The sequence below is a fragment of the Prosopis cineraria genome, unplaced genomic scaffold, assembly GCF_029017545.1.
Source record: "Prosopis cineraria cultivar Desert tree isolate PC_DT_omini unplaced genomic scaffold, ASM2901754v1 PC13, whole genome shotgun sequence".
Classification (NCBI taxonomy): domain Eukaryota; kingdom Viridiplantae; phylum Streptophyta; class Magnoliopsida; order Fabales; family Fabaceae; genus Prosopis; species Prosopis cineraria.
In genome coordinates this window covers 8151868-8259459 of record NW_026555344.1, presented here as the reverse complement: position 1 = coordinate 8259459, position 107592 = coordinate 8151868, and the positions used below count along the sequence as shown (strand labels likewise).

The following is a 107592-nucleotide window of genomic DNA, read 5'->3' as shown; positions in this document are numbered from 1 at the left end:
GTGAATTTTAAAAAAAAGTTATGAATATTTAAACAAAACTTGTGAATTATTTATTATTAATAAGGGCAATTTAATAATTTATATAAATTAATTGATGACAGAAAAATTCTTAGAGACTTCCAAAAACTTATGACATTTTGAGAGACTAACTTGTCATTTATATATTTTAGAGAGATTTTATTATCATTTTCCCTATTTAAAATTTAATTGAAATAAAATTTATTAAACTTGGACCGAAAACTGGATTAATTCTAATTTGGTAAGTGACTCTGTAATAAACAAATTTGGGTGTGATTTATAATGGATTTGAAATTTTGGTTAAATTTCGTATCTAAAAATATTCATTATAATAATAATTTCATAAATATATTTAGAAAAATTTATAGAACATAATGACACAATTACTTGAAAGACAGTGATGGATATAGAGAAGTATACACGGTAATATGGGGGAAAAATTGAAAATCACATAAGATATGGGGAGCTAAATATAGTTTTTTTTTTCTTCAGTCATTAGGATCATTTTGAATTTTTTTAAAAAATATATCTTAATACTTTTTAAGTATTGATGTGAATTATCATAATTGAGATATTCATCAAGTAAATGAACTTATATCACTCATTAAATATAAATCCCTCATTGAAAGGGGACAATTATAATTTTTGAGAAAAGAAAAGGTCATTACACTAATTTGTGGTTTGAAAATTAAGTTTACTCGGTTCAATTTTTTTAATTAAAAACTTAAAATTTATGGCATAAAATTAAGAGGCTACCAACCCCTTATTCCCTTATGGACCACATGTTTCAAATAAAAAAAATACAAAATTTTATTTTTCCTCGTTTGAATTGGAATATTCAATCTAGTAAAAAAAAAAATGGAACATTCAATGGTACTTTTCATCAAGTCCACATGTATGTATGTATGTATGTGTGTCATACCTATGGAACCTTGGTCGGATCAGATATCTGGCATAATCATCTCTTTTTTACCTCTTTATAAATCCATAACAATAATATATAATTTGAACGTATTTAATAATTAATTAAACATAAAGAGTAGCATTAAATGGTATTTTTACTAAAAACTTTTATCGATTATACTTATCTAAATTTATTTTAAAAAAAAAAAGAAAAAAGAAAGAACAGAGTGATTTGTGAAGACAATGGCTGAAATATCTGGACGTGGGAGAATTTCGGTGGCAATTAGAAGGTTTTTTTTTTTTTCGAATGGGCTGGAAATTGGAAAAAGTGATTGGTGTTCATATATAAGGTTCAAAACAACCAATTGGCGTTGATCCCAGTGAAAATGACTATAATTGTTTTAAGTATGAAATTTTAATTAAACTCGAATCTGATTTAGTCATATAGCCATATAAATAAAACAAGAAGATGGTGAAAAAAGTCAAGCACGCAGAATTGAACAGGACAATTGTAGAGTTCTTATTCGTCGCTTATGGTACTTGCCTTATAGCGCTTGAAAACGAGAGATCTTTGAAAATGAAATGTTGATGAAGCGGCTCATGCAAATGAAGTGGTAGCTACGTCGTTTCATTTCAATCCTCACAATCAACCCAAGATGAAGTCACTATTGATCTTTGATTTCAGAGATGAATGGAGTATATTTATCTTCGAAATTTTTAAATTTTATATTATTTTTATAATTTTGATATATTTTAAATCAAAGATAAAACATCATTCAAATCAACAATATTTTAAAACTTTATTCGAGCAAATTCAGAATTATTATTTTTAAATTAAAAGAAATAAATTGTACAAAATGATAAAAATTACAATATAGATTAGAGAATGTTGAACTCGAATAAAATTACTTTTAATAGAAAAATATTTATAAGCAATAAAAAAAAGTATCTGAACACCTAAAAGACTAAAAGAAAGCATGGGTAAGGGTTAATTTCAAAGTTAGGATTGATTAAAGAGTAGTTACAGTTGGCAACATAAATTAATCAAATTGAATTAACTAAAATTGACATGAGTAATTAGGGTTACTGTTACTTAAACAAGAAATTCTTATATAAATACGATACACCAAGTCATTTATAGATTATCTAATAAAATTATACCATTTCAACCAAATAAAATTCAATGTCATTATTTCCAATGATTTTGTTTTCTGGAATCAGGTGTCCTTAATTCTTGTTTTTCCCTTTTTGTAACCATCAATGACAAAATAAATTTATATTTATAATCATATAATGTGATTTGTTTTTATTGGATGCTTACCAATGACACGGTACACTAATTTTGTAAAAAAATTTTCATTTAAACAAGTAGTTAAAGGTTAGAACCTTAACTCATAAATGTAATAATTTAATTAAGAGATGCTTACTCTTTACCTTTAATGTGTCAACGGAGTTAACTTCTTGTACTCACCCCAAAAACAAAAAATTGAATTGAAATTTGATTGAATGAATTTTTTCTAAATTGTAAGGTTAAAGCAATGAGAATATATAAACATGTTAAAGAAAATTATATATAAATATTTTATATTTCATATATGTGGAAATTATGTCATTTGGTTATTGCTCCTAAAAGGACGAGATGCATGGCAGGTAAGATGGAGAAACGGGTCCCAAGTGGACCAAAGAATCGCTATTGATGGAGACTCCGTTGGAAAGGAAGAAATGAATGTGAGAGATCAATTTTCGTTGGAACTTGCATAGGCGGTCGCGGCTGGACCAGTTTTGCTTGAGAAGGACTTGCTGTTCTTTCTTGGGTCACAAATTGCAAACCAATTTTGCTTCCTATTGGAAATTTCTCTATTTTTTGAAGTCTATTCTAACTATGGAATACAGTTCAGGACCTTATTTATAGAGATTCCTCATAACCCTCACATTCCAAAATAATAGATCCGTTCATTCAAATAACAAATGTATGTTGACACAATTACTTGACATCAAATACTATGAAGTCATTTTTTACTCCCAAAAAAATATACTACGAAGTCATATTTAAACATTATCATATCCAATTAAAAGTAGCTAACATGATTTTACTATCCATAAAATTCTAACTCTCGATGTTGCTTGAGAAGAATCAAGAAAAATTGACTCCTTTCTATTCAACCCAACCAATGCCATTGTCAATATTATTATATATTGAATGACAGAATGCTAACATAAAATATTAAATTAGTCATATATCAACAAAAGATAGCATAACATTAATGTAGATATTTGAAATACAAGATATCTGAATACAAAACTTATGAGTCAGCTAGGCATGCTTAAATTCCCCCACTATCCTAATCCTATTTGTTGAAGCAAAAGTATGCATGTGTCAAAGTTCTCAATGTTCTATAGATTGTTCTTTATGAAGTCAAATAAGAAACATAATAACTCCTACAAAGCATATATGATTTCACTTAGCCCTCAAAAATTGCACTTTATAGTGAGTCTTCTTATAACATCATGTATCTCCTCCTTCTGTTCCTGTTAAGAAAACAGCTCAAGTTAAAACTAACTAAACATGAGAAACTAGGGCAACCAGTTTGTGAGCAATGCATGTTAGGCCCAGGGATCATCTCAGAAGGGGAGATAACACAGTTGGTCTGCCTAATGGTTCCAAGAAGAGACATATAAGTGAATATGACATCACATCTTAATCCAAAACCTTAAGGTATTAAGTTCATGAATCTTTTTCATTTATATACGTATTCTCCAATCCAACTACAATCAATGTGAGACTTTTTCCCCATACCCAGTCAAACCAACTCATTAACACTCGTGGGCTTCTAAGGCCTTTTCTACACCAATCTCTAATACCACTTGTTGGGCCCAAGGGGCATTTTGGAAGGGGGAAGAACACAGCCCAGCTGCCCAATGGTTCCAAAAAAACATATATAAGTGAAAATAACACCATATCTTAACCCAAAATCTTAAGGCCTTAAGTTTATAGGTTTTTCCCCTTATATATCTCTTGTCCAACCCAACTATAATTGATATGGGACTTTTTCTCCATACCAAGTCAAGCCAATTCACGCTTGACAACCCAACAATGCATTAGCATAAGATATATAGAGAGTTCTTGTGTAAGGTTTCACTATTAGATTCATCATATTAGAAAACACAACGTGCACATTTCTTGTGAGTTGACATAAGTTCATCCACATTTCAAGAACCATATCAATTTAAGTCGTGTCTAAAAGATAAGTGAGTGTTGAGGAAGCTCAATTACCTGATATAATGCATTCCACCATACATCTGACTTATGCTGTAGTTTACGCCAATCAAAAGCCATTTGGTATTCAATTGTATTGGGCTGTGCACAATGCGACGTTGATAGTGCATTTTTCTTTCAACAAGTGAAGAACAAATAATGTAAATCCCAGTTTCCAAAATCACAAGATAAAAGGAGTCAATCATGAGCTAAACCACCATACCATCTCCTCAGTTTGCTTATGAAGATCAAATCTGTCCATGACAAAATGGCCTGGGAAGTTAGTTTGTTCGCTATTTTCTCTTATCCTTCCTTTCATGGCACTGACAACCCTACATTTTCCAGCTACATGTTATGATTTCCACTTTTTTAGGTCACAGAGGAGAGTCAGGAGATTAAGAAACAGATTTGAGAGGAGCATGGAGCTGGGAAAGGGTCATAGTCAAGGACCATATCCTTAACATAAACTCTTAAGTGAGACCAATGCCATATAAGCTATCAATTTATTGGCATGTTAGATGCCACCTTAAGCTCTAAAGTCCCATATTAATTACTACCTAACTTCCATATATAAAACTGAACAAAATTATGTTAGTGAAATCACCTTCCATCTCCAAGAATTAGGCATCTCTTATTCAACTGAGATAAGGCAGATTCAGCAGCATCTTTTGTCTTGAAGACAACAAATGCTCTACCTATCAGCACAAATCAAGAATCAAATGAATGTGTCATGTAGTACCGAGAGAGAAAATGATCAACTTTTTGAAGGATAAAGAGAAGGGTGAATTACCATAATGTGGATTGAAAGTAGGGCTCCATTCTACCATCTTTGCCTCAACTATCTCATTGAGGGTATGCCAAATAAGATCCTGAAAATGAGAAAGCCAAACCCTCTCATATGATGGTACAGTACATGTCATGATTGTCTTAATAAGAGAAAGAAGAAACAAGATATTATTATGCTAGAAAGTAGAACAAAAGGAAAGACCAGTGGTAAATTAGGATCATACACAATACCTCAACTTCATTTGACGTGCAGGATGGATCCAGATTATTCAGTAAAATCAGGCAGCCCAACTCTTGACCTTTCCTTAGTCTTTCTTCCCAAGGCTAACAAAAAATCAGAAAGAAACATGTCTAATTATAAACTTTATGAAATATATTAAGCAGTTTATCTGATCAACAATCTCTTTTAACACAATACAATTGCAAGGAGAGATGAGAGTGAGAAATTATGTAAAGGAACCCGGATAAGCCAGCTCCAAGTTTGTCAAACTACTCAAAAAACATTAATAACAGTAAATACCTGCGATTATACAACGTAACATTTACCAATTGGCTTCAAAATAATCACACAAACTGGAACCTTTTCATTGAAAATGCATTTCCTTCAGCTAAAATAGGCTCAGTTCTTGGCAAAAAACTTTGTGATGATTTCTAGCAGAAGTGAACTTTTGGGGGGGGGGGGGGGACTAGCAGCAACATCTAGTAGACTAGAGCATCCACTATAAATAAGAGCTCACCGGTTGCTTAAACCATCTTCTTTTCTCCTGCAACCATGGACGAAAGGGGGTTAGAAGAGACACTAAAGTCATGTACAAAGTTACATGTATTTTTAGAGCTCGAAAATCATGTTTTTTACTAACGAGATTCTGAATCCTCTAGACAAGTTCATAAGTTGAACCATTAATATGAAGAGAGCAAGAAATATTTTCATGGGACATTTTAGCAGTGACAAACTAAGGAATTCTATATCTTTGTATTAAAATTGTGAGATTTTAAATTGGTTGAAGTGAATGAAAACATTCATTAGTCTTCTAAGTAAATATATTGCTATTTATATAAAATATCATCATAAATGAAACTACCCACTAACAACTACAATTAACAATGCTTAAATTTATGAGACCAGCCATCTAAAATAATTACATCTACTCAACAACCATATTTAATAACATCAATAATTATATTTAACACCCTAACTAAAACACAAGATAGGATAACGGAACCATCTTGAGTTTGTCCACCAATATACACAAGTCACCTATACTGTGTCATTTAGCAAACAGCCCAGCTAGTTGACAAGAAGATGGAGCTATCAAAGACAAAGACAAAGGAAGTACAAGTCAACAGAGAATACCATATTTGAAACATCCAGGTGATGACATTTCAGAATTGGTCTAACTCAGTCAAGAACTGGTTTAAATACAGATGGATTGGTTAAATAGGAAAGAAGAAGGCTGCTTTACAAAATGGACGTTAGGTAGCAAGCATTTCACAAAAGGCACAAGAGGACTTGGGCAACAACAAGAATAGAATTTTTAAGAAAAATAGTAGACATAAACTTGGAATAACTCTCAAAGGAATAAATCACCAAACAAAAGGACTTCAGCAAAGAGAACAAACACAAATTTTAAGAGAGATTGTCAAAGGAATGAATCACCAAATAGAAAGGGTTTAGGAAAGGGGAGCAAACACAAACTTAAAGACATTCCCATTGGAATGAATCACCAAACCAAAATAATGGAGTGATTCTTATTAAAAAAAAAATGTCACTTGACAGAAAACTCAGTGATTCTTAGAGAAATAAATCATTAGACGGAGAAGTCAGTAATTCTCAGAGGAATAAATCATTAAACAAAGTCATCAAAGTGATTCTTGAAAGAATGAATCACAAAATTGGAGTCAGAGTGATTTCTACATAAATAGAACAATAAGTAGAGAATAATAGGGAAATTTCAACAATAAGAGAGAAGGGAAGAGGGATAAATTGTAGCAAAACAGAAGGACAAAGCTCCACCACTAAATACTCTAACTCTGATGCCATGTGAAGTTTCAAAAGGCTTAAAGTGAATAAAAAAATTTCATTGCTCTTTTGAAATGGATGCATGGCTATTTATAGAGAATATCATCATAAATGAAGCTATCCGCCAATAACTACAATTAATGAGGCTTATATTTATGAGACCAAACATCTAAACTAATTACATCTACGTAATAATCATATTCATTAACATCATTAATTAAATTTAACAAAATCCCTGCATCCTTTTCTCTCTCTCTCTCTCTCTAACCAGTTTATTTTTTCCTTCTTTCAGATATTAGCTGAAGTAACTTCTGATAAAATAGTTCAAATAGGAGAACCAAAATGAATTTCTCAAGTCATACATTGCCTGGCCTCCCAATGACCTCCTCAAACTCTTGGCAATGTTTTACTACTTTGCCCAATCCAAGCTTAGATGCACCTTTACTTTGACTTTGCTCATGAAACACGTTTCTTCTCCCGTCAAAATCCTCTTTCACAGTAGATTCTTTACTTTGACTGCCAGACAGCTTATGTTCTATCACCTTCCTCTTTTTGTATGGAAAAGAATTTAATAGCTTGTTCTTTTTCACAATGTCAGGCCTCGCTTCTGCTTTATCATCACATTGGGGTCGAGGCATACAAGAAGGATCAGTCCTCTTCTTAACCAAAATTCCAGGCCTTGGTATCAGATTACTGATCTTTTGAACCTTCTTCCTGTTGAAGATTTCCTCCACTGCAGAGAAGTAACGCATTGAAATAAAGTCAGGAAATCTGGGAATGCTATTTTACAACAACTATAGACTTCTCTTTCGAAAACATTCCTGTAATTGCCACATATCATGGGTCAAGTATTTCCTATGCTTCGTTCACAGTTTAGTTCATGAAGATACCAGGCCAACCAGCAAATGATAACTGACCTTTGACTCCACCAATAAGATCTGCAAATTTATCCATTATTGAAAGGCAGCTAACATCAAAGCAATGCTTGAAAAAAAAGTCTGCCGTCTTTAGCTCTGCTTCTGATGGCTCAAGATTTCTTTTGTCCCTTGCAGTGCAAACAACATTGCATTTTCCAATTATATTTTCCTGAAAACAGAATTTATCTTTCAGGGTAGAGATAAAATCAACATATCTTTACCATACCAACAAACATGAAAATTTGAATCTTCCAATCATAAGCATTGAATTCAAACATTTACCTTGTATTAGTAAGTATGTGCATGGTTGATAAGAAAGGAAACAGTTAAAAGCAATAAATAAAAGCAAACGGCGTATAAGTATCTCCATATGCATATGCACCTAGTTTCATTTTTATGGGGGTTCAAAATTGAAGCCTCCTCTTGTAGTTTTAAAATAAAAAAGTAACACACTATGTCTGTAGTAATTCAAAAGATTCTGGATTAGCCCATGAAGCATCCTCCTATAAGGCCCAGGAATGTCAACTATTGAATAAATACATTATTACTTTGGCCAAAAAATAAATAAATAAATACATTGTTACTTACGTCACAGAGCATTTTTAGCAGCTTTTGTGTGTATGATGATTAGTATTATGATAGAACCAACTTTAATCCAGTAATGACTCAATACAAAAACAAGAAAAATTAAATGAGCAAACATATTCCAGCCATTCAGGGTCCTTGAACCAACAAATAATGACTATGCCTTCACTGAATTTTCCTTTCATCATCTCCAAATCTTTAATACTTGCAATAAACAACATTACACGGTATCAAAGTTAACAGTTTAGAAAAATAGTAAATAAATCAGCTTACCAGAAAATTGACATTTGAAACACCTTTTCCTTCACCACATGCTAAAAATAACTCTTTCCAATGGGGCTGGTAATTTCCCAAGTGTTTATGAATGTCAACAGGACGAAGAAACCAGACAACTTTTACCTTCTTTTCATGGGTTGGAGTCTCAAATATCCTCACAAGCTTACCAATAGATGTTTCAAGATCGCCTATTTGGTAAAAGTAGACACAATCATATAGAAAGAACTCCACGCCCTCATAAGTGAACGACTCATAGAACTGGACGTCTTTATTATTCTGACCAACTCCCCTCTTGTTGCCCCACTTAAAATTTGTCTTATCTTCAACTTTTGTCTCTGGTGGCTGTGACATTGCGCATAATCTACAAGTTGTCAATGCTCAAAACAAAAGGTTGAAACTAACCTAAGATAAATAAGTAAATTATACACTGCAAACTATAAAGCATAAAAACTAATGATCAATAGCCAAAACTGAATAAAGTATCTAGCATTGAAAAAAAAAATGACATTGAAAATCCATGAATTGGAAGATGCCTAAATTATTTAGTTAGCTTAACAAAGATCAGAAGTAAAGAGCTAAGAAATTGTTGCAGAAAATCATCTGAAGAGCACAATCTAAGAAGAAACTACTGCAATGGCAGTTGCAAAGAAAAAGTCCAATCGGAACCGCAGGAGAACTAACTAACGAAAGCTGTTTGAGACAACAAACTATAAAGCTGCAAGCTCCCTTGAGCAGGTTTTCAGGCTTTCAAGTAAAAACAAAAGTGAAATAAGTCTTCAAAGGAGAACAATCATAATACCACACAGCCTGGTTAAACCTGATTCTAAAATAATCGACTGCGGAAAATGGCCGTAGCAAAAGGAAGTACTTAAGCCTAAAGCAGAAAAGTCCTCCACTCCTCAAGCAAACACCATTAGCATCGCCAGTTTAAAAAAAAAAAAAATGAATCAATGGAAGGAATAGCAGGGTAGTATCTGCAGCATTCGCTATCGGCAGTTTTAGTAGCTTGAAAAAAACCAAGCGTACGTCAATATTTAGAATAAACAACACATGTAGATTGAAACAATCACACCAAACAAACACCTCAAGGAAAAAAGGAGACAAAACCAAAACCCAGATAATCGATTCCCAACGACGGGAAAAAGAAAAACTCGCAATCCGTATCCAGAAAAATTTCTAAAAAAAAAAAAATTGAAACAGAGCAATCATCAGTGAAACAAAGGCATCAAGACTTTAGAGAAATTCTGTAACGGTATCAACGCTTTCCTGCATGGAAGAAAACATAACTTGGGGGTTAAGCCAAAGAAATAGACAGACCATTTCACATTGATGCATCAGTATAAGCGTGTGAAAGTGACTGTTCAGTAGCTAGCGATGGAAGACAGAGATGTCACAAGAGTATTGGAAGAGGAGGGAGACGCTCAAACGTGTTTTCAAAATGGACAACAGGAACAAAACGCATGTTCTGAGAGAAAAGAGAAGACTCAGAAGAGGAATAGAAGGGGAAGAAGGAAGAAACACAGAAAATGAGGTTCGACTCCGAGGGCGCTGAGTAATCGAGACTTGAGAGTAAGTGGAGGAAGGCAGTGAGAAACTGGGAATTGAGAGGAAATAGGGGTCAAAGTGAGAATATTGCCGGAACTGGAAAGCAAGAATTTTTATTTTCACTTTTTTTGACAAATAGAAAGCATGAATTTCGATGTCGGTTTTAACAGTGACATGATATGATGTCCTTTGAGATTACAGGGAAGAGACAACTTCATGCTTACTGTGGTTTTTTGACCACTAATCAGAGGGGTGATTAAAATTAGTTATATATATATATATATATATATATATATATCCCATTATATTATAATTTCATAATGTATATTGACAAAAGTCAAGACATTTTCTCCAGTACTGTCTATACCTTGTATTTTCATACAAGATAAAATATGTAGAAACAATCCTTTTTAAATTATGAACATAATATAGAAGAAGCGGAGAGGATGAGATTATGGGAGTGTGAAGCTATGTTTTACGAATAGGGCTCATGCTAGAGTGCGCAGGGGTGTAAATGCGCGGCTTGCCCCAAAGGGCGCTAGTGTACGGACGTGACAGCGACATGTTCTTTGTGAATTCCGCCTCAAGGGTTTTTCTAGATAATTTTGAATAAAGACAAAAGATGGATATGACATAATTATTTATAAGTCCTAAAAAATTATAAAATTTTAATTTAATTTAAAAAAATAAAAGTAAAAATAATTTTAAATGTAAAAAAATTAAAGTAATATTTATTATATAAAATAATTAATTATTATTTTTTTAATTATTAATTTATCAATATCACTTATAAATTACATTTATTTATGAAGCAAACAATAATAATAATTATTAACTTAATAATTTTATTTATTAATTTATTAACATCAGTTGCAAATCATTGACTTTAATAATTCACAATTGATGTTAATAAATTACAAGACTTATCAATAATTTATAATTAATGTTAGTAAATTAACAATTTAATAACTTATGTTACTATTTATAATTGAACAATTAATATTAAATCTTATATAATTATTGACATGACAATTCATGCAATTTATATTTCATATTAGTAAATTAATAAATAAAGTTAAAAATTAATTAGTAATTTTACATAACAAGTTAAAGATGTTTTGATCTTTTTACATTAGAATTATTTTCATTTTTATCTCTCTTAACTATATTAAAATTTTAAAATTTTTTAAGACCCACTAGTAATTATTTCACTTGATTCTTATTTAAAATTCTTCCTAATAAAAATAATCCTTTCTTGTTTTTGGTGTGAAATCGGGAATAGGGAGGCTAGAGCCAAAAACCAAAATATATATATATATATATATATATATATATATACACAAAGCAGTGGGGGGAAGTTAATACTTAACCGATTCTCTTTATAATTATTTTATCAATCTCATCAATATCAATTAAAATAATAAAAAGAATAAAAATATGTAAAATTTTAAATATGTTTTTATATAACAAATCTAAAAAGTGATATTTTCTTTATTTAAAAATATAAGGTATATTTAACTAAATCTCACCCCTCAATAAAATAATTACCTACCATCAAACTAACTCTATCTTTTTATATTTACCTCTAACAAATACCTTACAATAAATATAAAATTATTTATCAATAGAGACACTTTAAAAAAAATGATTACACTTTAAAAGACTAAAAAAATACTTTATATTTTTTAATATTTAACTTTTTAAAAAATATTTTATATTTTTAAATGAATAAAATATCACATTACATTTTTTTTCCATAAAAAATAATTTTAAAAATATTTTTTAAATGCTACACATCTTGACTTATAAATTCAACCAAATAAATCTTATAAAATGTGCCATCAAAGCGCAGGAAGTAAATATGAGAGGGTAAAGGGAAACGTGTTTACTGTCTACTTTCACGAAATGGGTAATGAAGCAGCCTGAGAGGCGTGGAATCTCTGGTTAATGTTATTCAAATGCTAATGTACATTCAGTGTTCGATGCTACTTCTTTCTTCTTCTTCTTCTTCCTCTCTCTCTCTCTCTCTCTCTCTCTCTCTCTCTCTCTCTCTCTCTCTCTCTCTCTCTGATTTTTTTTTTTTGTCTTCTTCTTTCTCTACCTCTGAGGCGAACACTGTGATTGTGATGGTGGTCATCATAGCGTTGTGCATCTTCTCCGCCGTCGCGCAGTCCCGGCTTAGTCTCCCAAGGCAGCGGCGACTCCTTCACTGAAGACTTCTTCCACTGTGACTCCACCGGCGATCTCCGATGAGTGTAACCTCTCCTTCGCCTACACAGCATATTCTCCCTCTCCATCTCCGGCCGCCGGTACTCATACTTTGCCGAAAGTCCTCCCGTCACTTACCCAGATATTCTGCTTATAAAATATTTAGATTTAGATGAGTGAACAATTTTGCTATAATTCTAAGATGTTACTTTTTTTTTTTTAGAATTGTTGGAGTAAAAAACTTAGGCCCCAAAATAAAATTTTTATATTTATTATAAATTTGAAATTCTAGTATAATTTAATTAGTACATGTACTTAAAATTAAAAAATCAAATTGTCTTTTTTAAAAAAAATTAAAAAGATCTCTCCTCTCCTAAGCATTAGGGATGGGAATAGACTAAATTTCTATCAAGAGCTCACATTTTGACCTAATTCAAATCTAACCTAATTTATTTATTAAATAAACTTAAGCTAGATTTAATTTTTTTAATTAGGCATATTTAATTAAATAGGTCAGATTTATTTTTTCAAGGTTTAATTTACGAACTCAACAGGGCCTATTTATGTACATGCATACATATATTATGTAATATATCATACGCACATCAGTTTCATCATTTAATTTTTAATTAATATGTTTTTTTGTCCTTGATTATGTTTTCAATTAAATTGGACTCATATATTAATTTTAGTGTTATTACTTTTTTTTGGTATTCTATGTTATTACTTTATTATTGTATTGTATTATAATTGTTAAATCATTTTAATTATTATATATCATTATAATCGATGAATCAAGTTATATATTTATATTAATAATCTTAAAGTATATTTGAAACGTTTAAAACTAAAATATGAAATTAAGTAAACTTTTTAAATAAACTTTTAGGACAGGATAGGCCAAGCTTTATATAGACTTAGGCTTAAGCGAAGCCTTATGCAAGTTTCAAACCGAACTCATGCCTCTGACTTATCACATAAACTTAAACCTATTTGTTCAAAGTCTAGTTCGATCTAGCTTATTTTTACCCTTAACTTAGACATGAAGATGAGGGTAGTAAGGTTCACAAAATAAATTTCAAAAAATGGAAGCAATTTTATGGTCATTGTGATGAAATTAAATTTTTAACTTATTTTAGAATTGTAACTCTTACATACCAAACATGTTTAGATTAGGATTTCTTCTTTAATTTCATTTTCACCTTATAAATTCAATGATATCAAATATGGTCTTAGTGCAGTAAAGTCTACTCCTTCTAAACTCTCGAACTTTTCAAATGAATCTGATGGTGACATTATTGATCACTTCTTTCACAAAAACATATCATGTTGTATAGTTTAATCAATACTTTTATGATCGAATGTTGGATCAAAAAGGCTAGGAGTTAATGGTTTACATGGTTCAATTGGTTGGATCAACAATTAAACTGGTAACTTAATAATTAAATTAAAAAAATTATACATATATAATAATAATATATTAGGAAAACAATGAAATTGTTACGTAACTTAAAAAAAAAGAAATTTGGGCCACCCAATTTAACCCCTCCAATTCACAAGTTTTAAGTGGTTTGTTGTTCAATCGCATGTCAAGAGTGGTCCTATCCAATTCATTAACTAAAACAATTAGATAGTTCAAATTAAATTGTTAGAATGATCAACTAGTAGTCGAATCATTTGATACGGTCCAATTTAAAAATCATTGAATTTGATTTAATAAAATTTTATGTATCATAATTTTTAATGACTTTACTTTTGGAATAAGGTGCCTTTTAAATTTCTAGCATTTTCTTTCTCTATCATCTTTAGTGATAGACTATGGATGACATAATGCACTCAACAATTATACTCCCTCTGTATCTATATATAAGAGTTTTTTTTAAACATTTTTTATCTTTAAATATAAGATGTTATTGGCATATTTTTTTAATAAATTGATCATTATACCCTTATTAAATTGGAAAGAGAAAAAAATAATTACTCTCATTAATTTACTTTGAAAAAAGAAATTTATTTTTTATTTACAATAATTAGAGGCAAAATTGAAATATTATTGTACTTTCGATTTTGATTAGAGAACTAACTTTTATTGATTCATGTGATTCGGTTAAAAATATCTTATATATAAAGATAAAGAGAGTATTCAATTTTTAATAATTTATGTTAAAAAAAAATAATTTAAATTTAGTAGGCAAACCACCCCGATATCTCCAAATATTAATATATGTATACTAAATTATGGGATATATTTTTACAAGATATCTCCGAGTATTTTTTTTTATTTTTAGTAGTTGTATACTAAATATGATATCCATCAATTTAAGGGGAAAATTTGATCATCATTTAATTGAATATGTGATGTCACAGCAAGATAAAAGTAAATAAAAAAATCCACGACTTTGATTTTATGCGTTTTAGAAATGAAAATATGATGTGAGAATCATGTCTAAAGAACTTTTAAAAGAATCATTCATGGACACGAATTAATACATAATTGTTTGTTATTAAAATGATAATAGAAACTTATTTTTTTTTTTAAACGGTCACTTATTGTTAGTCTTTATTTACAAATAATAATTTTATTGGGAGGCCCATGAATGTTATTCTCCCAAATATAACTGACTATTATGATAATGCTAACCATGTATTTCTATTATCAATTTTAAGTGTCACTTCTTTAACCAAAATAAACAAGATAAAAAGAATGTGCCATTCAATTAGAAATAAGTTGAATGTTATAGTGTGAACAATTAATTATATTAATTTTTAGTGTTAATATATATATATATATATAATTATTTATATAATTTTTGTTCAATATATCAAATTTTATATTTTTACTACTTATCTATTAAATTTTATATTATTTAAGATATTTTTGAAAAAATGATAGGGAAAAATGTGAGGAAGGATGAAATGAGTATCGGTCCACGGCGACAGTTTGTAAGGAAGGAATGGATCCGAACTGGAAACAGTGAAAATAAGAGGAAGGGGAAAAAAGGGAGAATTTCAAATCAAGACCAAAAACATGACTTAATCAATAGTGTAGATCTCAAAAAATTTTGAAACTTCAAGTTAATTCAGGAGATAAAAGTAAAAATAATTTCAACTGTTGAAATATCAAAATACTCTTCACTTGTTATACAGAATTATTAGTTATTAATTTTTTTATTTCACTTGTTAATTTATTACTATAAGCTGCAAATTACATTTATTTGTCAAACAAGAAATAGCAAGAGTTGACATGTCAATAATTATATAAGACTTGATATTAATTATTCAATTATAACCAGCAACACCAGTTATTGAATTGTTAACTTTATTTGTTAATTTATAATGTTAGTAAATTAACAAGTAAAGTTAGTAAATTAATAATTAATTTATTTTTTGTGCATGTATAATTCATGTATGATTGGAGTGAATGTAGTTTTTCAATACAAATAGCATATCAATAGATCCAAAAGGCAAATAAGTGTTCTTGTTTGCTAAACAAGTTTGAAGCTTTTCTTTTTATATTGGCATACAACAAGTGTGAAGAAGTTTGATTTTACATCTCAGTATATAAATAAAATATAATTATGATTTATGAAGTGGTCAATCCTTTATTATAAGTCATAAAAAGCGCTAATGCTACTCATTTCCAAATTCATACAAATATAAGGGAGACATTTTGGTTATAAATCATAACTTGTATTCAAAAATTCATTCCCTTCAAACATTGTTACCATAAAATTCTAAGCAAGGAGGGAATAAGCAATACTACCTTCAACGGCGAAGCCACTTATATTTTAAGGGGGAAAATGCACCCCCTTAAGTTGAGTGAAATTTCTACTAAGTAAAGTTTTGGCACTATGTTCTACTAATTTAAAATTTTTGACCCCTTGAATGTGACGGAGATAAGTAGAATAAATAAAAATACATGGAATGATTCACCAAAAATAGGAAAGATTGAGAGTGTTGATTAGCTTGTTGTCATTTTTATAAAGGAAAAATCCATTAACAACCAACTCACCTTTTTAATTTATTATCACTCACACCATCCTATTTTATAAGACAGTTTTAAGATAATTTGGTGTTCCAAATATAAGACATCTTAAAAACAATAAAACTTTATTAACAATGGTTATTCTAATATTTCTTCTAATTATTTCACTCCTTCAATAAATTTTTTCCCCTCTCTTATTAATGAAAGATATTTTTGAGAGTTTATAGAAAAGTTAAGATTGTAAACTATACTTTTAAAATTATTTATTTCAAAATCACAATTATCATTTATGTAATTTTTAAAAAATATTAAAATTTTATTTTTACAGAAATATTTTTAAAATAAATTAAAGTTTTACCCTTGAGCTTATGTCTTGGCTCCGTGCACTCACTACCTTTAATAATTGCATCAATTTATATCCTTTTACACCTATTAAGTTTTGGGAATGTTATTAAATGATAAAGTATCTTATTTTTAATGTACGTGTTTGAGAGGGATGGAGTTAGAAGTTAAATTTTTTAAACAGTGTTAACAAGGTTAAGTTTTTTTTTTTTCTATGGAGAAAATACTACAAGTGACGTACTCCTTCTATCTCTGTATATAAGACGTCTTTTAGAATTTTTTTTATCCCTAAATATAAGATATTATTAGCATATTTTTTTAATAAATGAATCATTATACTCTTATTAAATTAAAAAGAAAAAAAGATAAATACTCTCATTAATTTACTTTAAATTAAGGCATTCATTTTTTATTTACAATAGATAGAGATAAAATTAAAGTGTTAATGCGCTTTTAAATAGATAACTAATTTTTATTAGTTTGTATGATTTAATTAAAAATATTTTATATATAAGGATGAATGGAGTATAAATATGACAAGGAGTAAATCCCTCCAAACTAACTTATAAAAATCAAGATAAATTTGTAAATTTGCCTGAGAATCCAATTACTTCCCATTTGTGTTCCCACAAATCTTGTCATTAAATATTATATATACTTTATATATGTATTTAATATTTTTTTACTTAGACTAAAATACAAAAAAAAATTTGAATTTGAGATAGTTGCATACGACCCTCTATTTTTAAAAGTTTAAAATTAGGGAAAATAGCACTAGAGGACCAATGATGGAAATTAATATCATTTAAGGACAATTTGACTAAAAATTATAATGTAACCTGTTAGTCCTTAACTGATATTAATTTGTTATGTCAAAGGATAAAATTACCCCCAAAGTTAAAAAAAAAAAAAAAGCTACCCCCCATTGTTGTTGGCTATCGAACCCCTGCGACATTTTATTTGAGGAATATTTGGTTTAGGTGGTTAAAGGAGGGTTTGATTCCATGACCCTTTAACCACCTAAAAAACTTGGTGGTCATTAGGCCCTTTAATTATATATGCAAAAAAAAATATAAGTAATAAACCAAAATTCTATCAACTTTCATGTTATAATATAATGATGTGTTATTAATTTATGAACTGCACTTATTATTTACTAATATTATTTATCAATCTCACATGGACAATTACAAATTAGGAGTTTTAAAATTTCATACATTTTACTTGTTAAGCATCTGAATGTATTGTTGTTAGTTACTAATAAGTTGTTGTTAAAACTCAAATAAATGCTTTTTAAAAAAGGACTAATACATACAATTAAGCATATCCCATCAGTTTTTCTTACTTATTAAAACCTAAATAGATTGTTATTAATTTTAAATAAATTATTATGAAAACCTAAATATATACTCATTGATAAAGGACTAACACTTATACAATTAAATTCATCTTATTCATTTCTCTAACTTGTTAAATCATGAACGGAATGTTGTTAATTTAGAATAATTTATTGTTAAAATCTGAATGAATACTTATTAATGAAAGATTAACAAATACAATTAAGCACATCTTATTTATTTTTCTAACTTATTAAAACTCAAATAGGTATTTGTTAATAAAATACTAACACATACAATTAAACCTATCTTATCTGTTTTTCTATCTTGTTAATGTTTAAATAGATTTTTGTGAATTTAAAGTAAGTTGTTGTTAAAATCTAAATGGACACTTGTTGAAGAAAAAACATATTGGATGGGCATAATTTGTACGTGTTAATCTTTTATTAACAAATATCCATTCGAATTTCAATAACAAGCTATTCTAAATTAGCATTAGTTCATTCAGGCTTTAATAAGTTAGCAAAATAGATATGATAGGCTTAATTATACGTGTTAGTCTATTATCATCAAACATTTATTTAGGTTACAAATTATTCTAAATTAATAGCAGTACGTTCAAACTTTAACAAGTTAAAAAATAGATAGGATGAGTATAATTATATGTGTTAGTTTTTTATTAACAAGTATCTATTTAAATTTTAATAACTTATTTTAAATTAATAGCAGTCCATTCGGGCTTTAACAAGTTAAAAAATGGATAAGATGTACTTAATTGTATATGTTAGTCTTTTATTAACAGTGTCTATTTAAGTTTTAACAACAAATTATTTTAAATTAATAACATTTTATTCGCACCTTAACAAGTAAGAAAAATGGATAAGATGAATATAATTATACGTGTTAGTTTTTCATTAATGAATATGAATTCAAGTTTTAATAATAAATTATTTTAAATTAATAACATTCCATTCGTGATTTAATAGTTAGAAAAATGAATAAGACGCGAGCTTAGTTGTACAAGTGTTAGTCCTTCATCGATAAGTATACATTTAGGTTTTAACAACAATTTATTTAAAATTAACAACAATCTATTTAAGTTTTAACAAGTAAGAAAAATTGATGAGATGAGTTTAATTGTATTAGTATATGTTAGTCTTTCTTCAATAAGTATTCGTTTGGATTTTGACAATAACCATTAGTGATCAACAACAATATATTTAAATATGAAATTTTAAAGCTCCTAATTTATAATTTTCATATCAAATTAACAAGTAATATTAGTAAAAATAACAAATGTAGTTCATGAATTAATAACACACCATTATGTTATAACATGAAAGTGAATATAAGATTGATTTACTATTTATATTTTTTTTATATATAATTAAAGGGTCTGATGGCTTAGTGGCCACTAAGTTTTTTAGGTGGCCAAGGGGTAATGGGATTAAACCCTCCTTTGACCACCCAAATCAAATATTTTTTTAAATAAAAATATCGTAGGTGCCTTATCGGTGACATGGGTTGGGCAATTTGGTCTCACAAATGTGGCTTTTTTTTTTTATTTTTTAGGGTAATTTGTTATTTTGATCTCACAAATTAATATCAATTAAGGACCAAAGAACTGGATTATAATTTTAAAATTAATTGATTCTTGACTAATATTAATTTGGTGTTGAGATCCTTAGCTGTTATTTTCCCTTAAACTTAACCCCCAACCTTCATTTTTGTTTTTTAAAACCCCTTATAATTAATTAACTCTGGAGTAAAATGCAGTGACCTTTATTTTATTTTGCTAAAATTAAAACAACGTCCACTTTATTTTTAAAATATCTGTAGTTTAATTATTAACACTATTAGGAATATTCTATTTAAGATTCTAAAATACTTAATTTTTTATTTATAATTATGTGAAAACTTTAAATTTTTTAATTTTCCCTTAAATCTAATTGCCTACTCTCTCTCCTAATTTTAAAAAATTTTAATAATTAAGTATATTGATATTTAAATAAATAACTTTAAAATTTTGTGCTAAAATTAATAAAATTTTAAAAAATAAATATAATTTCTAACTGATATTAAGAAATTTATAAATTTATTATATCAAATAATTATTTTATTTCTAGCCAAAAAAATCCTTATTCCATTAAGTTTTTTTAATTCTGTTTTTTATAAATATGGTTACAAAACAAAAAAAATTAAAAAGAAAAATATGGATTAATTTTTTTGGGTAATATAATTAATTTTTAGACAACATTTATATTTAAAGAGAGATACTTTAGTCCAACATATATAACTCAATAATCAATTAATGGTTAAATTAATGAAAATGAAAACTTTAAAATAGAGGATGTATTTGTGTTTGTAATAGGAGGTTCGTATAGGCTTTAAAATATATGGAAGGTATCTATAATTAATATAAAATGGAGAATAGGCTAGAATATTTGATCTTAACTTTGTTATATTATTAATGGAGGAAAATTACATATAGGTCTCATGTAGCAGATTTATTAACGAATAAGTCCTATAAAATTTAAAAATCACAACTAAGTCCCTTGGGATCTGAGTGTAATTTAAAATTAAAGTTAAAAGATAATAATGCCCCTATTAAATATATATACATTACATCAGTCAAATAATTTATAACTATTTTATTAATAATTTACAAGTATAACTTCAAATTTTTACAATTGTAACTTTATATATTTAATAATTAAATTGATTGATTTAACTATTGAATGTATGAAGTTATGATTGCAAAGATTTGAAGTTATAGCTATAAATTATTGATGAAATAGTTATAAGTAATTAATGTTGAATGTTGTTAGTAAGATAGATTGTTTAACAATTAGATATGGGAAATATCAGTTGTAAAAAATTAAAATTATAGATGCAAATTGATGATTAAATAGTTGTAAATTAATTATTTAATTAATATAATTTATGTTTAATAGGAATATTATTGATTTTGTAGTCTAATTTTAAATTACACTTAGGTCCCAAGTGACCTAACTATAATTTTCAAATTTTTTGAGACTTATTTGTGAATAAGTTTACTCCATGAGACTTATGCATAATTTTTTCTATTAATAGAGTTTGCGTCAAATATTAATTAATAATAACATGCGTAGAGCTTAGAAAAACAAAAATAAAGGTTATAAAGATGAATTTTAAACATATAAAGATAAAGGAAGTTATGTATAACTGCCTCAAAATTCAATGAGGTTTTATATATTTTAACTTATATATTATTATGTAACAAGTTCAACACTTGGTTTAATTAGTTGGATCATAAAAATTAAGACTTGTTAACTTTTTTAGTTCCATGTCCAATTCAATTTTTAAAATATTGTTGAGTTTATGATATGGCCCCATCAAGGGCAAGTTGGATGTTGCTAGGCCACAAGGCATAGTTTCTATTTTTCTTGCGTTATGGTATTACACTTATGATGTATTTGGTTACAGAGGAAGAGATGGATTTTGTTCCTCTTAGCATAATTGTTTGCTACTGATACATCTGCGTAGATGCTGATTGGCTTTAACTAACTATATGTTTACAACATTATATTCTTACCCATGCTATGTATATACTTTCTCCATTCGAGCTTATAAAACTTTTTTCTAGTAAAATTATATATAAATAAATAAAGTTTATATATATATTTTATAATCTTTTTTTCACATCACAAGTATAAATTTCTAAAAAAAAAATTATTTAATCTAACCTTATTTGTGAAATGCTATTAAATAGAAAGCAAAAATATAGTAAAGAAAGAAAGGTAATATTGGAACAAAATATAATTAATTAATGAAATATTATTTATGTTAAATTACATTATATTTTGGAACATTAAATTACCTTCAAAAGTGTCCTATAAACTGAAATATGAAGAATATATATTGATCAGTGTCTCAGAGATGAGTTCGACGCTTTTTAGTTTTGATGAGTTTCGTTCCCTTATATGAAACTAAAGCTTCAAAGTTCCTAATGATGCTTAAAAAATTGTGACATGTTGCTTCATGTTTTCGCGTTGTGAGTTACCAACACACGCTTTTGTAATGGATTTGGTTCATGGATAAATTAAACATCTTGTTTGAATTAACATTTGTATAATTACATTTGCATAAACTACAGTTTGCAAATTAAAGTTGCATTAAAAATTATTTATTGTAATGGGATTTATGTTTAGATATTCTTTTATAAAAAGTTAATTTGACAAATTAAAACTTATTTGAATGATAAAATTAAAATGCATGTTCTTATATATAATAACTAAAAAGAACATGGGTTGGTAAAAAAGAAAAAAGAAAAACTGAAAACACATGAGTTGTATGTTTCCCTCTCTCACACATATACATAAGTATGAAACTGAATAAATTTTAAAGAAAATATTAACATTATAATTACAATTATAAAAATAAACGAGTTAATGTATTAATGTAAAAAATATTTTTAAATACCAAAAAAATTAACTAGATCTATTTATAGAATAAATATATATTAAAAATGTTTTGACCAAAAAAATAAAAAATAATAAAGATGTTAAATTTATAAATAATAAAAATATCAAATTTCAAAAAGAAATGTGAAAGGATAAATAGGTTAGATTTCAACATAACTAATGTAAAAGCTTCAAAATCTAACTTTTGACACTACTATAATTGAGAAAGAAAAGCTCATGAGCTAATTACTCTTATCCATATATGTATGTATGTATGTATGTATTTTTATCAATAACTAGCTTTTAAGCCTACAAATAAGAATTTAAGCCAACTAAATGGAAGCCCAGAGCACAATATTTGATGCTGCATCATTAACATTAAATAATGCATTTTCTCAATTATACAATTATAACAATTGAACCAATAGGCTTAGCCAGAATAGACCAATCGTCGTGTCTTTAATTTCTTACTTCATGTAATTGGTTAATCAGCAGCTTCGGATCTCTTACGTGGAACGCTTGCATGTTAGTATCTTTGCTTTTGTATCGTTGATGAAAGAGGAATGATCATTAATTTGAGAACAAAAGAATGTTACTGCCTACTAAGAATGGATATATTAATGTTACTTCTGGTTATTGTGTAATTGAACTGATCATTAAGGTCAGTTCAATCAATTTTTGATTGATTTTTTTTTTCCCTGGTTTTATCATTTCATTGGATCAAAACCATAATGGGTTCTTGGTCTAATCCATCTAACTGACTGATCTAATCTAGTTCTCTTAGTACTGTTCAAATTATCCTGTATCAACATCATGCGTATATCTAATTCATTGCACATCGTGACAACAAGGTCAATGTTTATGCCAGTTAAGAGAATACACCACATTATCTTGGCCAATAGTAGACACTAATTGATAAAAACGTAAGACACACTTAAGGAAAAAAGTTATTACCTGTGTTGAGGGTATTCGGGGAAAAAAAAAAGATTGATTAACTTAGAAAGAGGTGATGTGAGAAAATAGAGATGAAATTAATAAAAATATCAAGAGATATTTTCTCAGGACAAATTTAAATGTTATAGACAAAAGTTTTTATTTCACTAAATAGAACCTACTGTATGAATTGAATGATGCTATTCTCTATCAAAAACATAAAACCTTCAGAAACTAAAGAATTCCAACAACTAATCAATTAATTAAGGCTATACGAAGGCAATCATATGCCCATCTTTGGCCCGGCCAATCATTCAGAGACAAATCTCCCCCGTACTTTCCACTTTCCTTATATTTATTCTTTTTTTTTGTAAAATATGATAAAATTAATTCTAGTCCTCATATTTTATGTGATTTGAAATTTTGTCCCACGTATAACACTTTGGATTTGTCCCTTCTTTTGATCTTCTTCTCCATTACTACAAAAAGTGTCCATCAATTCAGGTACAAAATGCATGTTTTTGTTTTTTTATTAGACCGCCCGATATCTCAGGATATGTTAGGTATATTGTCCACTCCAGACTAATCCGGACCTTATAAAAAGACCTTACATGATAGCAAGTTAGATGATCTTTTTAAAACCGTGTTAATTATTACATTTGTCATTTTTCAGAATTCGAACTTTCATCCTGAAGAATGTCGATAGTAGCTTTTGTCAATTTTGCCGATTACCCATTGATAAATGCATGTTATCAATACTTGCTGGACAATTACACTTATTTGTGGTTGCAATGACCTAGTTACGAGAATTGAGCTCTACGAATTGAGCTATGCTACCTAATAAGGTCTTTCTCGTTTGGACTTGGCCCTCAACTTGGGGCTACACTAGCGTAAACTATTGTTAAATGGAAGGATCTTATCAACATTCACAAATGATATATCATGGCATAGATCAAACTGTTAAATATAAAAAAAAAAATTTAGAGCTATCATATAGAATTGTCTCAGCAGTGTATGTTTATTTACATCAAAAGTTAGTCTAATTGGTAAAAAATTAATTCATAACTTATAAGGTTGTGAATTTAAATTCCATTGTCAACATGAATACCTTATTGGTAATTTGTAAAGATATTTGTAAGTACTTTTTGATCTTGAAAATATACTTGAGCTATAAGAGCTCTCAAAATTTAACTCACTTAAATTATTTTGTCAAAAAAATTATCAGGTTTTTTTGGAATTTCTAAAAAATAAAATAATTTCCTTTAATTTATTGTTATTTGCTAAGAATTTGGAATACATATAAATGTAAACATAAAGATCCAATTTTTAATTAAATAAAAATATAATAATCACTTCAAGAATAATAGCAATATATTTGAGAGATTGGAGCTTAAGTTTGTACAAAATTTTAAACTACTATTAGTTTAGATCAAATCCACGATTTGATATAGGGTCAAGTTTTTTTTTTCTTTTGGTACAAAAATTTTCAGCTTTTACAAAAGAAAAAATTAATGTTTTAATCTTTTAATTTTTAACTTATTTATAAGTCAGTCTCTCAATTATGACTTGTCGTGATTCAATCTCTCAACTTTTATTAGTTTTCTTTTTTCATATTAACTTATATTCCACATCAAAGAGCCATAAAGAGATATTTTAGAGCAATATATAAGGATTTATTTTATGCTTCTTATTTAAGAAGAATAATTTTTTAAAAAATTTGAAAAATAAGGATAAAGTTATAAATGAGTCAAAAGTTAATAGATTAAGTCACAACAAGTTATATTTAAGAGATTGAGTCATACTTAGTTATAGTTGAATGATTAAATTACAGATAAGTTAAAAGTTGAAGGATTAAAAAATTAATTTTTTCTTTACAAAATGTATAAGTTTAAGTTCCTAAAAAATGTCAAGCATGTTGATTTTTTTTTTTTGGGACAAGGCGAAGCTATTGGCTTCTTGAAGTAGCCAAGATTTTTTTGTTTTTGTTTTTTGTTTTTGAGTAACAACTAACCAAGATATTGATGAAGCTAATGATAGTTGCTTTTTGGAAAAGCAATGCGTACTTGACTTCTCAGGGTAAAGTGTTTTGGGTTCTTAAAGAAGTAAATGTTTCATTTAATTAGAAAAATATAACCAATAAGTTATATAATTAACAGGATACAAACAGTGTACATTTAATATCCATGACTTGTTCAATCATACACATATACTCTTTTCATCTCTATGTATAGGTTATTTTTTAAAAATTTATTTTATCTTTAAATATAAAGTGTATCATAATATTTTTAAGTAATTAGAGAATTTTGTCTCTGTTTTGAATAATGAAAAAGATATTAATTATGCATTTTATCCACCGTTATTATGATATTAATTGTGACATTATTAGAAGTAAAACTGAAAGATCATTGTGATTTTATGTGATTTCAACTAAATAATAATTTTTTATTAGTATGCAAGATTTGATTACAAATACTTTATACATAGGGATGAATAGAGTATATCATATCTAAAAATATTATAAAAAAAATAGGGTTTTGGCATCTAGGTTTGATTTACTCACTCTATTTTATAATATATGTCTTTTTAGGAAAATTTGTTTTGTTTCATTTTTACATTTTCTTTTAGAAGTTCAAAGCAGTGACCATCAACATTTTTTCATAATGTACCCTTGTTCACTCCAACAACTTCAAATAGCATTTAGTAAATAGAGAGAGCAATAATGTAGGTAGAAGTAGGTGAAAATGGCATTGACTACTCTTTATCTATTCATATACCATAATGGAAGACTATAGTTTCAAGGATATGTAAGATGGCATGTATTAGGCCTAAGCCAAATCCAAATCCATACTGGGGAAAAGCAATAACACTAGGAGAATTGAGCCCACATGGAAAGGCCCAAGTTTTGAGGTGAAGAATTGGGCCGTCAGCAATGAAGGAGGCCTTGTGTGCCACATTAGATGGCATAAAATTTTGATAAATAAGATGCGTAATCAAGTAAAATTAGAAGAGAGGGGAAGAAAGAAAAACGTGAGGGAGCTAGGGAAAGAAGATTGGCTCTACTAGGACATCAATATTTGGTGACTTTATTTGATTTAATGAAAGTTATATGAAGTTTGTGGAAGATGATCAGGGCTTTGAATTGTCCAACAATAGAAGTTAAAAGTTTAGGTAAGCTTGAGCTTTTAAGTACTTATATTAAGTTGAGAAATTGACATATAATAATTAATCTTATAGATTGTTATTGTTTAAGGGTGCTTTGAGCAATTTGAAGTTAGAGAAGGATAATAATTTCCATGAATAACCCTTTTAATGATGAAAGGGTCGAGATAATCAAATAATTTAACCTGTTCACTTGCTTACTTGTATGGTGTGTGAGCTTTTTAATGAAAAAAAACTGTTATTTTGGTGTATCATATATACATTTATATGTAAAATAAGTATGTTTTAGAAATTATGTGAAGTAAGAATTGAATTTCAATATGATTAACCACATATACATGGTTGTAAAGATGAGTTTAAAGATACTAATGTGATAAACTAGAATGTGCATGAGTATATTTAGCATGATCATGAGATGGTGGGAGTTCGCCTCAAAAGAGTATAATGATTGCATCCACATGGATATTATCAACATCTTGAGTGGCCTCAGTGTTTGGTTTAAGGTCAAGTATTCTTGAATTTCACATAGGAGTGGGTGTAAGTGTAGAGTACCTTAACCCCTTAGCCTTTAACATTATCTTGAATTAGGTATATAGGGCCAACGATATCTTAGAAATTCGAGAATGGGGAAAACAATGATCCAAGAGTGGTGAAAGCACCTTTAACCGATCTGCCTCCCATAATTGGTAAGCTTAACTAGTCTAGTCATATAGGCTTGATCCTATTGAAATGGTAGCCCATAAATTCTATCGGAGATAATGTGGAGGTTCGAATGAATTAAGGATCATGCATATTTATCATTTGTGAATATTAACATGTTAAATGTAATATGATTATATATTTGTGTTATTGCACTTTGCATGCTTATATATTATATGGTTTGTTGGTTGATAGCAATGATAAGAGTAAGGGAAAAGAACCAAGCAAAGAGAAGCTACACTACAACTTTTGTATAGCCTTGATATTTTGTGTAACATGTAAATAAATATATATACATACATATACAAATATATAATTTTATATGCATGTAGTTTTGGATGCACTTGCATGATGTTGTTTATGTGCTGTCTTTTGGTCTAGGATATGTATTTTGTGATGCATGAGAGATATGAGGCCAAAACACTAGTGCAAAAATGCATGTTAGATAGTATTTCACTTGATTATATTGTAAAGTGGCCATTTGGTACAATGTATAATGCTTAACACATTTTTCCCTATTTTAATTGAAATTAAGGTTTTGACTGGCCAAATCTTATTTGAAATGCATTATTTCTTCTATAATTGTTCAATCAAATGTTTGTAAGTTTAATGGACATGGTTCAAGTTCAATTGAGGCTAATAGAAAATGATTTGGTTTTAGGACACTTGGTTACACTTTACTTTTGAAAAAGTGATCATTTTGCTTCTGAGTGTTCAACTTTTAAATGAGATGTCATTTTGAAATAAAACCAGTGTTATTAGCTAAATAATTGAATAAGCTTCATATCGGCATATGAATAACTTGATTAGACGTCAAAAGGAGAAACACGCACTAAAAGTTCTCCTTGACATGCTATTATGAACTAGATGATGTGCTGCAGCACATGACACAATGTGGATAAGTGAATGACACTTTAGCTGCAACGCTTGGACTAGTTTAGGATGAAATGACCTTTTACCCTTTAGTTTTCATGAGATCTTTTCTTATGCATTGCCATGCTTCCCAAATGTTTTAAATATTGTTTTATATTTTTGTTTGAACTCAAACACTTTATAAAGCATTTTTGAAATAGGATCCCAATTTTAAGTGTTTTTATTTAGAAATGTTTAACCTTTTTTATCTTGGTAATTAAAAGAGGATAATTAAATCCTAATTACCATGATAATGTGATTAAATGTGAATTGTTTTAGCAATGTCAAGATGGACATTAAATTTTTTTAATAAATCCTAATTTAAATTGTTTTGGTAGTCAAATCCTAATTTAAATATTTTATAATTTTTTATTGTAGTAAATACAATATTACAAATCAAAGATAAATACATTCTTTTAACATGCACTTTGTAAAAAAAAAAATATTTTTTCAAAAAAATTATTATATAAAAATTTCAAGTCTATTGTTGTTAGACTTAGGGTAAACTTAAGTAGTCAAGTTTTACAAATTATAAATTTTTTAATATTAAATATGTACCATCTAAATCAAATTTAACCTGTTTAAATTGGTAACCAAGTAAATTTATTAAAAAATTTATACTTTTATTTTAATAAATAAAAAATATTAAATATTAAATATTAAAATTGGAATTTAGTGTCCCTCAGCAGAGGGACAGTGGAGGATTCCCTCAGCACAGGAATCAGACTCAAAATGATAGTGTTCTTTACAAACTTTAAAATGTATATAAAAAAACTTAAAATATATGGGCTTACTTAAAACTTGAGACACAATTTTATATATAAAAAACTGTTTTAAAAAAAAAAGAAAAGAAAAAGACCAACCAGACACGCACCTTAAAGGGCCCAACTAAAAGTGGACAGCGGACAGAGTTCGGGAGTCAATTCAACAACAAAACCATGGTAATGATAAATTTACAGGTACTTGTTCTCTTGCCACTAGCTTTTAGTGAGAAATGAAATTTACAGGTCCAAATGAACACAAACATTCTAAACTAAGAAGAATAAGCGGAAAAAGAGAATGAAGATACAGGAGACAGCTGTAAAACTAGAGCACCAAAAATAAGAAAAAAAGCCTCAAGAGTAGAGATGCCTTTGGTCTCATTCTCTTGATGAGATATTGCTTAAAATTAACCCAATATCAGCAAGGGAAAAAGAAACTGGAAAGGACATCAATGCCCCTACAATAGGTTACAATACTATGAACATATTCAGAGAGAGAGAGAGGACCTTAATGGCCTTGTAAGTCAGATACAGACAAGAGTCTAGTGATGAAGGGTGTTATGGCTGCAAGTAAAGCCTTTGGACACTCCTCGTGTGGTAGGTGGCCACATCCAGATATTGCAACTAGCCTCTGCACCATAATTTGTAAGAGAAGCGTGAGGAGAAAGTACAATTCGTGATGCAGAAAATTATGCAAAATATATGAAGAGAATCGCATTGGTAGGAAGCGTACAGAATTTACGAGTTTTGAAGCCATAGCTTGACAAGATTTGAGAGGGACAAGGGAATCCTCAGCACCCGCAATGACCAAAACAGGCATGTCTTCTACAGATTGAAGTAAAGAGTCTGCATTTTTGGTTGAAAGTATGGTTTCGGATGACAATTTTCCAATCTCATGAAGAGCTTCGTCCCATCCTTCTACACATAATGGAGCCTGAAAACATAAAAAGAACAGTTGAATGTAACAAGATCCGTCACTTTTTTTCACCTAAAATGTGATGATTGGGCATGACAAATCCAGCACCCAAAATGAAAGATGAGATAGATTTACAGATCAACACCGATGAGCATACTGAATAATGGTTTACCAAGATAAGCAAATAAACTAAAATAAAACCAAAGGGACTTCAGAACTTTTGATCACACACTCACGGAAACTGCACAAGGAAAAAAGGATATTTGTGAAGCAAGGTGCATGTTCACAGTCACACCATGTTAAACTCCCTAAAGCAAAGCAGACAAGAAATGAATGCCATCAAATGGCAAGTGAGCTTAAGAAGTATCAGTTTGTTCACTTGTTGGAGCACAATGATTTTTTCTGCAGAACAAAAATTTTTCTGCCAAGTTTATTCCATGTGCTCATTACCTTTGCTGCTTGAAACCCAGAACAAAACAGAACTCCCTATTTACCTCAACATGAATAGATTGAAGTACAGAAATACCTTATAGAGAGTCAAAACTTCTGATGTTAGCTTGGTAGCATCATACCAAGCACGTCTATTCACCACTTGAGTGATTTCTGTTCTTAGAAGAGGACGAACCAAGTGCTTCTTTCCAAGTGAGGTATGGAGAAGGATCCTTGCAAAGGAAGGAACCACTTCTCTTGATAAGCTAACGTTTAGCAAAACAACCCCTTTAATGGTAACCTGAACGATATATCGAACAGATTTCAAGACTTCGCCCAATCTGAATAATAATCATTAACCAGAAAACCCGCAAACTCATAAAATTACATGTCCAATAGCAAGTGATGTTTTAATGCATACACAAATAATATACCATGCTACCTAACCATTAAGTACTCATTCTTCGTGGCATAATTTGTAATCAACATAGAAGGCATCTACATATATTTCTGCTAATCCAAATGCTACCTGAGCAGTATCATTTTTTTGTTTTTGGGGGTACAAGCTACCTGAGCAGTTTGCTAAAGGGAAACCAACCAAGTTTGCCTGATATTTTGAAGTCCGGTTGAGAACCAAAAGCCCAGATATACTAGTAAAATACAAACCATAAAACAGACTCAAGCCCATCCCTCGTGAATCCCTCTATTTTTCACTGATCGTGGCTTTTTCAATTATTTTAGACATAGCAGTATAGCACGTTAATTGACATGACAGTCCATGACCGGTCCATATAGTATAAAACTGAGGGAACAATAAGGAAGTGAGGGGCAGAGGGGACAAGGTTTACCCCAGGAAAGTGACAGGAAAGGCAAACGAAAGTGGCCCCAACTGAAAGCAACGAACTCTGAGAGAGAGTGGGTGGATGCTGGCGGGTTGGTTTTTACAGCGCAAGCACCGCGAAGAAGATAATTGGTGCCCTTAGCAGTGGCAGTGCATACATGGTATGCTAGTATTTTGGGTTCGGGGTAGGAGAGCTCCTGGCCGGGGTTTTGCTTTGCTTTGGGTCTGGTTTGCCGCTGTAACAGAAAGAAGGTTGGGTATATTCCTTGTTTTACTCTTCCCGTTTCATTGGAGGAGTCGCAACTTTCTTTTGGGATTAAAATATATATTGAGGTTCCAACAAAAACCGGGAAAGTTCAAAAATCAAATAAAATATCGACGAACATTTTACACTGTACAAGTAATTAGACGACTTTTCATCTAAATAAAATCTGGTTGCACAATGAGGCTAGCGAATTCATCAAGCTATCTATCATAGTCCTGGACTGCATATATAGCACAAAAAGCTAAGAAGAACCACATACGTTGGAGGAACTCATCGCTGACTGAACTTTTTGAGCAGCCTTCAGAGCAAGCAGCCCTCCATCATCGTGACCGATAAGCACTACTGAAGAAAAGCCAATCTCAGAACAGAGAGAGATAAGCAAGTCAACCTGGAAAAACATAAATCAAAAGGACGAAAAAAAATTCAGATAAAACTTACTTCGAAAGAAACTTTAAGTAAAAATAACCATACAAAACGGACTGATTGAGTATACAGAGGAAAAGAAAGAGAACCATCCTATGTTTTCTGCAACCTTTGACACCTAAATCACATGATTTCCTTTCTTACTCATCCCAAAAAGCCACTCTTAAGAACTAGGAAAAGAAATACGCAATAAATAAGGTCCAGGTATCAGAAGCCAAAAGGAGTGCTTCCCTTCAAAAAGGAAGCAGCATTCTCATCATACTCAATGACTGGAATCTCTGCTTAGCCTATGTCTTGCAATAAAATGAATACTAATCATAAGAAGTAATCACCTGACTTTCAAGCTTATAAGGATTAGGCAAATTTTTTTCCTCCCATTCTAACTGACGCAGCCTTGAAGTTAGCCCCCAACCAGGCCTGTCAAATGCAGCAACTGAGCATTTACATTGCCGAGCCAGAGAACCCATCACATGCCTCCAAGAGAAGACTCCCCCACCAAAACCATGCACCAAGACAATACCAAATTGGCCATTAGGCCCAATGCCGTCCTGATTTTGCTCCAAAGACATAGAATCCAATTTACTTGTCTCATCATCTTCATGAATCCCATCAAGACAAAAAGAATGGATATCTTCGGAAGGAACACAAGAATTCATAGGAGCATCCAAAAGAGGAGCATGTAGAGATGAGCCATGGAATTGAATGCTATAGCTCCTGTGGAGTAGTCTCTGCAATTTCGGAGACATACTTAGCAAATGCCTATTCAAGTTTTCTAAATCCCCAGACATTGATGAAGAGCTGCAACTAGAATTTGGTTCAACGAAGGATGCCGAGGACAAGGAATGTGGGGGAGAACTGGGAAAGCTTAGCTTGTAATGGAGAGTTAGCCCTTGGCATGTAATGAATAAGCTGTTCGAATCTGCAAGTAGACTGACTGGCAGTTCTTCGGCGTGAGCTGTCACATATGGTCTCCTCCTCGTCTCACTGTCACTTTTTGGCGTTCTTCCCCCAGAAGGAGTGGGAGAACGCGGGACCTTTTGATAGGTAGAAAAAACATGTTTGCATGAAAGGACCTACATAAATATAATGGACATAAATGAATTAGTTTTTGGCAAATCTCAGGAAATTTCTTTTACCGGCTACATACTATTAGAATCACTAAATTCTAAAGAACCCAAACTACAAAGAATCGATATACTAAGCACAAACAAGAGAAGAGAACTCACAGCTTCATGGTCAACTCGGTGAAGAAGGAGCTTTCTCCGAGCCCTGCATCTGGTTCTATAAGCAACCACAGTATGGCCAAGGGCCAACACGACTGACGATAGAAATAAGACTGGCATTCCCCATGACTTCTTCAAGTGGAGCCTCTGTTTGGAGCTGGGTGATGAAGTTTCCTCTTCAATTTGAGAATTTACAGTGAAAACACAGACTTTGACTGATAGAAGAACAACAGAGAGTAACGAACACAGAGTCACAGTTCCAAGGTATGGACCATGTGATAGAGCAGGGCCTTCACAAATGGTATAGACACCTGTGATGATTAAAGAATGATAAGCCGAATATGAGAAATGCACAAATCAACAAGAGGTGTGGATCCATCAGCACGTACAATTTCGAAGCTACGAAATAAGAAGTGAGAAAAGCAGCTTTCCTTCCCAAAGGTAGTAGAAAAATTTAAACCAACGAAGTGAAAGAAGATGCCGACCATTGAATAATCTCAGGAATTACTATACCCCTCATATCTTCCACCACATTGTGAATTAAAAAGAAATAAAGGATACAAAACGAGCCTCTCTGTAACTTCTGATCAACCGTAATTGTCTGATTTAATACTGAGGAGCTGAATATAAGTTTAATGATTGAGACTAGATAAGCTACATAAGATTAAGCTCTGATTTCATATCAAAAGACGTATGGTAACTCTTTATAGCGTTTTTTTTTTCATATGACGAAGAGCACACCATAAATGATTTCAGAGACTAATGTGGTAGCAAAAATTTTCTTATCAGAAAACCAATTAAGCAATATTCACTCCACCGCTTCACAAATGAAAAGAAAATCGATTCGTTTAATAAAATAGGATAATTTCACTGCGTGATTTCTTCAAGCACGCCAGAAAAAGAAAAATCATCATGCAGGTGAGAAGTGAACAAAAAACTCAGAGGAGATTGGAAGAGAATCGTACAGAGAATGATGAGGGATCTTACGACCGAAACGAGAGGAATATCTATCAAGGAGCTCTTGAAAGCGTATCGATGCCAATGCTCTTTGAAACCGCGGCAGCTGACACACGTAAAATTAGAGAGCAAGACACTGGGCACTAACACATCGACTACTGCCACGAGCACCGGCAACGACGTCACAAGCAACGACACCAGCATTGCCACCATGAAGAAAACCGTCCGAAAGAACCTGCGAGTCTTGTCGAAGCATTGTCCTCCTTTTGCCATGATCAACAAAACCAAACCGAATACGATCCGGCCACCCCCCAGCCCAATACCGTCCGCAACACGCACCCGAACGACGAGTGCTTATGCAATACAGGATAGTTCATACAACACCATCCTGTCCGTGACCAACCATAAATCTAGCATACAACAACACTACGTCCTCCGGTGGCGGCTCATCGGCCATTTTCCGGTGACGGTGGAGAAGAAGAATTGAAAGTCGAATGGTGGCGGAGTGATTGCTGAGGAGAGAAGACAAAGGACAATGCAGATGAGGAGGGAGAGCTAGGGTTACAGTGATAATGGTGAGAATGGAAAACCAAGAGAGAGTCTTGAAGGATCGAAGCTCGTGTGAATTGCCAGCCTCGTTCTCGCATTCTCCTCCGTCTTCTCCTCTCGCGTAGGTTACTGGTATTTATATTTCGTATTCTTGTTGGGGGTACATTATTATTAAGATGATAATAATAATATTAACATCACGCTTGGGTGGCATCGAGAGAGAAAATCCAATGAATAAAATAGAATTATGAAGGGAGCTGTCAGCTGATAGGCCATTCTTGTGGATTGACGAATTCAGCCTTACCAATGGCGCTATCTCATTTCGAGATTCCTTCCACCGATTTGTCCCCATCATCATTTTAAAAGCCAAAACTAGAGCAAACCCAAAAGCCTTGATTCTCTTATTTTGGTTAGTTTTTTAATCCTGGTTGCTGTTTACAATTTATCTGGTTCAGAATCAGGTTTTAAAGTTTTGCCAATATTTTTTAAATTTAAGTCTTTTATTAGGGAAGAAAATATGAACCAAGGACTACTTGTAATATATTTATATCATTTAATGACTAATAAATTTTAAAATTTCACTACAATCTCATAATTCTTGATTGATATTAATTTTTTAAGTAAAATAATCAAATTGTACCTAATATATAAAATAATAATAAAAATGATTCCCATTGTTGCCGTAGCTACAAGCCATTGGAGATTGGTGAGTTCATCGATGGCTTGTCATCGGAGCTGGTGACACTTTTATTTTTTAATTGGCAAAGATGGCCAGAACTATAACAATGTGTTGTTAATTCTAAAAGCTTGATGGCCAAGCCCAATTAATATTATGTAGCAAAAAAATGTAGTAATCAAGTTTTTAAATCATTTTTATATCATAATATAATGGTGTGTTGTTAATTTTAAAATTACACTTATTATTTTACCAATGTTATATGTTAATCTGACATGGCCAATTGCAAATTGAAAGTTTTAAAACTTCATAATTTTTACTTCTTAAAGTTTAAAAGTATTAGTTTTAATCACGAAATAATTATTGTCAAAACACGAATGAATGTTTATTGATAAATAACTAACATTTGTATAATTAAGCTCATTCTATAAACTTTTTGTTAAAACCTAAATGAACTAATGAAGTTGCTGTTAGCAATGAAAGAGCCTTACTGATGAGTTGTTAATGGAAGAGCCTTACCCATGAATTATTGATGAATGACTGACACTTGTATGATTAACAGATAGGATAGGGTTGGCTTAATTGTACGAATATTAGCTATTCATTAACAAGCATTCATTCAGGCTTTTAACAATAACTCATTTGAAATGAACAATTTATTTGGGTTTTAACAAAAAGTTGATACAATGGGTTTAATTATACAAATGCTAATAATTCATTAACAAGTATTCATTCGTATTTTAACTTTTAACAACAATCATTTTGTAATCAACAACAATATATTTGGACTTTAACAAATAAAATGCATGAAATTTTGAAGTTCTCAAACTATAATTGACCATGCCAAATTAATAAATAATATTAGTAAAATAATAAGTGTTGTTTTAAAATTAACCACATGCAATTATATTATAACAAGGAGGTGTTCTTATAAACTTGTTTACCCCAAACTTGTTTACACACACATTGCTACAAATGGCTACCAAGCTTTTTAGATGATTAAAGTTTATGAAATCAAACCCCTTTTTAACCACCCTTGGCAATTAAAAAAAAAAGTGTCTCCAATGGTCAGGGCTTCAACTATGATCTAGTGGCTAACGTTGGTAATAGTGGGAGTGACTTTTTTTTTATTTTATATTTTACGATCAATTAGATCATTTTACATAAAAAAATTAATATCAAACAAAGATCAAGAGACTGTAATGAAATTTTAAAATTTATTAATTTTTTACTGTATAGACATGCTACAGTCCTTTATTGATATTTTTTCATTTTATTATCATAATAATATCCATCATGAAGGACCGAAAATAAATATCTAAAACATCAGATTAAAATGTCCATTGTGCCCCTTTAGCTTTGGGATGTTTTATGTGCTGTCATAATTTCGATTCATGTTTCCCTTTCAATAATTTAAAAAAAAAGGTCTATCGTGTTGTCACACTCTAGTGAAAAATTAAGTGTAAGCACATTGATGAAACGTTCACAAGATTTAATATATGCTTGGAATTGATCTAATCTATTTACATTCTTGGTCAGAATTGTGATTTCTTTGTTTGTTTTTCTCCTTTTTGAGTGTGATGAGAATCTTTTGTTGATCCTAGCTAGATAGTTTTTGGACGATTTTTACTATGGTCGTGTTTTCATAAAACTTATAATAATTGCCTATAATTAGTTATTTTAATGAGAATGTGATTTGTTTTTTTTTTTTACAAAAAAGAGATTTTGAATTTGAACATGATGTTAGAATCTCTATTTCATTATTTGTGTGCGTGGATGTGTGAATTTTCATTCTCATGAGATATAACTAAGTTAATGGTTCATATTATAAAAAAAAAATTTTTAAGGGTAACATTAAAAAAATGAATACTCCATTTGATCATATTTATAAATTATTTTTGGCATTTTTATTAGAATTAAGAAAAATTTTAAACTTCATTAACTTTATTTAAAAATTCAATAAATCTCCAACTTTACCGCTATTATATATATCTACTTTAAAATAAAATATTATAACATTTAACAAACTTTCCAACATTTAATAGGGGCAACATGATAAAAATAAATATAACAATAATTGAGATATTTTATAAATAAAATTAAAATAAATATTCTCTTTATCCTATAAATAATATTAAAGGGGTATTAATTATAAACGAACAAAAAATGACAGCAATTATATTTTATGTATGCATCTTCAAGCAAAATAAAATGATAAAAATATTTTTATTATATTAAAAACAAAATCACAAATTCATGTCACTGGTTGAAAAAATGGGTTGGTATCTCCCCACAACGTATGGAGTGGAGTCTCACCTGTTTTTTTACCCTTCATTTTTTTCAACTTTGACTATTTAAATTATTTTATTAAATAATTTTTTATTATAAAATTAACGAATGATGATAATTTAAAAATGTAAAAATATAGGGGAAAAAAAAATGGAGACACTCCATCCCCGAGGATGTAACGGTTACCAACATTGAATCCAAATTTAAAAATAAAAAGAAATGCTGGGTCCCATATTAGTTGGAGCAACCCTCACTGCGACCTTTTACCATCATTAGCTTTACCTTTTCCTCTTAAGTCGTAACCACCATTATTCATTCTATAATTAATAAAAAATTTCACAAACGGACTTTAAATCTACAACTCAAACTAATTAAAAGGACTTAAAATAATTTTACTTACAAGTAATAAAAATTCTTGAAAGAAACAAGTTTTAGGAGACGACTTCTCTACACTATTGTAACCAAAATACTACAAATCTCTACTATAAGATGAATTATTTTATCTTAGTAGATCATTCAATGTCATTTTTTCTCCACGTGTGTAATAAATTATTGAAAAGATTATAATTTTGAAATCTGAATCTGATTGAAATGTAAACTATTAAAGTAGTAGTATCTTAATTACTTTAATAAAATATTATGTTTATCACTCATTCCCTTGGGATGATGGATTAAGTTTTTAGTAAATTCAAAGAAAAAATTAAAACATGGGGGGGGGGGGAGTGTTTGAATTTCCCAATACGTTGACTTAAATTGACAGGAATTCTGACAAGAAAGGCACGCTTTCATGTGAGATTGATTTTGTTCTCAGGTTCTACGATGCGGATCACGTGCTTCCCTTTGCCTACTTTTTCTCTTCTTCTACTCTATCAAGAAACTTCAAGTCTTTAGGCAGAGGCAGCATATGTTTAAAGAGCACACGAAAATAAAATAGATTAGACTTACTTTATGTGTACCTTTACCAGTCACGACCGTTTCTCATTAGGGAGGCAAAAAAATAAGAAACCCTTATTTGAAGAGTGAGAGGAGACTACGGGGGGAAAAGGAAAGAACAGGGAGAGACACGAAGAAGACAATTGGAGAAGGAGAAGAGAAGAGGTTAGGGAAATGGTGGGAATGCCTACAGTATAACATCGCACAAAGACCAAATACAACCTAACTTAGCTCTCTATTTTTTTTTTTTTAGTTACCCATAAGTATCCTCCAATGGAGATAATTTTATTTGAATTATTGTTATGCATTAAATGTAGGCATATCTTTTAAAGAGAATTTGAAACATTGTTTACTACATTGCGAGGCGAGGACATGGTCTTAATATAGATACTTAAATTCTATAATTTTTCCCACTCAAATACTAGTACTAATGATACTTGTTAGCTACGTCTGTGGAATTGAAGAAAACATCTTTTTCCCCTAATTTTTTGTATAGATTTTTGTAAACCACTACTTTCTTTTTTTTTTTCAGCAAAATTTAAACCACTACTTTCTAAAAAAAAAATTGACTGCGTTAATTTGAAAATAACTTGAAATTTAAACTTTATTTAAAATAATCTTTTTGAAAACATGTCTTTTTTTTGTTGTTCATAAATATCTTTTTATTGAAGATAATATTTTTTGAGATATGATCGAATACTAAGCATAGGCTTTTCTCTTACTAAGAACTTTTATTTGAAATATGACCGAATATTGAATTAATTTTTTTCACTAAACTCCTGCTAGTTTGAAAACATGTCTTTTATTTATTTAGTACACGTTTTGTCCTTTGGCGTTTCCCTCCTTCCTCATACACTCACATCAATATATTTCTGTTTCTTTTTTTCTTTTTACTTTTCTATTTTTTTTTTCCAAACTCACTCGCCCATGTGAGTGCAAGAGGGAGACTGGGAGGGAAGCACAAGGTGTTGGAATATTATTTATGAATTAGCATTAATTAATAAGCTCAATAAATTGGTCCTTATGATCTTGTGTGGACCGTGATAGGTGGACCACACAAGTGAGCCCAATGGGCAGAGGCCCAACCCACAACCCAGTAGCCGTCAGTTATTTCCTATCTCTTAACTGACTGGGTCAGAGATAATAGATAATATAATTATTTAATTATTTAATAAGGCGGTTACCGATCTGATCTATATAAGACGATCAGTCGTAACCACAAAACACACGACTCATTTTCTTCTACTTTCATTATCTCTGAACTCTCTGAAGGCTCTGGGGACTTGAGGGTTGTGTACCTGCCTGCACTCGAGGTAATCGAGATTTCTCTAGCACTCATGGATTCTTCAGGTACGCATGAATTACTTTATTTTATCATGTTATTATTATATATGTGAATTGAGATATACAGATTCAACACGTGGCATCAGAGCCTTGTAACGACTTTTAAATTTATATATCTCAATTCCCTTTACGTATTTTTTTTTTTGATATATTGAAAAGATTCATGCTCATGTTGATAATTTTCTTGTATCCATGTTATTGAAAATGAGAATGAATATGAGATTAACATATACTCATATCTCACATTATACTCAAGAGAGTGTTGGAAACAAATATAAAATTTATTATTTTATATTTTTATTTTTTATTATTATTCTTTTTTTCTTTGTTCTATCCTTCCCCTGCATCTTCTCCGCGTTCGCTGGCCGAGACAGTGTCTCGGCATTCTCTTTGTTGTCGTCGGGAAACAGCGACCGTCTTCCCGTTCTGCAACCGCCGCCGGGGACATCCCCACCCTTTGCCGTTCTGATGACGGCATCGTTCTGGATTCTTCAGCTCGCGGCTTTTGGAAGACACAAAAAGGGGTTTCAGCTCGCGTCTGCGTCCATGGTCCTCCAGCACCGGCGCTTATGGTTCCGACAGTGTCTCCGTCGTCTCTCACGCCTGCGCTGCTCACCTGGTTGCCGGCGTAGGTCTCTACGCTGTTGTGGTTCTCGGCACCTGAAGAACGAAGGAGGCTTGGGAGACGGGTCAGAGAAGCGGATCCTGGGTCTTAGGGATCCGCCTTCTCTATCTCATGGGCCCAGACGTCCTTTTTTTTTTTGGGGCCTTGTGTCCCAAATAATTTTTTTTAAAAAAAAAAATTTGATAATTGCATTTCAGCCCTAGTTTTTTAAATTACCTCCTTTGGCCCATAATTCCTTAGATTTACGAATTAGCCCCACTATATTTCTATAAATTACAGTTTAGTCCCTTAACTTTCAGAATTGCAATTTTGACCCAAATCTCTTCCTCAATTACTTATTTGCCCCTGATTACCTTTCAAAATTTCACTTAAGTCCTGGATTCGTTTCCTAATTCCTAAAAGATCCTAAGGACTTTTAAAATAATTTTGTTTTGTCCTAAAGTCATAAAATTTGTGACTTTATGAATTATTGATGATGCTTAGGATCTTGTAGCATGGATAATGGACATACCCCATAGGTGTGACATTATTAATGTGATTTTGATGGTTGGCTTTAAGAATAGGCTAATAGCACTCATTTAATGTATTAGACATTTATTGTACCCTATAGGTATGGAAATGTTTAATGCATTATTTTGTATGGACTTTTGTGTGAGCTAAATCTTTATGGTATATGAGACTTCTTGGTGCATGGTTATAGTTGCATAATTGATAATCGCTTGTTGGGAATTCTGTTTTATAATTATGTTGTGCACGCATAATTAATATTTCCCATTTTCTGTTTTGCGATTTCAGTTTCTGCTTTTACGCAACTATCCTTTGTGAAGGCTCTTAATGGGACTAACTATGATGACTGGAAAGAGTCCCTCAATATGTATCTGACCATTTCTGAGAAAGATTTAGCTCTGAGAGAGCCCAAGCCTGCGGATCTCTCTTCCGAGTCCAGTGCTTCTGAAATAGCCTTCCATAAACAATGGAGTGAGTCCAACCGGATCTGTCTAGCGATCATCAAGTACACAATTGAAAAGGGAATTAGGGACAGCATTCCTGAAAATGATACTGCAGTGGAGTACTTAAAAGCTATTGGTAACAAATAGAAGAAGCTTGACAAGACTCAAAAGAACTACTATCTGTCACTTCTTGACAATACTCGATACGACGGAGTTTCTGGTGTCAGGGAGCACATTCTGAAGCTTGTTCATTACTATAACAAGCTTAAGTCATATGGGATTGATTTGGGTGAAAGCACCTTGGTTTACCGTGTTCTTCAATCACTGCCATCAGAGTACGCATTCTTGAGGACTTCATACAACTCACAAGAAGCTGAATGGTCTGTTGACCAGATGATATCGATAGTCACTCAAGAAGAGGAAGCTATAAAGAAGAATTCCTCTCACTCAATAAACTATGTTTCCCATGGCTCTAGCAGCAAATCTGGAGGGTCACATAAGAAAAAGGGGAAGAAGCATGATGCCCCAAAGCCTAATAATCCAACCTTTAAGAAGGATGGTGATAAGAGTGAGAAGTCGAGGAAGAAACCCTTTAAAGGGTTATGCAATTATTGCAAGAAACCGGGTCACATTAAAGCTAATTGCTTCAAATTGAAGAACAAACAAGAAAGTGAAGGTACAACTCTTCAAACTGCCCCTTTAGCTCTAGTTTGTTTTGAATCTAACACCATTGAAACCTCCTTTGACTCATGGTGGCTGGATTCTGGTGCCACTGTACATATTGTGAATTCTCCACAGGGGCTAAGAAACCAGAAGGTTCCAAGTGAGGCACAGAGTTCAGTCTTTGGCATAGCAGGGAGCAAGGCATCGGTTGAATGCATTGGAACTATTTCTTTGTATTTAAATTCTGGTCATATTTTACATTTGAACAATGTTGTTTATGTACCTTCTGCGAAGAGGAATTTAATTTCAACTTCTGCATTGGATATTTGTGGCTATTCTTTCTTCCAAGGAAATAGGAAAATTGACATTTGTTTTGATTCCATTAATGTTGGTGTTGCTTCCTTGATATATGGTTTATATCGATTGAATGATTGGTCACTTGAACTTTCTAATCTTCATGTCAATGCTGCTGTTGGGCATAAACGTCAAAGGCCCAATGATAATTCCTCTATGTTATGGCATCATCGATTGGGTCATATCTCTAGAGAGAGATTGGAACGCATGATCAAGCAAGGCGTCTTACGAGACCTTGATTTCTCAGATTTTGAGACTTGTGTTGACTGTATAAAAGGAAAATTCCCTGCTAGAGCTAGAACCAAAGGGGCAAAGAGGTCTGAAAATACTTTAGACCTAATCCATACTGATATCTGTGGACCTATCACGCCTCCGGCTATGGGTGGTTTCAGATATTTCATCACCTTCACGGATGATTACTCTCGTCATGGATGGATTGAACTCTTGCGTGAAAAGGGCGAGTCCCTTAATGCATTCAAGACCTTTAAAGCAGCAGTCGAATTGAAATCTGGCAAGTTGATCAAGTGTGTGAGATCTGATAGAGGAGGAGAATTTTATGGGAGATATACTGAGATTGGTAGGAACCCTGGGCCATTTGCTTTGTACCTTCAAGAGCATGGCATTGAAGCTCAGTATACTATGCCTGGCACCCCGCAGCAAAATGAGGTTGCAGAAAGGCGAAATCGTACTCTCATGGATATGGTTAGGAGCATGATCAGTCACTCCTCACTGCCGGAATTCTTGTGGGGTGATGCACTTAAAACTGCTGTTTATATTTTGAATCAAGTTCCTAGCAAGTCAGTTCCAAAGACTCCATATGAGTTGTATTTTAGAAAGACTCCTGCGCTGAAACATATGCGAGTTTGGGGTTGTAAAGCACAGGTAAAACCTTACAATCCACAACAGATGAAGCTTGATGCTAAAACTGTTGATGGTTTCTTTATTAGCTATTGCATCGGATCTCGTGGGTACAGATTCTATTGTCCAAATCACACTACTAGGGTAATTGAATCTGACCGAGCTTATTTCTTTGAAGATGCCTTAGACAATGGGAGCTCTGTGCCTAGGCACATTACCTTGTATGATGAAAGTAGTATTTTGCCTATGCCTATCTTGACAACTCCTCATGTTGACAGAAATAATGCCGTGGATCAGAATGAAGCTCAAGATGAACCACCTTTAGAGGGTGATAGGGACATGATTGTTGAACCGAGACGGTCCCAAAGGGTTCGCAGGTCTGCTATTCCAGATGATTACATGGTATATTTGCAGGAATTTGATTCAGATGCTATTGATAGCTATTTCTAGCTCAAATTCTTCTGAATGGTTGGAGGCTATGAGTGAAGAAATTGCCTCTATATACCGCAATCACGTATGGGAACTTGTAGAGCTACCAAAGGGGTTTAAACCGGTGGGTTGCAAGTGGGTCTTTAAAACAAAACGAGGAACTAGGGGTGAAATTGATAGATATAAAGCCAAACTTGTAGCTAAAGGCTACAACCAGAAAGAAGGTATTAATTACACAGAAACCTTCTCTCCGGTATCCACCAAAGATGCTTTTAGAGTGGTAATGGCTTTAGTTGCACAGCTTGATCTTAATCTTCACCAGATGGATGTCAAGACTGCGTTCTTGAATGGCGTTTTGTATGAAGAAGTCTACATGACACAACCTGATGGTTTTGTTGAATTCGGTAAAGAACATCTAGTGTGCAGATTAAAAAGATCCATCTATGGGCTAAAACAAGCCTCTAGGCAGTGGTATTTGAAATTTGATGAAGTTATCACCTCTCTCAGTTTTGTTGAGAATGTCTCAGATCAGTGCATCTATCAAAAGTTTGATGGGAACAATTTTGCCATTCTTGTTCTCTATGTTGATGATATCTTATTAGCCAGCAATTCAATAAATTTCCTCAATGAGATAAAGCACCTATTGTCTTGCCATTTTGACATGAAGGATATGGGTGAAGCCTCCTTTGTTCTTAGGATACAAATTCATCGTGATAGATCTCGTGGTATTCTTGGTTTATCACAGGCCACTTACATTGAGCGGGTACTTAAGAGATTCAAAATGGATTCATGTTCTCCTTCACCTGCTCCTGTACAGAAAGGTGAGCTGTTGTCAAAGTCACAGTGTCCCAAGGATGATAAGAAAAGGGCTGAAATAAGAAAGATACCATACGCTTCCGCTGTTGGCAGCCTTATGTATGTTCAAGTGTGTACTCGACCAGATATAGCCTTTGCCATTGGAGTGTTGGGTCGATACTTAAATGATCCAGGTCTGGATCATTGGAAGGCTGCTAAGAAAGTTATGAGGTATCTTCAAGGTACAAAGGATCATATGTTGACTTACAGAAGGTCAAATTCTCTTGAGGTTGTTGGGTATTCTGATTATGACTTTAAGGGATCAGAAGATCTTGAGATTGTTGGCTTTTCAGATTCAGACTTTGCCTCTTGTCTGGATGATCGTAGATCCATGACTGGCTATATTTTCATGTTGTCCGGAGGAGCTCTCTCTTGGAAGAGTGTGAAACAGACACTTACGGCAGTTTCATCTATGGAAGCTGAGTATATTGCTTGCTTTGAGACTACACGTCACGCTATATGGCTGAGGAAGTTGATATCTGGCATGCACCTAGTTGAGTCAATATCACGTCCTCTAACCATTTATTGTGATAACAAATCTGCAGTATACTATGCTAACAATCACAGAAATTCCAGTCGTACAAAGCATTTTGATATCAAACTTATGTTTGTGAAAGAGAAAATTGCTGAGTCTCAAACCCGTGTGGTACACATTCCTGGCACGCAGATGCTTGCAGATCCGCTGACTAAGGGCTTACCTGTAGAAGTTTTTCAAAATCATGTAACTTGTATGGGTATTATGAATTCCTTTGATGCCCTAGTTTAGTGGGAGTTTGAGAACCTTCCTTGTTGTAATTTCTCTTTAGGCTTTGTTTTCTTCTGTGAGTTATATTCAGTTCAGTTAGATACGTCTATATCATTTGTATCCCTATAGGATTCAATGATTCTGTTGTGGTACGCTATGCATGTCACTTGTTTCCCCATAGGAATCAGTGATTTATGTTGTTATCTTACTAAGCTGTATTTGAAATAAAATTTCATGTTTTACTCAGATTATGAGATATTATAATCACTTGTTTCCCCATAGGATTCAGTGATTTTGTGGAGTTTCATTTTCTGAATTTTGTTTGTGGCTTGTTTATACAACTTGCTTAATTAATGCAATCCAAGTGGGAGATTGTTGGAATATTATTTATGAATTAGCATTAATTAATAAGCCCAATAAATTGGTCCTTATGATCTTGTGTGGACCGTGATAGGTGGACCACACAAGTGAGCCCAATGGGCAGAGGCCCAACCCACAACCCAGTAGCCGTCAGTTATTTCCTATCTCTTAACTGACTGGGTCAGAGATAATAGATAATATAATTATTTAATTATTTAATAAGGCGGTTACCGATCTGATCTATATAAGACGATCAGTCGTAATCACAAAACACACGACTCATTTTCTTCTACTTTCATTATCTCTGAACTCTCTGAAGGCTCTGGGGACTTGAGGGTTGTGTACCTGCCTGCACTCGAGGTAATCGAGATTTCTCTAGCACTCATGGATTCTTCAGGTACGCATGAATTACTTTATTTTATCATGTTATTATTATATATGTGAATTGAGATATACAGATTCAACACAAGGAAGTAAACTCAATCCCTTTTATTACCAATCACCACACTGCCACTATTCATCACTAGTCCTTGCCACCTTCTACCACCTCATTGTTAGTTCATGGGCATCGTTAATCATCACCACTAGCCACCTTTGGCTATCACTACTTACCACCCACCACCATCGACAAATGGTGATAGTCTATAGTAATTAATAATGAATAGTAGTGATTAAAGCAATGAGTGGTGGTTTGTCGGTGATGGTTAAAAGTGGTTAGCTAGAGACGACCAATAATGATGCATGAGTAATAATAGATGATGACTAATTGTGGTAGCTAATTGCGATATGGGATGCCCTTTGACCATTAGAGGATGCTAGTAACAATTGGCACTGGCAGAGGTAGGTTTATGGGGGCAAATGCACCACCTCAGATTTTGAAACCTATGTATGTGTGGATATTAATCCTCATCTCATGCCCTCACTTCTCCTTTAATGTGCACCCTCCCTTAAACAGTTTCAATATTAAATAATATATAGCCATTATTTAAATTAGTAATACTGACTTGTTCTTTCTTTTCATCCACCAACATTTGAATATTGTTATTTTAGATCTCAATACTAACTTGTTCAACTTTTATGCAATATATGTATTTAAAATATAAGAGAAAATTTTTATTGTGAAAGTAATAATATTCATCTAAAATTTATGCATGAAAACTTTTATTTTCCTGACATGACATATTAATCTTCAATCATAATAAATTGCGATTAATATAAAATATTTATTATATAATACCTTCTAAATTATAAGTCATATGTGTGTGTACAATTTTTATATAATTATTTATTCTAAAAAAATATATTGCACCCCTGATCTTGGATCCTAGCTCTGTCATTGGCAGTTGGGGTGGTGGCGAGCGATGATGAGTGTTTATCATAGCTGTTGATGATGATAACTTCTAATGAATAAATGTAGTGCATTTATAAAAAAAATGGAAAAGAAAATAACTCTAAGATATTTTAATTTCTTAAAATAAAAAATATATATAAATTGATAGCTTTTAAATTCAAAACATCGCCATTGAAATTTTTATTTTTTGAAAATCGAAAGAATTTTTGAAAACAAAAATCACACATACGCTTGGTTTTTTTAACTATATATATCCTTCAGTGTTCTACACACAAACTATCAATTCATAGAGATGATATAAACATGCACGCTCTTGCTTGCTGCTGCAAAAAGTCAAGAATCTCTTTCCTCTTGTCTTCTTTCTCATACATCATAGTGCAAAGAAGATTCTCGTGTATATATATATATAATGAAAACATGGGAATCTCTGCCGCTATGACTCTTCTGTTAATTTGCTTTTTAATATCCAGGCTGACAACGTAAACATACTGTGGAGCAATCATACAAACTTTTAATGTAAGCACAGCAAACATGTATGACAGAGACTCTTAGCAGATTATTTATTGAGTTTCTCATTGAAGGAGCCCTTCTGGTTTCCTCAAAGCGTGTTTCAAACCAGCTGCTAGCAGATAAGATCATTGTGCAAGACATTTTCTGTTGAACTATTGTGTGTGTGTGCGTGTGTGTTTGCATGGCTCAATGATTCTGTTGATCACATTGGGCCAATATTCTGATTTCCAGTGTCCATCCAAAGTGAAATGGTCAGGCTGATATGACAACTCAAGGCAAACTGACACATATAGAGAGAGGGAGTGATACAGTAAATAAAATATGAAGGAGGAGGCCAAGTGAATGTAAAGGAAGACGAGGGAATTTCTGGTTTGTGTCAGATCAAGGAGGAGCTAGCTTCATTTTCAACTGTGGCGTATTCTTTAATATTGGCACTCACAATGCTCAAAAGTTACGTTGCAGGCTAAAAATTGGTTTTTAAAATTATTTTAACGTCAACATCTGTAATCAGTAATGTGTTTTATTCTTTGTCACACTCTCCCAACAAGATACTTTAAACTTATACCCTTGTTTTATTCATTCACTACTGTATTAGATTTACTTTAGGCACTGCCCTGCCACGCACGCTTTCTCCAACTAAAGTATCAACATTGTTAACTTATATCTCAATCTCTACATAATAGATCGTAAATGTTATTAATCAGTCGAAATAAAAGAGGATAAGCAAACGATGAGACAATTCTTTAAATGATTATACATTTATAAATATATTGTTACTGTATGTGATCTGATTTCATTGGCCTTTTTTTAAGGTATTAAGGGAGGTCTTTTTTTTTTTTTTTGTTTTGCTTATGCAAATAGTAACCTAGGTCTCTGCCCCACGAGGAAATTCAACTGGAAGTCAGACAAAATCCGTATCAAATGTACATTGCAGGACCATTTTGAGTGGCAATCTTTACTATCACAAGTTTTAATGTTAGTTATAATTTCAAAACTTGAATTTGAGATTGCTAGTTAAACTGTAATAAGCAACCTCTTGCCAATTGACTTTGGCAGTTTGGTGGACGAGCGAGGTAACTTTGTGTCTGATATGAAACGATAAATAGCGACTATCAGTTGGGGACACACACAATAATTATAACATGTTGTAAGCCTCGTTGTTATTGTTGTCTTCTTCATTTCCCATCTTTCCAATAAAGCTGCATCATATCCAGAGCCAACTGTATATGTAAAAAGCTGACCAGTTCGTTATCTTTGATAATGTAAACAACAAAGTTAAGTAAATTGTATCTACTCATGTTTCTGTCACATTAAAATATGCTAAACCACTCCTGCAAGTATGTGTCGATACATACATATATATATATATATATATATATATTCCAATCCCTAGTACTTTTAAAAAAGAAAAATAAAAGAAGTGATTTAAAAAAAAATATTTATGTGATGAAATGAAATGGTGGAGGAAGAAGATGACAAAGTTGAAGCATGTCAATATTGGCTGGATAATGTCCAATTATATGCCAGAGACAGCAAAGAAAGAAGACAATGCCTAATGATAGCTTTTCATGAAATTATTATTTTAATTCTAGTTTAATCCGCCATATCTTTTGTCCTGTAAAGACCATGCCACTATCTCTAGTACTAATATTTTATTGAACGTCCTTGTTACAGTTAATTTATATTTTTCTAATTTAATGGGTTTAATATTTTAGACGGGTCACATTTAATGAGTTACAGTAGTAGGTAATATGCCATCAACTATACTGATTTTTTAGGCATTGCACCAAATATATGTTTTTGTTGTTAGATTTATTAATTATTTAGTTAACATGATAGGGGTTAGTGTTGACTGTTGAATGCTTTTGAGAGCACTCAAGATTAAATAATCCTTCTAGAGAAATAAAACCTTAAATCTATTAAAATCCAGACACTCAGATCAAAGGGTTGATGAGACTGAAGTAAGTTTGTAAGTATGGCTAATCACACGAGAATCTTTTCCCACGGGGAAATGACATTTAAGTTTCTTTGTTTTTTTTTTTTTACCAACGACATTTAAGTTTCAAAACAATGAATTGATAATAGTTAGGAATTTAAAAAAAAAATAAATTGTAAATATAAATTCAAACATTTACAAATAAAAGTTCAAATTAAAAACTGAGAATTACATTTGAAATATAAATATATTACATGTAATTAATATTCATGAATTTATAATTATTTAAATTAATATTTTCAAATTATTTTCTGGAAAATCTGTCGAGAATCTACCATCATAAATTCAATCATTTGAACCTGACTCCCTGCCATTCTTCCCTCCCCGTTTTAGTGGCAGGCTTACATTATCCATTTCTTTAGGGTTTTTTTTTGTCAAATGCAGGCTTCCGTACAAACCATGGCCCAGAATTAATAAGGCCCATTAAGCCCAAAATTTCTGGGTCAAGCACCCACATATCAACTCAGATTTGTACCTTTTGTTTTTGAAATATCAACTCAGTCCCTTAAGCACTGCCCAAAATCTATACAGTAGGCTCACACATACCATGCACTATGGGTTTTTTAAATTAAAAAAAATAGGTGAAAGTCTCATAAAGTATACAATTAATAGATAAGTTGCATTGTTTAGTGTAATGTTTTAAAAATCAAACTAGACATTGAGCTAAAAAGATCAACAGGTCATGAGTTTTATAGTTTAAACGGTTAGATTGGTAGTTAAACTAGTGACATAATAACTTAATAAAGTAATATATGTGTGTTAAAAATATATAATTTTTTTTATGTAAATTATATATTCATTTAACAAGTGACAATAGATAACTAACAAGTATTGTTAAGAAATTAACAAGTAAAGTTATGTAATTAATAAGTAATTTAGTTGCTTTTTCAAAATTATGGTTAAACAAGCCTTGTTGTAGTATGAACAAGTCAAGCTATGCAATTAATAAGTATTGTTGCGTAATTAACAAGTAAAGTTACATGATTAACAAGTAATGCAGTTCAGTTAAAGGAGTTATGGACTTGATAGGTAAAGTCAATTAATTAATAAGTCCTATTAAGGTATTAATAACGACAGTTACTTGATTAACAAGTAATGTAACTCTGTTGTGGGAGTCATAGACTTAACAAGGAGAGTTAAGTAATTGACAAGTCCTGTTAAGATATTAACAAGTATAATTACGTGATTAAAAAGTAATTTATTTCTGTTATAGGAGTCATGGATTAATAAGGAGAGTTAAGTAATTAACAAGTCCTTTTAAGGTATTAACAAGTAAAGTCACGCAATTAACAAGTAAGTAAAAATCAAGTGATTTGAAAATAAAATTTATTTTATATATATATATATATATATATAAAATTTTATGCATTATATGATTGAATGAGTTGAGTGGCTTAGAACTCTAAAATCTTTTGGTGAATCAAAAGATCTTGAGTTTTACACCTACCTTGGCCACCTTTGAAGAAATTAATTTTCTAATCATCGCTGATGGTGGTCTAACTAGCAGTGGAAACTTCGACGATGGAGGTCCAATGGTTACCGTCATTAACGAAGCTCCGGTCACTGATGATGGTGTCTGGTGGTTTTCTTCTTCTTTTTTTTTTTATGTTTGAACTAAAGGTATTTTGATTTTTTTTACTTTCAACTTATTTTCATTTTAATCCCATAAAACTGAACTTGATATTTTTAAATTTTTTGAGAGTTACTTGAAAATAAGTTATTTCTGTGGTCCTTAAATAAAATTTTCTCTTTATAAAAAGGGGGGAAAAAATAATCCGCAGCCCATAAAAAGACAAAGGCCACCTACCCAACTTGTGGGACCCTGGCGACCGAAGATCGCAACTGAAAATGGCTTTAAGCCGCAGGTGGCCCCTTCTTTCCCACATTTTCATTGGGGAAAAAAGTATTTATTAATAAAAAAGTCTGTTATTTATTTATAAAATAGTAATTTTATTCCATCCTATCTCGTACTATACAACAACACAAAACGCACATTCATGCTGTTCCACTGGGCAGCATTGCCTGGCACCAACAGGTCCACTTTCAACTGCTCATTGTTTCTCACTCTGAGATGTTGACAGAACCAGCCCCTCTGTAACATAATTTTAAATTCTCGCACTTCATTTATGATTATTATTGATTTTTATACTTTTTTTTATATTTTAATTTTTATATTTTTTTAATTATTTTTGATCCCTCTGAACTCTCTAAAACAATCATTTAAAAATAATCTTAATTATAAAGTATATAAAAAAGAGAGATAAAATCATTTTTTAATTTTTATTTACATAAATAATATCAATGATTATTTTTCTTAAAACAATGAGGGTATGATTAAACAGTGATATTTTTTAAAAAAATAAAGTAACATCATAACTTTTATTTAAAGATGTAAAAAGTATTTCAAACTTTTTATAAATGAGACTAGGTGGATACTTTCTTTAAATCAATGATTAATTTTTTGATATGGTTATTGACGTGATTAAATTTAAGAGTCTTATTAATTGTACCTATTTTTTTTTAATCTCACATTTACATTGACTCAAGCTCAATATTTAATACTTAAGCGGGCATATCCAATTGTACTAAAACTTTGGTAAATGATAACCATTATTTTGCCCTCATCAATGGAATGCACGCGGATTATTACCACTCCTACTATGATTATTATTATTCTTATATTCTACTAAAAACTTGTGTGTGGAATAGTCAATGCCTCAATGGGATAACTTGGATTATAAAAAATAATTCCAGCGCCTATCCCTGATAAGAGTGCACCTAACCTTTTGGGGCCCCACCCTCCACCAACTTTCTAACCAACACTCTCAAAAATTAAATAAACAATTTTTTAATTACTTAAAAAAAGTTGGAGAATTTTAGGTCTCACTTGGAGACAAGTAATTTGAACACAGAATTTTTTTATGAAATTACGAAATTATTTTAAACCCTTATATGTTTTTTACTGAAATTATCAATTATTACATGATAATTGTTGATTGTTATTATTAAGATACTTATATAAAATATTTAATAAAAAATAATTAAAAAGATGTAATTTTTTTAGGAAATTTGAATTTTTCTTGACCTTTTGAAATTTTTGAACCAATCAATAGGATCTACTTTGGTTCAAAGAGAATACAATATTCCTTCTGTTTAGTATTATAATACATTTTTTAAGTAAAGTAAGTCAATATTTATTTTTATTTAATAAGATATTTTAATTAAAAAATTTATTAATTACACTCATAATTAAAAGTATTTTTTTAAAAAAACTTTATTAATCATACATTAAAAAATCTGAAATGTAATATATTTTGAATATCTTATCTAAAAAATGCTCTGTATTTTTGAAACGAGGAACAGTTTAGAATAATTTTATAAAGAATGATTTGGGTGGCACTTAATGGTCATTTTGCAAGAGGATTCACCAACTCCCAGGCTCGTTATCTGTTGAATGATGAAGTGGGAAACTCGGGTTCTTTAAAATCAAAAGCAAACACGGCTTCCTTGCTTTGCCTCTGAGCTCTGAACATGGCTTCTTCTGAGACTCCTCCGCCTAACTTCTGGGGCGATATGCCCGAGGAAGAGTACTACGCCTCTCAGGGAGTCCGCAACACCAAATCTTACTTCCAAACTCCGAACGGCAACATCTTCACTCAATCCTTCCTTCCTTTGGATCCCGCCACCCCCATCAAGGCCACCGTCTTCATGAGTCACGGCTACGGCTCCGACACCGGCTGGCTCTTCCAGAAGATCTGCATCCACTACGCCACCTGGGGCTACGCCGTCTTCGCCGCCGATCTCCTTGGCCACGGCAGATCCGACGGCATCCGATGCTACCTCGGCGACATGGAGAAGGTCGCCGCCACCTCACTCTCCTTCTTCCTTCACGTCCGCCGGAGCGATCAGTACAGGCATCTTCCGGCTTTCCTCTTCGGCGAGTCCATGGGCGGCGCGGCCACCATGCTTATGTACTTCCAATCCGAGCCCGACACGTGGACCGGCCTAATCTTCTCCGCCCCACTTTTCGTCATCCCCGAGAACATGAAGCCAAGCAAGGTAATTTCCATTCCAATTAAGTGAATTAACAATATAACAGACCGAGACGAAGTAATTGATGACCACCAACTTCAATACTTCATCATTACTATTAATGATATTAGATGAATGTGTATGGTACATATTTAAAATTTAAAATTTATAATCTTTTTACAAAATTGTTAATTAAATATTATTTTTATATTTTATATTATATTTATTAAAATAAATTTTTTTAAAATATATATAAAATTTTAATATTAAATTTAGACAGTCTAAAATAAATTTAGACAATTAATTTATAAAATTATAAAAAATTAATTTGAAATTTAGATCATTTAAATTTAATTGAGGTTGGTGATTTTCTGGTGGATGACAGGTTCGGTTGTTTCTCTACGGTCTGCTGTTCGGGATAGCTGACACGTGGGCGGCGATGCCGGACAACAAGATGGTGGGAAAAGCTATAAAGGACCCTGAGAAGCTGAAGATCATAGCTTCCAATCCACGGAGGTACACGGGCCCACCTAGGGTTGGTACAATGAGGGAGCTGGCGAGGGTGTGCCAGTACATACAGGATAACTTCTCCCGAGTAACGGCGCCGTTCCTCACTGTCCATGGAACCGCTGACGGGGTGACGTGTCCGTCGTCCTCCCGTTTGTTGTACGAGAAGGCATCCAGTGAGGACAAGAGCTTGAAGCTTTACGATGGGATGTACCATTCTCTGATCCAAGGGGAGCCTGATGACTGTGCCAATCTTGTGCTCAAGGACATGAGAGAGTGGATCGATGAGAGGGCCAGAAGGTATGGGCCTAAGGAATCTCAATAATTTGGGCTCCGGTTGGCCCATAGCCCACTTTGATGTTGGCCCACCTTGTCTAATGTATAATCTTCCCATTTTCATGAAATGAGATTATTACTAAATGAATTCACAAGTATAGATATGAATTGAATTGATGGTTGTTTTCTTTGAATATTATCATTATAATGGTTATTGCCTTGACACAAGCAAGTCCAAGTGTATATTTTTTTAATTTGTTGTCGAGTGACCCAAGTTCTTTTCTTTTCTTTTTTTAATTTGAAGAACAAAACACAACAATACTTCATTTGTGACTTGGTGTGAATAAATAACTGCGAATTTATATTTTTATTTATACATTGAAATTGATATTCTGACAAAGAATTACATGAGTGGGTGTGTTTGGCTTTGCTGGATTATTTCAAAACTGGCACGTGGGTGACTCCCTTCACCTACCACCGAAGTTGCTCATGGAATCATATTGTTTCCTACTATTTTAGAATCTAAATAACCCACCACTTCTTCCTCTTCTTTTTTTTTTTTCCTTTTTGTATTTGTAAACTATATTTATTCAATGCCATTGAACCATGTATTCAAGGGCTCAAAATTTATAAGGGACTTGTTGCTATCTACATGACACCCTAATTTCAATGGAAATGAAAGGGACTCATCTGCTTTACTTACAATAAAGAATTCTACCAAATCATCTATCCATTGACTTATTCTATGACTGTGCTTCTAAGTATATTTTGATCCAAAAATTTCGGTTGTGTTCCATCTAATACTTATCTCTGAGGCTCTGATTCTTTTACTCTGCATTAGCAGCATATAAGTTATGATACTCACTTTCACTTCTATGACAGATAAACTAATACAAGTATAAAATGGCATCTACATTATACATTTGAAAACCGACAATGTTATGGAAAATTTTGGGGTGTATTTTGACTCATCAATCTCATAATTTTTGTTCAGCTTCCTGAGATGTGAAGTTAATTATCAAAGTTATACGATCGACTAATTACAATATTTTATTCACCATTAATTGTCAACAACATTTTATAAGTAATATATGTATTTAAAAAAAAACTAATATTCTGATATGGTTGAAAACTCCAATTGGAGTATATTAATGTACATTTTTAACATTTTCGAAATAACTTCAATTCTAATGATAAATTGAGATCTTGAATATCAGAATGTTGTCTCGGGCCAAAAAAAAAAAAATCAGAATGTTGTCTAAAACTTTAAAATTTAGAAGAAAAACTCAAGCGAATAATATGGAAATAATTTAAAAGACAATACACCGATTGGGCAAAGCCTTAAATTTACCTACCCATTATTATTATTATTATTATTATTATTATTATTGTTATTATTGTTGTTGTTGTTGTTGTTATTATTTGCCAAATTTTCAGACTAACAGTCTAACACCTGCTTTCTTCATTTTGAAAAAAAGAAAAAAGTTATCTTGCCCCCCTCATTACTCTACCTTTGAGGGTTCGGTGGTGGCTGAACTACATATCGAAGCTATTTGCACCCAGCAAATCTTCCCTTTGAGATTTTTTTTTTATTATTTTTTAAGTTGTTTTTCATCCTCTGGTCGCCTTCTCTCTTACTCTTATGAGTATCTGTCTGCATTCTGACATTCTCCTTCCTAAAGCAAGGAACTGAGAAATGGACGCCGTTCTTCAGGCTAAAGGACTTCTTTCTCTTCCCACGTACCCCGGAACTAGGGTTTTCCACCCATCACAGGGCTTAAAACACAGATTTTTGTCGCCGAAACCCAAAAGTCTCAATGGTTGTTCTCTATCTACAAATGGCCTCCAAGAATTACATCGTTTTACGTATAAAGCCAAGTCCTTCGATCAGAAGGACCGAAATTTATTCATCTGCAGGGCCGAAGCTGCTCCTGCAGCAGCTGACGATCAGCCTGTATTTGGAGAAATTGAAAATGAGAAATCAAAATTATTGGGTGTTGAGATAACCACACTCAAGAAGATCATACCTCTTGGGGTGATGTTCTTTTGCATTCTCTTTAACTACACAATTCTCAGAGACACCAAGGATGTTCTGGTTGTGACAGCCAGAGGAAGTAGTGCTGAGATCATACCATTTCTGAAAACGTGGGTGAATTTGCCTATGGCCGTTGGATTCATGTTGTTATATACTAAATTGGCCAATGTTCTGTCCAAGCAAGCTCTTTTTTACGCTGTTATTGTCCCCTTTATAGCCTTCTTTGGGGCATTTGGTTTTCTTCTGTACCCACTTAGCAATTACATTCACCCACAGGCATTTGCTGATAAGCTTCTTAACATCCTTGGTCCAAGGTTCCTTGGTCCTCTTGCAATCGCGAGAATCTGGAGCTTCTGTTTATTCTATGTCATGGCTGAATTGTGGGGCAGTGTAGTCATTTCTGTCCTGTTTTGGGGATTTGCCAATCAGGTGATTTCATTGGATGAACCGACTATTGTTTTATTTTTGCGGTCTTTAATATCATTGTGATTTTGATGTCCTTATCATGGGATCTTGATTTAGCATATTCTACATTTTCCTTCTTGAATGGGACATCATTCTTCTCTAATTGATTTATATATGGTTGGATGAAATGTAGATATGATTGCCTATCGTGATTGGCAATTGAACTGTTTTGCATTTTTCTTTTGCATGATTGGCATGTGTACATTTGTTTAGATTGATTTTCTTCAGTTTGTGCATTCAATCATTATTCTGCTTTTTCCTGTACTGTATACCTTCAGTGTATTTAATCAATAATAATTTCAATAGAAATCTATGTTGGTTTTTGAAAAGGAAACTTCAACTGATGTATCATGGTCTTGGTCTTTTCTTTTAATGGTGGAGAGGAGTGAATGCTCTTTTGCCTTCCTTTCTTCTGTTCTTTTGATATCAAATTCTTTGGTGGCTAAACCATTGATCAGTTTTGGATGTATTCCGAGGGGTGGATGAGTTCTATAAGTATGATTATGAATGAATATTGATGCACAAGAGAAAACTGGCTTGACGTGAAAATGTCTAGCATGAATGGTATCCAATTCATCCTTCTTTATAGTTGTTTAATTTTCATATTCTATCATGATTTTTTTTTTAAAAAAAATAGTCTGAATCTTAAGTGATCACATTGTTGGTTTTGTAATTGGCTCATGTCCTGCACCACCAATGTAGCAGTGTATCTGTCGACAGTTGGCAAGAAGGATGAACAAAAGCTGAACAATGTTCAATTTTTCTGTCCAGTGATATGTTTATTGCAACAGACTTACAATTTTAGTGATTTTCTCCATGTTTAGAGAAAAGCAGTCAGTGTACAATTTTCCTGCTTGCAATCTGCTCTAAAATTAGTGATATTATTGTTTTCTAACTTATCCGTGTCAATGTTGGTTTGTACGAACTGTTGCTGAATGAGAATGAGTAGTGGAAGTTTGTTTTTTATGCAGATAACTACGGTTGAGGAAGCCAAGCGGTTCTATCCTTTGTTTGGACTTGGGGCCAATGTAGCCCTTGTATTCTCAGGCAGGACAGTAAAATACTTTTCAAATCTGAGGAAAACCTTAGGACCTGGAGTTGATGGCTGGGCCATTTCTCTGAAAGGGATGATGAGTATTGTTGTATTTATGGGAGCCGCAATTTGTTTCTTCTACTGGTGGGTGAATAGTTTTGTTCCCCTTCCCACACGTAGCAAGAAAAAGAAGGTGACCTTCTAAAACAATGTTATGCTATTTTTAATATAAGAATTCTTCCTAAGGCATGCATTAATCTGCCACTTCTAGTTATTCACCCATTTTCTCTTCTCTAATCTACATTTCTTACATTCTTTAGTATATTAATTGATAATAGATTTACTCAAGGAAACTGGGAAATTCACTTTCTGGTATGATTTGGAATGTGCTAAGTGACATATCTCTAATTGTTTACCTCTATAGGAGAAGCCCAAAATGGGAACAATTGAGAGCTTGAAGTTCTTGGTGTCTTCAAAGTACATTAGAGATCTGGCAACTTTGGTGGTTGCATATGGAATTAGCATTAACCTTGTTGAGGTTACATGGAAATCAAAGCTAAAAGCTCAGGTAATATCATACATATCAGTGTGGCAGGAATTTGCTGGTTTTGGTTTTGGTTTCATAATGGACAATCTGACCATGATCTATCTCTCCTTCCCTACAAATTATGCAGTTTCCCAGCCCAAATGAGTACTCTTCATTTATGGGTGACTTCTCAACTGCAACTGGAGTTGCTACATTCACAATGATGCTTTTGAGTCAATTTATATTCGAAAAATATGGATGGGGAGTTGCTGCCAGGATTACGCCGACAGTCCTTCTTCTGACCGGCGTTGGTTTCTTCTCTCTTATACTGTTTGGAGATCCGCTTGCACCGGCTCTTGCAAAGTTTGGAATGACGCCGCTACTTGCAGCTGTCTATGTGGGTGCCATGCAGAACATATTCACCAAAAGTGCTAAATACAGTTTATTTGATCCCTGCAAAGAGATGGCCTACATACCCCTTGATGAGGACACCAAGGTATGGAATGGAATCTTCCTTCCCTCACTACATTTAAAATTAGAGTTGTGCTTGGGATGTGAAGATCCATGGATATACATCGCCCAACATGGTGGAATTAGGCCTATTCCTAACATCCGGGTTAATGCCTTAAATTCAAGCTCACTCTCTTCAGCCTTTGTGCTTTAAGGCCAAGTGGTCCATGGCCCAGGTCAAGCCATGGTTTTGCATCTGAATTCGAGCAATTGGCTAGCCTTTAACAGTAGATCTAAATAACGTTGGGCTCAGGCCCAATACCTACATGCTGGGCTTAGCCAAGCTCTACACAGCATGCAAACAAACATATTGGAAACCAAATTGATAAGAACAACTTTTCAAGTTAGATCATAAAAATTAACCTGCTGATTTGCTTAAATTTGATTGGTTCTAAATTGTTTGGTGTAGGTAAAAGGGAAGGCAGCTATTGATGTTGTTTGCAACCCATTGGGGAAGTCAGGAGGTGCCCTAATTCAGCAGTTTATGATCTTAACTTTTGGCTCACTTGCTAATTCAACGCCATACCTGGGAGGGGTGCTTCTGGTGATTGTTCTTGCCTGGTTATCGGCTGCCAAGTCCTTGGATACTCAGTTCTCTGCATTAAGACGAGAGGAAGAACTCGAGAAAGAGATGGAAAGAGCGGCTATTGTGTCTGAGATTGGGGATGGACATGTTGTATCACCATTAAATCCATCATCTGGTGACTCTGCAAGTCCTACATCTGAAACCACAACTTCTAGCAATATTCAATAATATCTCTTTCTATGAAATTGCTGAACAGAAAGATGAAGTGGAACTGATGAGTACCATATACTAGATGACCCTGTTAGTTGGAGGTTATTACCCTGCATATAGAATAAGTTTGGTACTCACTTCTTCAGTCTAACTTTTTTCCTTGGCCCTCACCGGATGAAGGAGTTTTAGTCCTTTCCATCAAAGTTTTCTCCTTTGTAGAATCTTATTTGTTTTTTATTATTATTTTTGTTCTCCAAAAGGAAGAACTTGTTTTTATAATTCATGGTCCTCTTACTTTGTTTTCAATGAGCTAAACAGAAAGGCATGCTCTCAAAATACGGAATTTGTATAGATTAAAGGGAACTGAAGACACATGCAAGATTCTCCACCATTCCTCATTTCCTCGACTCCACCATTCTCAAAGTACTTTGTTTCTCGGACTATGGATAAGAAAGAAAGCAAAAGCCTGGCCCAAAGGCCAGCAAACAGAAATTAAAAAACAACATGCATTAGACCGGGTTCACACTTTAGAACCAAAAGTCCAAAACAGATAATTAGAGTGAAGGAAAAGAGCTGTTATAAACGAGGGGAAAAAACATGAAGAAAAAGAAAGAGGAAGAAAAGGAAATATTTTTAGAATCAAATTGGATATTAAATCAAAAAAGTCAAGGTCCACAATTCATATGGTTTAACCGAGTTAGATTAATAGTCAAACAGCTGACAAAATAATTAAATTTAAAAATTATATAAGTATATAATAATCTAAATAAAAAAAATAAATATGAAATTGTTACTTAATTTAAAAATAAAATCAAATATTTAAATTTATTATAACTTAACAAACCATACAACATTTAAATAATTTTTAAAAATAAATTTTTTGAAACAGTCTGATTTTTGAAAATTGAATTTGGTTTCCTATCCGACAGTCAATCCAAAATGACACAACCTGACTCAATCTCTCAAAATAATTTTTATATTCTGATCGAACCAAAATCCAAACCAGTTAACGGTTAGATCGGTTAGACCATTTGGTCTGGTTTTTTAATCACTAGGAGCAACCTACTCTTGTAAGTTATAATTAACAGCAGACCATACGAAGGATTTGAAGCTAAATTAGATTTTTTTTTTCCTTCCCCCACTTTACCAACCAGGATGCAAGAGTATAGCCGCCGAGGATAAACGCTATTCCCTTGCCCAATCAAATTTAGTGAAGTGAACCCCATTCCAATCGTCGCGGGCTGGACCAAATAATAAATGCAGCGGGCCCACTACCCAGTTTGTCAGTTCCCAAACCAACAAAAAAATAAAGAAAATCACAAACTGTTTGCCATCCACACGTCATTCATAAAACCAACAGGCTTTTTGATCCAATAATAATAAATATAAAAAACAACAACAGCAAGGGATGGAAAATTTTTGATCCAACAGGTTCGGTTTTGTGAGTTAATTTTGGAATTTCTTCAGAAGAGCTATTTCCATTAAGGCTTTGTTTGATTTTAGGAAGGGAGGGGAGGAGAAGAGGGCTCTCTTCAATTTGGGCGGAGGTTTTGGAGGGGATGGAAAATTTTTCCCTCCCCTCCACCTGACAACAAGAGGGGAGGAGCTCCTTTCTCCTCAATCAAATAATATCTAAATGTTTGAGTTTTAATTTTTGTTGCCTACAAAGCTATTTTGTTAGAAAAATAAATTCGCTTTTGAGTTATGACAATGCTTGCTTATGACTTCTTATCCTTGCTTTCAATGGATCCGGCAGATTAAAAATATGAAAAAGTCTATTTTATTAATATCCATGAAGATAATAAGAAATAATAATTATGTGCAAATATTAATGGTAAGCTAAAATGTACTGAGATGGCTCAATTGCCAGGGGAAAAAAGTGCAGTGGCTCCAATGTACTGTGCGTCTCATGATTTTTATGATTACGTCAAAACCGAAGTTATCAGTTTCACCGCCATAAGCTCATGAATACTTGACCAGTATGGCCTGGTGAAGCAAGAAAAGAAACAAACCTGGAAAATTGTTTGCTTGAGATTCCTTGGAATGATATTGTGCAGATGAGAAGAGGATGAGCCGAAGTTCCTTACACAGTGCATTGGATAAAACGAGAAGAGGGAACAGAGGCGTCTGTTTCAAGTCGCTTTCGTGCAATTGAGGATCTTCATCATCATATCTTTCTCCAGGCGTCACTATAACCCATCTGCCCCACAGCTCCATCCAAATCTCAGGGAATATTGTACTGTGTTCATAATCTGTGGTCCTCGTTTCAAGTATTTGATTCCATTAAAAAATCTCACATCCTTCTATAATCTATACATGACATGAAACAGAGATCCTTATCACCAAAAGCCAAAAGGCCTGCCATAGCAACGTGCTTCTTCTTCTTCTTGTCACGACCGCCAAAATGACGACGAAGCAATCCAACCCAGCAGATGTGTTCTCCTCTGAGAGCTGGTTGGACGATGCCTGCATTCTCGACATCGACTTCTTCGTGAAAACTCTCTCAGGCGTTAAATCAAAAGGCGTGTGTCCAGACCTAATCGGCTCCATTATCACTCACTACGCCTCTAAATGGCTCCCCGAAGTCTCTTCAATCGACGTCGCGGAACGCAGCCTCACCCAATTCCAAGAATCCCCCGAAAGAGTCGCCGTTTCGTGGATGAAGAAGCGCTTCTTCGTCGAAACCCTATTGGGTGTTCTGCCTCCGGAGAGAAACTCGATCCCCTGCAATTTCCTGCTTCGCCTCCTCAGAACAGCCAACATGGTGGGCGTTGAGGCCGCGCATAGATCGGAGCTTGAGATGAGGATTTCGTGGCAGCTGGACGAGGCATCGTTGAAGGAGCTAATGATTCCTTCTTTCAATCACACTTGTGACACATTGTTGGATGTAGAGCTTGCGATTAGGTTGGTGAATGGGTTCGTGAGTTTGGATCGCGAAGGTGCTAAGAGTGGTGCTGCTTTGGTTAAGGTGGCTAAGTTAGTGGACTCGTACCTGGCCGAGGCCGCCATTGATGCCAATTTGAGCTTGTCTGAGTTCGTTGCGCTTGCAGGAGCTCTTCCTACGCATGCAAGAGCTACAGACGATGGATTGTACAGAGCCATTGACACTTACCTTAAAGTATGTCTTCCTCCTGAGGGTGCTTCATCTATTAATATCTATTTAATTTGAAATATTAGTGAAATATTCATTTTAATTTTTGCAATTAACAAATTGCAGATTCAATATCGAGTTATATTGGAATTTTAATTTTAAGTAAAATTTAACATTTTTATTTTAATGGATCAAAGTATAAAGCGATACATATAAATAATTCTTTACAATTTTTTTTTTGGCAAATGTCAATCTTAAAAATTTCGTACATTAATTTTTATGTCAGACCTTGCAATTTAGTATTATGCTCTTATTTATCCAAAATTAAAAGTTTGTTAATCATGTTTTACCTTTAAAATAATTTATTCCATTCATCCCCAATTATAAAATATTTTTATACAAAATTATCTCGCATACTAATAAATCACATTAAATAGATTTAACTTTATTTTTTTAAAATAAAAATATAATTTTTTAAAAAATATCTTTTATTTAATATATTAAAACAAAATAAGCACAACAATTAAAAAGAGAGAAATGATAATATTAAAATAAATATGTTTAGTAAAATATTAATATTTTTAGAGTGATTTATATTTTAAAAAATTAAATCTATTCTAAAAATATCGTATAATTTAAGATAGAGAAAGCACTATTTATTATTATAATAATACTTTTAAAGGCATTTTTGTGGCCAACTTTTTAAAGACATTAAATAAGTAGTAAATTTAGAAAAATATACTCCTTTCATTCTGGGTTGGCAGCCCCTCCTTTCATTCTGAATTTGGGTATGTTCGAGCAACGGGCAAGATGCCCTGCTCGAGTGTGTGTCTGTGTGTGTTTGTATCAAATGCCGTTAAACTGTGCATTTAGTCAATGAATTTAGAGAAGACTTTTGAAATATTAAAGTTGTGAAGTTCATATTGATATTTTTATTACGTTTAACTTTTCATCATGTTTCTTTCTTTCATTTTACATGTAAGTTTTTTTTTTTTCCTTTCTTTCTTTCTTTCTTTTACTTTGTGGCATATTATGATTTTTATTTTTTCTGAATGCCATTTTTCTTCCAAATGCTTCTCTTTTTGTATTAATTAATTTATAATTAATTTTACCAATAAATTTCTTTCCTTCTTTTTTTCCCTATCACTTGGAGGGTAGCCCAATGTTGCCCGGCCCAAAACGTATGGACATCTCATGGGCAGGGTTTGGGCAGCAAGCTACAAATCGCAAACCATTTATATTTCACACTAAATATCGAGTTGGGTACATGCCTTGCCTTGCCTGCTCATGTGTGGCCCTAAACTTCCATTCATAACTATAAACATTTTCATCTACTTTACACTTTTAATAAATTAATTAATAATATTTAAAATTATATTTTTTATATTTATTTTTATTTAATATGACGTATCAATTTAAAAATTTTATTAGTTACACCTTTAATTAAAAATATTTTTTAAATTTTTTATTATTTACATTTTAAAAGACATGAAATGTATTATATTTGTTAACATGGGATTTTTTTTAAAAATGTCTTTTAATACTAAATCGAAGGAGAATATTATGTTTTCATATATTTATTGTATTTTTAAAAGATAAATATAATAAAGTGGGGGACGGGTTGGGATATATATTTTCGGTTGTTTACAGGACCACACATTTTGATTATCATCTATACCGAGCTTTGAGCTGTTTGTGTGCGTGTCGACGTCTTCCTTTCATGTCCTTTGTCTCATGCATAGATAGTCCTTCAGAAATCAGAAATAATCTTCGCGATAAGACAAAAGCAAGCCACACCCGCAATACAAAGATAAACTCAGAGACAAAGTTTTACAGAGAAGAGACGGGTTTTGCTTTGGCAGTTTCTTTTGTAAATATTGTCTCTAATTTACAGAGTACCTAATGGATATGATTCCTGGGTTGAAATCCAGATGCAGAACAACAATATAGCAAGAAACGAGAAGAAGAAAATAAAGAAAGAATGGTTAATTAAATGAATATGACAAATAAATAAAACAGGAATGGATCTTATCTTACAGTGGTTTGTTGATGATGATAAAGGCGCATCCAGGAGTATCGAAGCAAGAAAGGAAGGTCATGTGTAGACTGATAGATAGCGCCAAACTCACGCTCGAGGCGTCGCTTCACGCTGCTCAAAACGAACGCTTGCCGGTCCGAGCAGTCTTACAGGTTCTCTTCTCCGAGCAGACCAAACTGAATCGCCAGCTGGAGCCGGAGCCGCCCGCGAGGTGCGTGTCGAGGCGAGAGACCTTGGGGCAACAGGTGAAGGAGATAAAGAAGCTGAAGGAAGATGTGGTGAGGCTGCAAGGACAGTGCAACGCGATGCAGGCTCAGATGGAAAGCATGGCAGAGAAGAAGAAGCTGGGATTCTTCAGGTGGAAGAAGCTAGTGTCGGTGCCTACCTCCGCCGCCGCCACTGCCGCAGGTGGCGGTGGCTTAAGTAAGAGTGTGGAGATGAGCAACACTGAAGATGATAACGACGATAATGGTGTTGTTGGGCTTCGGAGACAAGCGCCCATGGAGGTAAGGACGAGGATGGTCGAAGGTCAGACTCGTCATCCCAGGTGGAGGAGATCCATGTCCTGAATCATTGCTGAATAGACTGTACAGGACTAGAGTCGTAGTGTTATTATTGCAAAATAGTCCAGGCCATAGCTATACATGTAATCGTCCTTTTTAGGCCAAAGCTGTATATGTAATCTGATTTCTTTGAGTCAAACATACCAAGCTTGTACTGTTACTAATGTTGAGACTTAACTGCACCAAGGTTGCCTTCTCTCCATTTTCTCTAAATTTATTTTTAAATGATTGAGATTTAATATTTTTTAATATTATTTTTATTTTTAATTATTATTAATAAATAAATTTAAGATGTAATTAATTTTATCTAAATTGAGATTTAAGATTATAATTTAAAAATAAAAATAATTTTATGAAAATTTATATCTCAATTATTTAAAAATATATTTAATGGTTGAGAAGAAAAATGAAGAAAGAATAGGATGAAGATAGGAAAAATGAACCGAAGCCAACTCCCAGGATATCATACCTATTATTCAACTAGTTATGGCACAAGTTTCCAATTTTGATTGGTTCAGTCCTGAGAACCCCACTGTGTGCATGTTTTTTTTATTTGAAGAATTACAGTTAGGTCTCATAAAAATAAATTAATTACTGTAAAATTTATTAATAATTGAATTAAACTGCATATCGGCCTTATAATAATTAATTTTTTTATGTGAGACTTTAATATTATTCTCCTTTTTCTATTTTCACCTTCATCAATTCAACTAACAAGAAGCCAAGTCAGCTAATTAATACATGTAATCTCCTGCAGGTTTGTTCAGTCCAAAATATACTTTTTAGATATTAAAAATATGGAATGTCAGTCGGTTTTTTTAAAATTTTTTAAAATTTTATTTTTAAAAATTCATGCTCTTAAATAGAGATAAATGTAAAAGATTATTTTATTTTAGACCATTTTAATAATTTAATTGCTTCTCTCTGATCTTGATGATATAGTTTATAATATCTTATATGGAAAAATAGCAACCAAAGAGTTCAATACCAAATTGATATCAATGACCAATTGATTTTAAAATTGTAATGTAATTCATTGATCTTTGACTGATATTAATTTGTTAAGTCAAAAGATCAAATTGTTATTAAAAGTTAAAAAAAAAACAACCTCCCTACCATCGTTAGCACCCCCTGCCACTAGCGAGGTCACCGGCTGCTTACCACTAGAACTCTAATATTGATAACATTTTTATTTAAGAAATATTTGGTTTAAGTGGCTAAGGGAGAGTTTAATCTCATGGCCACCTAATGGCCACCAAGCCCTTTTGTTATATATGCCGACAAAATAATAAAAGCAGTGAACCATGCTTCTATCAATTTTCATATTATAATATGATGGTGTGTTATTAAATTGAACTACACTTATTATTTTATTAATGTTACTTGTTAATCTAACATTGATAATTAGAAATTAAGGCCTTTAAAATTTCATGTATTTTACTTGTTAAACGTTCAAATGTATTGTTGTTAGTCACTAATAGATTATAATTTGAACGGATACTTTTTGGAAAAGGACTAGCATGCACAATTAAACTTATCCTATCAGTTTTTCTAACTTGTTAAAACATGAATAGATTGTTGTTAATTTTAAATGAATTGTTATAAAAACATAAATGTATACTTATTGATGAAGGATTAATACTTGTACAATTAAGCCCGCCTTATCTATTTTTCTAACTTATTAAATTTTAAATAGAATGTTGTTAATTTAGAATAATTTGTTATTAAAACACAAAAGAATACTTGTTGATGAAAGACTGATACATACAATTAAGCACATCTTATTCATTTTTTAACTTGTTAAAGCCCGAATGAACTGTTATTAATTTAAAATGAGTTATTATTAAAACTCAAATTGATAGTCGTTGATAAAAAAATATAGTGGATGGTCATAATTGTACATCTTAGTCTTTCGTCAACAAACATTCGAGTTTTAATTACAAGCTATTATAAATTAACATTAATTAGTCGGGCTTTAACAAGTTAGACAAACATAAATGATGGACTTAATTATACGTGTTAGCCTTTTATCAACAAGTATTCATTCAGGTTTTAACAAAAATCATTCTAAATTAACAATAATACATTTGTGATTTAACAAGTTATAAAAGCAGATAGGATGGCCATAATTTCACTGTTAGTTTTTCATCAAAAACAGCCCATTTTGGCTTTAACATGCTAAAAAATGGATAAGATAGACTTAATTGTATGTGTCAGTTTTTTATTAACAAGTATCCATTCATATCTTAACAATAAATTATTCTAAATTAATAATATTTCATTTGATATTTAACAAGTTATAAAAATGGATAAGATTAACTTAATTGTATAAGTGTTAGTCTTTGATTAACAAGTATACATTTAGTATTTTATAACAATTCATTCAAAATTAACAACAATCTATATAGATTTTAGCGAGTTAAAAAACTGATATGATAGGCTTAATTGTACATGTTAGTCCTTATTCAACAAGTATCTGTTTGAGTTTTGATAATAACCTATTAATGATTAACAACAATACATTTGGACGTTTAACGAGTAAAATATATGAAGTTTTAAAGTTCTCAATTTGTATTTATCTGTATCACATTAACAAGTAACATTAGTGAAATAACAAGTACAGTTCATGAATTAACAACACGCCGTTATGTTATAACATGAAAGTTGATATAAACTTGTTTTAGTACTTCTGTTTTTGTTTGACATATATAATTAAAGGGCTTGGTGGGTACCACTATCACTAAGCTTTTTAAGTGGCCAAAGGGTCATAGGATTAAACCCTTCCTTGGCCACCTAAACCAAATATTCCTTTAATAAAAATGTCATTGAAGCCCGAGCTCTGGTTGGTTGCCTGTGGCAAGAGCTTCAGCAACTTCACCGTTGGACCCAACAAACGACGATATAGGGGTGGCTTTTTTACTTTTAAGGGTAATTTGATCTTTTGACCTTATAAATTAATATCAATTAAGGATCAAGGGACTATATTATAATTTTAAAGTCAATTAGTCTTTGAATGATATTAATCTGATACTGAAGTCCTTGGTTGCTATTTTCTCATCTTATATTTAACATTGGAGGGAATACATATTTAATAAGAAAAAAAATAAAATTTTAAATTTAATCATGAATTATTTTATGAGGAACATCTAATAATTTATACTTTGAAATAATATAAAATAAATCATGAATTAACAAAATTATAGCATCAGGATGACCGTTTATTAAAATTGTGGGGGCCCATTCATTTAACTCTCTCTCTCTCTATATCATACCCACCTAAGATGATTTTTCAAGACTTGGCTTTGCTCCGCTAAGCAAACGTGCCTTTGTAGCTCTACTGAATTTTGAAAAAAATCTAGACCGTCTATATAAATGCGGATGATCTAGATTTAATGTTTCTATCCATCTCGTGAAGACAAAAGTGGAGGAAATGGACTTAATTGGAGATATATGAAACAATTTAAACAATGTATCAATTCTTCCAATCTTCTTGATCTGAATTTTTTCTGCAAAAAGATTTACTTGGAAAAAAGAAAACATTAAGGAAAGACTCGATTGGGCCTTCTATAACACTGAATGGAGACTCAAATTTAATCAGGCTAACACCTTCCATCTACTCAAATATGGTTTTAACCAATGACTTATCAGAGTTTAGCTCTTTAATAGAGATTGCCAAAGCTAACACCAAAAACCTTTTAGACATCATGTTGCTTGGAGTCTCGAGGCTTCTTTCCATCCTCTAATTAAGGAATCTTAGGGTATAAATAATTGGAATGAGGGAAAGATAAAATTTACTAAATCTGCGTTTACTTGGAATATAAACTATATTGGAAGCATTTCATCCAAAAAGAAAAGGATCCTTCGCCGATTAGAAGGTATTAATAGAAAAAGAAATCAAAAGGATAACTACTTTTTTAGGAAACTTGAAAAATCTCTTTAGGAAGAATACAACAAGGTCCTTCTCTAAGAAAAATTAATTTGGTTTCAAAAATCTAGATGCAAGTGGTTAAGATGGGGCGATCGCAACACTAAATATTTTCATGCCTCCACTATCATTAAAAGGAAAAGAAATCAAATTCTTTCTCTTAAAGTTGATGATGGTACTTGGGTGCAAGATCAAAGTTCACCAAAACATATGGCTGCTTCTTATTTTAAAAAACTCTTTAAGAAAATTAATCATGATGAATTGAAGCTTATTACTCAACGAAACTTCCCACCCTTATCAAATGCTTAGCTTTTCTCTTTACATAGAGAGGTTGCAAAGAAAGAAATAAAAAATGCAACTTTTGATATAAGGGCTTTCAAAGCTCCAGGTCTAGATGGTCGTAATGCTAGTTTCATACGCATTTATTGGAAAGATCTTAAAGCTAGCATTTTTCAACTATTTCAAAAAGTTTTCAGGGAACCTAACACAATTGCTGAGATAAATGATACTTTTATCACTCTTATCCCTAAGATTGATAACCTAACTAGTATGAAAGATTTTCGTCTGATATCTCTTTACAATGTGAGTTACAAAATCATTACCAAAATTATCTCCAATCGGCTTTATGATTGTATGAACTATCTTATTAGAAATAATCAATGTAGCTTCATTTAGGGTTGTTAAAGCAGTGATAACATTATAATCGCTCAAGAAATCATTCACTCTATAAATAATAAGACAGGAAAAAAAAGGTTTCATGGCTCTCAAGGTGGATCTTGAAAAGGCTATCGACAGACTTTCATTTCATTAAGACTTCATAAATAATACTCTCCAATCTCTTAGGCTTGACTCTCATATGAGGAAACTCATCAAAATAGCTATTTCTACCATTCGGATGAAAGTTCTCTAAAATGGTGAACCTTTAGATGAATTCATTCCCACACGAAGCATTAGACAGGAGAATCCTCTCTCTCCTTGTCTGTTTATCCTTTATATTAAACGGTTAAACCACTACATCTACAGTAATATAAATAAAAATGATTGAAAATTTATTAATCTTACACCTACTAGCTTTTCAATATTCTATCTTTTTACAGTTGGTGATTAAATTTATATCATTATCTAATAAATAATATGTGGGGCATAAATAAAGTTGTGGATGTGAAAAGAAAAGAAACCAATGAATCGCAGACAAACGTGACAAGGGTGATCTGAGCAGAAAAGAATCTTTGATGTGGCACACACATTCACCTAATGGTCAACGGGGAACCAGTCTAATGGCTTCTCAGATTTGAATTTCCCTTACGTCTCCAATTCACTGAGTGCTGCTGGCTGGTGCGGTGTTAGACAGCGTGATAGCTCTATTTCAAGTTTCAACCATTCCATTACTTCTAAAATCAGAATCCAAAATTTACGCAAAATGAGGTTGACATAAACTAATTCTTAATTCATGCGTCACACTCCTCTATCTCCAAAGTCCAAAGCATTGGTTCTTCCCTTCGCTTTTTGCTAATTTTAAACTTTCACGCCTTGATATAATTTCTCTTCTCTTGCCAACTTGGGAAATAATAATAGCACAAACCAATAACCCAACATACAACCAAAAAAATATTAGGCTTGAAAAACAAAACAACATTAACAAAATAGATATTTTGAGTGAACAAACAGCTAGACGTGCCTCGCTAGTACCGATCAGTAACCAATGACCAATCACCATCATGCTTGGCTTGCTTGATTTGATGATTTGATGTCCACATCAATTATATAACACAAGTCTTTGGGTTGTGAGGAAATCATACATTGATTCCGCCACCATTTTTCCGCTCCGACATGGCGGGACATTCTGCCTCCGATGACCACCCCGACGCCGTCACCACTCCTCTCTTACTCAACCGGTGGCGCTACCCTCGCCTTCCGGACGCTGTCAAGCTTAAAACTTCCCTCTGGTCGGAGCTCTCCGGTGCCGTCGGTGACCTCGGCACGTACATCCCAATCGTTCTGGCTCTCGCTTTGGTGAACAACCTTGACCTCACCACCACTCTCGTCTTCACCTCCCTCTACAACATCGCCACTGGTTTGCTCTTCGGGCTTCCCATGCCCGTCCAGCCCATGAAGTCTATCGCTGCCGTTGCCATCTCTGAATCGCCTCCCCTCACTATTCCCCAAATAGCTGCCGCCGGTCTCTCTGTTGCCGCCGTTCTCCTCCTCCTCGGCTGCACAGGCCTCATGTCCTTCCTCTACCGTTACCTCCCTCTTCCCGTAGTTCGCGGCATCCAACTCTCCCAAGGTCTCCAGTTCGCGTTCTCTGCCGTGAAATATATTCGCTACTACCAAGACATTCCCACCTCGAAATCTGGTCCCCCTCGCTCATGGCTCGGCTTCGATGGACTCGTCGTCGCTCTCTCCGCCGTTCTGTTTCTCATCTTGACCACCGGAGCCGGCATCGACGATCACAGCGAAACAGTGAATCTCAACAACAGAGAAGAAAACGGAACTCAACCCGACCCGAAACTCAAGATTAGACGGAGATTGCGGGTTTTGTCAGCAATTCCAGCTGCTCTCATAGTGTTCTTATTCGGCTTGATCCTCTGTTTTCTCCGTGACCCTTCTATGATCAAAGATCTGAGATTGGGTCCGTCGAAGATTTCTCTAATACACATCACGTGGGAGGATTGGAAAATAGGGTTTCTTCGAGCAGCAATTCCACAGATTCCTCTTTCAATTTTAAACTCTGTGATCGCAGTGTGTAAGCTCTCAGGCGATTTGTTCCCCGAGAAAGAAGCTTCGGCGATGAAGGTTTCGGTGAGCGTTGGACTCATGAACTTCGTGGGGTGCTGGTTCGGTGCCATGCCTTGCTGCCATGGCGCCGGCGGGTTGGCTGGTCAGTATCGATTTGGGGGAAGGAGCGGAGCTTCAGTGGTGTTCCTGGGGATTGCGAAACTGGTGCTGGCTCTGGTTCTGGGGAACTCTTTCGTGAGAATTCTGAACGAATTCCCAATAGGAATTCTTGGGGTGCTTCTGTTATTTGCAGGGATTGAACTGGCCATGGCTTCCAAGGATATGAACACGAAGCAAGAGTCGTTTGTGATGCTGGTTTGTGCTGCTGTTTCTCTCACAGGCTCTGGTGCTGCTCTGGGATTTGGATGTGGCATAGTGCTGTATCTGCTTTTGAAATTGAGGGAATTTGACTGGTCTTCCACTTCAACCTTGTCCAAAACTTCTGGGGAAGAAGGAACAAGCTTGATTGCTTAGACAATATCTGGTTCAGGTTCCACTTTTTGCAGCCACATATGGGTGCAAAGGATCACACGCAATGTGATCACGTGGGAGCTTCCCGTTTTCTCCACTTGCCTTATTTTCTTTCTTTCTTACATTTTTTGGGGCAAGTTTCTCTATTTTACTTTCCCTGCTTAATATTGTGTATTATAAATTATATAATCTGAACAATATATAATTACTTAATTATAACCTTCATGCATGAGTTAGTGAAAGTGTGGATTTGCATTCGGTGCTCATCTTTTGTGGTGATCTTAAGTCCTGACCCTTCATTTTAATTTAAAATAATCTTTATTATTCATTTAAATTGATTTTTAAACATTTTTAATATTATATTTATTAATATAAAAATAAAAAATTTTAATAAATCTAAAGTATATATTTAGTTTAATATTAACAGTTTTATAATTTTACAATCTAATTATCTAGATAGAGTCTGAACAGTTTAAATATAATTTAAATAATTTAATTTAATATTTAAAAATTTGTAACCTTTGTAAATTAATCATTTAATTATACTTTAAATAGTTCAAATTTAATATTAAATTTTTTATTTTAATAAATATAATATTAAAAATATTTGAAAATTAATTTTAAAAAATGGTTGAGATCATTTTAGGTTAAAATGAAAGACCAAGCGGTGCCTATCATTGTGGACACTGTTCTATGCGTTGGTTTAATTTTGTCTCAGTTTTCTTAGTGCCTGTTTGATTCATTGAATCACAAGAAATGAAATATAATATAATAATAAAGAAATAGAATATAACGTAATGATGATTATAATTGGTTTGTTTGGTATCATTTTGGGAATGTTAAGAAAAATAAGAAATTTTTTATTTATTTTAATAATTACAAAAATGAAAATACTAAAATATCCTTGTCAGAATTTTTTCTCCCATATCTCCTTCTCTTCAATCTCCTCCTTCCCTGTCATAATCAATGTCCAGAAATGCAACACAGATGAGGAACCTAGAAACGCACACAATTAGGGATAGAGGATTGCGACATACAAACAAAAATCGAGATTACAACAAAGTTACAGTGAAAGAGGAGAGGGAGCATGCCATCGCAAATTATAGTGAAGGAGGGAGAGTTGCGACAAGTCGGAGGAGGGAGGTGGGCAAGTGGCGGTGAGGTTGAGGTGGAAGAAGGGTGAAGGGAAGGAGGGGGAGGAATATTTGAGTAAATTGACAGGAGAGAATGGGGATTACATAAGTTTTTGAATGTAATCCTCGTTGCTACAAATGATGTAATCTGGATTACATTATGTAATAGCTTTTATAAACAAAATAACAACCAAACAGTTTATACATGAAAATTGTATCCGGGTTACATGTAATTCCCTCACAGATAAGCCAACAAAACATGCTAATAGTTGTTGTTGAAATGAGAAATTTTTTTTGAAAGTTGTCGTATTTATTTTTGAAGAGAAAAGAAGAACAAAAGTGGGTGAAAAAATATATATTTTATACGTACTTTTATTTTTATGGAATTTTTTTATTATTTTATCATTTATTTAATTTCAATAAGAACAAAACTTGTATACTTTTTTTTATATACTTAAAATTAAATACTTCAATTATATAATAACACATGTGTCGTTTTTACATCTCATTAAATACTAGACATGACAATACTAATATCTAAATACTAGATATGAAAAATATTAAGGACCTTTTACAATTAAAATATTAAGAATTTATAATTGAAATATTAGGATTTACAACTCCAAGGCCTTTACTTTATTTCAATTTCCTTCAAAGGTCCTCAATTGTCATTCTTCCTAATTCTTTTTTACCAGATTTTCTCCCTTCACAGAAGTTGAGGTTGGAATTTCTCCTCTCTTAAGGGATAAAAGCCTGAAAAATTTAGACTTAACCTTATTTAAAAGAGAGAATTTCAAGGACATAATTTAAGAGTGTGACTTAATTATTAATGATTCTTAAAAAAAAACTTCAGTTTAATTTAGAAAGACTAACATGAAAATAATTTCAATAGTGAAAAGATCAAAGTATTATTCACTTGTTAATTTTGTCTAATATATAGAATCACTAGCTTTTAATTTCCTTACTTTATTTGTTAATTTACTAATATGAGTTGTCAATTATATGACTTGACCTATCAATAATTACTTGAACATCAATTATTTAAACAGTTTGTCAGATAAGTAGTAATATCAGTTATTTATTTGCTAGTAAAGTTAGCAAATTAATAACTGATATTATTGCTTGTTTCATAAAATGATTGAACAACTGATATTAAAGTAATGTTTATATTTGGCATGATTATTAACAGATCAAGTCATGTAATTTACAACTCATATTAATAAATTAATAGTTAAATTAAGAAAATTAACAACTAATAATTTTGTACATTGCACAAAATTAATAGGTAAAGATACTTTAATCTTTTTATCATTAAAATTATTTTCAGTTCAATTCTCTTTGACTGAATTAAAATTTTAAATTTTAGATATTTTGGGACCAGTTAACAATTAAGTCACATCTCTTGTTCTTAGTTGAAATTTTCCCTATTTAAGATTATGATTACTTAACCATTATACATTATTTTTTATATATTATTAATATATTATAAAATTTTAAAAAATTTAAATGATTGGAATAAAAAAATTCCTCATGAAAATCATAAAATTCTTATAAAGTAAAGTAACTAAAAAAATAAAGATATTAGGAGAGAAAGTAAAAGCAAGAGAATGAGAGAATTTTTCATAAATTGTCGTGTCTTTTACTACAAACAATATGTCTTATTTATAAGTATAATCTTACACATCAAAAGTTATACAAGTGATAAAGGCAAATAAAAGGTAATTAACTCTTATGATGGTGGGAGTTTCATGAAAGAAAATGAAGATGAAGAGGTGAGAAAAATGAACATCCACTCTACTTTTAATACTAGGTAAATGTGCATTTTTGTTCCTAAAATATTTTTGAGGAGTACCCAACACTCTAACATTTTTATTGGAGTAATTTTTTTATTTTTATCAAATTTTTTAATGGTCAATGTTTGAGGTCAAAGTTAAAATTTTGATGTAAAAGATAAAAATATTCCGTTTTGATAATATTAATGACAAAATTTCTTTAGCAAAAATGTGAGGGTGTTGGGTGTTCTTTAAAAAATTCTTCAAAGATAAAAATGTATTTTTACACTTTAAATGTTTATAACAAAAATCAATTTATTATATGAGATGTGTCAAGAAGAAATATCTTATAAAATTATTAATAAAATAAAAATTAAAATTCAATAAACAAAAATACACACACACAAACAGCAGGTTGGGCTGGATACAACCTTTGTCCATTGTTTGGTATAGTAAAATGTTTTTTTTTTTTTAGTTGTTATTCAAGTATGCGGGCTGGGGTTGAATGGCTATAGCATAGCCAGCTAAGCATGATTGACAGCAAACATGCTAATACCAATTAATCTTATTATATCATTTATTGATTGATAGATAGATTTTATATTTCATATTTTTTTATTAATTTTATTTATAAATTATTTTTAATATATTTAATTAATATTAAAAAAATTTTAAATTTTATTAAATTTATCTAAAAATGAAATAAATTTTCAATTTTATTGTTATTAAATATATATATTTTAATAACATAATTTTTTACTTTAACATCTAATGAAAAATAAAAAAAATTTGTGATAAAATTTTAATAATGTGATTTATAAGTGAAATTAAAAAATTTTTCTATCTTAGCCTATAAATAGGACATATTGACAATGAGGTATTAATTATGGTTTTTATGTTTATATTAATCCACAATGGTAGGTGGTTTATTATAATTTTGCCCATAAAATTTGTCAACGAGCCATCTGATGTCAGTTAGAACTTGGAAGTTGAAACATAGATGCCAGGTCCATGAGAAATAATTTATCCCTCCCCTACTCCACCGAATTGGTGCCTCACCACGCGCGCCCCAGGACGTTGCACGCATCATCGTTCCACCATACACGATTTTTTTTACAAAAAAAAAAAAACAATTCTTTCAATTTTTTTCCCAATTCATTTTTTGGTTTAACCAATAAATCCAACTATAATTTTAAAAATACTGATAAACATGATTAACTACTCATAAAACATATATTATTTTCATTAAAAAAATATAAAATATTTTTAAAGAATTAAATATTAAAAAATATAAGACATTTTTAATTTTTTAATACATAATTATTTATTTTTTTTAAATTTCCTTATTAAATAAATTATTTTATATTTATTTTAAAATAAAATATTTTATTAAATAGAGGTAAATATAAAAAATTAGTTTAAAAATATATAACTATTTTATTCGAGGGTGATAATTAAGTAAAAATACCTTATATTTTTTAAGGTAAAAAATATTTAAGTTGACATTGACATATCATCATTTATTATCATCATTTATTAATTTTCTGTCCATAAACGAAAACAAGAATAAAATTATTCAAATTATTTTGACAAAAATATATTTTTATGCTTTAATTATTAATAAAATTTGAATTTGATTGTTTAATTTTATTTTTAATTATTCAACTTTGAACATATGATAAAAACGCTCCATTCTTTAACGAAAATTCATTATACACTCGAGTTACTTTATATATGATATTAACAATTAACAATCTCGTCTTGCCAACAAAAAAATACTTCCTTCATTAAAAAATATAAAATATTTTTAATTAAATTTCACTCTTAATAATTACTTATTTTTAAATTAATTTTATCTTTTTATATTTACCTTTATTTAATAGAATGTTTTGCATGAAAAATATATAAAATAATTTTTTTAATATGGTTACTTTTGAAAAAAATATAATCTTTATATCTTAAAAAATTAAAAATAATTTTTAAACATTCAACCTATAAAAAATGCCTCATATTTTTAACAAGGGGAGTAACAACTTATGCATTAGAAATACTTTAATTATTAGAAATTATATTTACATATACATACATATATATATATATATATATATGTTCTTCTTCTCTTTGAATCCTTTATCCTTTTCATTTCTGCCTTCTGACTCACTGTGCTCGTGTTTTATTATTTTCTTAATTGATGTGCTGGTGATATATTCTCAATCTAGAGAATAGTTTAATTATTAGAAATTATATTTAGAGTCATATTCAGTATAAGTTTGTTCTGGTATTTCTCCTTTTTTTTCCCATCGGATTGGTCTGCCGTGTGGTCGACACGCGCCCACGGAGTGAGGAAAGAAACGAAATTAAACCCAACAAGAATACTTTCAACTAGGTTACAAAACCCACCAAAATAGCAACAGATCAAAGTCCCCCTGCAAGTCTTCTACTTCACTCTAAGGCCATGTTTGGTAGGTTGGAATTGTGAAGATGGAAATGGAATTGGGATAGGAATCTGAATAAAGTGATGTTTGGTAGATATGAATTACAATTCCTGGGAATCCTAATTCTATGGAAAAAAGCTAATTTTGATTCCTTATGTAAATCTATGGAATTGGGAGCAATTCTATGGAATTGTAATATTTAAGACACTTTTGCCCTCATACAAATTCCAGAAAGACAAATTTGCCCTCAAAAAAAAAATAAAACCCTCATATGCTAGCAAAAAAAAAAAAGGGAGTATAAAAGGGTGAATAATATTTTTTCTCATTATATATAAAGCGTTATAATATATATATAAGATAGTATTATATATAATATTTGTATATAATTTATATATTTATAATATTTTTTTGGTATAAGAAGTAGAATTGATTTGTTTGACATTTTTCTTCTAAATCTACATGTTAGTGTATTTATTTTAAAGTAGAAGGGATGGGAACCATTGCCAATTTTATTTTCAAGAAAATGTTCCCTCTGATGATAAAACTTTTTGTTTGGCCCAAACTAGTGAATAATAGTTACAAATATAATCTATGATTTATATAATATTTTATTAATATATAAAATACATAAGAAAAATGGTACACAATTAAGTTTTTATTATGTTTTATTTTAATTTTTATATAGGGGTATTTTTGTCTTTTAAGTATAATTCCATTTCCATGTCTTGCATACCAAACAAAAGTAATGCAAGGATTCCATCTAATTTTTCTGACATACCAAACATACTTTTATAATTCAATTCTATTCCAATTCTGATTCTAATTCTGATTCCAATTCCAATTTCAATTCCATCAAAAACTATTCCATCATACCAAACGGGGCCTAATTCTTCTCCTGGCTTACAGCCACGCTTGCTTGCAGTTTTTCCTCTATTGTAACATTCTCAAGTCCAGATCTTACAAACTGGGTTCTGTTATTAAATCAAATCCTCGACAATTGGGATTTGGGAGTGAGTATGATCCGAATCTGATTGAGGTTCGTCTTTCTATCTTTGATCTCTATGAGCTTCCACTAACAATCGCTCACTAGAAGCTTGAGCTTATACTTTCTATGATTTGTTTCTTCGATAAATCTTGTTCTGTGACACGTCCTTGAATTTGTAGTAGCTGCCTGCTCATATTCAGCGGTAGTGGATGTGATGAAGCAAAATTTTATATAGAAATTTCAGGGGAGGGAAAAAGCAATTTGATGTTCGTGTTTTTCTGATATTCTTAATAAAGCAGTTAAACTTTGTCTGCTGGAATCATGGAGTTTTTGTTTTCTGCTATTGCTCTTTGGTCTGTTTGTGGTCTGTTGGTCATTGGAGTCACAAATTCATATCTCCCTGAGGCGGAGTTTCGTTTTGAAAGGAATTCTCATCCAACGTATAATTATGACCGGATTGATGAAGTTCGAAGGCAATGTACCTCTGTCTTATCTGCTGCCTCTGAATTGAGATCTGGATATGATGTGGTTGATGGTATGAAACAAGATCTTTCCTTTGTCAATGGTGATTGGAGTCAGGATGGGGGTAAGTTTCCCATAATGCCATTTGATGCTGGGAAATCTTTTGGGACCTTGCCATCTGAAGGCCGGACTCCAGTGAAGTTGGTCTCTTTTTGGGTAACAGACATTGATCATGCCCATAGAATGAAAAAGTCAATTCCTGTCAATGGATTCTTGATAATGGGCATTACTCGAGATGCTTCTTTTGTGGACAATGCATATGGTGGAAATGCTGATTTCCAGTTATGGCCTGGCCATTCTCAGCTTTCAATTCCCTTTCAAGGGTTTTACACTGAGTCAAAGAAAAATGGTGGGGAGAGGGTGTTATGTTTATTAGGGGACACAATGCTGCCAACCCGAGAGTCTTATCCTGCCAATCCATGGGGATGGATGAAGACTTCTGGTGAAAATAATTATGAAATGCCTCTGTCAGAAGACGATCAAATCATGTTAGTTCTTCACTATCCCATGACATTCACATTAACTAACAGGATTATCAGTGGAGAGTTGAGAAGTTTAAATCGTGAATCAAATACTAAATACTTTGATGTGGTTCACATAACATCACAGTTGGGAAGATCAGCAAAGTATGCATTTGGCTCAAAAGATATTGTATCTAAAGCATGTAATCCATATCCATATAAGGATAACTTGACAAGTGGTGGCATCAATGTCTATAAAGGTTCAAGATTTTGTGAAATCCTTGAAGAAATTACTAGAGGCCAACCTTTATCTGTTGTGCCAAACTGGAGATGCAATGGGACTGATGATTTCTGCAGTAAATTAGGCCCATTTGTGTCAGATAAGGGAATCAAATCAACAGATGGAAGCTTTCGAGATGTTAAAATTTACATGCAGAATGTTATCTGTGAGCAAGCAGCCGCTCGTGGCAATGCTGGTTCTGCTAGAGTATTTACAAATTTTAGAGCTGTTTCTCCATCAGAGAATCAGTACACTGCAGCAAAGAGATCTGGGCCTAGCAACATGTCTCTTGCTGCTGAAGGGTTCTGGAAGTCTTCGAGTGGGCAGCTATGCATGGTTGGTTGCATTGGGTCCATCGGTGCCAAAGGAAGTAGCTGTAATTATCGGATCTGTTTGTACATACCGACCACATTTTCCATTAAGCAACGTAGTATTCTTTTTGGAAGTTTGTCTCCAATTGATAATAGCAATGCCTTCTTTCCCCTGTCATTTGAGCAGCTAGTGCAGCCTACAGAGCTCTGGAATTATTTCAGGTTCTCCCATCCTTATTACAGCTATTCAAAAATTAATTTGGCTGGCACTATTCTTGAAAAACATGAGCCCTTCAGTTTTCGAACTGTCATAAAAAAATCATTGCTAACATTCCCTACACTTGAAGATAATGAGGCATACCAGGATAGCCTTTCTCTTCTCTCGGAAGATCTCACTTTTCATATATCAGGTTTTCTTGATCCTGTGCCTAATATCCTGGCCCCAAAAGTTGACATTCAGATGGAGATTATCTCTGTTGGTCCCTTGTTTGGGCGCTATTGGTATCAAAATGGTTCAACATTGGAACCGGAAACTCAATATCATGTTGAAGATACATATACAGAAAAGCAGCTTCTTGTGAATGTATCTGCACAACTCAGTCTTACTGGAAAAGCTTATAATAATTTTAGCGTACTGTTTCTGGAGGGTATTTATGACCAACATGTTGGGAAGATGTATCTAATTGGTTGCAGAGATGTTCGAGCATCATGGAAAGTCTTATATGAAAGCTATGATCTAGAAGATGGACTGGACTGTTCGATTGAGGTGGTTCTAGAGTATCCTCCCACTACAGCTTGGTGGCAAGTCAATCCCACAGTTAAAATTTCCATTGAAAGCCAGAGGACTGATGACGACCCACTTCATTTTGGTGCAATAAAGCTCCAAACTTTCCCAATCATATATAGGAAGCAACGTGAGGATATCCTTTCACGCAGAGGTCTTGAAGGCATTCTCCGGGTCTTGACACTGTCATTGGCAATTGGTTTCATTTCAAGCCAACTGTTCTATATCAAAGATAGTGTGGATTCTATTCCATATATTTCTCTTGTTATGCTGGGTGTGCAAGCTCTTGGGTATAGTATTCCTTTAATCACAGATGCAGAAGCTCTCTTCAAGAAGAAGGCCTCTGAATCTTTTGGGGTGTCATCTACTGATCTCCAGAGCAGTATGTGGCTCCATGTAATTGATTACGCTGTCAAACTGTCATTGATAATAGCTTTGCTGCTAACTCTACGGCTTTTTCAGAAGGTGTGGAAGTCTCGCCAGAGATTGTTGAGTCGGGCACTGCGCGAACCATTTTGTGTCCCCATTGATAAATGGGTATTTCTTTGCACCTTCACCATTCATCTGATTGGATATATTATTGTTCTAATAATTCATGATGCAAAGACAAGTCAAAAGCCTCTTGTAGCAAAGACATACTCGATTGATGGAGATAATTCTCAGACGCTATCTGGTTGGGCAATGGAATTGGAAGAATATATGGGTCTGGTCCAAGACTTTTTCTTGCTTCCTCAAATTTTTGGGAACTTTATCTGGCAGATCAACTGTCAACCACTGCGAAAGCTATATTTTGTTGGAATCACCGTGGTCAGACTACTTCCTCATGTTTTTGATTTCATACGATCTCCAGCTCCATATCCTTTCATGTCTGAGGATTCTGAATTTGTCAACCCAAATTTCGATTTTTATTCAAAATTTGTGGACGTTGCCATTCCCTTGACTGCCATTGTCCTTGCCATTATAGTTGATATTCAACAGAGACTGGGCTATGACAAGCTGAGCAAGACTCTGACGTTTGGACGGCATAAACTTCTCCCAAGTTTCAGATACGAGAGATTACCATCTAAGCATCCTGAAGCCGAACTTGTACCTGGTGTCAATGGTGCTGCTGCAAGAGACAATGAGCATGTTGATGTGGAGTAATGTAGAAATTACTGACAGAAGCTATCAGAAGCATGCTTGGAAAGTAAGTTCCAGTTTTGAAGGCCATGTCATTGTATATGAGAAACTAGCTGGCTTTTGTACTAAACCTTTTTTCGGAGGATACTGAGTTGACTATTTGTTCTTCTGCTTTAGTTCTCCACTGAGGTACTTTCAACTACTTGCCTTTGTGTATTTTGCAAAACTGAGATCACAGGCATGGCAGGATGTTGGATATGTGAAGTTATGTATTGAACATGGTTAACATTCAATAATCCACCAGAGAAAGATCATATAGTCGTTGATACTCTTTTGTAAATGATGGATGATGACCATACATAGTCCATATGCCTATATTTAGAGAAAGATGATATTTCCACTGTAATAAGAAAAGCATCCCTTGCAGATTTAATTAGATGCTGCTTGTGCTGATTTATCTGGCAGATGGCATGAAAAAGTGGCTAAATTGAATAATTTTTTTTTTAAATATTTGATGGGCTTTTGCATTCTGTATTGGGTTTTGCCTAAACTGGCTCTGTACTGATCATGTTTCGATATTAGAGAGTGTTGATGTTTTATGTCAGCGATAATCTTCAACAGACTTTGTCAATTTCTTTTACAGAGTTTTTTTTGTCAAACAGAAACCATTTTAATTAATTGATATTGCTAAATGTATACATACCTGCATTATTAAATGTTCATCAAATCAAACTATGTTTATTATAATGGCCTGATTTTTACATGCAACATTACTTTCTTTTTCTTTTTGCCATTGTACAATATTACTCCACTTGATCCTATATATAAGCCTCTTTTTAGAAGAATTTTGTAATCCTAAAAATAAGTTACTTTCTAAACCATTAATTGCTTTATTTCAAATATGCTTTTCTTTAAATTCCAGGGATGACATTCTTTTCCCGTGAACTGGTTTTGGTATTTTGTTTTGATTAAAAAAAGTGGTTAAAACCAACTTTGGGAAGTATTTATTGTTGGCATATCTTTAGCAGTGTGAGCACATGGATGTTGGCTGCTTCTATAGAATCACTGAATCGGTATAGTATGTACTGCCAAATTATGGTGACCTAACTCTTACCAAAGCTTTACACCTTTTGAGAGACTATGCAGTTCTGCAATAATGTTATGTGGGAACTCTAATCTTGTGAAACCTCCTAACCGGATTCAGTCTCTGATAAATAGGAATGGAGATATTACGTGAATGAACTCGTAAATGATGATTATCTTCATATTTACTAATGCTAATGCTCTGTTATATATCTCCTTAACCTTCATGACTGTCACAAGGGATTTTCCTCCTAAAATTGAGATTAACAATGTTAAGTTAGTCAAGGTGATTAGTATTAATCACTTAGTTGGTGACCGTAAAATTTATATATAAATATTCATGTACATGCATTGACAAACAACATGGTATCATATTAATTTAATTTAGGTCCTCATCACATGAGTTTCGCAGAGTTTTCATGCTTAAAAGGGTCGATGATTTGTTATAATACTATTGATGGCCTAGTATCATATTATATAGAATTCATATTTTGTTAGTTTTAGATCACGTAATTAACAAACAACATGGTATGACAGCATCTAATGTTGAGTTATAAAAGCTATATTTTGGGAAACAAAAGTTGAAATAACCACCAGAAACTTTTCATATTTTCTTTTTCGGTGGGCATGGCTTTGCAAAATAGGAACATAACATTATCATGATCGTAAGGATAAACCCATGCAAGAGATCATTAATATACGAGAAGGTAATTCACAAGGGTGCCTATCTACTAACTAACTTGGTTTGACTTTGTCTTCCCTGAGAGTCGTCAATTAATAATACAGTGCATGAAAAATGAGTGGAAGTGGAACATATCACGTTGATTCCAATTGCATCATTAATTAGAGTTTCATTGTAATTGGGTTAAACTTCGATTTCGTCCAAGCCTGACAGGGACAAGATGAAACGTTATGAGGAATAGAATTGATTAGTTGGGGGGGGCACCGATTCATAAATTGTGTTGTTGGGATGTACATTCACATGATTTTGCAGAAAGAAAAGACTAATAAGTAACGACGCAAGTTTCTCACGAGTTAGAGAAATGCTGGTAACTGAGGAAGAACAAAGTCCTGTCTCTCTCTCTCTCTCTCTCTCCGCCTCCCACAACTGTGAGCCTAGCATATTGTAAATTGGACGGCCACGTGGAAAGTATGGTCAGGCTCAGCTTTGATTGCACTTCGCACGTCCAAGCCTTTGTCTCTTTGTTTGGCCAGAGAGGAACGTAGGAAAGCAGTAATTTTTTGTTTTTAAAATCAAAGTCATTAGATTTGGGGAAGAATGACATGGAGGTGTAAGGAACTGATTAATTTAATTTAGTCTCAAGTTCTAAATTTTAAAATTTACAAGTATAGCTCTCAATTTTATAATTTCATTATAATAAATTTATAAGTTTTTAAAATTTTAATATGGTTGAAGAATAAATAAATTTTTTTATTAAAATTTAAAATATAAGTTGTAAATTCATTATAATAAAGTTATAAAATTGAGCGCCAAATTTATAAATTATAAGATTTGAGATTTGATACTTAAGTTAAATTCATTGATTCTCTTAGAACTTCTCAGTCATTCTCCCTAAATTTAGAAACTCTCCTCTCATCCCCTTCATTTCACTCCAACTAAACAAGGGCTATATCAAACAAGGGCTACATTTATACACATCGATAAGGGAAAAATTAATGTCCAGATTTTTATATATTTTTTGCAAAAAAATTTGGATTAGATATTTTTAGTTTATTTTTTTTAAATAAGTTTTATAGTTTGATTTTTCTGTTTTTCTTTTCATTTTTAAATTAAAATAATCATTTTAGATATTTCTTTGAAATATTATTTTTGTTTGGATCACATCACAAGTGAAAAGTTTAGATATTTAAGAGTAATTATTCAAAATGATAATAAAATTGAAGGAGATGTTGCACATATAATACAAGCTGCGTGATTCCTATAGATAAAGGCTACGAAAATTATTTGTGATTGAAGATAGCTAACAAGTTTAAAGGAAATTTTTATTAAATTGCTACAATATTAGTCATGTTATATGATAGTGATTGTTGACTTTTACAGAATAACAAGAGCATAAAATTATAGCATCAAAAATAAAAATGTTGATATGGATGGGTAATCATATAAAAAAAGATAAAATTCATGGTAAATATATGTAAGAAAAAGTAGATGTGACATCTATTAAAATAAAATGGTAAAAAATTATTTAAGATTGTTTGGACATGTATAAATAAGACCATAGGAGGCATCCATAAAGAGAATACAATAGATAGTCTAGAGCCTTATAAAAATTGGTAAAGAAAGATTAAAGAAAATATATATTTATGAAAGTTGTTGAATGGGATCTTTTGGTTAAATTTATCCAAAACTTTGGCTATATTTTTTTGGCTAAACAAAACTTTGGCTATTGATAGAATACAATAACATTGTACAATTCATGTAGCTGACCCTACCTAGATAATTAAAAATTGTTGATATTGTTTGCATTATTTTTGTTTTATATTTTCTTCTTGAAATATTTTAAAAAAATATATAGTACAGCATACTTCCTTTGTTAAAAAATGTAAAGCATTTTTTTAGGAGCTGGATGTTAAAAGTGTAAGGAATTTTTAGCATTTCAAAATATAATTAATGTGTTTTTTAAGAAGGGTCCATACTAAATAATTACTTTATATTTAATTTAAAGTAAAATACCTTATTAAATAAGGGTAAATATGAAAGATGATGTTAGTTTGAAAACATTCAACTAACTACTTTATTGAGAATGAGGTTTGATTAAAAATATCTTATATTTTTTAATAGGGGGAGTATGGGCTATTTTGATCTCATTCAATCACCTTTTATTTAAAAAAATATTGTGTGTAACATCTCAAATTTTAATATTTAAATTACTAAGGAATTAATAAAGTTTAATTATGGTAATTGAGTTATTTGATGTGATGTGTGGCCATTGAGGTTTAATAAGTGTATTCAATTGTGATTTCAGCCATAATTATGGGTCCGAAGTGAAGTTAGGCCACTTGAGTATTAAGAGAAGGAGGAAAATGTGAAGGATTGTCTCTATGCATGACAACTAAAAGAAGATGACCTCTTTGTACCGTACGTTGTGGTGCGTGCTGCGTGCCCTGCGATGCATGGATAAAATTTCTAGCAAGTGGCTCGTGAATTGAGACAGAAATCAAAAGACAAAGAAGAGAAAAATGAAGGAGCTTGTTCTTGCTTTGCTCAGGTTTGCCGCATTAGTGGTTTGAGAGTATTTTGATACTAGAAAACACTTAAGGTAAGTGCTCTATACTCTTTTCCTCTCTCCCCCTCCCCCTACCATTATTATAAATATTAAAGTTAGGGTTTGAGATAAGATGATGTATTTTGGTCCATATAGATTATTGATTCAAATTCATTGGCTTAAATAGAGTTAATAAGAGTTGTTTATATTGTTTAAACCTTGCATTGATGATTTTATAAGCGTTTGGTTGGTAAACTTCATTAATGTTTGAAAATAGGACATTAAATGTGAGTTATGGGATGGTTGAGACATTAATAGCAATGTGGGAGCTTCATGAAGCTATATAATGCTAAAGAAAGTTAATAAACCTAATGAGCCAGCTTAAATGTGAGAAATATGGGCATTAGATATTTTAAACATGGAAAATGAGAGTTAAAAGTGTATTTGTAACAATATTAATTGAGGTGGGACTTTATTGATTGTAGATTAATCATTCAAGCACCACATTTGGCTTGAGAAGCAAGCTTAGAAGCTAATTATTAAAGGGCAAACCTTTAACTTTTTAAAAGTTTGAGATAACCAGGAGAACCCTATTTTAAATAGTTGCTTATTAATTGAGTTTTTAATATAAAAATGTGTTAATTGCATGCACGATTGATTTGTGAATGCAAAAGTATGTTTTAAATTATATGATAGTTGATAGGTCTTTTTTTGACTTGAAATGTGGAGTTAATTTAAAACGTTTTGCAAATTATAACATGTAATTGAAATGAAAAGCATGTGATACGGATGTAATGATCGCATGATTGTATTAATGTGTGAGTACGATATGTGTAGCTAAATGAGATATGGGAGCATGTTATAAGACTAAAAATCAAAATGGATAATGACAGTGAAAAGTCATTGATGCTCACTTGGATAGTGTATTGTCGTAAACCTAACGTGTTGATATTGAAATACCAAAATTGTGAAATGAGTGAGCATCGTATATTACATGATCAGTTGGCGAGAGTTCGCTTAGGGAGAGAAGTAGATAAAATCTATATGGTATTTATGACTATTTTTTTGGTGCACAAGGGTATATTTTCATCTTACAATTTATTGAGAAACTAAAATCTAGCTATCTCCAATAATTTATTAAGGAGATTAGCTTAGAACATACAACACCCCAAAGATTCAAGAGTGGTGAAAACTGTGATTCAAGAGTAAGTCATGTGATCTTTATCCGGGTCGCACCTTACAATATGTGAGCTTGGAAAATTCAATCACACGGTATAAGGAAGGTATAATGTGGTTTGATCATACATATGTATTTATTTGACGTGTCATTTATGGTTGTTTAAATTTGTGGCAAGTCATGATAATGAATTAGGTCATTGTTATATGTATGTGTGCCTTGTAACATGTTTCGCGTGATTTGAGAAGAGAATCATGAAAATGAATTAAAATGAGAAATGACCTTTTGTGAACATGTAATATATATTTTTTGAGAAATGACCTTTTGTGAACATGTAATATATATAAAATGAATTATATATATTTTTGAGAATTCAACACCAATTATGCATGTTTATTCAATTGATATACAATTGGATAGGGTAGATGTATTTTGGTTAATGAGTAGCTAGACTCACCATTCTATTTCAATAATTTACAAGCTCTAGCTTTGGTGTAGAAAGGGAAAAGGATCCGGAGGTTCAGGAATCAGAGTATTCCTATTGTAATTTCCTTCTTAATTCATTTATCTTGTGTAATAGTTTAAATATTGTCAATTAGGATGTATGTTACATACACTTACACTATATTATTGTTAATGATTTTTGGAATGTATTTTGGACCTTGGATTGTTATTTGATTGTTGTTTAAGTGTGTTATAGAGCTAAAATACTAGTAAAAATGTAAGAATGTTTGTTTGATTTCAACTGTAAATATTGATGTTAAAATGTAATGTTAAAACTTCTCCCCTATGTTTTTGATTTTAAAGGGTTGAGGAGTGAAATTTTGATGTGATTAAAATTATGTGCGTATGATATATTGTATGAGTAGTCTTGAGTCTATTGAGTATAGTCTTACTGTTAGGAATAACTTTTAGCACAAGTATGGAGTTTTGGACATCCATTTATTGATGAAAATTGTAAAAAGTTGTGAAAATGAATTTAGATATCCAACTTTCTTGTGTGACTTAGTTTGAAAGTAAAACCTATGCCATTAGCTAGTTTATGAAAAAATGCTTTTTATAAACACTTAGATCATTTCATTTGAACGTTGAAAGGAAAAATGAGGCATGCTGGAAATTACCTAAAATTGCTGACATGTGATAGCAAAATTTCTATCATAATCATGTAATAGTTCACGGCATGTGGCACAGAGAGTGAGGAGTCGCGGCATATTGCTCTATTTTTTAGATTGTGATGTTTTTCAAATGTTTTTGACTCGTTTCATTCCTCGAGATATTTCATGCTTCTAAAATATTATATTACTCTAATGAAAGGTTTAATAAATAATTTTCAATGTATTTTAAACTATAAAAACTTAAAATTTTATTTTTTTAAATTAGTAATCTTTCTTAAGTTAATCCTTTAATTATCTTGAATTTTGACATTAATGGTGATTAGTATGTGAAGATTTTACGTTGTACCGATCTCCTTTCAACGTAAGAGCACTAAATCAATGGGCAATGTACAAAACAATTATTTTTCTTTCGAAAAAATATATTAGATTCGCAAATATATATATATATATATATATATGTAAATATGTAAACTATATTTACTAATAGGGCCCGATATTATTATTATTATTATTATTATTATTATTATTATTTAATGTGATTACTCAAAACTGACTCTATATTTATTATTCGGTAATTCGGTTACCTAAAAAAATTATTAACCGTGCAAACAGTTGGACAAAAAGCACGAGAACTTGAGAAGAGAAATAGAAAGAAAATGGAAAAGCCATATTATTGGTCGGCGTGTTTTTTAAAATAAATGACACGCATGTGTGGACCATCAGCCGTTCATTATGGGGAGAATTTTCACAGAGGAATTTAATTGTAAGTGAGTTTTCTAAAAAGATCTTAAACTTCAGTTTAATTCAGGAGCATTGAAGTGAAAAATAATTTTAATGATAAAAAAATTAAAGTATTATTTATTTGTTAATTTTATTTGAGATGAAAAATTATTAATTGTTGATTTTTTTATTTTACTTGTTAATTTATCAATATGAGTTGTAAGCTAAATCAGTCAGACAAGCAATAACATTAATTATTATCTGCTAACTTTATTTCTTAATTTATTAATATTAGTTTTAAAATAAAAGACTTATTAGTAATTTATAACTAATATTAGTAAATTAACAAGTAAAGTTAGTAATGTAACAATTAATATTGCTACTTATAATTGAACAACTGATATCAAGTTTTTAATAATTATTGACAGGTCAATTCATATAATTTATAACTTATATTGATAAATTAATAAGTAAAATAAAAAAAATTAACAATTAATGATATTGCAATTTACACAAAATTAATAAGTAAAAGGTATTTTGATATTTTTATTATTAAAATTTTTTTAATTTTATAATTTATTTAAGAAAATAAATAATTTATTTGGAATAAATGCTCATTATCTGGTTGATTTTAATGATTGTAATTTATCCTTTAATTTTTACTTGTCAACTAAATTTCTTCTCCGTGCAGATGCCATTGCAAGACAAGCTTTTTGTACTGATTTGTTAATACTTAATACCCTTCAAGCCTTGCCTTGCCTTTTGTACTTAAAAAAAAAAAAAAACTAAATTTCTTGTTCAATTATTCATATATTCAGACGAAACTACTCATCAAAATTTACTCAATATGCTCATTAGTTTTTTTTTTACCCTTTTAAATTAAGATATTCCTTATATAAAAAAATATAAGGCATTTTTAATTGAATTTCATCCCAATAAAATAATTACCTACTTTCAAACTAACTTTATCTTTTCATATTTTTTTTATTAAATACCCTATAATAAATATAAAGTCATTATTAATAGAGATATTTAAAAAAAAGGTAATAATTACACCTCAAAAGATTAAAAATATTTTACATTTTTAAATAGAAAGAGTATTGTTTTTTGGCCCTGAAACCTAGCATGAAAAATTGTATCACGTTAGCCATGCATATCTCTTACATTTATTTTTAATTTTAATTTTTTTATTATATATATACATATAATCTCTCCATTTAAAAATATAAATTATTTTTTGAGATATTAAATGTTAAAAAATATAAAATATTTTTAATCTTTTAACATGTAATTATTATATTTTTTTAAAAATATTTTTATTAAATAAATTATTTTATATTTATTATAGAGTAAAATATTTTATTAAATAAAGAAAAATATAAAAAAATAAAATTAATTTTAAAAAATAATTTTTTATTAAAAATAAGATTTAATTAAAGATATTTTATATTTGTAAACGGAGATGATACTTGTGTTGAGTCGTTTCCCTGCGTCCTTTTTTTTTTTTTTAATTTTTTTTGACTTTTTATTTAATTTTATTTTTTTACATTTTTTCGGGGCAAGAAAATATTCTTTCCTCCAGGAAGCCTTATATATACATGTAAGCATTGCTCTGTTCTTCTCAATTCCAATCTATTCCTTGGCCAGGAAGCTAAAAACACTCGAAGAAAAAGTGCCAATTTTTCAGTATTATCAGCCTTTGAATTTCATTTCTTTCGCTCTGTTCTATACATTCCCAAAGAAACAACGCTGAGTTTCTCTGCCTTTCAATAATAACCTTTCGCCATTTGCAATCTTTAAGGAGAGAGAAAGCTTCTGAGTCTGAGCCTGAGCTGAAGTTGCAAAAGTTTTCGTTTTTCTGTTTTCTTGGGCAGCAATGGAAGGTGCGAGCCTATATAAAGCAAGTAACAGTTTACGATCAGGAAGTTCAAGGATTTGGAGAACCGGTTCTGCAGAAATATTCTCTGCATCATCTCGCGCAGAAGATGACGAAGAAGCACTGAAATGGGTTGCACTTGAGAAGCTTCCCACTTACAATCGTCTCAGGAAAGGGTTGTTGACGTCATCTCGCGGTGGTGCGAACGAAATCGACGTCACTGATCTTGGATTTCAGGAAAGAAAGAAATTGCTTGAGAGGTTGGTTAAAGTCGCTGAAGAGGACAATGAGAAGTTCTTGTTGAAGCTTAGGAACCGAATTGATAGGTAACGAAAGAGTCAAAGTTGCTTTCTTTCCTCTTTCTCTCCGAGCAATATAACATTGAATGACTGAACCATTAAATAGACTACCCCTGTTGTTGTTGTTAGTTTGCTTTATTTATAATAGGCTGTTTTGTATCCCTATGTGTGAATCTTCAAATAATTTTGCAGAGTTGGGATTGATATTCCCACCATTGAGGTTCGTTATGAGCATCTAAATATAGAAGCAGAGGTGAATGTGGGAAGCAGAGCATTGCCTACCGTCCTGAACTTTACAACTAATATAGTGGAGGTAACAGTGGACAAACTCTAGTTCATGAGCTCTTGTTTCTTAGCCACTGATGCTTCTGAAATTTCTATTTGTTCTGTGTCATAGTGTCTGACAAAATCTCTCACTTTTTCTGTCAGAGCTTCTTGAATTCTCTCCATATTCTTCCAAGCAGAAGGAGACATTTGACTATTCTTAAAGATGTTAGTGGAATCATCAAACCTCGTAGATTGACACTTCTCTTGGGTCCTCCTGGTTCTGGAAAGACCACACTCCTTTTGGCTTTGGCTGGAAAGCTGGACCCAAATCTTAAGGTGAAAACTAAAAGGATATTTCCATTTAATGCCGTAGCCTTCTATATCAATCGCCTAGTTTAAGTTTTAACTCGGTAGCTCATTTGCGTTAAAGGTATCTGGGAGAGTGACTTATAACGGGCATGGAATGAACGAGCTTGTACCTCAAAGAACTGCTGCTTATATCAGCCAGCATGATGTTCATATTGGAGAAATGACTGTGAGGGAAACTTTGGCTTTCTCTGCAAGGTGCCAAGGGGTTGGATCACGTTATGGTTGGTCAATTTTAATACAGTCAGGAGTTCCCCTTACGCTTCTATGTACTTTCTCCAAATGCACTTTAGAGTTTTGGTAGCTTAAAAATGACTGCTGGATACTATTTTGGGGTTCCACAGACTTACTAACAGAGTTGTCAAGAAGAGAGAGAGAAGCAAATATTAAACCTGATCCGGATATTGATGTCTACATGAAGGTAAGGAAGAAGCTAATATCAATCTTCATGACATTAAAACTATGTTTTAAATCATAGAATATCATTGTTTGTAATTGGGATCTTATATGCCAGGCAACAGCAACCGAAGGTCAAGATGCAAACCTAGTTACAGATTATGTATTAAAGGTAAAACTACTTTCAGCATCTCTTATTCTTTATTATTTGTTAAAATTTTCTTTTTAGGTACCATTTCAACTCAATAGTTCAGCACAAAGGCTTAACAATAAAGATATAGGGTGAAGACTTGAAAACATAGATTTTACTGAAGATCAGGGTTGACAAGGATTCAACTCCATAACATTGAGCACCAAAGCCTTTGATTCCATGTTAATTACTTTTTCAACTCAAAAGCTTCATTTTCAAGCGAAGAACATCGCTATTATCTAACAACCACAGGGTATGTATTTTAAATTATTCAGGTCTTGGGGTTGGATATTTGTGCTGATACAATGGTGGGCAGTGACATGTTGCGGGGGATTTCTGGGGGACAGAGGAAGCGTGTGACAACAGGGGAGATGCTAGTTGGACCAGCAAAAGCGTTGTTCATGGATGAAATATCCACTGGTTTGGACAGCTCCACAACATTTCAGATTGTAAATTGTCTCAGGCAGTACATTCACATTCTTGATGGTACCGCTGTTATTTCTTTGCTACAGCCAGCACCGGAGACTTATGATCTCTTTGATGACATTATTTTAATCTCTGATGGCCAAATAGTCTACCAAGGACCCCGTGAATATGTTCTTGACTTTTTCGAATCAATGGGTTTTAGATGTCCTGCAAGGAAAGGTGCAGCAGATTTCCTTCAAGAAGTGAGTTAAAGCTCATCTCTTGTTTCCTTTTTCTTTTATTGCAGCTTTATAGTCGAAATACAAATAATCTGAGATCTTTTCCTATAGGTAACTTCAAGAAAAGATCAAGAGCAATACTGGGTGCGTAGTGATGAACCATACCACTTTGTAACGGTGACTCAACTTGCTGAAGCATTTCAATCATTTCATATTGGTCGGAGAATTGGGGAGGAGCTTGCAAACCCATTTGATAGGTCAAAGAACCACCCAGCTGCATTAACCACTAATAAATATGGTGTTAACAAGAAGGAACTGCTGAAGGCTAACTTCTCAAGAGAGTATTTGCTTATGAAGAGGAATTCATTTGTTTACATCTTCAAGACATGCCAGGTGGGTTGTAGGCTAGGAAGCACTTATATTTTGTTAAAGAAGTCTTGTAATAAATAATATGATTCTTTCTTTATATATATATATATATTTATGAAAACTATGCATGTATTGTTTGTTGCCTTATATCCAGTCTCTTTGCTCATTTTTTTCTAACATCATATGCTGTCTTATAGTGTATTCTTTTCTTATATAGTTTCTTTGCCCCCCAAAAAAAAAAAAAAGTTTTTTCCCCTCCTGTGTACTCTTATTTGCACACATGGTTTTGACTTGTAATATCTTGCTGTTATTTAGCTGGCCATCATCGCATTTATAACTATGACACTTTTCCTGCGAACTGAGATGCACCATGATTCTGTGGAGCATGGTGGAGTTTATGCTGGAGCTCTGTTTTTCACATTAACTATGATCATGTTTAATGGGATGTCTGAGCTTTCTATGACCATAGCGAAGCTTCCTGTTTTCTACAAGCAACGAGACCTCCTATTTTATCCTGCATGGGCATACGCCATTCCCACATGGATCCTCAAAATCCCTATCACGTTTGTGGAAGTTGCTGTGTGGGTCTTTCTAACTTATTATGTAATTGGATTTGATCCCAATGTTAGCAGGTAAGCAAGCTTCCTTTTTTATTTTGACTTAGAATCTGTAATAACTTGTTCTGCATTTTAGCATCTTAAATGAGATGTGGGATTGTCTTATACATGATGCAGATTGTTCAAGCAATACCTTCTGCTGTTGCTGGTTAACCAAATGGCTTCTGGATTGTTCCGAACTATTGCAGCACTTGGTAGGAACATGATTGTGGCTAACACATTTGGGTCCTTTACACTGCTCACACTTTTCGGATTGAGTGGCTTCATTCTTTCAAGAGGTAAAATAGGTCTACAAATGTTTCAAGTTTAGATCTTTCACTTAATGTAATCTTATGCAATTTTTATTTCTTTCATTGCCAATGAAACAGAGAATATTAAGCCCTGGTGGATTTGGGGATACTGGATTTCACCTTTAATGTATGGGCAAAATGCAATAGTGGTCAATGAATTCCTTGGGAAAAGTTGGAACCATGTAATTCTTCAACTAGAAACTTTCGAAATCATCTACTTTTTTTCCTTGGATGAAGAAGCCATCTACTTTTAGGCATGAAATATCTGGCTTAACTTATCTACTTTGTTGTACAGAGGCTCCCAAATGCAACTATGCCATTGGGAATTCAAGTTCTGAAGTCTCGAGGGTTTTTCACGCATGCATATTGGTATTGGATAGGAATTGGGGCATTGGCTGGATTTATGTTTCTTTTCAACATCATGTTTTCTGTAGCTCTCAGTTGCCTTAACCGTGAGAATCTATCTTCAAATTCCTTTCCTTGAGTTGCACACACTAAATCATATTTTTAAATTAATAAATTTGCATCATTGTGTAGCCTTTGGCAAGCCAAATGCGGCGATACCCAAAGAACCAGAAGAAGAAGATACATCTATTAGCAAGACCCAACAAGGAGTTGAATTAGCGTGCATAGGTAATTAGTATTATCTATGTCACTTTTCACCAACATGAATAACATGCTAGGAGTTTCTTTGTAATTTGTAGTATGACTTATCCTCGTAAGTTAACTTTTTCTTTCTGCAAAAATATTCTTGCAGAGAGTTCAATGAATTGTGGGCGAGAAAGGAGGAAACGAGGAATGATTCTTCCTTTTGAACCACATTCCATCACCTTTAACGAAATTATATACTCAGTTGACATGCCACAGGTTAGTTACTTTCAAAGTTATAATTTAAGAACTAGTTTTAGAAAAAGTCTGAAGCGGACTCAGTTTATAAAAGAGAGTTATAACAAGTCAAATATAAATAGACATGTAATCATGTCATGCGCAATTTCAGTGGGATTTATATGTAATGTGCTCTCTTGTGCGTGATTGGCTTGGTCTACCTTTCCTTGGTAGACCAAATTTACTTAATAACCTCTTGTGGATTTATAACATGGTCTTCTTGTAACTATACTTTAGGACTAAAATAGCCCCTAATTTTTTCGAATTCATTTGGCAGGAAATGAAAGGTCAAGGTGTGCTTGAGGAAAGGTTGGTGCTTCTGCAAGGTGTGAGTGGTGCATTTCGTCCTGGTGTTCTCACTGCACTAATGGGTGTTAGTGGAGCTGGTAAAACTACTTTGATGGATGTTCTAGCTGGTAGAAAAACTGGTGGGTATATTGAAGGGGGCATTAAAATTTCTGGATACCCTAAAAAGCAAGAAACATTTGCTCGAATCTCTGGATACTGTGAGCAGAATGACATCCACTCTCCTCATGTTACCGTCTATGAGTCCTTGCTATTCTCAGCATGGCTTCGTTTGCCCCCTGAAATTGATTTCAAAACCAGAAAGGTAAACCTAAAGTTACAGCATGGCATAATTTTTCCTATTTTTCCCCTTACAGTTTGAGGTTGATTATCTGTTTTTGAATCTGGTTGACCGTTATAGATATTCATTGAGGAAGTCATGGAACTTGTGGAGTTAGAACCATTGAGGAACTCACTAGTGGGTTTGCCTGGTGTGGATGGTCTTTCAACTGAACAACGCAAAAGACTAACTATTGCAGTTGAACTAGTGGCTAATCCCTCAATAATCTTCATGGATGAGCCTACATCTGGATTAGACGCAAGAGCTGCTGCAATTGTTATGAGAACAGTTCGGAACACAGTGGACACTGGTAGAACAGTTGTTTGCACCATCCATCAGCCAAGCATTGACATATTTGAAGCTTTTGATGAGGTGAGAATTGATATTGAGGACTGTCCAACAAAATTTGTGCCTTGTAGCTTCATTATTAACCGGAGTATTGAACTCTGTATATATTACATGTGATCACAGCTTTTCCTCATGAAACGTGGGGGCCAGGAAATATATGTTGGGCCCTTGGGTCGTCATTCTAGCAAACTGATCAAGTATTTTGAGGTAAGGTGTATCTTAAACTGATCAAGTATTTTAAGTCACAGCATGTGCTGATTTTCCACCATTTTTGTTCAGAGTATTGAAGGGGTTAGTAAAATCAAAGATGGGTATAATCCAGCAACTTGGATGTTGGAAGTTACAACTTCAGCTCAAGAACTTTCTCTGGGTGTTGATTTTAGTGAGATATACAAAAAGTCTGAATTATATAGGTAAGTTTAGACAAATGGGCATAAACTTGTCTATTACAATATGTTTTGTCATGGGTTTTAAAACGAATTAAAATCCTGTTGATGGATGTAGGAAAAACAAACAGCTTATAGAAGAACTGGACAAGCCGGCTCTTGGTTCCAAGGATCTTCATTTCCCTTCTGAATACTCACAATCTTTTTTGAACCAATGCTGGGCTTGCTTATGGAAACAATGTTGGTCTTATTGGCGCAATCCACCCTATACTGCTGTGAGGTTTCTCTTCACTACTATCATAGCCTTGATGTTTGGAACAATATTTTGGGACCTTGGATCTAAAACGTGAGTCTAAACTTCTATATCCTTCATGTTTGGAGCAATGCTATTTAGTCAACTTTGTTTTTCGCCCTCTCATTCTGATATATTTTTGTAACATTCAGCTCAAAGAATCAAGACCTATTTAATGCAATGGGTTCAATGTACACTGCTGTTCTCTTCCTTGGTATTCAAAATGCTGCTTCTGTACAGCCAGTGGTAGCAATTGAAAGAACTGTTTTCTACAGAGAAAGAGCTGCCGGAATGTACTCAGCATTACCTTATGCATTTGCGCAGGTCAACTAATTTTTAGTAGGTTTGAATCATCACCTTCTTGGTTAGGTTTTTTTGTCTCATACTAAAGCGATCCAGCCTTTCTGATGCAGGTCATAATAGAGCTACCTTACATTCTTGTTCAAGCTGTGACATATGGTGTCATAGTTTATGCGATGATTGGATTTGAATGGACTGTTGAGAAGTTCTTTTGGTACTTGTTTTTCATGTACTTCACACTGCTGTACTTCACATTCTACGGTATGATGGCTGTGGCTGTCACTCCAAATTACCATGTTGCTTCAATTGTTGCTGCTGCATTTTATGGAATTTGGAATCTCTTTTCAGGATTCATCGTCCCACAACCTGTAAGTGATACCGAAACCAACCTTTAGCTAGTAAACAAATTTTAGATGAAATCCTTTAAGTATTTTAATCGAGATGCCTGGAAGAAAACATCTTTTATTACACAATATTTTGTCCTCAATTTGGAAAAAAGTGTACCAAATGTTAACTCCTACTTAGATTGCATTTTGATGAGCGTATATTGATGCCTACTATGTTGTTTTCATGTTTTATTACAGAGCATTCCTATATGGTGGAGATGGTACTACTGGGTATGTCCTGTGGCATGGACTTTATATGGATTAGTCGCATCGCAGTTTGGAGACATTACAGCTGTGATGGAATCATCAAATAATCAGACAGTGCAAGAGTTTCTGAGAAATTATTTTGGTTTCAGACATGATTTTATAGGAATTTGTGCTGCTGTCGTTGCTGGATTTGCTGTGCTCTTTGCATTTATATTTGCAATTTCAATCAAGATTTTCAACTTCCAAAAGCGATAGATAGCCTTACCTATTGCTAATTCCTTGTCTAGGCTACATAGTTCCTTTGTACTGCTAATTCACATGAACAAATTACAAGTTTTGTATTTGTTAGTTAACTTGTGAATGTAAAATATTGTTCTCATGGCAGCCTCCGATAACTTCCTCAATCATTCCTATCAGATGCATACATAGTATATTAATATTGTTCGGCATGTCTTGGTGAAAGCCCTCAGATCAACTAATTTCATTTACAGTAAATGTTTTAAAGGACTTATTCTTGCAAGTTTAATTGCTGCCATTATATTGAAGTTGAGGCTGTGAATGTGAAGCTAATCATTTCTGTTTTTAGTATAGAACAAAATAATTATATTTATATTCAATTCCATAAAAAGGGATGGAGTCATGCAGATAATCTGTTTCATGTTTTATTTCCTCATTCAGATAACTGCAAAAAATTGGGAGTTTTCTGAGACGTGAAGTTTCCATGATGAGGAAAATGTAAAGTGTTTTGTGTTTGATGTTCTTACAAGTGTGCCTAATCGCCTCCCGTGTTGTATAATTTCCGTGTTCAATTGTAGCATTGAACAGCTTGAGGTTGTGAATGTAAATAATTTAATCATCCGTGTGTCATGCATGGCAAAAATTGAAATATAAAACAACTTTAAAAGAATTTTTTGTTTCAAAATATGAGACAATTTGAAAAAATAAAATTTTATTAATGATATTTTTTTAACATTATCTATCAAGCGTAGAGAGAATTGAAATAATATTATAGTATAAGAATTAAACATTTAAGGGCATTTTTAAAAATTTATAATTTTATTATGAAAAACTAAGTTTATAAAATGTTATTATTGTGTTTTATTGATAAACGATAATCTTATTTTAAATTATCTTATAATTTAAAATAAAAGTAGTAATCCATAATGTAAGAATAATAAATAAGGATAGAGCATTATGCAAATCATCTGTATCATGTTTTATTTCCCAAGTTATGAAAACGTACGGTACAGTTACCATAACAAGGAAAATGTTCATATATAGTACCTTTATGTTGGTAGTGTATATCATGTGTTAAATTAAATCGCCACTTTTGTCCTTAACCTGTTCGTTAGCTTTGGAATGGATATTCTTCGTCTTTGAGATATGGAAATTAGAAGAATGGCTAGACCGAGTGGCGGCGTGTTTGGCTCGTCGTGTATCCAGATCCAGAAAATACACGTTTGGCTCGTGCATTATATACGCAGCCAAACACCAGATTGCCATATTGTATTTTTGGTTCTTCCAATATGGTTATCATTTTATAGTCCCTGGATTTCGAATCTTTGCCGAGATTGTTGCAGAACTTGGAGGTGGCTAATATGTGTATAAATTTACTTCTTGTGTTGATTTATTATATTATGAAGAGTTTTATATAAAAGGCAGAAGGAAAAAACATACTATTAATTCAGGATCGTTAAATGCACAATAGATGAAATTTCAGTAGGAAAAAGACATAATTGCAGAAGTAAGTATCTCAATATATGTGTGTGTGTATATATAACTTGAGTAAATAAGAAATTAACATGTATCCATGAAAAATCTATGACTGACTATGATTTCTCAATTATTTCAACTATAGGGAGACTCGTAACTCACCTGTAGTTTTTCAGAGTATAGAGCTAATGGAGAAAGTGAAAAAGCTATCGTGTGTGTTGGTTATCGATTGATCGACTTATATGAACCAGATTAGTAACCATTGTAATAAATTAATTAATTAATATCACATTATTCTTGACTCAATCAATTAAGAGGTAAGGAATAACTAACAGCTATATGATTATAGGTTGGGCCTCTGCGTATTGTGCTTACTTGTATAGTTCACCTATCATGATTCATACAAGATTATAAAGATTAATCTATCTGGTCTTATTAATTAATACAAATTCACAAATATTTATAAATATTCCAACAATAATAGCTAGAGCAAATAGGCAGAAAGTTAGTAATTATTTTGCTCATATAAATATATAATGTTTAATTAATTATAATTTTATCACCTCAACAAAAGAGTTGTATATATATCAATATATTTAATTTTGTCAATAATAATTAATATTGCAAACAAATGCAACTTGCACAACTTTGAGCAAAACTATTATCAACATGAACAACAAATATATATATTTTTTCACTAAACTATTATACACAAAAGTTGAAAGATGTGAAATAAAAAGAGAATCTAAAGGTAGCAGGGGACCAAACACAAAAACACAAAACAGAAAATGATTGCATCCATATCCATGTGATATCATTTTGGAATTGTAAGCCTCACAATATAAATATAGTATGAGATAGATTGGAGGAGGTTGAGATTTCTTCACTCAAAGACGTTTCTTTCAGTCACATCCAAATACAAAAAGGATTGCAGAAACAGCCATTCACTACTTTGAAACCAAATCTTCTCAAAGACTCGTGCGGTGCGTCCAAACAAAATCATATTAATTTTCATACGTCAAATATTATATCCTATACATGCCTCTCCGTCCATTCCTAAATGATATATAAAAAATATATCTTACTATAAGTTTTATATTTTATATCAATAGTAATAAAACTATCACTAAGTCATTGAATTTTTTTAATGATCAATTTAGTTCTTGAACTTTTGGTTAGAATCATTCCGTCTTTATACTTTTTTAAGTCAAAATAACTCAGTCTTTATATATATAGTTTTTTAATTTAGTATAATTTAATCCTTATAATTTGTTGACTCAATAAATCACAATGGATGAGTTGCATTGAATTAAAATTCAGGAACTAAATTAATAATTAAAGAAGAGTTTAGACTTTAGATACCAATTAAAAGTTATATTATACTAAATAAAAATTGATAACTCAAACCCTGTATATATAGCAATACTTCCTTCAATCTCTATTATAAGGCACATTCTAAAATGATTATTTGGTCTATGATATAAACTACACTTGATGAAATATTAATTTTATTTTTAATATTATTTTTATTTAAATTTATTAACTATGAAAAAGAATGAAATGCAAATTTTAAATATGAAATATGAGCTGGCCTGACCCATATTGGCTCATTCCTTAAGCCTAATTTTCTTAAAATAACATATTTTTTAAAACTCGGTCCTTATATATAAATGGCTCAATGCTGATCTGTAAGACCCCTTTTTTTTAATTTTAAAAAATGAAAGTTTTCAATTATAATATTTTATTTTTTAAAATATAAATTATAATATTTAAAAATTAAAAATAATTTAAAATATAAACATATATTTTAAAGTTTAAATACAATTTAAAAATTTAAAATATTTTATATTTTAAGAGAAAAGCAAAAACGGGTTTAAAAGAGCCGTTCAAACTTGAGCCCAGTTTTTTAAGGTTAGGTTTCAAAGGTCGAGTTTCTTAAAAATGTTATTTTTCAAATTTAAACCCTTATAAAAATGAGATTAAATAGTCGGCCCTTATTCCAGACTTTATCAAATTTAAATTTTTTTATTTAAATAAAAGTAAAACTAAAAGTTTATATTATTATAAAGTTAATAATTTAATCACATGTTCAAGTGAATTAGTTAATAAGGATTCCTTATAATATATGGACGATAGCTAAGAGGGACTAGATGATTATTCAGTGACTCTGGGATTTTTTTTATCATACTAACGGTTGCATACAGCATATATATATAAAATCAGGTGACAATTGCATGTCAATTTTTAATCAATGCATAATAAAAGTATTGCATGTAATTTCATATAGTCTAATCAGAATCTTATAGCTGAACCACTAGCAAAATTGAAAAAGCAAACGTAGACTTTTGCTCGTGCGGTGCAAACAAACAAAAGCCTCTTCGTCTCTCTCAAAGGGAGCGAAGCTCTTTGGCTTCAAAAGTAATTATAAAAACATCTCATTCCCTAACTGTGAACGCAAAATCTTAGGTTTATTTATACAAAAACTTGACTGATGTGATGGACCGAGATTGGTTCGATCTCTTTCTGGACTACATATTGATTTTGATATTTGACAGAAACACTTGAACCAAAATGACGATTCAAAAAGCTATCTAGCTAGCCAGCAAGCAAGCACTGTGTTAGTACAAATAATTATTAAATGGAGCTGAAGATGTGGACAAAAGATGTCAGATCCATGAAGGGATTCTCATCAATTCATCAAAAAAATAATTTCAGTCCATATTGAGACACAGCTGCTGATACTTCACCACACATGCAGATCCAATGAAGCCAGCGATGGTGGGTTTGGTTCGGCCATGCAAATGCAATTATTAGTTCCAAGCTGAGAGATTGAAGTTATCTCAGTCTTTTGCTTTGAGACATTAATTTGGTTTCAATGAATATAGTTCACTTCAATCATGATCTCGTACGTCCGTGATGGACTTGGACTCCACTAAACAGACACATGCACCTTTAGGTTTGCACTCTTTAAGTGCCTCCATCTGCGTGTACATGCACCACAGTATCACAAGACTTCTGTCTTATTTTGTTCACTCGTATTTTTATACTATTAAATATCAGGCCAACTTAATCTGTTAAACTAATAAATTATTGAATAAATACATTGACTAGTGTAATCAAATATTTTATTTATAAATTATCTGACTACAGCCTTGATTGATTCACTAACCAAATTAATTTACAGTGCCTTGCTATGTTTTTTTGTACCTTGACTCGAAAAGTCTTAATTACTCCCCCAATTCAATGTTAAAAGAAAATTTTAAGTATCATCTTCAAAAAAAATATAAGGCATCCAAGGTATTAATTAAGGTGTAATTAATAATTTTGTTAAAAAAATGCCCTTAACTGAGGGTATAATTGTTAAGGTTTTCCAATTAAGATACTCTTTTAAATAAGATAATAAATGTGAAAAGAGTGTGTAGTTTTAATGATGATTAACTGACTGATTAATGGAAGGAATAGCACCTAATTAATAACCTACAAATTATATATTTGTTCGTGCTAGTAGCAGTACAGTTTGAATATAAGAAGACTTGACAATGCAATAATTAAACTATAATTATGAACATTAATAATCTATCGTATTTTCATCAATGATAATATTTGAAACTCATTTTGTTCAACTCGTATTATGTTCGTTAAATCTTTGGTTAATTACTTAATAATGATATGCATGCAGAAATTAAAGAAGGAATTAAGATAACAAAGAAGAGGCAGAGAAAGGTTTAGGAAATTGAGAAAGATAGGATCTTTGATTGTCGAATAATTAAGCACCATTGATTTGTTATCAACAAGAGATTATCTAGAGACAGATAGATCCAATCATTATGTTGAAAGTTGAGTTACATCCTTAATGTCATTATCGATCAGAAGGTAGGATTCATTATTGGATCAGGTCATTACATCAATCTACTAATAATATGGTTCGGCCCTCATTATCATTAGAATGTTCATGAGAGTGATCAATTAATTATGATTAACTTACGGCTTTTGTGAAAAGACAATATCCACGGAAAAATTATTGAAAAAAGGTTTTGAACTGATTGGTTCCACGATGATTTCTTCACCTAATAATCGTAACTACTCTAACAACAATGCGAAATCAGTTATAAGGAAAACTGAATGGACGATCTTTCCCCTTCAATAACGAGTTGAGAAAGCTAGTAATAAACACAGTACTCCATTTATCACAAATTATAAGACACTTTTAAATAAAATCTCATATACCAATAAAGCTCATTAAATACATTTTATAACTTTACTTTTTCAAGACAAAAATATAAACGTTTAAAAATACCTTTTATTTGATACTTTATTGATAAAATAATATTGAAGAGAGAGAGAATATATAGGAAAAATAATATTAAAAAAATAATGAAACTTTATTTTTATCAAAATGTCTTATATTTTATAATACCAAATTTTTTCTAAAAGTGTTTTATATAATTTGAGATGGAGAGAGTACTAATAATCTCCCTACTACCTAAAAGATTGTTAGAAATATTTTTCTTTATATTCTAACTTCTAAGCTTTGTTTAGGAATACAATAAGAAACTAATTAACTAACCACTCCATCCATCTTCAATTATAAGCAAATTTTCATAGTTTTACACTAATTGAGAAAGTTAGTGAATCTTTATAAATATAGATGTTTGAGCTTGAACTTTTTTCTTTTTTTCTTTTTGAACTGAAACCCTGTTATTAATTATTTACTTTGTGATTGGGAAGAAAATAAGGTCTGTGAAAACATGTATTTAATGCATTTGAAAAGGGTGGTTTTTTTTATAAAAAAAGAATAAAAGACTAAACTTAAAATTTGCTTATAATTAAACAGAGGGAGTATTACATTATTTCTTCCTTCTCAAAATTAGATTGTCATCATTTATAGATTTTGTTAATGATTTTTCTAGATGATGTTTAAGTGAAACATTAATTATTTTTGTATGGGCTTGTGGCTTACCCATATTATTAATGAATATAATTAGTTCGAGTTTGGAGTGAAGATATTCTGCTGTCCAATTGAAGTAAAGATATTTAATTAATATAAGGATCTTTAACCAAATACTATTAGATCGTTGTCAAGATATTTCAATGAATTCGTTAAAAATATAAAGTGATAATTATTTTAAAATAGAGGGAGTGACAGTAATACAATTGATTGTTACTAATTTTAAAAATTATAACTTGTAAATATATAACTAAGTCATTTTAATTTTATCAGAAGTCTCAAACTAGATAACGGTTCATCGATTGATGATCAAGAAGATCTTCTATATGTCACTTGGGAGCATTTCAACAGAATTTATTCTTGCTCTAATGCTCAAGATTTCGAACATATTCATGCTGAATTATGTGCGTTTGATATTTCACAAGTTATTGACTCTGATCTATCTACTCTTATAGCTCCCATCTCAAGAGAAGATGTTAATTAAGACTACTGTTTTCAGCCTGCCAAAGGACAACTCGCCTGGACCAGATAGTTTCCACACCAATTTTTATCAGAAATTCTGGAATATATATTGTAGGTGATGATGGTTTTAATATGATCTCTCATTTTTGGAATTCAAAACACATACTCAAAGCTATCAATGGCACCTTTATTACTCTTACTCCCAAGGGTAACTCCACCAAATCTTTTCGAGATATGAGACCTATGAGCTTGTGTAATGTGTTCTGCAAGGTCATTTCTAAGGTTTTAGGTAATAGGCTTAAAATCATTCTTCCAAGGGCTTATATCTCCGTTTCAGAGTGCTTATCTTCCCAACAACTCATCTCTGACAATATATATCTTAGTGGCTGCAAATCTAATTCATCAAATTCATATCACTAAGGGTAAGAGAAAGAGATTGGGAGCTCTTAGATTGAATTTTTCTAAAACTTTTGATAAGCTCTCTTGGACTTTCATTGAAGTTGTCCTTTGCAAAATGAATTCTCCATCTAAATGGATCAATTTGATTCTCCAATACATTTCTATTGTGGAGTTTCGGATCATTTTTAATAGTCATTTGTCTCCCCCCATTTCTCCTTCCAATGGAATTCGGCAAGGTGACCCATGTGTCCCCCTTACCTTTATATTATTACTACTAATGTTTTATCCTATCTTCTTATTCACAAAGAGTAGCAAGGTGATTTTCACAGCATTGATCAAAATCTACTAGAACTCCTATCTTGTATCCCATCTATTGTATGCTGATGACTCGACCATATTCTTTAAGTTTACAAGAAATTGTGTTCAAGCCATCAAAGAAGTCATTCACAATGTTTGTAACTAGTATGGTTTTTATTTTGGAATGTACATAAATCTTTAATACTGCTTAGTCCTAATTGCCCCCAAAAGTTAAAAACAAGAGCTTATAGATGAAATGGGAATTCAAATGAAATGGAAGCATGAGTTACAGATATGAAAGTAGAAGCATCATTTTCCGTTCATACATTCATTAAGCTAAAAAACATCCAGCATTTACGTTTGTAACTTCCTATTTGCTCGTCTGTTTTGTTCAAAGTCCTAGCAGTATAAATAGGACCATTAGCTTTGCTTATGATCCTTCAATCTTGAAATAAAATCAGAATTTCTCTTTTCATTTGGTTTCTGTATCATTTTGGTATCAAAGCTGGTCTAAAGAGCGAAATAGTGAAACTTAGAGGAGGAGTCCCTGACTTGCTTAAACCCTGCATTTTAGGCATTTTTTCTAGAAACTGACATCACCATCGTGCTTGGAAGATTCGAAAATATGGAACAAGAGGTTCCCTATCATAGGAAAAGTTGTCACACTCCTGCACAAGCCACCACTGGACGTCCACGCACTGCATGCGCCTGTTGGAGGTTGAAGACCTTGTTGTCATCTGCCACATCACCTGTTCTGACAAGTCAACATGTCATACTAACCATATCCTGCATGTGTTATAGTTGTCATGTCATCGTGCCTCGTCAGCCCAATTTCCCAAAAAATTACAGTTTAACCCTTAAACTTTTTTGAAATTTCATTTGGACCTTAAAAGTTTTAAAATTCCATTTTAACCCTAAATCTTTCCAAAAATTACTTTTTAACCCCTTAACTTTACATAAATTTTATTTTGAACTCATATTTTTCTAAAATTACACTTTGACCCATATACTTTCCAAAATTTCCATTTTTACCCTTATATTTTTAAAAATCCCCATTATGTCCCTAAACTTTTCAAAATTCTCATCATGCCCCTGTATCCTTTCAACATAGCCATTTTACTTTTATATCTTTCCAACATTTTCTATTTGCCCTCAAATTTACTAAAATTCCTATTTACCTTGATTTTTTTGAGAAATTCCTTATCCTAGCCTTGGTATTTAACAAAATGCCTCCAAAATGCAAGAATGTGCATGAAGTTGAGATGGAAGAGATGAGACGTAAGATATGAGAAATA

At 32.1% G+C, this 107592-nt stretch overlaps 8 protein-coding genes across 11 annotated transcripts; 6 read left to right on the top strand and 2 right to left on the bottom strand.

Annotated features, from left to right (window-relative positions):
- Nucleotides 1-3239: 3239 nt before the first annotated feature.
- Nucleotides 3240-8826, bottom strand: LOC129290307 (protein ANTI-SILENCING 1-like). Its single transcript, XM_054927045.1, has 10 exons — nucleotides 8759-8826; nucleotides 7901-8069; nucleotides 7346-7716; nucleotides 5701-5727; nucleotides 5195-5287; nucleotides 4968-5046; nucleotides 4782-4872; nucleotides 4401-4509; nucleotides 4196-4312; nucleotides 3240-3450 (listed from the first exon to the last, which is right to left on the bottom strand). Exons 2-10 carry the CDS (start codon nucleotides 7935-7937, stop codon nucleotides 3391-3393), a joined length of 984 nt encoding a protein of 327 aa, XP_054783020.1. The 5' UTR covers nucleotides 7938-8069; nucleotides 8759-8826; the 3' UTR covers nucleotides 3240-3390.
- A 20420-nt stretch (nucleotides 8827-29246) lies between these two features.
- LOC129290581 (uncharacterized) lies at nucleotides 29247-34813 on the bottom strand. Of its 2 annotated transcripts, none has more exons than XM_054927385.1 (7): nucleotides 34147-34813; nucleotides 33185-33492; nucleotides 32291-33031; nucleotides 31795-31923; nucleotides 30527-30730; nucleotides 29818-30018; nucleotides 29247-29715 (listed from the first exon to the last, which is right to left on the bottom strand). In XM_054927385.1, the coding sequence occupies exons 1-7, from the start codon at nucleotides 34409-34411 to the stop codon at nucleotides 29593-29595; spliced, it is 1971 nt and encodes a 656-aa protein (XP_054783360.1). In that variant the 5' UTR covers nucleotides 34412-34813; the 3' UTR covers nucleotides 29247-29592. The 2 variants fall into 2 exon arrangements, with proteins under 2 accessions (XP_054783360.1, XP_054783362.1); XM_054927387.1 differs by having other exon boundaries at nucleotides 34169-34301.
- An 18244-nt stretch (nucleotides 34814-53057) lies between these two features.
- On the top strand, nucleotides 53058-54634 carry LOC129291206 (caffeoylshikimate esterase). The gene is made up of 2 exons (XM_054928455.1): nucleotides 53058-53684; nucleotides 54043-54634. Exons 1-2 carry the CDS (start codon nucleotides 53157-53159, stop codon nucleotides 54487-54489), a joined length of 975 nt encoding a protein of 324 aa, XP_054784430.1. The 5' UTR covers nucleotides 53058-53156; the 3' UTR covers nucleotides 54490-54634.
- A 1341-nt stretch (nucleotides 54635-55975) lies between these two features.
- Nucleotides 55976-60004, top strand: LOC129290704 (plastidic ATP/ADP-transporter). Its single transcript, XM_054927586.1, has 5 exons — nucleotides 55976-56904; nucleotides 57912-58166; nucleotides 58398-58541; nucleotides 58648-58995; nucleotides 59419-60004. The coding sequence occupies exons 1-5, from the start codon at nucleotides 56137-56139 to the stop codon at nucleotides 59761-59763; spliced, it is 1860 nt and encodes a 619-aa protein (XP_054783561.1). The 5' UTR covers nucleotides 55976-56136; the 3' UTR covers nucleotides 59764-60004.
- Nucleotides 60005-61761: 1757 nt separating this feature from the next.
- Nucleotides 61762-65639, top strand: LOC129290705 (root phototropism protein 3). Its single transcript, XM_054927587.1, has 2 exons — nucleotides 61762-62863; nucleotides 64898-65639. Exons 1-2 carry the CDS (start codon nucleotides 62150-62152, stop codon nucleotides 65441-65443), a joined length of 1260 nt encoding a protein of 419 aa, XP_054783562.1. The 5' UTR covers nucleotides 61762-62149; the 3' UTR covers nucleotides 65444-65639.
- Nucleotides 65640-71029: 5390 nt separating this feature from the next.
- LOC129291699 (molybdate transporter 2) lies at nucleotides 71030-72836 on the top strand. The gene has a single exon (XM_054929184.1). The coding sequence runs from the start codon at nucleotides 71193-71195 to the stop codon at nucleotides 72612-72614; it is 1422 nt and encodes a 473-aa protein (XP_054785159.1). The 5' UTR covers nucleotides 71030-71192; the 3' UTR covers nucleotides 72615-72836.
- A 6004-nt stretch (nucleotides 72837-78840) lies between these two features.
- Nucleotides 78841-82940, top strand: LOC129291161 (uncharacterized). Of its 3 annotated transcripts, none has more exons than XM_054928379.1 (2): nucleotides 78841-78987; nucleotides 79236-82940. In XM_054928379.1, the coding sequence occupies exon 2, from the start codon at nucleotides 79258-79260 to the stop codon at nucleotides 82435-82437; it is 3180 nt and encodes a 1059-aa protein (XP_054784354.1). In that variant the 5' UTR covers nucleotides 78841-78987; nucleotides 79236-79257; the 3' UTR covers nucleotides 82438-82940. The 3 variants fall into 3 exon arrangements, with proteins under 3 accessions (XP_054784354.1, XP_054784353.1, XP_054784352.1); XM_054928378.1 differs by having other exon boundaries at nucleotides 79119-82940; XM_054928377.1 differs by having other exon boundaries at nucleotides 79116-82940.
- An 8439-nt stretch (nucleotides 82941-91379) lies between these two features.
- On the top strand, nucleotides 91380-98985 carry LOC129291571 (pleiotropic drug resistance protein 1-like). Its single transcript, XM_054929023.1, has 22 exons — nucleotides 91380-91937; nucleotides 92103-92223; nucleotides 92340-92513; nucleotides 92608-92767; nucleotides 92888-92964; nucleotides 93058-93111; nucleotides 93405-93797; nucleotides 93885-94166; nucleotides 94458-94774; nucleotides 94877-95037; nucleotides 95128-95231; nucleotides 95345-95501; nucleotides 95587-95682; nucleotides 95807-95916; nucleotides 96212-96544; nucleotides 96641-96931; nucleotides 97031-97114; nucleotides 97187-97320; nucleotides 97412-97639; nucleotides 97738-97909; nucleotides 97999-98253; nucleotides 98470-98985. The coding sequence occupies exons 1-22, from the start codon at nucleotides 91612-91614 to the stop codon at nucleotides 98731-98733; spliced, it is 4293 nt and encodes a 1430-aa protein (XP_054784998.1). The 5' UTR covers nucleotides 91380-91611; the 3' UTR covers nucleotides 98734-98985.
- Nucleotides 98986-107592: the final 8607 nt, after the last annotated feature.

Excerpts from the sequence above, each read along its gene's own strand:
- LOC129290307 (XM_054927045.1), bottom strand. The coding sequence starts at position 7,937 with ATGGATAAATTTGCAGATCTTATTGGTGGAGTCAAAG. Across the intron at positions 5,728-7,345 it reads TCATTGGGAGGCCAGGCAAT|GAGAAAAGAAGATGGTTTAA; the intron begins GTATGACTTGAG and ends CCATGGTTGCAG. Across the intron at positions 5,047-5,194 it reads GCACGTCAAATGAAGTTGAG|GATCTTATTTGGCATACCCT; the intron begins GTATTGTGTATG and ends TCTCATTTTCAG.
- LOC129290581 (XM_054927385.1), bottom strand. The coding sequence starts at position 34,411 with ATGGCAAAAGGAGGACAATGCTTCGACAAGACTCGCAGGTTCTTTCGG. Across the intron at positions 30,731-31,794 it reads CAGCGATGAGTTCCTCCAAC|GTTACCATTAAAGGGGTTGT; the intron begins GTATGTGGTTCT and ends TATATCGTTCAG. Across the intron at positions 29,716-29,817 it reads CTTCAAAACTCGTAAATTCT|AGGCTAGTTGCAATATCTGG; the intron begins GTACGCTTCCTA and ends ATTATGGTGCAG.
- LOC129291206 (XM_054928455.1), top strand. The coding sequence starts at position 53,157 with ATGGCTTCTTCTGAGACTCCTCCGCCTAACTTCTGGGGCGATATGCCC. Across the intron at positions 53,685-54,042 it reads AGAACATGAAGCCAAGCAAG|GTTCGGTTGTTTCTCTACGG; the intron begins GTAATTTCCATT and ends GGTGGATGACAG.
- LOC129290704 (XM_054927586.1), top strand. The coding sequence starts at position 56,137 with ATGGACGCCGTTCTTCAGGCTAAAGGACTTCTTTCTCTTCCCACGTAC. Across the intron at positions 58,167-58,397 it reads CACGTAGCAAGAAAAAGAAG|GAGAAGCCCAAAATGGGAAC; the intron begins GTGACCTTCTAA and ends TTACCTCTATAG. Across the intron at positions 58,996-59,418 it reads CCCTTGATGAGGACACCAAG|GTAAAAGGGAAGGCAGCTAT; the intron begins GTATGGAATGGA and ends TGTTTGGTGTAG.
- LOC129290705 (XM_054927587.1), top strand. The coding sequence starts at position 62,150 with ATGACGACGAAGCAATCCAACCCAGCAGATGTGTTCTCCTCTGAGAGC. Across the intron at positions 62,864-64,897 it reads CCATTGACACTTACCTTAAA|GCGCATCCAGGAGTATCGAA; the intron begins GTATGTCTTCCT and ends ATGATGATAAAG.
- LOC129291699 (XM_054929184.1), top strand. The coding sequence starts at position 71,193 with ATGGCGGGACATTCTGCCTCCGATGACCACCCCGACGCCGTCACCACT.
- LOC129291161 (XM_054928379.1), top strand. The coding sequence starts at position 79,258 with ATGGAGTTTTTGTTTTCTGCTATTGCTCTTTGGTCTGTTTGTGGTCTG.
- LOC129291571 (XM_054929023.1), top strand. The coding sequence starts at position 91,612 with ATGGAAGGTGCGAGCCTATATAAAGCAAGTAACAGTTTACGATCAGGA. Across the intron at positions 95,038-95,127 it reads TGGCTTCATTCTTTCAAGAG|AGAATATTAAGCCCTGGTGG; the intron begins GTAAAATAGGTC and ends CCAATGAAACAG. Across the intron at positions 95,683-95,806 it reads AGTTGAATTAGCGTGCATAG|AGAGTTCAATGAATTGTGGG; the intron begins GTAATTAGTATT and ends ATATTCTTGCAG.